The 122,611-nt window shown below is 32.8% G+C and overlaps 2 protein-coding genes, 1 long non-coding RNA gene and 1 pseudogene across 4 annotated transcripts; 2 read left to right on the forward strand and 2 right to left on the reverse strand.

Moving 5' to 3' along the window:
- Nucleotides 1-3,917: 3,917 nt before the first annotated feature.
- LOC147079248 (phospholipase B1, membrane-associated) lies at nucleotides 3,918-51,976 on the reverse strand. 2 transcript variants are annotated; one of them, XM_085949223.1, is made up of 9 exons: nucleotides 51,754-51,976; nucleotides 50,204-50,289; nucleotides 16,691-16,867; nucleotides 12,821-13,052; nucleotides 10,800-11,026; nucleotides 9,797-9,959; nucleotides 9,518-9,669; nucleotides 8,305-8,461; nucleotides 3,918-6,955 (listed from the first exon to the last, which is right to left on the reverse strand). In XM_085949223.1, exons 2-9 carry the CDS (start codon nucleotides 50,207-50,209, stop codon nucleotides 6,756-6,758), a joined length of 1,314 nt encoding a protein of 437 aa, XP_085805349.1. In that variant the 5' UTR covers nucleotides 50,210-50,289; nucleotides 51,754-51,976; the 3' UTR covers nucleotides 3,918-6,755. The 2 variants fall into 2 exon arrangements, with proteins under 2 accessions (XP_085805349.1, XP_085805344.1); XM_085949218.1 differs by having other exon boundaries at nucleotides 50,204-50,440.
- A 34,794-nt stretch (nucleotides 51,977-86,770) lies between these two features.
- LOC147079249 (LIM and senescent cell antigen-like-containing domain protein 2) lies at nucleotides 86,771-96,641 on the reverse strand. The gene is made up of 6 exons (XM_085949229.1): nucleotides 96,376-96,641; nucleotides 95,017-95,158; nucleotides 92,668-92,784; nucleotides 90,540-90,681; nucleotides 87,811-88,010; nucleotides 86,771-87,703 (listed from the first exon to the last, which is right to left on the reverse strand). Exons 1-5 carry the CDS (start codon nucleotides 96,387-96,389, stop codon nucleotides 87,832-87,834), a joined length of 594 nt encoding a protein of 197 aa, XP_085805355.1. The 5' UTR covers nucleotides 96,390-96,641; the 3' UTR covers nucleotides 86,771-87,703; nucleotides 87,811-87,831.
- A 1,948-nt stretch (nucleotides 96,642-98,589) lies between these two features.
- On the forward strand, nucleotides 98,590-104,802 carry LOC147079250 (uncharacterized). The gene is made up of 4 exons (XR_015071541.1): nucleotides 98,590-99,029; nucleotides 101,884-102,050; nucleotides 102,763-102,851; nucleotides 103,264-104,802. It is a non-coding gene; the product is annotated as an uncharacterized LOC147079250 (long non-coding RNA).
- Nucleotides 104,803-111,966: 7,164 nt separating this feature from the next.
- Nucleotides 111,967-112,874, forward strand: LOC147079251 (caspase-1-like; annotated as a pseudogene).
- Nucleotides 112,875-122,611: the final 9,737 nt, after the last annotated feature.

The raw sequence follows: 122,611 nt of genomic DNA on the forward strand, positions 1-122,611 counted from the left end.
TATAATATAGAAAAAAATAATATGACGTGATGGTCCCAATAACAGGCGGATACAAAAAGCATAATAAATCAAATTAAATTAGATCAAATATTATGTACAGCTGTCATAAATATAATTAGAGAGTTATTGAAAATCGTTAAAGAAAAATAGAGAGAGAGAAAAAACAGAAACACATATAAAAGTATATACCTACATAGATATGACAGACAATGCAAGAAAATGAAATACAATTTTAAAAAAATAACCAATCGTCCAGATAACAATTAGTCGTGGATTTTGGCGCAAGTTAATTTGAAAGAGGTAGGAGAACAAAACAGATTCACTAGATCACTGCGAAGATTCAGGATTCTGCAGAGTCGAGCCACTGGATAATTGTATTATAACAGTGAGAAAATGTGAGTCATTTATATCAAATTTTATTTTTGGTACGGTCCCAATATTAAAGCACGATTTGATATGAAAAAAAAGGATTTCAAGTTATACACATTTATATTTTTTATAAAAATCAATGTTTTTTAAAAGAAATATAAAAAATATTAAAACGATGAATTAGTCAAAAATCTACACGACAAAAAATAGAAAACTTAATAAACTAAATTTTAATAATAAATATGATCATACAATATAATGTAATAAGAAGATGTGGTCCTGTTACAAATTCACATTTTATAACATTTTTTTACAATTATTTTAAGTTTATCTTTGACTTTTTAATGTTTTCATATTCATATTTATTAATTAATACAGTTGAAATTGTAAATTATCTAAAAAATGTCTCAAATTGCAAGCTTCGTATTTTTCCGCTAAGTGCCTCTGCTGGCATGCCTCTCCCCCTTAAGTCAACCTATATTATCAGTTAATATTTTTTAATTGTAAATAAACAACACGAGGCGAAACATTAGTATATTACAAATTACCCATAGTTCATTAACAATAATTGAAATGAAACAGATTTTCTCGATGTCTTCATAATTAATTATTGTATACAGCCAACTGTTACGTACATCCAAGCCATTCAAATTTATGACGTACATATTCAAAACATCTCTTATTGATTAGCGACATCTACAATAATTTACTTTAATCACAAGCAATATCAGACATCATAAGCAATGATACCTACCAATAGATTAACTGTAAAAAGCCAAGAAACAAATCGTTTTCTAGTTGCATTAGTTTTCCACAGATGGAAAAAAAAATGGAGTAAGATAGCAGTGGAGATAGAATTGATATTATTATAATAATTCTAGCTGGGTCGCTTTTAGAACTATAACAATATTTCATCCTAAAATGGGAAACTGATGAAATGGAATAAAGACTGGCAAACGACAGAGATTCTTGGAGGCTCCGTGTGGTGTCCATATACTCAAATTCAGGTGTGGAGATGGTCAAAGAAGATAGATATTGAAAAATGTACACCATAATCATGATTCCTCAATGTACATAGCCGCAACCAGGGAACACCAAATTAATGGGATTTGACTTACCAAACCAGGTGTGGTTTTAAAACAGAGTTGTCTTTATTACTTTAGACCATAAAACTTTAATGCATATTATGATAAATGCGAAACTATTGTAGACATAGCTAATGGGTACTTTCATCGCTCTTCAGAATTTGTATAAAAATAAAATAAATGTTTTACAATGTTTTTTTAATTTTAATTTTATAATATGAATGTATGTGTAGGCTCATTCTCTATAGAAAAAGGTTTCTTCAACCTTTTTGGTTATATATACCAATTTATTGTTAAACAAACAATTATGTCCATACGATACCTGATATTGAAAATTTCTTGAAATGATAAATTTTCATTAAATTGTATTGAATTACGTTCTCCGTAATTTCGTAACCATATTATTATGTCGATGTACAATTTGATTAAATCATAACAATGTCCCTAAAAGCAAGCTTAAAGCAGAGAACATATTATTATTAATTAATTTATCTCAGTGCCGTAGGTAACTATAGAGGTGAAAAAATCTTACAACTCCAAATATTTCGCCATATTTTAGGATTGATGAATGTGCGTCAAGATACCTATTAATATGACACCCATCACAATATTAAATTCAAACTTATAAGTTTGATGAATTGTATGTCGTGAATCTCGCAGATCACGTAGTAATTAGTTATAATTCACATGGATCATAGATAAATAACAAATTGTAAGAGCATTCACCCGCACAGTGAAAGATGTGAGTTGGAATACCACCTTATCCAACATTTCTCAAAGATTTTTTTCTAATAGGTATTATTTAATAATAGATCGGCTTTTATAAAAAAAATCAAAAATATTGTATCGTTAAATATATTAATTATACTATAATCCAGCGATTTCCAAACTGGGGGCGCGCCTCCCTGGGGTGGCGCGGACTGTTGCAAAGGGAGGCGCGAAAAGTTCAACACAATAATGTAGCCACAGGTTTGCAGTTTGCAAGTGCATAGTTTATAAAATGTAATTGTTATAAACTACATAAAAAAACAGTTCTATAAAAGTTAGGTTGTTTGCAAACCTATATGAAGATATGGAGACTAATTCTATTATACCTCATTTCTATACTATTGTGCATGGCCCCCACAAGAGGGGGACTGACAGGTCTCCAGCCTGGGGGCCCGGTGTTGCGGATCGACCAGTTAAGTGAGATAAACACACATCACAAATTCGTTCTATTAGTAAAAAAAAGTCATAAAACAGAATATTAACATTTTACAATATATGTGTCTATGTGATACAATTTGATGTGATTGTGTGGTGTGTGTGATTGATGATAATTCACATGTGGAATTTTATTTTATAATTATTTGTAGTGTATTTCCTGACTAATAAAAATGGCTATATGGAAACAAAAACCTAGTTCAATTTTGTTTGAATCGAACTGAAGAATAATAAGTATAATACTTTGTTAAGAAAAGCAATGCAAGTAGGTACTGCTACCATTCGTAACATCATATTTATGCGAAACAGGATTATACATATTAGATGCAATGAAATCCATATATAGAGCCCGTTTAGTAGAAATAATCACTTTGTGTAAAAATGTATTAAATGAAATAAAGGGGGGGAGGCGCCAAGATTAGATTGTTTTAAAAGGGAGGCGTAGTAACGTAAAGTTTGAAAACCACTGCTATAATCAATGGTTTTTTTTCTGAAATAAATGCTAACAGAGCGCAAATTTATATTTCCAAATATTTTTATTAAACAGAATACACCAATATTAGACATTAAAAGAAGCTGAGAGTTAGATTTATAATTTTAGCTTACTTGACCTTCAGTTATATTATCTATTTTTTTACAATAGAGCTATTCTCCGTATGAGGCTTTTGTTATCAATCACCAATCCAAGAAATAAGTACTTCCTGCAGTAGTCATCCAATGAAAACTCTGTTGTTGCAAAATACGAATAGAAAGCGTACCTGTTGAATGGAGTCTCTTTGCCAACCTTGATATAATAATTACTTATAGTATTTGCACTATAATTTTTGCCCGCGTACCGTGTACAAAAAATACTAAGTATAATATTTAATATAAGAATTTTTCTCGAAAGATTTAATTGTCACGTGAAAATGCGCCAAAAGTACTATAATTTAAATATAGAAGATAATTTTGCGAGCCGAGAGCAAGCGTAATTATTCGTAAGAGGTAAAAGTGCCTTCGACTTTGATTTGAAACTGATTTCCTTATATTCTCTTTTTTTGAGAAACAAAATACCTATACATTGTTAACTGAAAACGAATTAATTATATTTTTGGACCCCGTACATAATTCAGTAACAAAGAGATGGCAACACTGGCAAATATGAAAAAATACCTTTGTGCAGATTGCATCTTCCAGCCTAAACGCTGCTTACGTATATAAAATAAATACAAAATTATTAGATAAAACATATTGTTTTTTATTTATATATATTACATTAGTTAACAAACAATAACAAAATACTGCTATCACCCATTCCCTTTATCAGGCATGTCCAACGCGTCGATTAATGTATTCAGTTGTAATATAATATAATTTCAGTGAGATTTTGAAGAATATATATTATGCATTAACTATTCGTAGGTATTTGTGATGATAACATATAATTATTGTTGTTGTTTAATTTAAATCGCGACATTTTCCACAGCCATCCATTTTACATTACAGCTTTCCATTGTAAAATATCAATGGGAAAGTATAGTAGATTACTGCCAATTTTGATAGTGGATATAAATCACAGCCTATTTTGAGTTGGATATGCCTGCACTAATAGCATCATAAAAATATCATTTATTTTTATAATAATTTTCAAATAATATATTATATTATATGCATTTAAAAATACTGATATAACTGCGGCTTCTATAATATATACCTAAGTAATTTTGAGATAGGTATTGACAAATAAAATTTATATTGATCTCACAATACATATTATTATATTTATAACAAAAAAATAATCGATTTACTGTTGTAATCAAATTACATACATATAAGAATATCGAAGGGGTGCCAGAGGAAAATGTTACACTTCTATATTTTTTAAAATTTCATTTAAATACGTCATACAATCACCTTAATAAACAATAAAAAATAGTAACCTACCATGTATAAGTATATACTATAAATTATATCGTCTAAAACATGTGTTATTAATTATATTTTAGCCACGTACGTGCTTAATTAATTATTTCTAATGGCACTTAAAATATTTTATATATATAACTATTTACAATTATTTAAAGCATTGTTTCCCACCTTATAATTATTTAAAAATGGTTTGTATTAGTAGAATACTTTTAGAGTCATTTGGTGATAAGTACTGACCATATTTTTTTTAGGTGAATGCTACGAATCACATTAACGATATTATATACACGAACCGACTCGCCGATTGATTCCGTTTGCTTATCGGCGTGAACAATTATTAATAGTCAACCACGATATTTATCCCCCGTGATTTTCTTTCGGTATCACTTTAAATTAATGGACATTGTGTTTGGGACTTGTTTGAATATTTTCTGTTATCTTCATCACAATAGTTGGCTCCAATCTTCGATTCGGGTCAGGAAATAATAAAATAAAAATATCACGACTTTTCATACTGATTCACCGTGATATTTTCTCGATAAGACTAGATGGCATTGCAGGTGTCGGATCGTGTAATCGGGGATCAACAGTTAGTCAAATTCAAACTATATAGAAAATGTTATTATAATTTTAGTTTAAGGTGGACAGTTTTTTTATACAAGAGTTTTAGGGGTATACCTACATATAAATTTTCGATTTATGATGTATTTTTTTTTACTCTACTTAAATCAAGGAAAGAATTACACTGATTTTCAGTCATAATGTCATCCCTGTCGATGTATAATTTCGATATAATATTTAAAGTAAATGTCACCTGTATTATGAAAAATTGATATTGACAAAACACCGCACACAATACAAGAAATTTATTGTTAAAGGCTACATGGACAAAAAACAAAGTTAAAATAAAAACCATTCATTATTGTAATCCATGTATCAATTTTCGTGAATATAATATATTTTTTAAATTTATAATAACAAAAGTATGGGCGTCTTTGAAAGTCGCCGATCACTTACAAAGGGACGTGTTTATAGGTTGAGATCGAGAATTCTCGAGGAATAATAAGAAAATGTGAATCTCGAATATCGAGAAATCATCAAAGAGATTCTCGAGAATTCGAGAAATTATTACTACTAAGCTGACAACTGCAGCTGATTGTTTTTAAAATTTAACCCGTAAAAATATTTTGACATAAGAAAATCATAAAAAGTCCTTGAATTAATTTCATCCTGAATGGAAGCCTGTCATAATGTTGATCTCTCGAGAATTCAACAAGCAAATATTACTGAATTTGATAATTCTCGAATCTCGAGAAATCACAAGCTCTAGACGGGCTATGCCAAAGTTGAAAGCACGCACATATTATGTTAGACGTGTTCTGTGTTATTATTAACGGTGATAGGAAATTACTTCGGCACAGATTCTGTATGTATATGGTCACCATTATATTATAGTGATAATATATTAATTTATCATTCTATTAATTTTATTGATTATCAAATCAATTAACATTCTCATAAATGTCGTAGTTTATTATAAATATTTCATAGAGTAACCATTTTCAAAAAGACCAAGAAAAAAAATGTCCACGTATTAGATAGGTACCAATTTCATTTTTGCTTGTGTTCTAGTCTTACTCATTGCAACATTTATAATATTGTGCTCGATGTTGTTTTATAACAAGATTTATTTTGATGGCACAAATTTTAATGGGCATTTTAATAAATATACTATTTTTTACACGTTAACGTCGAAATCAGATTAACATTTTTCAACATTAAGAGCATGCTGCTTTGCATCAGTTACAAAGGATTGTTAAACGAAAAACAATTATTTTATTATTTTACAGAAAAAAGCAATAGTCACAAAAAAGTTGGCGATACCCTGATCAAAAAACAATCAGTTTCATTTCATTCTTAATCTATTATTATGTGTTATACCAGCTAATATGAAGCCATAATACATGTTATAATTAAAATATACTTTTGTCCATCTATTTTAGGTAGAAAATATTTATCAATCTCTGGGGTCAGTAGGACAAATAAACCCTTTCCTTGTTATCCCACCTAAGCAATTACATTTCTATAGAAGTTAAATTAAGCAGTCTCAGTCAAAAATATTAGTATTTATTACATTCAAAATATGCATAATATGTCTATAAAGCTTTCTAAACAATACCCCCACTAAAACTATACTCGTATACTTCTTTTGAGCAGATTCGATTCAATTAACCCATCAGCATATGAAGGATGTGGCATTCCGCTATTTTTCCACGTAGAAATATACGGATGCTCCAATGTTGGGCAGGCGAATTTTTTGAACAGCGAATACCAGTTGTGTGATTTGTTTCCTACTGGCTCCAGCATATTATTCCAAAGAGCATTAGCAGCTAGAAAAAAAATAACCGATATATCATTGTTATATTTATATATTAGTGCTGAGGACAATAAATTAACATCTATGTTCTGAAGGGAATTAACATGAAACATCTGCCGTATTGAATATTTCTCCGGCGAGTTCTCCAGATCTTTGGCCACATAGCTAGAATATAAAATATTGATGTAAATGCTCATGGGCTGCACAAATATTCTGGGTCGACGTGGAAGAGAGGAGTCGCTTTGTCCGGTCGCACATAGAAACTCGTCTCGACTCCATCACGTCGAATTTGTCGGTGTGATTTTGTTGTCATTCACATGTAACTTAGTGCACTGCCACACATACTTTGGGTGCAACATTATTGGTAGAAAAAAAACATCAGCCTATCGCGTGTCACAAATTTTACTCGACATGGTCTGCAGTTAGAATAGCAAAATGTTACATCAGCGAGTGTTCAGATGTTGTTTTGCATTCGTTTTGGCTAGTTATGTGAAGTTAGTGTCTTGGCACGGCCCTGCCTGTGGCGCGGAAGTGAGTTGCAACATTGCCGTCGTTCATGTCTCAATCGAAATATATTTAAATATTATGATGTATCGACCGAATGATAGACGCTACGGACCTCTCAATATCTTTATCTATGAAAACGGCGAAATGCGGAAATTTCTGGGACACAATTCTAGAAGATTGAAAGGGAGCTATGATCCTCAACAGTGTAAGACACGAAAACGAAAAGGGTTTATATATTGTTCAAGTGTGTATATAGGTTTTAAGTAAGAATCCGCCGTAAGATAATATACACCTCTCGGTAATAAGACAATAACGATGATCCATGAATTAAAGGTAATAAAAAATATCTATAAGTATAAATATATATAAGTTACATTTATGAAAATAACAAGAAATGACAATTTTATTTATTTCTATCTGGTTTACGTAAATAAATATTATTCACCATGTAGTGCAAATAAAATTATTGCCACGTTTGAACGGTTGAATAGAAGGTCTCCTCCAAACTAGGCTAAACTAAAAAAATATATTCAAAATTTTATATTGTTTATTTCTACTACTACAACGTTTGATTTTTTATAGGGGTGGGCGACTTTCACTTCTGCGATGAATGTGATGTTCAAGAAATCAATTTACACATAGCAGTACAATGACATATAGTTGAGAGACATCGAGTAGATTTGCGAATTTTAGAATGTCGAGGAACTGAAATTTTCATCAGCAGAATTGTAGAGTTTTTCGATAGAATTAAACGCAAAGCATGTACAACGAATCGTTACGTGAAATACACGAGAGTGGGCCGCAGTCAAATCTTTTGTGTGTATAATAATGAAGAAATAAGAATCGTTATTATACCTCTGGCATATCCCTTCTGGCTGAAGTGGAAACAATCAGTCGACAAGTATGAGTAATCAGTAATTCCACCACTGGTAGGAAAGGTTATACCCTTGACAAATGGCTGTGATACCACTATGAAGTCATCTCCGTCGTTGAACTCTGGCAAGTTTGGCATCTAAAACAGCGATATATTTATTTATATGCATTACATTTAATAAATAAAAACATACGTAGGAATTCGACCCCTATGTATAGCTTTGGCTTTCCCCGGCTTTCCCCGGATTTACAAAAGAAAATAGACAATTTCATAGATACTGAGTATGACCGATTGGTAATTAGAGAGCCTCCTGTAAGGTGGTTGTACAGTTAGTCATAATCTTGATTGGACTATATAGCGCCAGTCATGTAGTTATAAAAATATGTATTCATGTAAAAAACATAACGAATTAATACAATTATTTTTATAGCAGCTATTAATAAAATTGTTAATAGAAGACCATGCAGCATTTCATCATGACTTATGAGAAGATACGACGCTGAACATGGCTCAGCAACGTGCTAGGAATGCTTCAAGAGAAGGGAATCCAATCCCGAGCCAAAATTTTGATCCCGGGATTTCGGGATTACAATTTGACGACCCTGGATACCGAGATTGGCGTTTTTTCGATGGCTTATATATTTTTTTTATTTATATAAATAGCATTGATAAAATCAGTTGATAATGTTTAGTTTAATTTATACTATTTAAGACGTTTAATGTTAATATTGTGTACGTTCAATCTTGGAAATACGTGGGTTTAATGGAGTAAATAATATTTTAATATAAATTATAATGTGAAAATAAAATCACAAACAAATTCACATTTTTTTACAGTTGTAAAAGTTTATCTTTGAAAATCTTTTTAATGTTTTCAGATACATAATATTTATTAATTAATACAGTTGAAATTGTAAATTATCAAAAAAAACTCAAATTGCAAGCTTCGTATTTTTCCGCTAGGTTCTCTGTTGGCATATAGGATCTCCCTTGCTAACTAGGTTCTGGCATCCTGGACGACCACTAATTACTTTATTATATTGAATATATACTACATGCTTTTATGACCTGAGAAGATAATATAATCAGGCAGACGAGCCACAGGAATGTATTATTGACGTCGCCAGGTGGTTTCCAAATACTTCACCTGACAAACGGATATGGACAAAATAATAATAAATAAATTGTCATTACCTCCAGATCGATATCCTGCCACTGGTGAATAAGTTTGACATATTTCTTGTGTAGGTGCTTATGTGTTTCTCCAAAGAAGCATGGGCACTCGAATAAGTGACTCACTTCACAGAGCGGTTTTACCCCAGTGAAATTCTTCAAAATCTCTACATCTGTAAAACATTTAGATAGCATTAATGTATCGTGTTAGTTTTGCCTTCGTAGTCTCATCGTAGCGTAATACTATATTCTAATAATTGCAGAATGCCCAAAACATTCTGCGTTTTGTTAGATACGTACCAGGAGCAGGAACAATGCTGACGAATGTCCTTGGCAAGTTTTTCTTAAGGGTCATGAGAGCCTCATGAAGCTCTGCTCGGTGTCTTTCAGGAACTCCTTCAGTGTCGTTTTGAAAACAAGTGTCGATGCAAAAGTCGTTTGCTCCAATCATTAAAGTAACTAACTGGAATTAAAAAAAAACAATTACAATTAAATGTTTATATGCAACAGACGTTCTGTTTCTTCTCTTTTATGAACTTTGATGAAAATAAGTAGATCAGGGCTTCTTTTTTAACTTCACCTTTATACTTTGTGTATGTTCCATCTATATAGAAACTTTGGTTCATCTTTGGTCATAATCAAAGAACAGATTAATAATATAGAAATGCGAAACCCACTCACAATAGACCACGACTTTAAAGCCAGATTTAGTACTTCTATGACTTAATGATGATCAAGCCATAAAACGCATAAATACAAAACCCGCTGAATTTCCTCAAATATTACCAATATCAAATATAAATATGCACGCTTCGTTTGCCTTACAAACTGTAATGCATATTTATTATCATACGTACGTTAATATTTTACATAACATATCATTTAATTCGTGTATAAGGTTATCTCATATTTCTCTAGACTCAAAAATTATATCATCATACACCCACACCCAGAAGATAACTTATTTTGTTTTTTTTCTATTCTCTTCTGGAAAAAGACTTTGAGTGGTTCACGGGAAATTTCAAAACTATGAACACACAATTAGTATTTTGCAATCTCATATTGAAAAATATTTTTTTTCTATATCATTTTTGAATAATTTATAAATATTTTTAAAAAAAACTTGGAAACATACATATCCGTGTCTTCAATTATTATCCATTTCGTTAAAGGTCATTATGTTTACATATCTAAGTATAGGTAATAATACTAGTTTAAATAATCATTGTTAAACATAACCAGTGTCTTTCTAGTACAAAGTAATATAATTTATTCGAAATATTGTAATATTATAACATTTTACCTTCCAGTCATTTTCAAGGTCTACCCTTGGGTCTTGCTTAATTCTTTTTACCAGCTGTTTTGCCATGAATGGCAAATCGCGAGACATGGCACCGATTTCGGCAACGTTAAATTGAGCATTATGATGGTGTCCCAGAGCATCTCCCAACGAGTACCCAAATAGTTTTGGATTAAATTCTTTGAGGATATTGGGTATTGTTAGGAATTCTCTCCAAGTTCCTTGACCACCTGAAATGAGATACAAAATTGTAGATAAATATTTCTTATGACAATTCATTTCATGGAAACCACTAAGAGCCTAAGCGTTAATCCATTTTATTGAAAACGATAAATTAGAAAAGTAGGATTAAAAGAATACGTGGGTATTAGATTATAACTATTATCTTAAACAAAAGGTGGAGATAGGCTTTTGAGATCCGACAAAAATTGTGCACACTTTTTCAGTTATGCTTGTTTGTTTTCATGTGTTCTGTTAAATATTTATAAGTAAATATTTCATACATCCACTCGAGAGAGCCCAATAACTTGTGCTACGAGTTGTACTAGTGGTTTAATCTACCACTGAAATTAAGTTAATTTTCGTAAACACGCAAACAGCAAGGTACCTAATGAAAATAAGATATAGGATATTGGCTATTACCGTGACTACAATATACTATTTTTTTATAACTGCGTATGTAATTTATGTTTGTTGACAACCCGTAGGTATTATCACTTATCAGTTCAGAAATAATAATATTGTGTATAACACGATTCCTAATCGAGTAATCATAAAGACATTTATTAGATAGAATAAATATATAATATTATACTCATCGCATATACCTATTAGTGCAGGATCCTATAGACTTTTCGTATACACAATATTATGCGGAACGCATTATGATAATTGAAATAGGTTCTAGGGGTCACAAAGATAATATATAATGTCGATGTTGCCAGGCGATATTAGTGGTATTTTTTTTTTTATTGAGGTTTTAATTTTTTTTCTTATAACCCACCAAAAACTGTTCTGAGTTTTTCAATAAAACCAAGACCGAATCAGGGATTGATTGAAAATGCAATAATTGTACCATGCCATCGGCATGGTCGTAGAATTGTTCGTCCCATTTGAAAAAATAAAAATAGCGGGTAGTGCAATGTGTTCAAAATTATCGACTCGTATCGTTCCGCATATTATGTATACGAGAAGTCTATGGGACCCTGCACTATATAGTCCTATACCCACAATATGTGAAAAAAGATAATTTAAATTATTTTTCAATAATATATTTATAGTCAGTCATTATATTTACGAGTTGGATAAAGTAATACGAATAAAAATATCTACCATTCACAAAAAAACAAAAACAACAACAAAATTTATGGCACATTCTCATGCTCACACAATTCATTTTATCATACTATTTAGCGGCATCTATAATAATAATACTATATTCTCCTTAACATAATAAGCAAATACTCAAACCAACGGTTGAGAAAATATATTTTCATTTTTCACAGATGGAAAAAAAATATTATCATGAAATTTAATGTTTTCGGTTTTATAACATTATTATGTAGCAGGTACTTGTACTTATTCAATATAATTAATAATATCTATTATTTATTCTCATTAATTAAAAAAAAAAGCAGGCAATTATTTTTCTCAAGATGCCTGGTAAAACAAAATGTATAGTAAATGGGAAACTGATGAAAACATTATACCATAATAAATTATTTTACATAGAAAAATAGTTACCTATTTCTTTGGTTATTAAAATAACCTGTTAATGATTTCTCAGTTGACTATATTATAACATCATAATCTGAATTGATAGAATTACATGTTTTAAATATATGTTGCAAAATAATATATGTTGATTATAAACACGTCACTGGATAACCGGGACTAGTTATATACCTACCTATATACCTATATACCTTAGATTTTTTCTATAATTGTAGATATAGTAGATATTGGAGTAGGTACTGTTAATTCTATATTTTCTAAACATTACATGGCAGTAGTTATGTTCTTACCTATGGACCACGAAACTCCTCTGTTTTCAGTGTAAACCTGCAGGATGTTGGTGGCAGCAGCTCCGTTTCCAGCAGTAAGAGAATCTCCCATCCCAGCCACCAGGTCGAAGTCACCCGGGCGAAGCTCGTGAACCGATTTAGGACGAACCTTGGAGCGAGGTGGTGGACGAGATAGAGCTGAACCTTTGAAGCAAGGAAACTCGGAAGATTCGGGCATTCGTTTTTGTAACCGCTGGAAACAATATAGATATGTACCTCATTATAACACAGCGTTTTTCAAAATGTTCTGGGGAAGGCTATGTTTCTTTTGGCGAAGAAATTGAAAATTACTAGCTAAAATAATTTCAATAGTCCTTAAACGGCCCGGATTATTAATTTTATTACAATTTACCACCAATTAGAGTATCAAAATTTTGAAATGATATCTTAAAAAATGGTTATCGTCATTCGGTCCCTTTTTAATCTAAATCTGGTAGCTATCACGAGGTAAGTCCTAGATAAAATTGCAGCAAGAGTTTTTGACTTATTTCCTGTATCATAAATTTTGATTATTTGTTCGTTTAACCAAAATTTCTTGGTTATCCAAAATTGCATAATATCGTGCTGTACAATTTCGGTAATCGATAAACCCTATTTCGCCTTTTATCACCTGAATAACGGATAAAAATAAAAGCACATGTGGTGCGTGGAAGTGACAGGTCCTGGTGATACATTTCATTCCCGCCTTGGGAGTATGCACTAAAAAATCAAAAAGCTTGCAAGCATTGGATATTTTTTTAATATCGTTTAAATACGAATAGTATTAAATAATTAATACATCTCGTAATATCAACAACGTTGACATTTACCTTCGCAAACACATATCACAGCACGATACGAAATTATCGGTATCCCAACAAAATAATATATGAACCCAGTATATCTTACTAGGTATACTGTATCCACAGTGTACATAACCACTGATAAAGCATTAATAAAATCATTTAAATTGTATATTAATTTATAAATGTTCAATGTAGGTAGGTATACTTTTACGATGTATGACAACCAAAAACTATTTTAATAATTATAGGTAAATTAAAATACAAAAAACATCATCAATAATGATGGCGGAACACGGTGTGACGTCATTAATTATTATAGTTTTGTAGATGTCATTGTATTTTGATATACTTATACAAATGTCATATTGACGTTATTTCGATTTAATTAGCGAGTTTTTAGTCGACTAATATTTTATGCATCTCGGGCATATTCACATAATCGAATCAGAAAAACTACCTAAACAGATAACTAAGTACATAAATATAGTTTGGCAATATCATCATAATAGTATATAAATATAACGTGGCATGGCAAGGTACGTTCATGTTGGGTAACTCATGAAAAAACGACAATATAAACCAATTACTAAATAAGCTTACAAGCGTTCACGATTTCATATTGGTAGCAAAATCAATTGAAATGGGACAATCGTTGAACAAAATAATATGTAGTTTTACTAGTGCATCGGTACACAAGGGGTACAAAATAACAATAGAAGTAGGATAACAGTAAAACCAGCTAAAATGACGAACTTACCGAAGTCAACGGATATATTATTATATCTGGCAGCAAAACATTAGGAACCGATAAGAATGGATGACACCAAGGGAGGTCTTCGTCCGACAGTTAAAAGACCACGACCTATGATGATGATGATGTTATAATAATATAAATACAATTTTAAATTGCTTCCAAATTCATTTTTAGGCGATAATTAGAATACCTACCATAATACATGAGTGACAAAATACGCCTATTTGAAATTCCTACCTATCTATGTTCCACTAACTACTGAACTTTAAATAATTGTATAATATTTTGTAGTTACATACAATATACAAGGTGTAAAGTTTGCAAGGTTAGTCACGCTTTTATTGGTAATATATCAGTAAGATGTCTTTGAGGAAGAAGGAAGTTACAAAAAAATGACATGTCCTCAGTACTTGATTCAAAAAAAATCAACACAGTCATCGCCAACACGGAATAGTATGGGCTTGATTCCATTTTGATTGACGAAAATCAATTCTCCATAATACGATGCATAATAATATGTGCGTGAACAAATCGTATAAAAACTATGCTGTCCTTCGCGGATAGAAAACATTTGCATGTGTGACCATATTTGGAATTTCCATACGTAATTAGAAGTATCGATGCGAATGTTCAAAGTGTGTGTACTTAATTTGCATTAAGTAAGTTTCAAACAGACTTGATACCTTTATACTTGATAGTCATCATTAAAAAGAAGACAAAAATTATCATCGTCATGAAGGCCTTTCCTATATGAATCGACCCTTCTCAGTCGACTGCATTAAGTAGCTACTTACTAGATACTTCCGCAGAATATCATTGTTTCATCTACCCAAAGGTCTCTAGCTCTACTTTTTGGTCGTGTCTAGTGTATGGTTTCACTAAATTACTATATTCACCCATCGATTGTCTATTCTCTTAAAAATGTGACCTGCATAATTCCATTTAAAGTGTTTAGCAAACTTTATTACATTGCGTAGCCTTTTTTGCCATAATATTCAATACTTAATTTCTTTTTTGCCCAGCGTGCACCTACTCCTACAAATAATTATGTCTATAAACCGACCATTTACTGAAACTATAATTAATTATTAATAAAAACAATGTCCACTTGTAAAAAATGTAGGAAATTGTTTTGTGGATTAGTATAAATAAAACATTATTCAATTAAGTCAACAAGTCTTTCGTGAGAGGAATTTTAATAATGCGGAAGATACAATAACTATAAGAATTGAAACAAATTATAAATGATTTGAAACGTCAGACCAATTTATATGCAAAAATCGTATAGTGTTTTCCCCAAAGTAGAAATTATCCATGTTTCTCATAACAAAATAATGTACTTATCCACATTTGTATTCAGTACTCGAATATCGTCAAACTGTGTATGTATTTGTACATTTTTATAGTTCAATTATTTAAATAATAATAATATCATTAATGAATTGTTATATTGTTGTTTACGGAGGTTACTTATCCGAAATGTGGATGAAATAACAATTTTCAACATACCTACTAATTGATAAATTTGATGTAAGAATGTTATAAGTTTCATCACTAACTACTCTAACAAAAATAAAATATTCGTTGTGGAATAACTCTTTCTGAGACATTTTAAGAATGATGAAGATGGCCTGAGCCCGTAAATAACTAATTTTCACCAAAATGTCCATAACTCCCTTTTGCCTCATCGACTTCAAATGTATTTGTTCTTTATACACAAACATGTATATTTATAATCAAAGATGCAGAACGAGGGATTATCATTGCTGTTCGTGTGACGGCAAAACATCTCGAACAGTGTGGAAATTCATTAACAAATGCCCAATACTACAAAAAGAGCGATGGTTAGTTGGAGCTCTATACAGATAACATAACCATGAAATATACCTCCAAAAACCTCACGAAATGCTAAACAACAAAAGAACACAAGAAGACTACACAAAATACTGGTCATTAAAAAAATGAAAAAATAAACGGAGGAAAAAATACCACAGTACTCAATTCAGATTCTTTCTAAAATCTTAATGGAAGAACAAAACCACCTTGTACGGAAAAGAAATGGTATAAATCATAATTATTTAAAAAATCAAAAATGCAGGCGGAGTTTTGATGGGATGGTAGTAAAGCTCAAAAAATGTTACTAAGACTAATGAACATAAATAATTGCAAGTCATTTCGCATTGTAGATTCTATTATGAGCTGAGGCAATATAAAGAAGTATTGGACTCAAAAGGAAGCCACATGCCAAAACAAGGTTGAAGAACACTACTCTAGTTGACTACTTTCACTTACGCGCGATACATCAGCTCTACGTAGAAGTCTTGGCTCACTGGCACTTCTTCCAACTAATCCAAGACCGAAGTCTCTGAGAAGTCTGAATATGTTCATCGATCTTCCATTTAAATTGTCTGCTTGGCCATCAGTCTCTCCTGATATCATCATCAGCGCGAGTAAACATATTAGCATCAACTGAAAAAAAAACAGAAAAAAACTGATTAAACATGGTTTTCAAGTTGATGGACATTTCGATTATGAATTCCGCATCTGCGTGCCGCCTGTTACGCTATTCCGGCTATTCGGGCACCATACAAAGTATTAACATACAATGAGATCTCCCTTAGTAAATTGTTTTTAATCAAGAATAACTTTTTTCGGTATGTCTGCGTTATTTTTAATGTTATTTAGTAAGTAAGGCTAAAGACGAACCCAATCAAGTATAAGAGTGGCTAAATGAAAGAATTCACTGAAAGCTTTACATTATCCGTCGATCCGCCAACGATCGGCTTGCATAAAATAAAAAATATGGCGATAGATATTTCATGATTCTAAATTGATCGCCTAGGTTTCTTTGACACTTGATTTATCTTCAAATGTCAGATTTCATAATATTAAATGTATGAGAAGCACTGCTTTAAAGAACCTCGTAATATTATTATTAATAATAATTACCACCTTGGGTACATACTTTAGTCGTCAGACAGTTTAAATCATTTACGTCAAGTGATTTAGAAGCTGTCGGTAAAAAAGCATTTTATTTATTTTAGAGGTGTTTTAACCTCAAGTACAATGTAAACACTGTCAGCAAGTAAGTAGGCTACATACAAAATATCATTATAATATATCAGGGGTAGCCAACTTTTTGTTGATAAAATATAGTCGCGAACTTATTACCAAATCCGCATAATTAACTAACGAATATATAATGCATTGATATGGTTCTTCATCAGTAGGGATTCCAATCCCGGGATCCCGAGATATTTTCGATACCTATGAATCCCGGGATTGATAAACATAATCCGGGGATTTCGGGATTGATTTTTTTATCAATTTTTATGGAACATACAATAAAAGCAAAAATATAACAGAAAAAATACTTATAATAAAAAATAACTACATTAGAAATAAACTGAGTTTGAGTGAAGTTTGATTTATACCCATGTGTAAGTTGCCGATTTATTTTATTTTTTCACATAAATTATTAAAAATGAGAAAGATTGAAAAAAACAATGCTTCGCACTTTTAACAAAGTAATTCCACCATGATCTCATACGTTTTACGGCAGTTTCATATTTGGCTGACTAATTAGATTTATGAAGCGGAAAGGCCATAAGTACGCCATGATTATTTGCTTTACTATTTTAAATCTCGCTAATCCATTCGATTAGTCTTTACTATCAGAAACAGCAATCTCATATTAAATTCGCATTATTATTTATATTACAATATTAATTACTCCATTAAACTTATGTATTTCCAAGATTGAACGTATACAATATTAACAATAAATGTCTTAAATAGTATAAATTATTACTAGATTTATTTTTGACCGATTTTATCAATGTTATTTGTGAATATAAAAATTTTATATTAACAATCGAAAAAAATGCCAATCTCGGGACCAGTCCCGGGATCCCGGGATTGTCAAATTGAAATCCCGAAATCCCGGGATCAGAATTTTGGCTCGGGATTGGATTCCCTATTCATCAGCATGTGGTATTTTATGTTTTAAAATCATCAATCATCACCAAATTTTTCAATAATCAAACATCGCATTGATATCAGTTTTATTCACCATTATGTCTCATTTTATGTGTTTTGATATGAAAACGAACGATGCGAGAATTTGAATGAGCTTAAGTTACATGGACATGGTTTTTCGTCAGTATGTCATTAAAAATGGAATAATGTTTCAGATTTAAAATTGCTTTAGAAGAAAATATAAGATTGAATAATAATTTTTTTTTACTGTGATAAAGTTCTCCGTGTGTAACGTTTTTTTTTTAATTTTCAACACAAAGATATAATTGAAATTTAAATATTTTATTGAAGTGGGATAACGACTACTATTAATTTAGAGTTTTTGTTGCAGATCTTTGATCAACATAAATATAAAAACTAGTTTTTAAGCATTAAAGCTACTAAACGTGTTACCTCTTAATAGTTATAGTTTTTTAATTCAGTTTTAAATAGAAAATACTTCGATAAACATTTACTGTTGTGAAACTGTAATCTAAAAATACAAAAAAGGTCAATTCAAAATTTCTCTGCGATCGACCTGTTGGCCATACCTTAAATATATTTTACATGTCATTTGTATTTTTTCTATATTTTAAATATTGGTGACATTGGGCATTATAAGTATTTACTTAACTTTCAAGTTTTATTTGTAATTATTATTTGGCAATGTAACTCCCACGGTATTTACTATACTATGTCAAGTTCAATGAATGAATTTTAGATTATGCTATGTTGTTATATAATTTTTGTTTTTTTTTTAATCATCAATTGCTTATTACAACAGTGCTATTGAAAGTGTGCGCCGATCAACATCGGAGGGCTCCGAAGGCTGTTAGGAAGAGAATCTAAACAAAAAATAACTCAAAATTGAATAATAATAATATGTTTTGGTGGCGTAGAAATCGGAAATCGGTTCTCGAGGTGAAGAAATCGGATGTAAATTCATTTCTTTCAGATAATATTTCAAAGCTTATATACTATATCATTACTCTGAGTTATATACGCATTTCAGAATGGAAATATTTGATGTTAGGAGAAAAAGGGTTTTGTGACTATAATTCCAGGAACGTCTGTAGACGATTTGTACTACGAGTATATTTTTTGCGGAAATACTATTGTTGTGGCGTTAAAAATCTTGATAGTCGATGGGCGCTGTAAAACGAATAACATAACCTCACGGAGTATTTATGTCATATACTTATACAATATATACAGTTAAAACTTGAAAACCTAACCATATATCATAGTTTATTAAGTATATCATAAGTTGATAACTTTTTATGTTGCCCGTACAACTCTGTAAAAACAGCTTCATTCTTTTTACGTTTACCGAAATTTAATCAGAAAGTCAAACTGTGATAATTGTATAGTATTATATTATCTAATAGGGACACTACTATATGTGTTGTATCCATACTCAAACTAAACTATAATATTACTGAATTTAGGTCATTAACAGAGATCACAAAAATCGAATAATTTTGTTTTTGGCAATTCACGTTGTAAAACTCGATTACAATAATTGTTTTAAGCAATATGTTGCCAATTCTACAATATTGTCGAGTTAGTGATGTTGGCATCAGTTGCGTGCTGAAAATTTGTCTTCAGAACGGTATAATATTAAATTATGTTAAACAAATAAATCATGCTTCGCAATTAATTAATATCCAATACCAACGTTCATGGAAAATACGACAATTTAACAAAATGGGTCTGTTCAAACTGTATTGAATAGAATGCTTACGCTTTCCGTGATCTTCTCTTGACTGACTGACAAATTGCATGAAAAGAAAATCGATACCTAGGTGTCAATTACAATAAAACAATATATAAATGCTTATTCTATATAATCTAACAGTAAAAAAATGGATTCATTCGTATAGCACATATTTTTCAACTCTTATGTCCACCAAAATTGACCCGCAGCACCATTTAATTATAATTATAGAGTAGGATATTTATTTCAAATGATCGCCCAATTGATTAAATTAATATTAATGCATTTTTATGGTATATACTGACTGCGTTATTCGATAAGTATAAATAATAAATTCTGAAAGAGTTCAAACACCGTTCGCAGAATACAGCTATGAGTTCAACACTTTTATTGTTTTTTTTTCAGTTTTCATTATATTCTGGTTCAGAGGATTTACATAATATATTGGCCAACAACAACGACTATAAGCATTGTAATAATGTATTAATATATTATTTTATCAGTAAACTAATAAACATATTCTAAACCATCACATAAACCTGATATTCCTTAACAATGTTATCAATTATTTAGCGTCAAGCTTACCAGATCTAGCATTTTTATTAAAAAATGACTTGTAATTATATACCTTCGCATCTTGCATATGGCATTAAATATAGCGTTTTTCGATACCGCAAAAAATAATCAAACTTTGTATTAAAAAAATTAGCTTGTCTTGAAAATCTACATTATTGGTTTTTTTATCTCACCAATAAAATAAATGTTAAATGCAATATTCAATCGATGATCAAATGTTGTACCTACTTTAATATCGTCTCTGTTCTGGCAGAACACACTAACTGGAGAATACTAGCTTTGAGTAATTTGACTTTGAAGTTGTTAAAATGTTTGAAATGGTCTATCATGTGAGTTTATTGGTAATCGTAAGAAGGATGACTTTAAAATAAAGACAGTTTATTTATTAAGAAGGTTTCCAGACGGTATAGTTTAAAATAAGGAACATTTTGGTATAACTAACTCAATATGTGATTTTTTCGAATTAGTGTTTTCTGCCAGAACAGTGACGATATATAGTTGTACTGTACACACTGTGCCTATGCTTATATATTGGTTACTAAACAAGAAATTCTTCTGCAATCTTCATTCTAGAGAAAACAATGTTCATAATATTTCTAGACATTTTTTAATTTGGAGAAAATCTAGTACTTATTTATTCCAATTAACTGTTTATTTTATTAGCATAACTGGCATAATATGTTTGCCAATAGCAACCGTGTTTCGTGAACAGCTTTACTCAAAACGCATACGTTATTATAATAATATGATATGTAATTTATATTAAATACAACTCTCTTGTTGTTGATGGTCGCTCTATGGAATTTGGATGAACTGCCTTCCAACCTTCAACCTGAGTAAAATATAAAGCACTCGTATATTTCGTGAGTTAACGCAGGCTTACAATTCCATATTAAATACATTACATGTAATTGGATAAAGATTGTCACTACCCATTAACATGTCATATGGTTAGGCCAGTCAACCTAAGGGCTGATTATAATATTATATCTAGTCTAGACCAAGATATATCTGTTTATAAACAAATTATAGAAATTTCTGTAAATATCTGTCCTAACGTAAAATGCTCATAGAAATCATCAAATATTTTTTTTGGGATGTTTTCGTACTTCATAGCCATTAATTGTTTGAAATCATTCTCTAAACCAGGGGGGGACAAACTTTTTGGATGGAGGGCCAAATTCAAGAATTCAAAATGAGCGGCGGGCCGCAATAAAATACCATTTTTAGATATACACTATTTATTATCACGAAAAATAAACATTACAAAAAAATAATGAGAAGAATGAAACTGTTGTACATTTTTTTAAATTCAGGTGTTAATTTTGTAGTTGATATTCTCAAACACGCTTGTAAACAGGCATCGAAGATATTTGATCGTAATGATTTTTTATTGAGGTTCATGATCGAAAATGTTTGTTTACATATATAGGTTGATCCAAAAATAACGAACATTTTTCTTGCATAATTTTTAAGTTGGTCGAATTTGTCTGAATTAAGGGCATTGTAAAATTTGGAGATTTCTTCACGACGATGCAATTCTCTTAAATCAGTGTCGCACTGCAGATCAATAATTTCAAGTTGTAGCTCTGTCGGTACATTATCAATATCTATTGAAAATGGATCGCGTAGGTACTATTGCTAAACAAATTATAATCTTTTGTCAATATTTTTTAAAAATTTATAAAAAAGTTATTCGTAATCAGAAGTACAATATTATTGATGGCGGGCCGCAAAAAAAATACCCGGCGGGCCACATGCGGCCCGCCCTGCTCTAAACATTCTGTCACAATTAAAATCTATTAGTGGCGAAGACTCCATACTAGGCGATTATTTGAAGCCTACCTTCTTAAGAAAAATATTTTTTATTACATATTGAGTTATTCATATAATCACTTGATTGTATATTCTATAAAATAATTTATTTTGCCAACGAGAGATGCCGTATATGTAGGAATGTATTACACAGATAATTAAAAAACAATCTGCAAAGGTTTTAAAAAATATACCACAGCGTGCCATCTGTCTTGACGTAAATAAAGGTCGGATTATGTTTCAAATAATTCTCAATTTTTTTTTATATGGACTTTACGTCACGTAGCCTCTCCCAGTCTATCGAATTGTATGAACTAAAGTAAGCTCCGATCGCAGAGCCTAAAACTAAATAATTAATAATTAGATAATTTAAAAAAAAAATTATGGTGTTTAAAAATAAAAAGAACTTTTATCTAATGATTTTTGATGTGTATAAATGTTTTGAAAAAATACGTACTAAATTTCACTTAATTTTTATGTCGTCAGTGAGTTTTTGAAGTTTCATTAAATTAGTGTGTACCTATTTATAAGTAGTAATATCGCATTATCTTCTTATTTCTCGTAAGTATACCTGACAAGTGTATTCCTTTTATCAGATCTCCACAGCCTACCTCTTTCCAAAAGTCACCCTTCGCCACTGCAATCTATACTATCAATAAAATTTAGGTGTTTTCATTATCATTTTAACTAGGTAGTTCTATGATACCTACACACAAAGTATAGTTTTATATTTAAAAAATGTATTGTCTTCTTATAAATTAAAAACCACTCAATCAATCTTGATGAAACTTGTACAACTTATTTTCTACATTGTTGGTAACAATCTTGTAAAGATTCATCAGAATTAGTTACAAGATACAATGTATCGATAGGTAGTGCACTAGGTGAAATGGTCAAATAGTAGCGTTGGAGTGAGAAGTTGAGTTGTTGGTAGAAGGGCACTTACCTACTTTCAACCATTGTCGAGCGCATACTTTGTCGGAGCTAATAATAAACACAAGTAGGTAAAGTGTTAAAAAGATAGTAGCGATAGAGCAGTAAGATAAGATGCGGATTGAGAGGCGCTACTCCAGATCCAACGGTCGTCTATTTGATTTTTAAATGAACATCAAATCGAATCGGTCTACATTGTACTTCTGCATTTCACGTAGACGACGTCGTGAGGTATCGCAAGTAGATAAAATTACAATGTTTGTCAATATATTTTCCATACACGATGGAATACAAAAAAATGTTACCTATTTCAAACAAACACGTTCTAAATTTATTTATACAAATGTTTGCAAACACTTTTATACAATTTCCGTTTGTTTGCGGACAGATATATCTAGTTCTGGATTCGGCATTATGCAGCATCGAAGGAAACTAATGTAACGTCATTTATACCGTTATATCATTTCCGCTAATTAATGAAATTAGGTATAATATTTTTCCAGAAAATACAATGGAGATCACGATCGTCTATATAAAAACATACAAAGTAAAAGTAAACATTTTTAATGAGTCGAATCAACTATTAAATAATAAAAAAAAACCTGAACTTGACCTCATCAGGCCAAATCAGAAGGTGTTATTGATCTTGGCGTAAAATAAATATTTGCGTTTTAAATTCCGGTTGACCGTAAAATCTACTTGACATTATTTTAGTGGTCATGCTGTTTGTCAGTCGTCATTTTTACAATACGTGTTGGTAGGTATATACTTATTTGAATATGATACTACATATTAGTCCAGGATCCCATAGATTTTTCGTATACATAATATGCGGAACGCATTCTGACAATTGGAATAGGTTTTAGGGGTCACAAAGATATATAATGTCGATGTTGCCAGGCGATATTAGTGGTCATTTTTTTTTTAGTAATAGGGAAAACCTCATCTGATCCCCTATTGAGCCTATTGATTTCCTACAACTTGGCTATGAGTTACGAGAAAATAATTTGTATCCAAGACAAATGACAAATGAACCTCTAGCAAATTATTTAGTTAAAGCATGCAAATGTAATTCTAACTGCCGTACATTATCAAGTAAATTAAAGAAATCGGCTTTTGACATGTATAGTATTGTGCAAACGTGGTAAGTAGTATTTGTAAAAACTGTGATCATGATACTGAAAGCAGTTTGAACACTTGAGTTGTGATTTATTTTTTTAATAAATGTGTACTTAGTGTGGTTAGTGGTTATCGTTATTTCATTTATTCACCTACCTATATGTGCAATATGTGCAACCTACACTGTTTCTGGATTAACCATAATACATGCATATATATGGTAAAAAAACTAATCTGGGTGATTCTATACAAAAATGCTACTAAATAAAATAATTTAAGCCAAGGAGAATCCTAAGAATCGATAGTTTTGAACACATTGCACTACCCGCTATTTTTATTTTTTCAAATGGGACGAACCGTTCTACGACAATTATTACGTACATTTATTGCATTTTCAATCAGTCCCTGATTCTGTTTCGGTTTTATTGAAGAACTCAGAACAATTTTTGGTGGGTTATAACAAAAAAAATTAAAATCTCAATAAAAAAAAATTACCACTTATACCGCCTGGCAACATCGACATTATATATCTTTGTGACCCCTAAAATCTATTCCAATTGTCAGAATGCGATCCGCATATTATGTATACGAAAAGTCTATGGGATCCTGCACTATATTATTTTATTTGAATAAACTAGCGTCAAATAGAAATTTTAATGTAAAATTTAATTGCAGCCACGAAGTAGTCAGAGAAAATGCTGTAAAACAATATGTATATTAGTTATATTCACTTATACAACAAAAATACTGTATATAATAATGTTGTTTTATAATTAATATGTGACTGGAGTAAAAATTCACGATAGGTACAATGGGATACAATAAGGAATTGCAATACCAGTATTTATAGGTAGTTACTTCCTTAATTTTAAATATCCTAACGTTTCGCCAGTCGCTCGCGGATTTTAGAAGTTATCGTGTGTATTTTTAGATGTAGGTATCTGAAACCGTGGTAAAATACTATTTTTTGTACACTCTTTAGTAACTTCAGCCCTAGTGGCGAAGATTTCATGATGTGTGTGCTTAATTTTTCCATGTATATCTACAAAAGAGTAGGTAGTTTATACAATAATGGAGAAATATAATGAACAAAAAAGTGAACAACATTGTGTTTGTTTTACTTCTTATGGGATAAAATTAAAGATATTGCTTAGTGTAAAAAGTGCAATAAACTAATAAAACACCTGGAATTACCAGTGGGTTTCAAACTTATTATCGAAGAACACTTCATAATAAATGTGTCCCAAAATTCACACAATAAGTAATAAAAACACATGTTTTTAATTAAAAATTGTTTTTTTTTTTTATTGATTCATAAAGTATACAGTATAGCTATAGGGTTATGTATGGAGTAGCATATCGGGTAAATGGCTTCCACGGCTTTTCTGGCACATACACACTATTTTTTTTTAAATAATCCATTCAACGAACTCTCTTCGCTGTTCGTGGTCAGTAGGCTTCAGTTTTTGGGTCAATTGAACTTTATAATCATCTTTCACGAGAATACGCTGTAGAAAGCTTCTCTATATCTCCATTTCTTGACCACGGTACCGAATTGATGGTCCTGGACTCTCAACAACACTCTTACAAACTGTTTCGATGTTTTGTGTTGAACGACTTGTTTAAGGACGGATAATAAATATGTACCTATTTTGATATTATTGCTATATAGTATTAATATTTTAAAGAGATTTTTATATATTATACTTTAATTGGTAAAGATTGTTTTTTTTTCGAAATACCGGTATTTTATATTTTCATTCGTTATTGCAATCCCTAGATACAATACGACGGCAAGGACGCCCTAAAACACGCTGAGTCTAAAAAATCGTTACGTTTGCTGGACGTTCGTAGCAGTAAAGAACTTATGAATGAGCTAGGCGAGGCCATCATCCATCAATGGATCACTCCCAGCTGATTAAATTAAATAACACAACTTGTGTACTTAGGTATATGAATAGAATTATTAAAACACTTTTACAATTTTAATTCGACATAGGTACCTACCTAACATATTTACTTATTTCCATGCCTCAGTCTGCGGTTTTATCAGATATAGCCATAATATACAAAAGATCATTTTACAAAGTTAACGTTTTTATTACAAGAGGCTGCTTTAATTATTGCAAGCACTTGCTCGACTTGTTTCTTGAAATCTGATTACATATTAACTAAGATAAACTTATGGGAATGTCAGTTTTATATTAATTGTAAAAAAAATGTTATGGTCATCATGTTGCCGGTTGCCTTTTTTTGGACAAACAATAAAACCAAGAATATTTTTTCAGAAACTTATTACTTATTAAAATATAATCTCTAATAGTTTTGCGGTGACATAAAAAGTGTAGCCACCAAGCTCACCAACAAAAATGTTTTTAATGCTAAATATGACACAGCATATGGCAAATCACAATAAACGACGAGACGACCCAATTGGTACCGGAAGCATGCGCATAATAGCTATTTAACAAATTCTTACGACAATCGACGAGTTCAGGAGTCCGCGATTTACGTGGTTGTAACATGTACATACTTCGGAGTGTCTGACACACCGCGGCCTTGCAGCAGAACTGTGCGGATTCCGGCATCGTGTGAAATCTTATTTCACAGTGCAGCGTTGCTACACGAATAATCTACATGATGCGGATCTGTCTAGAGCAGAAATCAAGAATATTTATTTTCTCGAGAATCCGAGATTGGTTTTTTGATTTCTCGAGAATTATCAAGAAATCGATATTATTACGAAATTACCTCTTCTCGCCGATTTTTTTTTCACTTTTCAGATCTTCCGGCCAAAAACAATCTATATTTATTTATATCTGATAAAATGCGATAGAAAATATTTTTTATATTATCGAATTATTAATTATTTTTGACGAATCTGCAGTCATAGACAAATAATGTTAAACGAAAAGATTTTATGTTCACGCGTCAGAGCCTATCATTTTTGATATATTGCGATAGACATGCTGAGATCACGTGACATAAACTACATACAAAAAACCATCAGCATTCCCGCCGAATAATCCGATAAATACGTTAAAGATAGATAGTGCCATGTGCCAAATTTTTACAGATGTTGCTATAATCTGTATTTATTTATAATGTACATTAATACAGATGTCATTGATAAATTAAATTATTTATATAGAATATAAGTGATTATTTAAATACGTCAATATCCAATTAAAAAATATTTTCCTTATGAAGGTAGGCTTTAAATAATCGCCTAGTCCATATGGAGTCTTTGCCACTGGTATCTTGTATGCAATCAATAAACATCTATTTATTAAATGTTTATTAATTAATAGTCACGCATTAGCCGTTTTTATTAATATCCAATTACATACTGTGTACGCATATAATTAATCTAACACATTATTAGGTCAATTATAATCATCAATAATACAAACCAACGTAATCTTCACCATATATGTATGTAAATTGTAAATAAATGGTGTTCATAATGCATTCAGACGGCTAACTAGAAACTGCAGAATAATTCATAATTAAATCACTTGTGTAATCTTGAACTAAATAATCCAACATTATGGTCGTTTATGTTTGTAATTATTATTTAATTATCGAATAGACTTGCTGACATTGACATCAGTATTATAAATTTTAAACTTGAAATAATCACTTTCATTGTTAAAATTACACCATTCAATAGATATGTGTAATATGAGGTAACACGATAATGCATCAGTAACGGTTGTAAACTGATACTTACATCATTATTATTGAAATAAGTTAACATAATAATTATTCTATCTTAATATTTATGAATTTTAAATTTCGAATGATTTTATCACAAGAAGGTTCGAGAAAAAATAAACGAACGTCTCCATATTATTATATAAATGCTTAATTACATTGGCAGACGCGCAGATCGAACCAGGTCCAACGATCCACGCCGACCGTCGTGACCAACGTCTTTACACTATAAGCAATTACACGCAACGATTCGATCGCGTTGGTCCTTGCTTTTGATTGGTTTAAAATAAACATAGTGTTGCTATTATTAAAAATATAGGTTGACCGAAAACTATTTCTTCGTTAGATTGGTGGCTACACTGAACTGTTTTCCCTTGCAATTTTACGTCACAACTCAGCTATCAAACCTAACCTCGCAAGCGGGCGGTACCTTCGGATATGTTCGTACGTTCTCGGCAATCTTTGTGAATAGTGGCAGATGGAAATAGGATTGGTTCCAATTTGCTCTCGATGTTCACGATCCCGGAAAACCATAGATACCTAATAGATGTTGGCGATCGTGACAGACGATCGGGTCAGACGTAATCTGCCGATGTAATTTGACCATAAGAAGGGCTACTTTGTTAGCTACCTACCTAAACATTTTTTTTCATCAGTCATCAATTCACAATACTCACTCATATGACAAATATATTTTTGTATTGTTTGTAGTTTTTTGTTCGGAGGCTATGGAAGATTCTTAGCCGTACTTCTACTGTCTTCTGTAATTAATTTAGTATGTATAACCATGTTAAATGTATCGGTGAGAATGTCTAAACGGTGCATAAATAAAAAAATATTATGACCACGCTGTAGTTTCTTTTTTTGTGGTACTTAATAATATGATTGATCAATATTAGTTGAGTAGTTTTTGACTTATAACGGAACAAATTGAAAATACACTACTATTATTTTTATAAATTAGTTCATAAAAATGAATATAAGCAGGTAAATAATATTTACGATTTAACTATATTAATCATAGCAATGCCCATAGTTAATACCTACATATTCATAGCACCAAATTTCGCATAATCATTGTATTAAAAAATAGGACAAAACTTATTAGCAGACTACACTGTTGCTTTTTACGTACAATTTTATCCTAAAAAAATATTAATGAGTTTCACAGTATTTTATATTAAATAAAAAATGAGTACATATTATGTATACATAAAAAAAATATTAAGTCAGCAATTTAATTTATTTTTTGTTGTTACTTTTTGTCAATCACGTCATATAAAATAAATAGTTTACTAAAAGCTTTATTCTATTTTTTTTATATATAATAACGTTACCAAGCTATTATAAAGTACGCAGAACTTTTCTCAGTCCTTGTCCATCCGTTTTAAGACGTCAACGTTGTATTAGTCAGTCCACGAAATTATTATTCATTCATTTCATTAGTAAGATGAAATATTATTAATTTACGTTTTGTAAATATCTTTCGATCTCATAATATCAATGGCGAAGGGTGGAGATTTCAGTCATACGTATTTATTTTCATTGAAATAAGACTAAGTACTATAATTTAACAGATGGTATTGATTAAATTTAAAAAATCAATTAAACGCTGACTAAATCAAACCATAATAGTTTTGGTATGCTTTGGGTGATCTGACGAAATTGTGCGCATTTTTTCATTCATACTTATTTGTTTTCGTTGAATTAATAATACTTTTTCCACACGTTATTGATCAGTTTTCTAGAATTCATTAAGCCCTGCTCAAACTAAGCCATACTACATAACAATATTATTCTATAAAATATCCAATATTATGTATGATTTAATGTCATAATATAGATCTTTTAATAGATAGGCGAATATTTTTGACTATTATCTATTATGGCTTGGTTCGCAAGGCTTAATTGAATTTTAAAAACTGACCAACACCATCTGAAAATTGTAGTCTTAGTTTAATGAAAACAAATACGTATAACCGGCAAAATTTAGTATGCACTATTTATATCGGACCTTGACAGCCCACCTCCACCCTTCGCCAATGCATAATATAGATATCAAGGTTGACACATGTTTTAAATGGTAAACGCATACGTCATAGTCATAGATGAGTGCTTTTTTCTGCTAATCTCTTAACTCATTTGGTGCTAACACCGCGACTGGCGCGTTTGCATAAGTTTGCTATTAGATATAATTAACATGATATTTAAATGCGGTAATTAAATATTAATTAACACGTCAGCAGTGATTGTGTTAATCAGTGTGAAGTCGATTCAATATGATGAAGTTAACAGAATCCGGAAAACAACGAAATATATTTTTTTCCAATGTTCGCCTTTGATTGTAATTATTCTATTGTAGATATGTGGCATCTATAGATTTTTTAAGATTTTTACAATTTTTCATAATAATATGTTTTGCGCATTGGAATATAACCAAATTTTAATAGGAAGTATGGTCACAACATTTGGAGCTGTGTACTGATTGTCAAGTGTCTGAATGCATGGATAATAGCCAAAAAATAACAAACTTCACGCGAGGTGGCTCCGTTGATCGATATACACTTATCTCACTCAAAAAATTATAATTCCATTTTTCAAAATCAAAATAATTGTACCCATGCATACAATATGTCAAAAGGAAGAACAACAAAGTGAAATCGAATCAAAAATATGAAAACTTTATATTAGCATGCATGTAGTGTATATTCAATAATGGAAAAATATACCTTGTATTCTATAATATTATATATAACATATTTCGTGGGTCACTGGTTCGATTGCTGGGTCTGGAAAAAATACATGTTGTTTTTCAATGTCCGTTTGGAGTCTGGGTATTGTCCCAATACAGTGGTTCTTAACGTTTTCGACGTCACGGTGCACTTTTGATAATACGAAAAAATTGCGGTACACCAAAATCAAACGGTCAGAAAACAAAGAAAAATATGCGGACATAACTTTTATTACAAATTAAACAGATTACATAACAGTCAAAAAAAAAATATTAAAGAAAAGATGTAAGTATACATATATGGAAAAACTGTAACTAAAATAACCCTTAACAAAATGGAATTTATTTGATGTGACAATCAATTAATGTGATACCAGAGCTTGTCGGATTTTACAGATTTCAGAAATATTTGGACGAATATTTGATATAGCTACCCTCAATTCTTCTTCTTTATTTGTAAGTCTTTCTCGTTTTTTATATTAGTTATTGTTGAGAAACCGAGCTCACACAAATACGGTGTTTTTCAGATTTTCAGTGTCCTCATGCAGAGAGCTGGATATTTGTCGTGGGCAGAAATCCAAAATTCCTCCATAGTTATTTCAGAAAATTTAATTTTTAGAGTAGGTACGATCCGTTGACAAGGTGACCAATTATTTTTCTTCTCGGTACGAAATGCAAATGCAAAAAACTCAATGTATTCTAAAATCAAATGGATTTCGTATCCATTCATAATTTTTTATAATATGCAATCTTTTCTTCCAATAAAAATAAATTTTCTCTTATAGCGGAAATAATTCCATGCGATCGATTCGGTAAAATCGAAATCACATTAGATCTTTCGTCGCCTTTCATAATTTCGCGAAGGACTTTTTCGGTTTTCGCTATTTCGTGGATTTTTCTGCTTTTATCATTTTTTTCGCGGTGCACCTGTTAAGAACCACTGACCTAATAGGTTGAGCAGATGGTAAACATCAATTTCTCGTAAAAAAAAAATACAAACCTCTACTTTTTGGAGGCCCATGTGACCTCAGGATAGGACAATATTTATATACATATAGATAATTAATTACTGGTGATTTTACAGAAAAAATCCTTAAAATACTCGTATTTCATAGTATATTTACAAAATGTATCATTGCCAAATGCCCCCAGGCGGCTGTCAATCTTCTGTATCTTTATTATACAAACATTATAATATGACATAATTCAATAACATGTTAACATAGGTAACGACATAGTTACCTTGATTTTTTTGATAGTCCTAGATAAACTTCCGGGTATATATGCGTGTAACCATTTTCAATCATTTTACTAAAAATCTCACGTTATTTTTAATTATTTTAACTTGTTTTTTGTATAAATTATTGAACATTATTTGAGATTTTTTGCATACACCATATTGAATTGTTGTAGCTCTGTGATCTTTAAAATTCACTGAACGTTATACAAAAAAAATATAATACATGATAGTATCTCTTAAATAACCATTAGTTTAAGACTGTATACTATTTTAAATTATTAAGGTTTTATATGGCATATACATAATACGTTGTACCTAGTCCTAACGCAGTAGCAACGTAACCACTTACTCGAATCACGCATGTTGTTAAAGCTTCACTTTAGAGTATTTTAACCATCGGTACTGGTTTGAATACAGTAGGATAATAAATGTCTTAATATATATTTGTATTCTTCTGTTAAAACAATGATTGATTTTATAAGAATCTATATAATGCATGATCTTATAAACTATATAACAAAAAATAAACATGGAATAGGGGTGGCACGTCAAACATATTAAAAAATAAAAACCCGGTCAATGCTCGAAATACCGATACGTATTTCCAAACGTGTTTACTTAAATGTTATATCTTGGAATAATAATAATAATTATGTACTATTATATTGTTAGGATGAAAACATATCAGCAAACGAATACTATGCTCAGGCCCAGCTGTAAAAACGAAACCATAAACTACTCACTACGATTATCACATTAGAGGTCCGTCCACTGATGGAGGCAAAAGTTCGTTTATGTAATGAATATAATAAAAGGCATAACAAAACATATATAATATCTACAAAAGTCGCCAATATCATAAAAAATAAATAAGTTAAATGTAGACTAAATCTACCTTGTATTTCAGGGCCCCAAATTTGCAGAAGACATTATGTTTGCTTACTCTAATGTTGATAGCGTCGAAATATTAATATTAAAATATATAATATTAAATAATATATAATTTTTAGAATAAAGTATTATTTAAAAATACATAATATAATATAATACATATTATTTAAGGCAAATACATATTTCGCCTTGTATATAAACGTAGGTGGTTTTCCATTTCCAAAATATGTTTAATTTATCTGTAAGTATACATAAAAGTAAAAATATATGTGTTTAGTTTCGTTTTCCTACTTTACCTCATCTAGCCATTGACATATAAAAATACTATAAAGTTTGTTTGCTCAAATTATCTTTCCTGCCGATTGTAATTTTAGTTTTTTACAACGGATAAAATTTGTATATTTTGAATTGGATTTTAATTTCTTGTGCTTGACTTGGCTGTTGGAATTATTTTCATTCTGACGTATTGTATGTATAGATCTCGATTATATTATCAGTTGTGTTAAGTAAGATACATTTATATTGTTCAATAAAGCGACCTCGTGCAAAGCGGGGTACTTCAGGTAGTTACAAAAATAATGTTTAAATATCACATACTTGAAAATGATATTGATGTCTTTATTTCAGAATAAAAAATAGTGTTTTTTTATTATAAGTACAGTAATATTATATTACTATCAACACGGTAAAAAAAGTATGTACCTACATATTGGCATAAAAATACTGATATTCTGTAAATACAAAACCGGTATAGCAGTCCCTTTTAACATATAAGACGGCGCGGAATGTTGAAGGTAAACTTACTATTGCTTACGCAAAAGTCACTGACTTTTTGTACACTCGTTTCTGAACATCCAAGGTTAAGACCAAATAATATACATTAACGAAATTCAGTTGTTAATTGATTACCTATCATCAATTAACTACAAGAAGTTGTAATAGTGTTATTTTTTTTGGAAACGACAATACATTTTCGATCTCGCAAGTCTTCAAAAAGGCATCAGAAAATTGCAAACAAATATGTACTTTCCTAAATAAATAATCTAAACTTCTGATTCGTTATATGCATATTCAGTATTGAATAAATAATAACACAAATATTCTTCTTCGTTTTCGTGTTCCTCACTGTTGCATATTTCTTTATATGTCATAATCATATGTGTAGTTATGACTTTCCAACATTTCCTGAATTCTACTGTAGACTCGAAACATTCTACAGTTGTACTATGGGTACGATAAAATCCATTTCCATTTTCATTGGTATTGTTTGCTAACAATAAAATAGGTACTGTAATAAACAATACCAATAATCGCGAACCGATTGCCCATGGTGCCACTGTGGAATTATTCCAGTATATGCTGCCTATAACAAAAAATCCGTCGTGTCCTTCACTAACTTCGACTATCGAGTAACTATCGAGTGGACGACCTCCCTCTTCCGCGTCGACCATCGATATTTCCGCTGACATTTTAATCTCTTTCAAATTATCGCAATAAAACTGCAGAGCTCTATGGTGACATATATTAGAGAGTCGTTCTCTCACTTTTTTTCCAGAAAATATATATTCATCTTTTTTGCACTCCACGGAATGAAAAAAAATATGAAGAAGACTTGATACTTTGCTAGATACTTAGACATTGCATGGAAAATATTTTGGTATTGCACTGCGGCAGTCCAAATTTTAAATATAGTGAGGGAAATTTGTTTCAAAAATGCATTGTATTGCATTTTTGAATACACAAACTTCTAATACATCATTGCTTAATGTTTGAAATATTATACTTACAAAAACTTAACAACTACGCCTTGCCATTATTGATAAATACATTATACAATATATGCAACAAAACAATTTCTAAACCATGTAAGGGTGCAACAGTTACTAGGTTTTAATTTTGTATTGTCGCATTATTTTATATTATTAAATGTTCTTTTTAGATTATGGCCATACTTTGATTTTAAGTAGACTTTTGTTTTACACAGTATAATACACTCGATCAAATCGATACAAATCGATAAGTATGTGCAAAAGAAATTATTTTTTGAATAAAATAATATTATTAACGAAATCTACCTATTAAATGTATTATACATTTTAAATAATTGAAATTTTAATTATACCGATATAACCGAAACAAATATTTATGATGTCCAATGTCCATAATATTATGTTTCCAATTTGGGAATCCATTAATTATTATTGGATACCAAACTGATAATAAGTAGGTATGCAAACGTTGAAAAAAAACGATGGATGACGAACACACACATTAAGTATAGTATGTTACGATAAAGTTAACATGATTATAAAAACCTAGTTCTTTCACTTACTTACTTACACAAGTCCCTTACTAGGTTTTGAATTTTGACATTATAGGTCCATAATTTGTTCAATCCTGTCATTGCTTTTTTTACGATGCCTAGCAATAATATCCATAACTAATAATTAGATGGGCATTTAGTTATTAATGTTATTATAATACGCAATAATATTCTTTTTATAAACTTTTAAAACACCACTTCAATTTATTCTATCAAAGCAATATGTTTCGAACCCGCATCCATTGATTGCACAATAGCCGCAGTGATTGATCTCTAGGGAACAGTACGATGCAAGAATTAAGTAGGTAAGTTTTTATAATAATAATTTAAAAAAATTAAAACCTTTATGAATATAATGATATAAAAATATTATTCTTGATCTCTTAAGGCCTGTTCGGACTGTTCCAGTGATTTAGTCGAGTAGCGAGTGATTTGGTAAAAAACCGTGTCTGAACAGATAAATTTAGTTGAGTAGTTAAGTAAAATCGCCAGTCCAGTCGATCCATTTTATTCTATTATTTCGGCCGAATAGCGACCCCCACCACCTCTCACTAAATACTAAACAAGCCACGAAACAAGTCTGAACAGAGTCGCCGACTGCCGCAGGGATGGCACAGCGTTGGAGCGAAGATACTACTCGAAATAATATAACTTATAGTTATTATGCTTCAATGCGACAAACCGTCGCGAACGTGTGTTGATAGATCCGTAGATAAATGACAATATTTCACAGAAAGCTTATTGTTATTGAGGATAGGTAAATAGGTACACATTATCTTATAAGTTATATTCATGTATTATTCCGTTTATTCTGTATACTCAGTATGAAGGATATTATGTCATGTCGGTAGGTAGTGTGGATAATTTGTTGATTAATACGTTGATAAATAATGGCAATATTTCACAAAAAACTTGTTGTTATTGATAGTAGGTAAAGAGGTTGGTACACATTATCCTAGTGTTCATAAGAATAATTATAGGTTATATTCATTTATCATTCCGTTTATTTTGTATAGTCAGTAAAGTAAGGACAATGGAGCATAAAATCAGGGGCGACTCAAGTCAAGCGGAGGCCCTGAGCGGTAAAAATTTCGGGGCCCCAAATTCTAGTTAGAAAAAAAAAGTTTTATACGTAGAAACTCTCATTAATTTATTAACATAAAATATAACAAAGGTAATAGAAATAAAAAAAAAACATATTTTAAATAAATTTTCGTCTTGCTTTATTTCTTGTAAATTCGTCAATTATTTTGGCAGTGTCAATTCGGTTTAAAATTTCTTGCTCTATATACAAAATGGCCATACTATTTAATCTTTCTTCTCCCATAATATTTCTCAAATATTTTTTTACACGCTTTAAAACAGAAAACGATCTTTCACCGGATGCATTAGATAAGGGGATTGTTAAAAAATCAATAATATTTCTACATTTGGGAATGTGCAAGACATTTATTTGGCGGCTCGATAGATGTATGGTGTGATTTTAATAGTGTGCATAAAGTACCTATTCATTACCTAAACAAACTACAAAAATACATAGGTAAGCATACAAAAATTTATGAAACCACAAAAATATAATAGTTATGTATCATATTATGTAAATAAGTATTCATCTATAGGAATTTGGAGCATAAATCGATTCAATTACGTCAACGCCGTTTTTTTATCATATCATTGGAATTATTTTTGAAGTTTATCTGACAGACGGCAGGCACTCTCGTATCGCGCAAATGGTGTCCGTTTTGAAATATCCGTCGCTCTGTTCATTTTGACACGTCACTCAATAATGTACTGTGTTCGGACACTTTTCAGTTACTAATTCACTAAATCACTCGCTACTCGACTAAATCACTGGAACAGTCCGAACAGGCCTTTAGTCAAATCTTTTCCAATTTGATGCTATATTATATTCTAGTTTCCAAAAATGCATTACTTTTACTACTGCTTACTCTAAAATGCTTCTCAACTTACTATATTATATTGTGCAGTTGATAATTTAACCACTTAATAATAATAGATTATTCTACCTACTAATTAATTTATTTCGGTATATCCTGACTAACATTTTATAATATAGGTAATAAGAGTATCTAAATTAATAGAATATTATCATTATTTTTGAAAATTATTTTTTTAACGTCGTAGTTAGCGCGTAGTCGTAACTTAAGTTATAATCAGCACATTATTAATATGTAATATAAACCATTTTTAGACGATCCCAGGAAGTTATTTTTGAAACTTTATTTGAATTTACAATACATATTGACGATGTTTTAATGCATAATATGTAAATCATGATTATATCATTCAAGGAAACAATAAATCGGCATTAAATATAATATGAAAACCACCTTCCAAATTATGCACACATCATAATAAGAGTGAATCTCTTTCCTTGAGAGTGTTATGTGGGTTTTACTTCCTTGAACTTATAAAATATACCTATCTATGAATAGAAAATATAATTTAAAAAGGTACCCACCTAATTAAATGAATGCGAACATCAACTGAAGAATATTGGTCAAAAATACACAAATAAAAGAAATTTATTATAACTTGATTCAAGGCCATTTAAATTATAGGAAATCGTCAATCCCTCATATGTTTGCATACTTAACACATTTCATTATAAAATTTCTTATTTGCAAAAGTAATGATAAATAACTTAAATACCTACCTTAGACCGATTTTGTATCCATCGGTAATGCTTCCGTATGACATGAAAAACTGGTTCTGACATTTATCTATACTTATCTACATGTACTTAATGAATACATAATTAAACTATCTGTCAGCGATTTCGACACATTTCAATATTGATGAGTGTTTTGAGAATGTATAATATGATGTATAAGCATAATATATACATGGGTATAAAAAGAATAATTGTGTCCATCCGTCGGTTTTTTTTCTTCTGTTATACTTAACTAAAAAAACTACTTGATAAATATTTATAAAACTTTCTCAGCTTTTTTATAATATTGTTTATACGTACCAGTTTGGTTTATTTCGATATCTCAACACTTTCAAAAGTTACTAGATACCTAACACTTTTTCAAAATATCATTCATGCAACAATGCATCATAAATTATTGTGATATGATTAAGAAAAGTGGTCAGATAGCCATGGTAAAGTGAGGTGATGTGAGCTCTCGGTAGATCCACCCGTTGTATATTGGTCTCTAAACTTTTTTGAACGGGTGGCTTAAAGCAGAAAAAATAAATAGCACATACCCACATTATAGTAATATAAATGTTAAGGGCCGGAGTGCAGTATGTTAAGGTTGAGAATGGAGAATTTGGGGTATCTTTACGAGCTTATCTTAGATAATTTATAGAATCTTTAGGAAAAAACGTATATTATTACGTTATGATAACTGATCTTTTCTCTTCTTAGAAATCAACATTTAATTTCTTTTATTTTGTTATCTGTCAATTCATGGTGGAACTGCATTGTATTGTTGTTTTTATTTAATAAAACGCAATTTTTTTATAGTACTTATTCCACTTTTAATTAATATATTAGGACCGGTTTCATCCGCCTCAGTGGGACATTTTTTTGTTGAAAATATCCCACTGAGGCGGACGAAACCGGTCCTAATATATTAATTAAAAGTGGAATAAGTACTATAAAAAAAATTGCGTTTTATTAAATAAAAACAACAATACAACATTTAATTACCACTTGAAACATATTAATACCGTAAAAGAGTTTTGTTGTAAACATTATCGTGTTAAAATTGAGAATTAATCCATATTTTGGTACGTCAGATGTCCGTGTTATAATACTCTTTTAAACTATTATATTGTCAACACACGCATTATATCTTCAATCTTCGTCAAATTTAACAGATTATGGTAAAATATATTCGGTTGATTATTTAATGGAGTTTGTAATAGAATTTTTAACAAATTGCAACATTTTTCGTTCCGTATTTTCCTTGAAATATAAATATATTATCTGAAGCTCCATTCTTTCATATTATAAAACTTCTAATAATTTATATTATAAAATTAATATGGATTAATAATTATCAATCATTAGTGTCTAGTGTCTCACACCTCGATACTACAAATTTTAACTGATGGTCTGGGTGTAGGAAGAATATTACGTTGACAATAAAATTGATTAACCGAAAAATAAGGACGTCTTTCAGTAGTACATTAATACCTATAATTAACATTCAACAGCCACAGGACCCGCTAACCAATGAATTTATCGAATTCGTAGTATGAACGTAACTGCGTAAAAACTAGGATCGGAGAATGAGATAAGAATAAGGTAGAATAAGCCTTCATCAAACAGTGAATCTGCTCCTAATGACAATTATATTCTTCTTCTCTTCTTTCTCGGCACTACATCCCGGGGCGGGATTTGGCCGCTCCTCTCCAGTCTCCAGCCCTCCCCATCTTTCTCCAGTCCTCTTCGATACAATCAGCCCACCTCTTCTTTGGTCTGCCCTTAGACCGTTTCCACTGTGGGATCCACTTGGTCATGATTTTTGGCATCCTGTGCTCAGGCATTCTCTCAATGTGTCCAGCCCACCTTAGTCTTTGGGATCGACAGAATTTCACCACCGTTTCATGTTTTATTAACTCTTCTAACTCGTGGTTCATTTTTATCCTGTAACTTCCATTTTCCAATGTGGGCCCGAAAATTCTCCTGAGGATCTTTCTTTCGAATATGGCCAGTTTATGTTCTTCCCTTTGAATGAGGCACCATATCTCACAGCCATAGGTAGCTACTGGTCGAATAACTGTTTTATAGATAAGCAGTTTGCTATTCTTGCTTAGGATTTTCGAACTCAGTAGACCCTTACAGGCGTAGAAGCACTTATTAGCAGCTATGAGTCGTATGTTCACCTCTTCTGTTGTTTTATTGAGTGTGTTTAGGTTAGAGCCCAGGTACGTGAAGCTCTGAACCTCTTCCCATACCTGCTGCTCCACACAAATATTTCGAGGTGGACCCTGCTCTCGCGTGGATACCATGTATTTTGTTTTGTAGGCGCTTATTTCCAATCCAAGCTTTTCCCCTTCCTTTTTTAATGTTGTGGCATGGTCGATCAGTCTTTGTTTGGATCGGCTGGTTATGACTATTTCGTCAGCATAGGTGCACATCTGGGATGTGCTAGAGTTAACACAACCCCTTATGTCAACCTTACGGGCTATGGCCTCGAGAACCAGGTTGAACATCATGGTGGAGTGTGCGTCACCCTGCCTTACACCAGACTTAATCACAATAATTATGGTCCGTTAGCTCATTTTGTATGTTTATGACGGCCTTTGACTCAGTTAGGGAGACATGTATCAGTCTTCCAAGCTTTGAGGGGATTCCTAGTAATTTTAGTGCATGCAACATTTTTTCTCTGTTGATACTGTCAAAAGCTTGTTTGAAGTCGATGAAGACATGATACAAAATCATATTATACTCATACGCCTTTTCCATAGTTTGCCGCATCAGGTGAATATGATCAATGGTGGATCGATTGGGGCGGTATCCGCACTGGTATTCTCCCAAGATACTTTCAGTATACCTTAGTAATCTTGCATATAGGATACTGGAAAAAACTTTGTACGCTGTGTTAAGGAGAGTGATACCTCTGTAGTTCTCACATTTAGTTTTATCCCCCTTTTTAAGTATAGGTACTATAATACCCATCTTCCATTCTTCGAGGAATGTTTCCTTTTTTCCATATATTGAGAATTAATTTTGGAGCATAGGCGTTTATGAAAGTAATATTATAAAATATGCCTTTTATTCTGAGTTTACAAAGTCGCTCATTTATTGGCTCAAACCCCAGCACGGATTTCCGTATATTAGCATTGATAATAAATCCAGTTCCATGATGCCCTTGTGTATTCAGTGCTCCACTAAAGTACAGAGAATATTTCCTTTTATTAATGCAACCACTGTCCTTCCACCTTATCTCCTGCAGAGCTGTTACGTCCATATTATATTTATAAAGTTCGTTTGCAACTTCTTCCATCTTTCCAGCTTGCAACATTGTTCTTATGTTCCAAGTTCCGCAGTGTAAATAAAATCGTTTGTCCTTAATTTGTAGCCAGGGTCTTTCATTGATAGGGGTCCTGTGTTCCAAGGCGCTTGTGTTGGTGTTCGTAATCGGGTGTTTTTACCATGTAGGGTGATTAGCCCTACGATGAACCCTCTTCCTTCATCCGGGCTTGGGACCGGCAGCAACTTAGGTGAATCCTATGGCTACAGGCGGAGTTGACGATTATATTATAATTAATCAATAATAAAGTAATTAAGAAAAATTCCGCCTGGGTTAGTGTAATCAGATTTAGATGATAAATTTTTTTGTTCAATGCAGTTCGTTTCTCACCAAAAATATATTTTTTAATTCTCCTTCAACAATTTTGTAGAATTTGGATAGCGATTATATTATATTCAAACAAAGCGAAACTAGTAAAGTACCGGTATAATTTATTCACACACTTTGCATTTTGCCAGTTTAAAATCAAGTGGCCAATGTCAACCGGATAAATGGCCAAAGTAAGCATGCTTGCATAAAGTCGTTAAATGCGATATGCTACGGTGGATTATTAATATTACTACAAATATCACATAATACTTATGACTGAGTGACAATTTCATTAAAAAAAACTTACTATCAACATTGGAGTATATTATTTTATATAGTTTTAAGGGATCATTAAAATTTAAAAGATCGTATTTCTCTTACATTTTCTGAGAAATACTTTCAGAAAATCGTATTAAATCGCATGGTCCGTATTTCTATCACTGCATTTCCTAGTAGCACTACTTACACCTAATATTGCCATATACCTACGCTTTGTAGGACGTGTATTACGAGAATCATTGGGGTATTTTAATATAAAATACTGTAAAGTATTATTACAAAGATAAAACAGGTTATTCTAGTATATTTCGTACTAGTCAAAATGATGCACCTTACATTATAAGTACAACAATAATAGACTAAGTGTTTCTCAATTATTTTAGTCATGGAACCGTTTAATAATGTGATCAATATAACGGTACCCCTTTATTATTTTACGCAGCATTTGTTTTCTCCTTTTTTAAAGAAAATTTTGCGTTGGAAAAGAATTTTATTTTACTTGAAAAATTGCAACTTACGGGATATTGAAATTATTTTATATCTAGCATTGAAACAGTTTTTTTTATAATAAACATAATTCATTTAATTATGTCGACAAGATATTTTTTATTTATTTACAATCGGCGCATGTACCTAAATACAGTACAACAGAACACAGAATAAAGTTAATAAAATATTACAATCAGGTACAATAATTATATGATTGCACGTTAAATTTGATATAAAAAAAACCTTATAGAATAGAATTACATAAAATCAGCATATCAAATATTTATGAAGATAGGTTTTAGTAGGTAGACAGACAAAAACATTTAATGCAGAATGGAGGTATTGAATATGTCAAAATAAGAACTCTTCGAAACAACGTGCTCTCGTACCGCAGCTCAGACATCCTAACAAAGACTTTTTGCTTATAGTGGTGATGTACAATGATTTGAGTTGCCCTATCTCCACCCGGTTTGTGCTCGGCCACCTTCCATAACGCTATAAACGTGTCAAAATGAAAATATTTTAGTGCCACACTTCCTTGAATCGAAGCGATGCTGCACGGAACTGATGTAGCAACCATGCACCTTAGTGCTTAAAGACAAAGTTTTAGAAAATAAAAATAATCTTGACTTGTTCTGCCGTCATTTATCTTTAATGACATGAAGTATCCTCTGTTACCCGTGTACTGAAACTCTGCTGAAATAGAGGAATCAGGAGTTAAAAGTGATGAATCTAAGGAGGGATCGAAATTATTCCGCCCTCCATATGACGTAGCAAATTTTTCACATGCCTCAAAGTTGGCCTTGGTTGATATCAAGTCGGCGTGGCCAATCGAATCCCATCAACGGGCAGTCCCATAAGACGTGTTCAGCGTCTTGATGGTCGAACCCGCATGTGCATTCCGGCCCATGTCCTATCGAACGAAAACCACAGCTTGGCTGCGAAGTCACCATGGCCGGCCAGGAACTGGCTTACCCAGTGTGTTGGTCTGAGTTATCTCATGTGAAGCCTGCAGGACACATCTGGAAAAAACACGTACGTTTGTCGTCCCTTGGTTGATGCCGACCACCTCGACCGCCACATGTCTTATTGATTAATTTAATAAAACGCAAAAAAAAAGTTATTCCACTTTTAATAAACAAATCTGGACCAGTTTCGTCCACCTTAGAGACACATTTTTGCGAGGGAACGTTAAATAAACTGAAATAACTAGTAAAAAAATCGTTTTATTAAATTAATCAATAATACGAGTACAATGCAGTTCCGCCATGAAGTATTGATAGTTAACACAATAGTACAATTATCTTCAGTAGCTTCTAGATGGACATGTTTTTTATTGGTCTTTTTCAATCTCTTTATCAAAATCATATAAAATCATCAACGTTCGTGAGACCCTTTATTTTACCTCATGGAACAACAAGGTTCCGCAAAAAAATGCATAACGCTATAGGTAGGTGCTACAAATCTCTCGCGTTGTGTACGATCAATTTTAAAAAAATGTCTCACACATTGATTATAGCTAACTAATAAACAAACTCTGATATTTCAACTTAGGTAGATACATATCTATGTTACATAATTATTCATAATATACAATAGTTTGTATCTTGAATAGGAACCAATTTATAATGAATGAATGTTACTTTAATTTGAATATATATACAGTTAGCAACCGTATACAGAAAACAACCATCCCGTCAATAGAATATTTACATAATAAGCTTCCTACTTGTTGAGACTATTCCATAATTTGCCTTTACGTTTAATTCTTCATAGCTATATAAACATATTATGACGATAGTAAAAAAACAAAAAAAACAGAAAATAAGCCTAAAAGTTTAATCACAGAACTATTATATTATAACAAGTCTTAGCGGAATCGGAAAGGCATCAATCCACGCAATGGCCTCCGGTATGGCCTGATGGTTGGCTGAAACTCCTCCGGGGAAAGCATAATAATAATATGTACATGAATTCACGATGTGCTCCCCACACTCACTAAGTGGGGACTGTTCAAGCCCTAAGCTATTCTGCTGATGATAATATGTGTCCACAGTGGAGAAAGTCTCGGTGAAAGACGGTCAGCTACTGATCGGTAAGTTTGGGTTTAAACCCTATTGATGATAACCTCATGTAATCTAAAATGATCACAATTTTGTTGATAGTAATTTAGAAATTCATAATGACATGAAAATATAATAGTTTAGGATTCCTGGAAATAAATAATATATATATAACCGCAATTACACATTAATTGAGAACAATTTAAAGTTTGGTTGCTCCTTCATTAAATTGTTGAATCTTTCATTAAAAATTCCAACCTTCTCTATTCAATTATAACTATCGTTTTTTTTACCAAATATCACTTTCCGACAACATACGAGGTATAAATGAGAACTCTGCCATTCTGGGCAGTGTTGACCTGTGTGACCCTGATAACTATCTTAGAAATAGAGAACATCAGTTGTTTATTCTCCCAAGGTGCAGAACCAACCTGCCACTGGTAATGTAAATTGGGAGGGCGATAACTATGTTCAACGAAATTGCTTCGGGTGTTGTTATATTCCACCTACGTGAGAATGAGTATAGGTGGACGTTGTTTTATAAACTCTTAAAATAGGGTCTGCTTAACTCATCCGGTGTACTTCCTTGTACCTATCTAATTTATATTTTTTGTATGTACACATTTCTACTGTTTAATAACTACTATCTATCTCTATACTGATCTCTTTTTTATGTAATACTGTTTTATATTTCTTTGTTTCTAAATGTCATGTTGTGAACGTCTTAAACTTATAATTTGTAATCTCCACAATATGTTAAATATAAATAAAATGAATTGAATTGAAATTGAATTGAAATTGAATTGAACATACCTATAGCTCGATTTCTACCTTTACCACACAGCTATAACTATGGCAATACATAAACTCAGCGTAAATTTTGGTACCTAATCGTACTTGATAATGCTAGCCAAGTGAGCGAAACACTTGTCGTAAAGCAATTTTAATTCTGTGACCACCAAGTAAGCGCTGAATCTCTTGAAGTACTACTAGTAACTACTTAAAATAAGTTAAGTCAAATTGAGAGATGGTTACTTTTTGCTAAACCACAATCCGCATATTTTACTAATTGAAATACAAACAGTAGATCTTGGTATGCTTACCATTGTTGGATTTACAAATTAATCTGATCGCAACAAATTCAAATCACGTTTGTATTAAATTTATACGAACTCCAACAATGAAATTTATTTGCGGTGGTGATCTCAATGTCCTTTCCCGCCTATTTGATATCAAACTTTTCAAATAGAGAATTTTATTATATTCCAAATCCTGACATCAGGATCGTTCATTGGATGACAGATGACAAAATGTTTAAAAAATAAATTAATTCCGAATCTATAGTTATTTTAAGTAGGTCAGCAGTAAATTCTAATATCGTAACAAGGCTTTTAATACAGTGATGCGCCACCTTTGACCTGGCATGCCATTTATTACGTTTCATCGGCTAAATGAAATAATAAGTGAATAAAATCCTAGCATATTATAATAATTACCTTAACAAATTGTCCAGTGAGACATAGTAAAATTCTTTCATCCATTAATAAATGATAATTTGTTTTGCTCTAGTTATAGCTTGATACACGGCGTATACCTATAACGATTTAAAAAAAATAGCATCAGTAGTTTATTCTCCCAATATGTATAGTTAATCTGATATTAATAAAAATAATTGGTATGGTGATAGCTATTTTCATCTAAACTACTTCAGTTATTTTATAATATTCTTCCTGCCCGAGGGTGAATTTAGATAAACGTTGTTTCATAACATCTCATCTATTTAACTTGCTCGTAAGACTTCTCGTCGCGATTACTGTATTCACTGCTAGAGTTCTTACTGTAGTATTTAGTTTTTTTGGAATCAACCAAATTTGATATTGAGAGCTATTGAACTAATAATTTGTAATTTCCACATCATAAAGTTGAAGTTGTGGGTTTAAAATAATAACAGTATTTTTATCTGCACTGAATTCTATCTTGTAAATATTATGTACATAATGCACAATAGAAAGTTACGGGAATATTTGGTTTGTACGTTTTTTATTTTAAATAATGATATTATAAATAATAACTGGACATAAGAGAGAATTTATAACATCCGTGAGACTTGTATCATCTGTGGCACGATAATACAAGTCAAATGGACAATTAATGGCATTATTATTAAAAAGGTTGTGTAGCACTCCTTTAATACAAAATAATTGCATTGAAACAGTATTCATTAAATAAAAAAATAGTTTTTATTCATAATTCATAAAACAAAACGTATTCTTTATTGCAAAGTTCCTTTTTTCAGTGTTGTTATTGCGGTAATTAATACTATTGTATGTTCCTTCTTCTTCCGATGACGCCACAGTTCAGTTTGAGCCTTGGCCTCCCCCAGTCGGTCTGTCCGGTGCTTCGGTTTTGACAATTTTATGATAGGTACCACGCATAATTAAAGCGACTGTTTAATATATTTTTATAGTCGTGATATAATATGATGAATTTTAATATATTTAATTGCAGAAAATTCTTACGATGTTCCGATTGTTATATTTTCGATAGAAGTTTTAAAGAAGCTTCAAGGCTAATTTTCAATAGACGTATGTATACACTTATTTTTTGGTGATCACAATGTATACGTATAAACTAAATCAGAAAATTAATGGATATCAACAATTAAAATCTTCAATAAACTTGTTTGTTATAGTTTGTAAACTGTAGAATATAAAGCATCCAGTCCAAAATTATTGATCCATGGTGTAAGCCTTTCTTTATTCGCATATTATATATCAGCAGTTCCAAATGTAGATATTACCTCACTGAAGGACCTAGGAGACTCAATTGTTACACTGGAAAGAAAAGGTATGGTCAGAAAAAAAAATTAACGCGAAAGCCAGTCGCAATCGACACTGAAACTTAATTTCGGTCAGGATGTTCGTCGAAACGTAAGAAATCCCGCTGAATATCCTCAAATAGCAATATTTAACGTGCACTTCGTTTACGTGATAAAAATTAAATTAAACATACGTAAAAATTATAAAATATATATATATATTAACACTTATTTAAGCTTATCCCACATTTTTCCATACTCAAGAAACGTACCTTTTTACAGTCACACCTAGAAGGTAACCCATTTTTCTTATTTTTATATTCTCTGAGTAAGGTTTATAGTATCGGAAGACAATGGGCCGATTAACCCATACCTCGATACCTCCTAAGCTTAAAGTCGTATGTCTGATAAGCTGATATTGCAATATATCTATTTTTGTTTGCACTCTATTACAATATCCAATAAGTATAGTATTACATTTTGATTAAATTAGCCAGACGTAAAGTTAAAATAATTTTCATTTTTGTATATTTGTCAAACCTAATACGTCTCAGCCTGATAATAATATGGTGTTGCAATAAAAATTGAAAATCCCAACCTTCGGCAAGTATTTTCTTACATTTCTTTATCTTGAACTTGACTTAGTGCTGACGACTTAATTTTTGACAGAGCCTATTTCATAAATATATAGTTTAGGGCTAGAAAAAAGTATTTAGAACACTACTTTACGTGAAGATCGTTTTTTATTATGCCGACGATGGTTACTGATTCATAAAATAAAAAAATATCAACAAAAATAATTACAGCCACCGAAGTCAATGCACAAAAATGCGAATAATACTATTTGCATCAACGAACTTAAATGAATGAATTTCACAATGAGATAAAATGAAAATGATCATTTTCCAGTGAATTCCATTACCATGAAAAGTGTATAACAGAAAATATGTATGCTAAAAATGCAATTAGGTAAATAAATTCATTTTTGCCTTCAAACTGGCGGAAGTAAGATATTTTTAGTTACTAAACTAACTGTCACATGATATTGTTTACACGATACTCAACTAATAGAGGAAACATTTTTGGCTACTGTGATATTTTTTTTAAATTTTCAGAAATTGTATTCATTTAGCGAATCCATAATAAATAATGCACGAGCTCTTGAAACGTGTAATTGACATTCGCGTATATATGTAAAGTTGCTAAAACATATTGTAAGTACACTTACTCGTTTTTTTTCTTCTGAATTCCAAATGTAAAAAGAAAATGAAATTTGAAAATATTATCTTGAATTCTCGAAATTTACATAAAGTGTTTGGCAGTGATATTGCCATGATAGTGTTAACTAATCTATTGTAGTTAATTATTGGAATTGCTGCTGGATCTTAGTTTGTATCAATAACAGTTGAAAAAATAATATATTATACAACTTATATAACACTTCGCACTTACTTGATAATTATTAAAATCTACCAAATGTTTTCATAGCGCCAGATATATATTTCATAAAACAAACTGTTAAGTTGCCATGCTTTTCATGATACATGTATTAAAACAAATATTATTATAACTATTATAATAAATGATTAGCCAAGCATTTTTTGGAAATTTTTGATAGATTGATATACATAGATATGTAAATATAATATATACGTATAGTATATACATATATAGTTTCCGTAAATCACTATTATAAGCTACATGTCTTTATATTCATGAACAGCTTATATCTGCCACGTCAAAATAATATCGATAAAAAAATAATTTAATTAACATAAAATATACAATCGTATATGAATGTATGTGCATATTAATAGGTATATATACCTAAGAGAATAATAATAACTATTCCGGGTAAACTAATTGTTTTTAATTTTAATTTGAAATTATCCAGCTAACAGCTTACATTTTAAGTTAACAAATTACACTAAATAATAACGTCACACATTGAAAATCTGTCTTTAGCTGATTTATTATGATAAATGACCATTTTATGCAGCAATATAACAATAAAAAAAAAATACCATTCTTTTATTGACTGGGCAAGTAGGTACACAGAGTGGATGTTATGTTAATATACTGCTTTTACGAGGAATGATTGTCATCCATTCGATTATCAAGACATTGGACACATACTGTCCGCACATTCAAAACGTGACATGTAATATTTGTTTAAACATTATATGCCCCAATGCAGGCTTAAATAAGAAAAAGTTAATACAATATTTAAATTTATATATAACATGTACCTCTATCTATATTGAAAGAATCGTAATGATTATGTATGTTATTTTTTATTCCGGATTTTTTTGGAAACATTTTTATTTAGTGTACCTACCATTTTTTATTGACCGTACATAATTTTGTAAAATCTCAGAAATATACTTATTCATTAGAAAACAATAAAAACAACTCACGGAATAGAAATAAAAGTGATGTAGATTAATTGATTGAATATTAAAAAAAAAAAAAAACATCGTAAATGTTAACGGAATTTGAAATAACATCTCATAAATGCGTATTAGTTGAAAAACTCCACGAGACATAATAATATGATTGCCTAGATAACTTAATAACTCTTATTGAGGAGAATTATCATTCAGTGCAAATATGTTTTTAATATTATTAAAGATTTTCACATTACAATAATTTATTTACTCGTCTTATATCAGTTTAATTAAACTTTTATCAATCACAGTATTCAACTTATTCAGATAATTAATATTAATAGGTGATACATTAATGACATCTTACCTTCATATTTCGCACGTATTCAAGGCTTCTTCCAATGGATCAACTCTCGAAGTGAAGCAAGAAATCGCAGTTCTCATAAATCAATCCTATTAAATTAAATACTCGTTGACACAAACACAATATCACAACTTAAAATGCTACCTTACTAACAATAATTATTGTGTATTATCATAATTGTCATCAGTCATCACTTGTCATATTAATTTGTTGTTTACCTTTTAACTGGTTTCGAAACACCTATTAGGTCAACAATATTATTTTAAAAATTAAATGCATACGAATGCATTATTAATTAGTTTCTACAACACGCAGACTATTCTTATTTCCTATATAATTTAACTGATATTTACTTGATATGGTAAAACAAACTTATTTAATTTTAATGCTACCTTTCCCAATTAACTATGCATGCAGCTATTTTGTAATACAAATCCATCGTCAGAAAGTTCAATGAACATTAATTTTGATATCTCTAATATTCCCTAAACGAAATTAAGTTTTTTTTTAATATTTTGAATCTCTTGATAATAATATTTTATATATTTACCTATATGAATTTATATTGCATTCATTAAAAATAACTAAATTTAAATAATAGTTAATGAATTTACAAAAAACTTAAATTTTCACTGTATATTATAATTGAGTACCTATTGAGTACCTGTACTAAGTAAATATGCTGATTTCCTTTCTTATGCTTCGTGGCTGCTGTCAACCTGGTTGACAGTTCGTAACTAAAGCCATAATACTGTGGTATAATTATTTAACTAAATTATCAATATAAGTGCCTACTACTACACAAATTTGGTATTATTATTATAATTATATTTCTCAATTTTATTTTATATTATTTAGTAAGTACCTATTTGAAATCAAAAAATTACAATATAAACAATGGAAAAACCCATTTTTTAAAAATTCAGAAACACACATAGGTGTTAGAAAAAGGTTGAATCGAGTGGGATTCGAACTCGCGTATTTCACTCACCGGGTGAGTGCTTTCGCTGGTGTTTCTGAAACTTTTCAAAATTGTGAAACATTTTGAAAACCCTATGTATTTACAGTTTTGAATAAAACAAATGCTATGACGGAATACTTCTGCGATTTTTCGCCAATTTGTAATGTGCAGTAAAGGTACAGTTTTATCAAATTTTGTTCGCTGTCTCGTTTTTTAATTTTCAAACTAGGTATTAAAATTAAGAGTATTTGTTAATTAGATTTAAAAATGTCGTTTCTTTTCTTGGTTTATATGAATAAATTAAAGGTTCAAGCCAGTTTAATTAAATATACCATTTTTTTCACTTCTCACAAATTGACAAAAGACCACAGATATCGTATCAAAAAAAAAAACATTATCCACCAAGATAGGTACGACAATTTTGAAAACTTAAGAGGAGGTACCTAATTGAATGGTTATGTTACTGTTATTTATTTTACTTTCAATATTTTTTAATTGTATATATAAGATACAAATAAAGTAAGTATGTAATGTAGGTACGTAACGTAAGTGTTATCATGGGTCTTATTTTTTTAATCCTATTTTTTATTACCATATAAAATTATTACACTTCACGCTTCTGCAATTTACAATAATATAAGTTTTTTTTCACTATCTACACAGATATGATATAAATAAATCTCGTTTAAGAATGAATCAGAAAAAACGCGGGCTTTTAACGTTCGCTTTTAAAATTCCCGCGTAAACTTCACAACACCGGCTAATCGTTGCAGAATGCAACTGAGTCAGTGCCATTCAATCTCGGAGCTGTTACCACCGGTACAATTCTCACGAGAATGATCACTGAACTAAATTGCCAGGCTGATCTTGACCTAGCCATAATATTGCTACCTACTTATTGTTACGATCGATACAAGGTTTCGCTCACACGGGTCGATTTGACGTATGCAATATATTGCGAGCTATAACACGTAAAGCGCGGTATACACTCACAATATAACATTGTGCCTAATGCAGATGTCTATAAAGTAGCTGCACGGAACTGTTGCAATGATACATATTATAATACCAGTCATAGAATTGCCGGCAGAACACCAGTTATACTAATACCAATTTTTAAATATAATACAAGGACACTGCCACGAATATTGTAAAGGGATCTATTATTCCATCAGTAAGTAGTGAAATAACAATATGATACATAAGCGCCACAATTAAATGTTATTACTTTATTGGGTCTATAATCGTAACCAATATTTTTCTGTACATATCTGTTTAGCGGCGCACTTTGGATATTTTTAAAAATTACTTCATATTATCTACCTATAAAAAATATTTAACATAAACTGACAATATTTATCAATTAAGAATATGCTAAAGACAAAACTGCCATTGTTATAAATATAATTGTGGAAATAGTTACATACAAAAATAAAAATATGTAACTAACATAATTTACTATTTGTTATTTCGATTACAATGTCTTTCTATCAAGTAATAAGAGAGAGGTCATAATTACTTTATTTTGAAATTGACAAAATGGCCTCATATTTCTTAATAATCCGATAACGGCCCACATGCTCAGCGTAGGTCAAAATGGAGCTTTTATGGAATTTTCAGAGCATAACCCTGGATATATCTTAAACGTTGTAGATAATCTATTTATATAATTTTGAAGCCTTATTATTCTTTATATTTATTTTAAATATTTAATGACTGCATAAAGTAGTTTTATTATATCACTAAAAAACAACGACGCTGATGTCTAACTCATGACACAATTATGGCTTAAGAGTTAACTTAAGTGCTCTTTGTCACTACGAGTAGGTATAGATGAAATGGTGTATTATTGTATTTCCTGGACTTCTTTTTAATCATGAAATTATATAAAAATTACTTATATTTGAACTTTATCAAAAAAACTATTAAAGAATGACTGCTATATTTAAAAAAATAATCATGTACTGTGGTCTAGTTTCTAGAGTGGATATCTTTATATTTGTGGAAAATAAATCCAAAAGTTACTAGTAGCGTAATGTGGCATGGAAATGTGCATGCTGGGATTACACGGAAAGACCACAAAATAAATCAATGGATAAAGAAGCATACAAGAGTACGCGATGTGATAACCGTCAATAATCAGATAAAATGGCAATGGGCTGGACATATTTGTCGGTGAGTTGACAACCGCTGGACAAATGAGGTCCTACAATAAGGAAAAGGGCAGCTTTTCGACAAAAATCACAAATTGAGTTCGTGTGCAGATAATGCTCTACGTGAAATTCTAAGCCATTTAAGATAACGACAAAAGCAGTATAAAATTTATTTCAGTATAAACATCGACATATTGTTTTTCATTTTTTTCACGAAAACGATTTAATATTCTAAACAAGAAGACAGTACCTATAAAGAGATTCATAAGCAAAAACATCGATTGAAAATATACCGGTTTTTGCTTACACCATAAATCAAAAGATTCATGCACATTATTGAAAAATTTCTTAAGAGAAGATGAAAAGATGTCAATGTATCATTATCTACAAATGTGACTTTGGCAAATAGCTGCCTTTTTGCTTATAGGTGCAGAATAATACTCAAAGGGCACTAAACGACCACAAGGACGCCTCAAAGCCGCAAACGAGCTCATAAAGTGGCAGCGAATAACTATGGGCCGAGACGAGTGGGAGCAGTTAATCAATACCAAATGATGATGATAATGACTTATATAATCGTTTGATATGTATTACAGAAAGTGTCACTGTTTATTTATTTTTAATATGAGTGTACGGTCAATACTGATTTTTTTATTAAATCCTGATTAATACAGCAACTATAGAGAACAAAAAATAACCAAAGTTTCTAGAATAATTAAAATATACGACACCGAATAAATTTTATTTTTTTGTCTGAAGCGTCAAAGGCATGCAGTTGTTAATCCGACCCCTTACCTACGTAGACAATGGAAAAGGTTTGCTCGCTATATAGTCATACAATAATCCGCGAATGAAAACCCTTTCTATGGACGTAGGTGTGACTGTTAATATATTAATCTAGAGACAATAATACTATGTGAAACGATTTGTTATATGGTGTAATTTGTCGCAATTACAATGACTGCCTGAAAGCACTGAGCAGACTAGCAACAGCAGGTAGGTATGTCAGTGATAGCACATCGAGGCTAATAAATTAACACAATTTACAAATTTTTCCTTAATTGCAATTATGTATTATAAAACTGTGAATAATTTATATGGCTTTTTGATATTCACTTATTCGCCCGATATTTCATAAAGATGACATTGCAATTTAAACTGGTTTCTGATTCATACAATATTTTTTTCATATTACATGACCCGGATATTTTAATATGACGAAATGTATTGAAATTATCCATATTTCACCGATACGTAGCATTCAAAAATATTGAATTCAAATTTACTGCTAGCAAGGAAGCTAAATCACAATTTTCGCTTCCAAAGGATCGTGTAGAGTGTGAACCAAATAACAGATTAATATCTAGTATAGAAATGTAAAACCCAGTTGCCATTAACCAAGGGTTTTAAATCGAATACCATTTCTTACTTTATAACGATCAGGTCATAAACCCATAAAATACAAAGCGCGCCGAGTATCTTCAAATTACCAATATTTAATGAGCGTTTCGCTTAGAGTTGCCACTTCATAACTTTTCACTCGATTTTGAAGGTTTAAATGATAGAATTCAATTTAAAAAAAAATCATATATGTATTATTTCTGTTTATTTATTTATTACTACATAATATAAAAAATAATATCATTTGATCTAATTGTATGCCAGGTAATCTGGCAAAGCGACGTATCAGTGTAGTAAATATTACAAAAAAGGTGCAAAGTTATAAAGTATATACTCTACTTCGCAAACTTTAATACATACCATTATGATCATTGAAAATAACATATTGTTTAACACGTGTTTAGGTTTATTCTATATTTCTCCACTCTCGAGATTTAAATCATGTTTCAGCCTCATCCAGTGGTTAACTGAGGGTGTTTGAATAAGTTTCTCACCCACAGTGTAAAGTACACTTTATTTTATACTAGCTGAAGTACCCGGCTTCGCACAGGGTCGCTTCGTAGTTATATTTATCTTAGATATTTAAAAAATAATAAGAAGTAATTATTTTTTTAATATTAAAATATCTGTGTAATGCAATATGGCAATATGAAAATAATTCTAACAGGAGTAAAGGTCAAACAAAGGAACACTAAATTAAAATCGAATTCAAAATATGAAAACGTTATTAATATTATTAATATGTAGTAAAAAAAATTAAATTGGATGGAACAAACTTTGTATTTTATATATTACTAATTTAGAAACCTTCGCAGGTGTGCGCACAACAACTAACAAAAGTTTCATCGCAATCGGATGAATGGTATAGGAACGCATACGAATAGAAGAAGAAGATGATTTTCTAATTCATAAATCTTCATGGGCATGCCCACAACAACTCACCAAAGTTTCATTGCAATCGGATTAATGGTATAGGAACGCATACGAATAGAAGAAGAAGATGGTTTTACTAATTCAGAAACCTTCGCGGGTGTTGGCAAAACCACTGACAATAGTTTCATCGCAATTAGATGAATTGTATAGAGACCATACGAATAAAAGAAAATATAATGCAGGCCGAACTCTATGCCATCCAATGCGCTCTGGAGTGGGCAGGCTCAGATCCAATCCAACGAAAGCTCAACGAAAACCATAGTATTTGTATTTATTCGGACTCCAAAAGCTCAATCCGAGCAATTGGAGATCCCTTGTTTACTAATCCGATTGTCTTTTCTATTCACAGCAAGTCCGCAATACTGAGACGGCGCCACCACGAGGTGCACTTCAAGTGGATAAGGGGACACACCGGGATAAAAGGAAATGAAAGATCCGACAGATTGGCTCGGCATGGTGCCTCTGAACCCAAGACCGCGATAGTTTAATGACAAATTTCCTCTGAGCTACGCGAAAATTACAATTTCAGATATGGTGAAAAACGAATGGAACTCACGATACATAAACTCGTCGACAGGGGAGTTGACCCGAAAGTTTTTACCTTCAATTTTAGCAGCACGAGACGTCAGGGTGCATAAGGGGCTGTGTTTTGAGATGACTTTTACAGGTCTTACAGGTCACATTCTTACAGGTCACGGAGTCATGCGAGCATACCTGCACCGGTTTAAAATAACATCTGATGGAAAGTGTCCATGCGACGACGGAAGCGACCAGGACGTCCTACATTTACTCCTAGATTGCACAACCTGAACTTTTTATTACAGATGGCAGATGCGGACATTCGAGACCTTCCGGGGACCATGGCAAACGAAGCCGTAAGAGATGCACTTTTTAATTTCTGTATTGATGTAATAAAAAGAATAAAACTAATAAATGGTGACATGTAATGATGATTCATGCCTTTCAGATGCAGTGACTACAATCATATAAGATAGGATAAGTATATGCTCAGAATATCAGTCCTATGCGACATTTCTTTTACCACGGGAAAAAACTCGACTACAAATCGCAGTCCTCAGTTCCCAATGAATACGACAAAATATTCATCAGAATCACCTCCGCCTTGCGCTACTAAGAATTTTCCAGGGTTTTTTCAAGGCGGCTTCATAGGCCTTGGCCGAATTCAAATTATTAGCAATAGCCGATGCGGGTAGAAGAATAGTTTTCAATAAGGCATATTCTCTCAGCCGGCACAATTTTCATTTGACTAGCATCAAGTAGTTTGCGTGTCAAAGTCCTCAAGAAACCTCGATAGTAAATGCGAGGTATCCATAAAGGCATCTAGAAAAAAAAATGAAGAAGACGAAGATGGTTGTACTAATTCAGAAACCTTTGCGGGTGTTACCACAACAACTGACGAAATTTTGATCGCAATCGGATGAATGGTATAGGAACCATACGAATAAAAGAAGATATAATGAAGAAGAAGAAGAAGATGGTTTTTCTAATTTAGAAACCTTTGCGGGTGAGCGTACAATAACTGACGAAAGTTTCGTCGTAATCGGATGAATGGTATAGGAACCATACAAATAGAAAATAGAATGAAGAAGAAGAAGATGATTTTTCTAATTAAGAAACCTTCGCGGGTGTGGATACAACCACTTACCAAAAATTCATCGCAATGGCATAGGAACGCATACGGGACAGACAGACAGATATACAGACAAACAAACAGACAGACATACATTCATTTTTACACTCTTCGCGCAAGTGCAAGCAATGTTGACAAAGTTTTATCGCAATCGGATGAACGGTATGGCAGCTCATAAAATACGAACAAACAAACAAACAAACAAATATTGTTTTTTATATATTAGATTGTATGCAGTAAAATTTGTCAGAAAAGTGTAAGCAGATAATATTACTTTTCTCAGAATGTTAGAAGCTTTATATTATATATTATATTTTATTGTACTATCGATAAAGGGAATGCTTATACCAGCAGAGGCAATTTAAGACATTTTTTTGATAATTTACAATTTCAACTGTATTAATTAATAAATATGTATCTGAAAACATTAAAATCCTTTTTATTAATATCAAATCGAGCTTAAATATTGGGACCATATCTGAATAAGAATTGATATACATAAAAAGGATTTCAAGTTATATTCATTTATATTTTTATAAAAATCAATGTTCTTTAAAATAAATATAAAAAATATTAAAACTATGAATTAGTCAAAAATCTGTACGAGAAAAAATTGAAAACTTAATAAACTAAATTTATTAAAAAAATATGACGATAAAATATAACGTAATAATAAGATGTGGTCCTGTGACAAATTCACATTTTATAACATTTTTTTACAATTGTAAGTTTATCTTTCACTTTAAAAAAAATATTTTCCTCTTTAATGTTTTCAGATACATATTTATTAATTAATACAGTTGAAATTGTAAGTGTAGAAATTTTGTATATATATTATGTGTTTGTTGTATATATGTAACATTGCAGTTTCTAAATATACAAAATAAATTAATTATTTTGAGCAGAGCTAAAATAATATTATGAAGAAGATAGATATAACATAATATCGTTGTTTGACGTCACAATGCTAATGGTAAATTATTTCGAGAACTTCCTACAGTATCGTTTTGCACATTTAATTACTTTTTAATAACACTTTTTTTTGCTGTTTAACTGATTTACTTATTTAATAAAAATTAAAGTTATTTATAAAATCTAAGGTAACTGGCAATTATATAATCAATGTAATAATTATATTCCCGACGATTTATTTTCAACTTTATTTGGTTCCGATGGCAAAATCATTAGAATACGCCATTTACACATGCATAGATTTATTGCTGACAGTACGTATTATCGAGGACATAATAATAAAATGCACGTGTAAACATGTGTTATCGTGCAAGTTGCAAGATTGCAAGAAGCCTCTGAATTTTTACGTGACGTAGACATTGAAGTTCATCCCTCCAAACCAAAACCCGCCCCGCACCACACTTGGTCTTAATCGAGCGTATCACGGGACCCTACAGTGCGTTGTGAAGCATCTATTTCAATTTTGCCTGGGAATGCCCTGAGAGAAAATACCGTAGCAATAGTGTGTATTTTAAGCTATCGCGATAATAACTATGATAATAATAACCACTATAATAATTAAAGATCCCATAAATATGAGCATATAATGCAAATCTAGATTCCGATGAAATATACAAAACCATAGACACTTAATAACCAAATTATGCGCTATGTAGCTAAGTATATTATGCTTTCTCTGATTATTATTAATCTTTTTTTTTTATATCAAATTCAATACCAAATTTTAAAATAAACATGTAGTCACTTCAATGATTTACTAACATTACACGGGTAAGATAATATTATTAATGTGAGCATTTTTTTATTAAATTTAGTATGTATAACAAAAGATACTTATATGTATAATATATCTACCGCCAATGAATGTTTAATATATCGGATAAAAAATGATCTGACATTCGTCGATTTTAGAAGCGATCATCGAGCCAAGCATATCAAATTATTAATTTTTGTTTATGGTTACCGAGTAGTCGGGTATTATTTACTGATTCGGTTAATTGGATAACCATCAAATTGGCACACGAAATTATGGTTTACATATTTGTAGTAAGTTATCTAGGAGAAATAAAGTTAACGATATACATATTGCAATAATTCGTGAGCGGAACGTTGTTTAAAATTCTCACGTTTGTTATCCTACTTTATATTATAATAAAATTTCCGCTGTTGAATTAACGGAAAATAATCGGTTACTCGATGCCATCCCTAATGTTTCTTTTAATTCCTCAATTTGAATTTGACAGGCTACTGATTTTTTTTTTTTTAATTTATTTGGTCGGGTTTAATATAGGTAGGTAACCACTCTTTTTACAAAGGGATATGCTTTATAACTACTTTAAATTTATTATAAATGACGCAGCGTATTTTCGGCTGATGAAAGATAAAATAATTGGGAAGATAAAAACTACGATAGAAAAAGAACATCATAGTAGCGGAATGAATTCAGAGATAATTATTTTGGCACAGACATTACCAAAAGTACAAGTCTTATTTTTATATTATCAATTAGCTACTATAAATCTACCAGTATAAGTTTTCCACTGAGTGAATGCGCCATGTGCTTACATTTGACACATAATTCAATACTTTTTATACTGTGTTGAACTTAGGTCTAAATTCGAACACCTGACGGTATATCACCATGCCAAAATTGACATTTTCAAATCTTCGAAATGTCAGTATTTTTTTTCTATTTTCTACTAAATACTCCATTAGTATCAGCACTGTAACTTGTGCTTATAATCACTGTAGAAATAGATATACTTACATAAAAATAGAACTGGAGGTTGCGATAAGGAAACTTTATCAAAAAAAAAATATCTAGGCAACTCCATCTTTTTATGCACATAAACCAAGAATAAAGACGCAAAATTGAAAACTCAGCTGTATTGTGATAGCGGTGTGTATGTAAATGATTCTGTGAATATCAAAGAGGACTAATATCACCGTAGAATAAAAGCGAAAGAATGTATCTCTCTCTCTTTCTCGTATCTCCAGATTTCTACAGATACTTTGGGGAAGGTTCAGCGAAAACGTCAAGGATTGATATAGAAGAGTAAGGTTACTTATTCTGAAGTCTGATATCCTAAAGGATGTTAGCATACAAGTGACGCCATAATATAATCAACATGCAAAAATTCAGTCTGTTTAAAGTTTACATTACATTTCTAAACTCACAAATCTAACGACTTACCATGAACGTATAAAAATAATGTAAATTTGAATCGTTTCATCGATTAATGCAAAGAATAATATTATAATCTACTTGATAACGTTTTTACGTGCATGGAGGACTCAGTGCTCGAAATGGAAAATTTCACGAACAGGAACGCTCGACAATTTTCCAAAAATGTGTGATATTAGATATAATAATATCTGTAATATAAAAATATCTTTTACTTTTACATGATGTACTTTTTTTTATCATCATCTTCGCCCAATACGCTATCGGCTATAACAATTAGTGGTAACATACAAATATAGAGTCATTTTAGTTTACGAAATCGTTTTCTAAAAAATACATTAATAATTATACAAATATAAATAACTAACCGTATATGAATCTAATTGGAGTGGGAAACATTATTAAAATACACGAAACAATAGACAAACTAATTACAATTTCCCATTGGTTTCGTTAGTAGTTTGAATAAAAATATGCAACTAAGAGTGGAATATGAGTGAAGATACTTCGGTTTAAACAAAATACATGCCGCTTTTTTCAAAGCTCTGATTTTTCGTAAATTCGAAATATTTTGATTATGGTAAACTATTTTTTAATCAAAAGAAAATCCATCGTATACGAAAAAGCAAGGGTATGGTTCTTAATAAATTAATTAAAAAAGTATGTAATACGCAAGATTTACAAATGTAGCATTATTTATTAAATATGAATCATTTTAAACAACCTCAGAAGTGTAGGTACATATTGTTAGAAAAAAAATATTTACATCATGTGGACATGTAGGATAATTTATTCTAATAGGTTTCCAATGTTATAGAAATTTTTATATACAGGGAAATTTTTCATATATTTATCCTATTGGATTCTGATTGATTTATTTAAATATTTTTATTTCGTATTGTACCTTAAACAATACAAATTTTTTTAACATGCATACGATGTTCACGAATATGTATCTATATTAATTATGGAATTATTTGATTTAAGTTATTAAATCTATTATAATATTAGTTTAACCATCAAAAACACAGTTCATTCAACCCGAAAAATATCCATATAAAATTAAAACAATAAAAATATATGATAGAAGATAAAAAACACTACTTAGAATTATTAAATTTGGAAAAATAAGGAGTCTAATTTTGTCGCTTCCTCTGATAAAAACGCTTATCATTGGCTGCATACAACTTAATATTGATAAACGACCAATGAACGACCTCGATTGCATTATGCAATACAAAAACTATGAACGCGTCAAACCCATGTAAATTTCGCTAACATAATAATATGATAAATGGACAATTCGGCCAATTATGGTTGTCTCGATACAAAATTTAAAGTTTCATTACAAAAAACAATTGCCTACCACTGCAGTAAAGATAATATATGTATTGAATGTGTTTCATTTAAAAATTTAAAAGTTCCAGTGTGCATTATAATTATTACGTTATTAACTCACTATATTTAGGCATGTAACTTAACCTTAACTGTATTAAAATAATATGTTTGAACTTGCAAAAAAGTAAGTGTCTCGTTTTATAAATTAATAATACAGTAAATCTACATTCCAATGTAAAATAGCTTCCAACATTTCCTTACAATCATAAAAACCTTTTTTTTCAAAATACATTATTGTCCCATACGACAATGCAATAAATCTTACTTACCCCAGTGCATTTCTTTGTATACAATTTTATTGTTTTATCACCATTGACGCAAAAGAGTAATAATATGTCTATTGGTGCATTCAAGGCCAAATTCGTTGAAAAAAGTATTGTCTTGAAAAAAGGTTATTTCTCAAATACGCTGTCTTACACTTACTCTATCACTATTTCAAAAAAACTTAAGTGAATTATGTACGGGTCATAGAAAATCCAGTGGTTCTAAACCAGTAAAATTATTTTTTAATAAAAAAAATATTTATGTTTTTGTACCTTTGTACATATCAATTCATTTTCGTAAATTTTAAATCTAACCCGGAACGTAATAATATTAAGTATGACGCTTGAGGATTTTAATAGACGACTCGCTGTCCGTCGGATATTTAACGAACCGGTACGCCATTTTCGAGGTTTTAACGAACAGGAACGCCATCCTTAAGAATCCCACGAACAGGAACGGCGCTCCGGGGCGTTCCGCTCCATTCCGAGCGCTGGGAGGACTCCTTTAGGGTAAAGTACGAGCAAAAATATGGATGCCACATTCATGGTTCTTATAGTTCGCCAAGCCAAAGTCCTTCTATCGCCGCTGTATGAATACGATGCTTTGTATTAATTAACTATAAATGTTGTTTCTTTTGGGCTCAATTCCCCGAAATCGCTGTAACTCTTGACTACCTAGCAAAAAAGGTGACCTGGACGACCCTTACGGTAAAACCCAAGTAAAGTCCCAAGCGTTCTGCCGCAAGCGAGAACGACAGAGAGGGATGAGCGTCCAGGGGTAGATCGAGAGGGACAGCGATAAGGCGGAAACGAGGACATAACCAGTCTGGCAGGGAGTAAAGCCGAGGCCGTTGGGTAGGATGGACTGGGTGTCTTCGCGTACCCCTCCTAGTGTTTTCGCCGATTGTCAAAAATTAATTTCGGAGTTCACTTGTTACGTACGTGGAAGGATTAGATCCTTAAATTTTTAATTGCCGCAGTCCACGGCGCCCATCAATAATAAATTTAGGACTATTGTGAAATTATTAATGCGTGTTGATATTGTGTTGTGTATGTAACTTTCTGTGAACCCAAACTGTTAATAATAAAACTTTCGGCAAAGATTTGTGCTACGAACAACATGTGTTTCCTTTTGAATTTCCACCATCATCAACTGTCAATCCTGCATCTTTACCTAACCTAACCCAACATTACACTGAACGTGCTCTACCCAAACACAAAACCCAGCTTCAATTGACCGCCCTAAACAATTTAAATCACTGAGCTAGTCGAAGGGTGGAAGCTGGTCGTGTGACTCCCACGTGCCGACCAACGGCACGCTACCAAGGGCGTCATCGACGCCCGGTCGACCGGAGAGTCGAGCGCGGAGATCGGACCGGGCTGTGCGGCCCCAACTCCCCTCCCTACCGGGACTTCCGGGGTGTCATACTTATATTTTATTATCTCAACATGATTCGACAATTTGGGTGACCGATTACGTCGATGCCTGTGCTCCCGAGTACCTACATACAGTTACGCACGCCCCGTTCCGTCAATGCGTTTGACAGGACGCTACTTTGGCGTTTACTTTTTACAATTATGATTATCTGACTTTATTCACTATTTTTTCAGACAATAATAATATAAAACAGTTTTAATAGTTAAACAATTATTATAATTAGTAGTGACATTCAAAAGGAGAAGATGATATGTGTGAAAACTGTTTAGTGTAGTCACCAAGCACACTAATAAATATGCTTTGATGCACTTATAAAAATTTTAACAAAGGCAACGTAACATGTTAAATACTTCATAAACGAAGGGTCGAGCCGTTTCGTGTAATTGCTCACAACGATTGGCTTGAATCGTGGAATCTACGAGACTGCTCATGTAATTAGACCTTTTTACGATTCTAATTAATTTAAAGTCAAGTACATAATATCGATGTACATCTATGCACATAACATCAAGGTTCGACGTGTATCCATGTATGAAAGTAGATAAAGTGAGCATTATATATAATTTTAAAGCTAATACCCAATAGACTGGTATTTGGAATAGAAATGGTATTTTATTATTAGATCCTTAGAAAAAACGCTGTCATCCTGAAAGGACCGTCTGGAAATTTATTATTTTAAATATTTTTATTGTCTGGTATCAGAAAACTAAAATATCTCGGTTAATAATGTCAATGCGATTATCATCGTTTCATTATCTTGTTTTTAAATATACACTCGATATGGGACAATAGTATATTATATTATTTTTCACGAAGAATATTGTAAATCCTTCTATTTTTCTGATATGAAATTGAATAATCTATTATTACAATCATTTTCGTCTTACCTAAAGTTCTTTTTCGTACAATAACATAATATTATGTCAATTAAATTGGCTCGCGAAAACCAGTTGTTAATATAATATTTTTTTTTTTTAATAATAACCATGCCCTTGCTTTTTCGTACAAAGTGGTTGGGTGGGTTAGTTGCATTGATGTGGGGCTAATTAGGTGCCTCCATTTATATCTTTAATTTTCTTTATGGCCAGGATTAAATATTTTGTGTAGTGTTCTTGTGTTGTTTTATTGCTTAGGGCTTCGTGAGGCTTTTGGAGGTCAATTTCGTGATTATGTTGTCTACATCGAGTCCTGAGAGTCCATCGCTCCCTTTCTAGTATAGGGCAGTCGTTGATGACATGCCACACAGTTTGAGATGTGTTACCGTCACATGGACAACAGTCGTCATCCCTCAATTTAAATCTTTTTAGATAAGCTCGCACCGCTCCGTGACCTGTTAGTATATGTGTGAGTTCGTGTGATATTTTTAACTTCCTGGCAAGAGTGATGGCACAGTTTATGTTTGGAATAAATTTCTGCGTTATTGATCCTGTGGCGGATGTTGTGTATCTGTGGTTCCATAGCTCTATGGTATCTTCGTTTAGTTTTTGTTTTGCGTAACTCAGAGGGAAGTGTGTATAGGTTAAAGGTCTTTTATCTCTTGTGGCTTGTTTAGCGTATTTATCAGCTTCCTCGTTTTCGGCTATCCCTGTGTGACTTCTTATCCAGAAGAATCTGGGGTTTGTTCCTATCATTCGAAGCTGTGTTGACAGTGTTAAAATATCTCTTACAAGTGGGTGTGTCGATGATAGGTTTTGGAGAGCTACCAGACTGGATTGGTTATCTGAGAATATATTTACATAGTCGTGTCTGTGGAACTTTAATCTTTTGAGTGTCCACTCGAGAGATTCTCTGATAGCAAATATTTCTGCTTGGAAAACAGTGCAGTAGCTTTCGAGCTTAAATTTTCGGGGGGTTATTAATGTTCCATTTTCGTAGGCTTCAAAAGCTGCCCCTACTTTGTTATCGATTAGACTGCCATCTGTGTAGATCTCCAATCCTGTGATGTGGTATTTTGTTTTAGTGTCTTCGTCAACTGTTCCTATGTGTTCTACATTTTCTAAATGTCTGTTACCAGGATGTGGAAGTTGTGTGTAGTGTATTTTGTTTTCGTATGTTCTGTCTGTAGGTAAGTGTCGGGGAAGTATGTGGCTTGTTTTAACTTGGTATATTCCTGTAAGTTCTTGTATTTTTATATCTATAGGTGCTATTCCTGCCAGGACTTGTGCTGACGTTAGCGATATTGTGCGATATCCCTTGCAAATTGATATTGCGAAATAATATAATATTATGTATGTGTGACAATTTACTGGTTGATACATTTGACTGTTATTTTGTCTAGACAATATTTTCTCATATAGTCGCGCGTTGGCGTTAATTAAAAATAGCATAAAAATAACCTCTTGCTGTTTAACCTATAACCTATTGTATATTACTATAAACGTTTAGCATAATAATATGCGTTACGGTACATATACTCACCTTGTATCTTTTTAAATGTCTTAATTATATATTTCCAGCTATCTCTGATTCTGCCATCCACCCTATTGAGAGGCCCATAGCGTCCTTCACTTCATTGTAAGTACCATCGAGTAGGCGACCTCTGTCTTCCGCGTCGACTGTTTCCGGTGACGATGAGCTTTTTCAAGTTTTGGCTTCAGGTTTGTGACCAAAGAACTGCAGAACTCTGTAGACACATAATTTAGACAGCATAGGTTCTACTTTTATTTCTCCCAGAACAGAGATTTCCGTCGTGCTTAACACCGCGATGGGAAACATCAGTAGGTAATAATTGTAATGGAAATTAAAAAGAAATCACTATGATAATAATAATTAATGACCCCACGATGGCCTATAGCATCGTGGGTCCCAGGTTTGAATCCTGGGTCTGGCACGAACACATATTATTGTTTTTCAATTCATGTAAGAGTCAAAATATGGACCTAATAGATTGAGCAAGTGGCTGACATTCATTTAATACAAACCCATATGATATTATTAGGATCGGACATGGTCGGAAAAATAGTATTTGTGTGTTTATTTCATCAAATTTACAAAATGAAATGTTGTGAAAACTGATCTCCTGTCTACCAAATCTCAGACTCCAGACCTTCAGACCAAACAGCAAATGAATTTGAAAAAAAACTATATTTTTCCTTAGATATCATCGAAATAGTCAAAACGCTCATATTTCGTAATCACAGATAAACTCTTTTAATTTTATTATTCTTATATGTAGATAATTTCGTATATGGCGTGAATATGTTGATAAGTCTAAAAACATACATTTTCAGGGCGTATATTTGTACGCTTGGGTTTCTATGGTAAATAAGATTAGGTATATATTTTTGGATGTTTGTTATTTCTCTACAAACTAAAATTTAAAAACATTCATAATTTACCACATAAAGCTAAACGTACAAATAGCTACCCTGAGAATTGATATTTTTAGACTTACCAACTTATTCACGTCATACACGGAATTATTGATAGCGATTAAGGAAAAAAAAACATGTGTATTTAATAATAACGATCACTCTTTAATCTCTTTTAGTAGGTAATATAGATCTATCAATTTTGCATATAAAATTTATTATTAAAAACAATAGTACACTTACAGGAAAAATGACACAACGAGGAAATAGTTTTATTTTGCGATTTTCAAATATATTTTATTGTTTTATGTTGAATACAAATTGTATATAATATATTTTAAAAATTCACATACTTAGATATTCTTTTTAGTAAGTATACGCCACAAGCAATATGATATAGCATATCATCTTACCTTATATGTGTATCTTTTCATTGACACTGCAATCCGACGTCGGCATTACCTGGCTCCTGAAGACATTTCATAATGGATTTTAATCATAAATCATTGTTAACTATTTGCTCAACTCACCAATTTCGTGGGCTGCATTCAAAGATATATTAAAAAAAACAACATGTGAATTAAATTTGGTCAGACGCGTGTTTGACACATTTTTAGTCTCGAAATAAATTATCATTATATTCACAAATCAAAACTATAAAGTATATTTCCAAGACCATAATTGATTAGACAACTGTTTTGAGGTGCTAAAGTAAGTATGGTTGCTGGAATAGACTCTGGTGGGCTCGTATTATTATCAGTGCTCGAAATAGAAAATCTTACGAACCGGAGCGCTGAATAATCATTCAAAAATATCAAATTATTTTTCGGATATCATAAGGGCGATATGCCAATAATCAGGGTTTTATTTATACTTGAAGGGGCTCTGCGCTAATACAAATTACCTCCCCCCCAATACAACATTAAAATGTAGTTTTTTTTAAATGGTTACCTACTCATTTTTACAAAATCACTTATTTTTCGTAAATTTTATTAGAAGTAGGCTATTATCTTGAAAATTCTAGAAGCTCGTACATTTGTGTATTCCTTCGCTGCAAGGTTCTTTTGTGATTTGAAATTATTTTTCAGGTTCCGGAGACCTACTAATTTAAGGTCCTGGACCTGTAGCCCCTTTAGCCTTTTTTGTAAACACATCTGAAGTCCGAACAGCCTATATTATATTATAGGACTAATCATTAATCAATAATACACACCTACATGCAATATTATCTCAATAATATGAAACGGAACGCAATTTTCAAAAAAGCTACGAGCCGGAACGGTATCTTTTAGAATTTCACGAACAGGAACGGTGCTCCGGTGCGTTCCGGTCTATTTCGAGCCCTGATTATTATATAATATATAAAAATCTCAGTTATTACCTATTGTACAATATTAATTTAAAAATAATAACACATAGTTATCTTCATACAGGGATAACATTGTACAGTGTATTTATCTTACGAAGGTACACCCCACTCTGCCGACAGCGTGTATAGAGAACTGTTTTTCTGAAGCCAATTACTGCGCAGACTGCCTATCAGAGTGGGATACACCTTTGTGAGATCAATATACTGATTCAGTAATATTCAAACTGTACCCCACAAAACCTTGGAGTTCCACAACTTTTAAAAAATCTGAATAAAATGTTTTTTTAGTAGAAAATCCAAATAAATGTCATTTAAAGCCCAGGCTTTTACAGGTATTTGAAGACTACTGGTTTACACCAACATTATATTTAAATTACCTAAATGTTCTTCAAAATATCTTATACGTCTAAGCATTGGAATTGTTATTTCTAAATTATATTAATTTATCTACGTTAAATTATAGTGCTTAGGTCTCTTAATAATTATTGGTATCATTTATTAATATTTAATAAATTATATAAATATCACAATAAAACAATTTGTTATTAAGAACAAAATAATTGTATAACTTCTACAGTTAATAATATACTATATGTTGCTTTATAAGAGTGGGACAATGGTTCCAAATAATCAGTAGGTAACTGGAGGGACTAGAAGATTTTTGTCACCACTCTTCAACCAAGAGATGGAGCACCTTTATGATCACAAAAATACAAATATATGGCTATAATGGACGCCCACAGTAATCCAACGAAATGCATGTTTATTTATCTCCCATTAAAGCGGGGTGTATTATGTACATCAAATGACGGAATTACGAGACATGCAATTAAATACTAAAAAATATTTTGTTGAACATAACCAATTATTATAAAAATAGAAAATATTAAAGGTAGCTGTGTATTACCGATAACTGTGTATGTTTTACTAAACGGACGAACCCAGTTCTGATCATTATCGTATATTATGCAACACGAGTAAGTACTATATTATTATATACCTACATAATACTATATTTTCCGCTTAAAAACGTTTACATCAATTCATCAAACTCAAAATTATGCCCCTATATTTAAGTTTATTAAGTAACTAATCGACAAAAAAATAGTTTTTTCTGGCAGATTTGGGGAAAATTTGTCGGGATCCATGATTATATTTGGATGTGATTCAGCATGTCCTGTCAGAATCTCGGTTTCACGATTTATGATATTCATTACATTTTGGTCAACCTCATTTACATCGACAATATCATATACGGAAGCATTAAATATGTCTAATGCCTCTACATTACCCACAATATCATCAGGTAGACATATCGTACCGGGTTGTATATTAGCATATATTATACTCCTTTCAACTTCATATACGTTTGATTGCGTAATGTTATTTTCATTCAAATTAAAAGAATCTTCTTCTTTATCTTGTGAAGTATTCATTTCAATTTCTTTACATTCTATTGTCGAACAATCATTATGGTCAACGCATTCGTCTGATTTACTTTTAAGTTGACTTGCATAAATTTTATTCAAATCTCCGATTGGAAATTTTAAATCTTTCACGTATTCATTATTTACACATTCAATAGGGTACTGAGAAAATCGTTCTGGGAAATAATTTGTATCAATATTTTCATCGCTTCCTTTAAAATTTACATTTTCGTACGCATGTTTGTTAGCATTAAAAATGCTCGACCTTTTTCGAGGTACTGGTACGTTAACCACATGATCTGAATCATATACATTTTGGGGTATATCTTGAAGTGTTTGAAGATTTTCATATTTAAAAGGATAATCGACGGTATTCGAATCATCTTTTTTTTGTAATCGGGAATTCTTAGTGGATCGTTTATTATATTGACAGTTTCGTGTGTATCCCCTACGTCACCCTATGCTAATAAATCCTTCATCGTCTAACTGTTTATCATCAAATACTAAATTATTGAAGCTGTGATCAATTCTCTGCAGTGTGGAATCTGGAGAAAAGAGTTGCGCATTGTCGACATGGTGTTTCGGTTCCAACCTTGCTTCGTATTGAGTATTGTTGTAAGCGATGGCTTTGTTTATGTTGTCTTGATCATTTTGGGCGTCGATTTCTTCGGGTTTGTCTGCGACTATTGTTGAGAAGGTTTGTCTTCTGTCTAATTCCGCCTGTGTTGGGCGCCGTCTACTTACCTCGCTTCGAAATCGCGTTGAGACGACATTTTCTGTCTTCCTATAAGTCATAGTGATCAGCCCATGCACCTATGACAAAAGAGACATATTATTAAACCTACATTAGAAAATTCTCAATCATACATACGAGGGTGGGTCAATAATTCCTTAGAAAAAAGCATTAAAACAGGTTTTATTTTTGTATTTTTTTTTTATTTCTCAACATAATTTCCTTGGAGCTCAATACACTTGGTTAGACGTTTCTCAATTTTTTTTAAACCGTCAGAAAAATAAGTTTTCGGAAGGTCCTCAAAATAAGCATTTGTCCGATCGATGACTTCTTCATTTGAAAAAAAACGTTGTCCACTTAGCCATTTTTTTAAGTTTGGGAAAAGAAAAAAGTCACTGGGGGCTAAATCTGGCGAATACGGTGGGTGGTCGACCAATTCGAACTTCAATTCTTCAATTTTAGCCATTGATCGTAAACATGTGTGAACACGGGCATTGTCCTGATGAAAGAGGATTTTTTTCCTGTTTAAATGAGGCCGTTTTTCTTCAATTTTGTTTTTTAGCTGGTCCAATAAAGATGCATAATAATCCCCTGTTATTGTTTTTCCTTTTCCAAATAGTCAACGAAAATAATTTCACGTGCATCCCAAAATACACTAGCCATAACCTTACCAGCTGATTTTACGGTTTTCGCCTTCTTTGGACATGGTTTGCCTTCGCAATCCACTGCTTTGACTGTTCTTTCGTCTCGGGAGTATAGTGGTGTATCCATGTTTCATCTACAGTCACAAAGCGACGAAAAAATTCATCCGGATTGCGTTGCATGAGCGACAACAGGGCTTTAGAGGCCACCACCCTACTGCGTTTATTGTCGACTGTGAGCAAACGCGGCACCCATCTTGCAGAAATATTTTTCATGCCCAATTTGTCATGTAAAATAGAAATGACGCTACCTTTTGAGATCCCTGTAACCTCAATTATCTCACTCAACTTTAATCTTCGGTCACTTAACACCATATCGTGGATTTTATTGATCATTTCTGGTGTAGTCACCTCTACAGGACGTCCTGAGCGTGGTTCATCCTTTGTTGATGTACGACCACGTTTAAATTCATTTAACCAGTTATAAATAGTTGCAAGTGAAGGAGCAGATGTGCCGTGAACTAAATCCAACTCATTTTTTATTTCCTTTGCTGTTAACCCTTTTATATTAAAATGTTTAATAACAACTCTAAACTCAATTTTCTCCATTTTCCATTTTTCCATTTTCCACAAGCAAATTTTTTTTTTTAAATGTACGAGAAACACATAACAACCCGACCAATCTGATTGAAACTTCGCAGCATACTGAATCGGTAGTGCCGCTGCATGAAAACAAACCGCTTGCAGTACTAGTCGCGCCACCTGTCGGCTTTTCTAAGGACTTATTGACCCACCCTCGTAAATCGAATAATATGTTTGTTTTAAATGAGTATTTGGTCTGTGTTTAAAGTATTATTATTAATAATAATTAATATTTATAATTAATCCAGTAATCAAATAGTTGACCATCACTATTTGAAACTATACAATGTACCTGAAATAACATTAACTTCACTTGAAAAATATTAAAAAACTGGTAGCATAACGAAACTGTGTAACTTGCTAACCTCCATCTTGTCAACCCACCCGTCTTGCAAATGATATAATTCCAAAAAAAGTAACATTGATAAATCATGGATGATTTCACTCCATAAGCATAAATTTGTATAGGAAACCATAATGTTTTTGTCTCTTCTCCAAAGTAGTGTTTTTGGAGTTACACAATTTTCTAGTTTCAACGACGATTAGCATTTAAGCAATTTGGTTTCCGTTCTACTTTCCGTTATGCTTGTATTTCCATTGAACTAACTTGCACTACCTACCCTAAAATTTTCCTCTCAAAGTATTGGCATGTAACGTTTTATTAATATTTTTCGACATGCAAATCAGTTTTTTGTACAAAACTTCGTATGAAACAAACCAAAGTATATTATTTGTCACCTTGATTATCTAAACGGCTTTTTGATCAATTTAAAATTGACAACTTGACATAATGCTATTTAGGTTTAATACTTCCCTACTTTGTATGCATGTAAATAATTACTCACATAACATATTGAGTAAGTGTGTTTGATTACAATTATGTTTTTAAGAAAACCAGCAACGTTTTTTTATAAACACGCTATATAAATAAAAAGCCTATTGCGATTTATTACCTGTTTTTTTTATTAATAATATTAAAAGTCAATAATTATTTACTTTGCATAAGATGTTCGTTTTTCATTTTAAATTATCGTTCATATTATATTGTCCTGCTTATCAATTATAAGATAAACTCTTTTTTATAAGCTTTTTGTAATAATATAATAATAATTATTTATAGTACTTATAACTATATTATTATAGTGTAGCGTGCAATCAAAAGTGTAAATTAAAGGTTGTTTTCACGTGCTTCTCTCATTAATATTTATCTAAGAGGATTATATATCTTTATATATTTGAATACTTATTATTTGAATATGTCGTGATTAATTATATTTCTATAAGAACTTTTCCAACATATAATTAACTGAATAATAAACTAAATGATTGATGGAATTTTATTACGTTGATAATAATATTATTATCAAGAATAAAAATTGCATACAGATGCACCTACTATTGAATCATTGTAATAAACAGGTTTTTTTTTTATTTAACGCAATAAATATAAAGATGACATATAAGGTTAACTTATCAACTAAGTACTAAATAATAATATTATTACTAATTTAATATCATATAAATTACGTAGTTAGTATTTTATTTTCGTCATTTTTTGCAAACTTCTATGACTTCCATACTAATCTGAGGTACATACTAAGTAATATTCTACAAAGAAAAACCATTGATGATGTATATATTTACAATAATTACTTAACCTCTTATGGCATCGGAGAATTAATCATCGTTGATTAAAAACACAGTCATATAAATCTAGCAATCTAAGTAAATGCAATAAATTATATATTAAGTGTTATATTGTATAATAATTTCGTTTTAACTGAGGTACTGAGATACCGAATGTTTGACACCAGCCAAATTTTTATTATTGACGTTCTTGTACTTTTCTTTGAAACCCGGTAAGTGAAAGACGTGAGTTCCAGTCGTACTCAGAATCTAACATTCTTAAAACCTTGTTATTGCGTATTACCGTGTAAGTATATCCAGTATTAAATAATAATTATTAAAAATCGCATTGGAAAATAACTATAGTGCCATAATACTACTTCTGATAAATAATTACCTTATTCATAATTACAATACGACAGTGACACGAAAGAAGCCGGAAATCACTATTCTAGGTCCAAACTCTTTATCACATGCGTACTGACTAACGACAACATGGTACGTACTCGTTTACTTTCCATTGAAAGTTCCACCTCTGTCTTTCTTTTCTTTCTTTCCTTTCTGTCTGTCTTTAACGCTGAGACAAGAATCCCCAAAAACGTTTAGTTGCCAACTGTGTAGTATAATCTGTAATCCCACCTCTTTGTTAAGGTAGCAATAAAGCAAGGAGACCGTGACGCAATGCATCCCGTCCACGGCGTACGTGAAGAAGTAATACGCCTGCTCCAGGTTGCAGGATGTGGTGTCTGGACGCCATGCCGTTAGTAGGAATTGAACCCCAAACAGCGACATCAAAAATAGTGTTGCTTTTGCTGTGCTCTTATAAACACATAACAAATTAAAGTGATTAGATTTAATAATTATTGTAAAACATAAAAGATGCGAACAAAACATTTACATATTATATTTATTCATATAAATAGAACGTTAATATTTATTAGATACCAAATTAAATGTTCAGAGGATTTTAAAAAGCCATGTCAACCGAACTATAAAAAAAAATTAAGTACCTACTCATTTTATCCTAATAATATTGGATTATTTATTGTACAACAATTTCAATATTTGATTAATTTATAAATGAAATCGGTGACATAATAATAATTGTTGAAATTTAATTACATTTTTTTCTCCTTACATAAAAAAGCTGGTTTCTCAAAGCAAACCCGCTAATTTACCAATATGCCTTTTTTGTGGTTTTACCGTTTGACTGTGACTCGCTGTCATGTGTCCTCTTCTCTTCTAGAAGGGGATCCGTCAATCAGGTCCTCACTCCTATTCTGTTAAATAACTTTACAATTTTGCCTAGCTCTTCCGTCTTACCCACCGCCAGGACACCCTTCAATTCATCGACATTCTCATAGATATTCGCAATTCGCAGCTGTACTCTGTGAAGTTCATATTTAGGGCATTGTAGTGCTATATGTACAATGTCCTCTAAAACATGACATTCATCGCAGAGCTGCGATTGGCTTCTTCCCACGAGGACATCAAATCTTTTGCCCATTGTGTGTCCTGTTCTTAGCCTCAGTATTAACTTAAGCTCACTCCTCGTCAAAGGAGACTCTACAAACCAGGGCACCTCTCGTGGTGATGGTAGAATAGACTTACTCCATTTCCCCTTTTCTAATGATGCTCAATATGCCTTTCCGTGCCATTTTTTTCGGTCGTTTTATCATAGGTTTTATCGTAAGACTTCAAATACATTACAAAAAAACTGTACTTACACTCTAAAAAGACATTACAATCAACTACACATTCAAGCAAAAAAATACTATAAAAAGATTTTGTGCTTGCGTGCATTTAGATAATTTCGCGTAGAATTATATTTATAAATTTAATTTTTGTATTGCTTACAATTGGTCATCATCTTCTTGCCGTCGTAATTTCGTAAGAAGCACCCTGAGGATGTCCACAAGGAGTATAGTATTCACTAAGAGCATGGAAATTCTTGGTGCATCCAACACCCACTGAATGTTGGGATCTCGTACACCGGCCAGTAGTTGAAGACATTCATCGTTGCCATCAGACAAAGCCAGATGATCACTGGGATGACAGTCACTCCTGTAATGTAATTTTAAAATAATTAATAATGTCCTGCCTTTCCAAGAGTATAACTTTACTATTACGGCGGCTCTCGTGGTGCAGTTGGTAAGGCGCTCGCCTTCTACCCGAGAGTTCCTGGGTTCGATTCCCGGTCATGACAAAAACATTTATGTGTTTTTCTCAAAGCCTGGGTGTTTGTGATTGTTCAAAATTACTAACAAACCACCTTGTACGAAAAAGCAAGGACATGGTTATTAATAATTCTAAAAAAAAAAAAACTTTACTATTACATGATTGTCGCTAGATACCGTCGTCATATAAATTTCTAAGTAAGTTTGATATATCCAATTTATTTCGGTATTTAGTTTTAATGTTAACCATAGCCGAAAATCCGACCTCACATAGATATGAGGTAGTAAAGAGGAGGAGGACTTTCATAGCTTCATCGAACAGGCAAGGATAATTATCAGCAACTGAGAGCCAGAATTTCGTTAACTGTTTACGATTGAAACTATTTTTCAGTGACGTACTCGTATCTTCTGATAATTCAATGAGTTATTCACTTGCTTTTGTTTACATACTAGTTGGTAAGTCGTTTTGAAATGGGTTACAAATTCAACGCAACGAATCAAACTTTTTCATCTCTTCCCCAAAATAGTCGTCAAAGTTATTTGATAAATGACTGGAAATTTCAGGCAGTACGACTGCACTTGGTTTTCAATAATAAAAGTTTCAAGTGTTTCAAAACAATCATACTTGCCATTCTCAATACAACTTTTCCACAACATAAGCTTTTTCATGAACGCTCTAATTTTATCGTGAACTGCAAAAATATCTGATCCGTTTGATCCCTGCAAATACAAATGAAGGCGTTGTATGGCGGCTACCCATTTCTTCACATAGTTTTTGAAATAGGCGGGCTTATAAGGGTTTTGTTTTAATATAATTTACAATTTTTATCTAGCCAGCTAGCGCTAGCTCCAGCGCTAGATGGCGATATTCCGCGACTGTGCTGCCATCTGTAGTGCATTGGCAATTCAAATTATTATTATTTTATCACAATATTTTCCGTAACTAAGTTTATTTCAATTTTTAGGAATTATAAATAGCTGAATGAAATATCAAATGTATCACTTCCTATTTTTTTTTAATTCATGTATACAGTGGCGAGAGCCTACTCAATATTCGCTCGCGACCCACTGGTGGATCGCGACCCATAGTTTGGGAAACCATGGACTAATGAGTTATACGCTAACATTGCGCCGGTAAACTGTCAGTTGCTAAATGTGTGTTATTCGTGATATAAATAAGCTGTTATTCTAGATCTTATTACAGAAATACTTTGAATTAAGTTATTTTTATGATTTACATGTATTAAAATCATGATCAAAATCATGATAAAATCAAGTACTTATGTAAAATATTTAAATTCTTTTGGGCTATTAAATCATGGCCCGAGAAAAAGTCGTATGTCTAAGGTCTTGTATGCACTCGAAATATAAGAAAACGAAGGGTTACGTCATCATCCTTGTGCAAAATAAAACAGGATGGGCACGACAATTACCTTCCAAACGAAAAAGGAGAAAAATACAAAGTGTGTCAAATTTTTTTCCTTAACCCACTTGGCATAAACGAAGATATTTATAAACGATGGACAAAACATAATGATATAATACGTCTTCCAAATAACTATATAGAAAACAGTACTCCAAGCAGTGTACACGAAGTATCATTTACCAAGGGACATCGACGAGATAAAATCAAGGACGTCAGGAAATGGCAAATTCTAATAACTTTAGTACCCAGCCACTATTGTAGATCTCTTCCAATTGAAACTATGTGGAGTCAAATTTTATATCCATTCTGCATATGCATAAAATATATAGAGAATGGCGTTTGGAGAATGATCTTCACGCCGTTAATCGAAATGTTTTTAGTAAAATACTACATGAAGACAACATTTCAATCCACAAGCCTAGAAAAGACCAGTGTAATTTATGTTTTGGATTCAAGCTCGGCAATGTAAACGAAGAAGATTATAAATTACACATAAAGAAAGGGGAGGAACGTCGTATTGCCAAGGGTGAAGCCAAAGAAAGTGCCAACAGCAAAAGAATGGTTATCACCATGGATTTGCAAAGTGTTTTGCTATGTCCGAAGATATTAGCGTCATCCGCATAATATTACAAACAAAAACTTCAACTTCACAACTTTACCATATATCAGTTAAATGATGCAGATGTAATTCTTTATGCTTGGCATGTAACAGATGGTAATGTAACGGCCAATGAATTCACATCTTGCATTATTGACTATTTTAGGAAATTGTCCAACGGATACAAAGACATTGTAATGATATCGGATGGTTGTAACTATTAAAATAGGAACAAGGTTCTTGGGATTGCATTGAGCGATTTTGCAAAATCCCACAATAAAGTGATAGTACAGTTGTATCTAGATAAATGGCACACTATGATGGAGGCAGACGCTGTGCATTCAACTTTAGAACATTATTTTAAGCCGCCCGCCGATTTTCTCACCTTCGGATTACATTGCGAGAATGCATTTAGTTCGTCCTAGACAGCCATATAAAGTAAATTCTATACATTACGATTTTTCAAAAAGTATGACGATTTAAAAACAAATATATCTTCACTTCGCCCAGGAAAGAAAGTTGGCGATCCGGCAGTTGTTGACATTCGTGGCTTAAAATATCTACCGAGTGGAGATATTTTTTATTAGTATTAAAAATACGATATTTTTTCGCACATGCATATTATCATCTCAGATATTATTTCGTGGTTGCAGAGCTCAAGAGCATATTTTCGAGAGTTTCTCCCTGATACGTTACCAGGATGGCCAGCAAAATGACTAATGGAAAATAATCCAGAATATTCACTCATCATAAAAGACAGAATTGAACTGTATTATGTATTGTGTAATTTATATTTTATATTTATTTTTTAGAAAACCGGACTAAAAACATCTGCCTTTTGTATTAAAAATACAACATATTTCTTTTCTTAGACATGCACAACATCCCAGGATTTACTTCATGGTTGAATAGTGAAATAGGATGTTTTGAAGAGATTGTACCTGAGCCATTACCAGGACATTCGGAACAATTATTATTGTCAGTGGAAAATATATTAGAGCCTACGCATGAACCACCATTATATACTGAATTTAACCATGGTATATACTTTATAATTTTCTATTATGAAAACAAATAAAAGTGAGTTAATTCATCGACTTCCTGTAGACCAAACTCATTTACAGCATCTCAGGAATTACTACGTATTTGAATAGCTCAACCGGGTTTTTTGAAGAATTTAATGGATGTCCAAAAGAAATTACAACAATAAATAATGTCGGTGATGTCCGATAATATTTAATTCAGAAATAAGATGCTGTTCTTGATGAGTTGAATAATAAACGAAAACGTATTGCAAAGCCCTATGAATGGAAAAGAAATAAATATATAACTAATAAACAAAACGGAAAGTCATATGTTTCAGTTACAGGTAAGCAATTGAAAGTTATTTAAAGCCCAAAGACTATTCTAAATATCCCAGAAAATGCAATGATAATTTTACCGAAACAGTACGGCAGACAATGTTGAATTAATATTGGTCTTTATGCGATATTGAAAAACAAAGACCGGGTGCCACAAGATGGTCATTTCCAAAAATTCCGATAGTGTTCTTTGAATCCGAGCACTCGGAAATGAAATGAGATTCCGTTCATGCGAGAATCGAAAACCAAAGCATTTGGATATATACCATCCATCCACATGGTACTCTGCTGTTCAGATGGCACACAAAAAATACAATGTAACTGAGATGGATCAACAAAATTTTCTTAATTTTTTTGAATTACAAAAATGCATATTAAAGAATAAGAAGATTGATACGGATGGAGAAAGTGTTGTACGTTTCATACGGATTGATACGGATGGAAAAATTATGGAAACCTGCGTTTCATAGGGCGCGATGCCCAAGAGAGTTTTCAAAATTATGTATGTTCAATAATATAATCGTAATTTAAAATGCATGATCTACATCTGACTATTCAGGAGTTAACACATACTTTTCAATTAGCTATATAATTCCATACTTTTGCTTCATAGATTTGACCAACATATTTTATTTTATACTAACTGCACAACAAAAACAAAATATTAACCAAATATTCAAAATAATTAATATGTAAGTACTAAGTTCTGAATTATCTCGCGGTCCCATAAAATACCCTTACGAACAGTCAATGGTCTGCACAAAAAAAATCGTCGAATTTTCTTAATATTTTGGAAAGCGAAATATGCACAAAATTATTTACTAATGCTAGTGATTCTGAAAATATATTGAAATATAATTATTTATTTATTATTTGAATTATCAAAGTTTATCCAATATTTTTTCACACCTAGAAAATGACACACATCCCACTTTTGTGATCTCTGGTGGTTCATTAAAAATACGCGTTTACCTACTATTTACTTGGTACCTACATATTAATATTATCTGATTTAATGAAGCTTCGTATTTAAATATAATATTTCTTATAATAAATTGTTACCGTTTTTCTGTACCTTCTTGATAGCGATAACTCATATATTATCATATCACGGACCACTTAGTCCAGTCGTGCCGATGAGGTCTAATATTATGTGAATTGCCTTTGAGTTTTCCACTATATTTGGACTTCGTAGCCGGTTGTGGTGTTTAATTAAGAAACAAAAAAAATACCGAAATGTTTTCAGATAGTATATACCTATTATTCAAATTTACAATAGTCTAATTTGGCGGCCTAATAATACAATAATTAGCGTAATATCCATAAATCTTTTTAGAAAAAGTATATGATTAAAAGTCTGCAGCAGTATTAGATAGAATTTTTTTTATTAGAATAGATAGGCTTTAAATTCGCTAATGATATACTTATATTATATCTATGTACAATAATACTCTGTAATGGAATTAAAATAATATTTGTCTTTGGTCATAAAATGTTAATTTATTTATAAGATGAGAAAACAGCAATTTTTAATGACATATATCTTTCCTACATAGTCGACAGATTATTCAGGCTTGGCTCGCAAAGGTATTGCGAATTCTTAATGTTCAACATTCACTTCAAATTTAAAATATTTGGTTGGAAACACGGGTTTCTAGTAATCATTTATTATTTTTATTTTTTATTATTCTGTAACAGTTGGAAACTCTATAGAACTCTTTAGACATTATTTCTTTGTGCCAAAGGTAACCTCTTCCTGCGCATATGAAATACTCGCAAAACAGCATGTGTTATAGCAATATCACCTTGTAATGGCGTTAGAACAGATTACGCCATTCGGCAGACCCGACAATAAAGTGAGTGTCATTTTCTTTTCCAGATGATTCGTCCATATTAATGTCATTGGCTTACACTAAATAATATTTGACAGCTACTTACAGTCTGTTCCTCCATTTTATTTTGTTCTTAATTATCAGTTCGGAGAGTAAGAACCTATTTGTACATCACTTTTAACTATAGTTTTATTTTCATTCACACACTATTCACTCATTGGCGTTTGTTCACTACTGACTGATAAATCTATTTGGAATGTTAGAAATTACTATGGTAATGTATTTCCGATGTAGATGTAGATGTAGATGTAGATGTAGATGTAGATGTAGATGTAGATGTAGATGTAGATCTTCTCATTATCAGTGATTCTCTACGACGTAGAGGTAAGCAACTGATTGTTTTCAGGAGTGGATTAATAAATTTTAAGAAGTGCCTTAGTTTTTCAATGAATTGCTCTATTATTATAATATATAAATCATACTATTAATTTAATTCAAATCATATGGTTTTGTGCAGTTGCGAAATACCTCCGGCAGGAACTTATTAATTTTTTATATGCTACTTATTACGAAATTAATGTTTTCGTCCTTATAAATTTATGTACCTATTTAAGTTGTTAATTTATTTAAAATACAGAAGCTATTTGACAATGTAACCAGACAGTGGTACTTATATAAATACAGCATGTTTACAGTCATCATAATAAGTGTTAGTAAATTTTGAATACCAATATGTAGCTACTTTCGTCCTACAGTAGGCACTTGAACGGGATTTGTACATTTGTGACTTATCATACGATATTATTCCGCTAAAAATTAAATTATTTAACCCATCAAAAGCTTTCTTTGTCATTAATTATTACCATGGATACATACACACACATACGTTATCTCATCATCATCACTAGGCGGGGTCGATCCATTGCTTAATGAAGGCTTCTCCTAGCTCACTCCACTCGTCTCGGTTCCTTTTTCTTCGCAGCCACGTACACCCATCGTATATTAATATACTTACCAACATATATAATATCGCACCCCCGCAACTAAATCTTCACAATATAAAAAATAAAATTAGAGATTAAATTTATTAAAAATATAATTATGATAAATATTATTATTTAATAAAAAAATATATTTTATGTTAATATAATGGTAATATTACTGTTTATATACTTAGATATGTGGCAGTTTAGTTCTTAGATAGAGCCATCAAGATTTGACTTACAGCCAAGCAACCTGAAGTCATACTTAGGTACGTATAAATAAAGAATTTTCAAAATAAACGCTTTTTGCTATTTAGTCAAATAATATTTTTATGAAATATATTTTGCAAAATTTTAACATCACGTCATAAAATAGAATTTACACAGTAAAAAAAATACAATAAATCCTTTTATAATATACACATTCAACATAATCAAGTAAATTACGGTTTTTTAGATCTATTTACACGCAATACGAAAAGTAAATAATAAATATATTATATACCTGCATGTTTAATATTATGCTCAATAAAATATTCAAAACTTCCAGATTGAGCCTCGGAACACTTACTCAAACATTTTGTTGGTACATATTCTACATGTAAAATGGGAAAACATAGAAATAGTAGCTTGTCATTTCAGAGGTAATTAATATAATTTATAAACATAAGAAAAATCATTTAGAGCATTAGATCCATTTGCGATCGTCGGTTATTCTAATATTTTCCGGGTGATTCTGAAGGTGACAAACAATAATTATTATATTTTTTTTATTTTGTCGCAAGACTCAAACTAATGAATAAAACACTTCGTTACATACAGTGTAATACCACATATCTCGCTTCAGTCAGGAAACAAGATGTAATATTAATGGCCCATATGCCCAACGTATGTCAAAATGGAGTTTTTACGCTATTTTCAAAGCATTAGCCTGAACATTCCTTAACTGTTGTAGATAACCTATTTACATAATTTTGAAGCCTTATTATCCTTTATATGTATTTTAAACATTTGATGACTGAATAAAGTATTTTTATTACATAAAATTGTAGGTATTCTTTTAAACCTCTCGCTCTAATGTTTTAAAATATAGTCATATTTCAGTACATCCATGTAGTTATCATCCATTGTGGTGTTAAAATTTTTTAAATTTATTAATTTTTAAACGCATTTATAAAACCATTAGTAAAATTAATGATAAAATTAATATCATGAAATATTTACGATAAAAATTTATATTTATAATCTCTGCGATCCCAAATTTGACAAGAATTAGGCATTTTATTATTCAAAAAATGGGCACGATTAGCATATTTGAAGATAATTCTAAATATACTGATTATAAGCTAAATAAATGTCCTTGACCATTCAAATGTGATAAAACATCCTACGAATAATGATTGTTTTATAATAATCATTGACCTAAGAATAAGGTAGTATTTTTTTGAAATACGCCATTTCTATTGGCATTTCCCAGTGGTTAGGTTAGGTTAGGTTAGGTTGAATACGGTGAACGAACATGACTTTTTTTAATAATCGTCCGAGGTTGTATTCGCTCATAATTTGAATGGTATTTCTCAGCGTCCTTGGAGCGAGTATGACTCGAATTACCAGATAATGTTCGTGGTGGGGATGGGCCAGCGACCGGAGCCACCTCCTCACCTCTCGACGGAAGGAGAAGACATCTGCCTGTTTACAGCACGATCCAGCTCAGAGGGCCGATATAGATACTCTCATGCACCACCCCTTTATACAAGGTAACTAGACAAGCAACTAAACAAGTTTTTTTGGTATACCCCGATACACTAGCAGCTTTATTCCTGCCACCTGCCACCTGCCACCTGCCACGACTATTCCAAATCATGATTGTATCTGTGAGAAATCATATCTTTATTCCACCCATCTTTGAATCGTGTATGATTTCGCTGGATGTCTTCATTCTTGGTGTTACGACCGCGGAGAGTTTGACGAGTCGAATTTATTCTTTCACATCTTACCGTCAAATAGTATCTAAAAATATTATTTTTAGACACCTTACCACTCTAATTGATTCTGCGAAATCGGAATATTATGAAAACACATTTCGTAATTAATTTATCGTTTTGAATAGAGAGAATTATGAGGCAATTAGATATCCCGTGCTGCATGTACTGTTAAAAGTAATTGACATATTATCTCCTTCTTAAAAGTTACTTAATAATTTGTTTCGTAAATATTTTGCTTAGAATTGCATATTTTAGGCTTTTTTCATATGTTTTTAAATTGATTATGATTTTTTCTTGTAATGTCAAAAAATTCAAGCAAGTTTTCATACATACAAATGTCCCTTCTGACTGACATCCTTGAGTGAGAAATATGCGGAAATAACATCAAAGATCACCCATAGTAAATCATCTGCAAAATTCATTGTTATTTTATAATTTGAAGAAAATAGTTACACATTTACAATAATTTTGTATTCTCTGGTGCTAAAAGTTGTAAATAATTTGTTCAAATACACATGCGCAATACAATTTGCCAGAAATATCAGGCATTGTCGTGCAACCAATTTACCCCATCGCACGATTAGCGAAGGGTGGAGGTAGGCTGTTAAGATCCGCCTAAATAGTGCACATTAAACCTTGTCAGTCATACGTTTTTTTTTTATTGAACTAAGACTACAATTTACAGATGGTGTTGGTAAGTTTTTAAAAATCAATCAAACCCTGCCTAATCCAAGCCATAGTAGATAACAGTCAAAAAATTTTCGTTTATGTATAAAACATCTAAAATTATGTCATTAAACCATTGATAATTTTAGATATTTTATAGATAGAAAAATATCTTTTATCGATTATGGTTTGGTTGTACAGGGCTAACTAACACCACCTGTATCTGTGTGCATTCTTATTTCAACCAAAACAGATAAGTATGATTGTAAAAGTGGTTACTGTTTTTGTTGGATCGCCAATAGCATACCTAAACTATTATGGTTTGGTTTAGGCAAGGTCTGATTGAATTTTAATTTACTAAACAGCACCATCTGCAAATTGTATTCTTAGTTCAATGAAAACAAATAAGTACGACTGACAAAGTTTAGTGTGTACTATTTATGTCGAATCTTAACAGCCTACCTCCACCCCTCGCCACTGGCTCGATCGGTGTATACTGCCGCGATGAATTACCGTAGTGCATATATGTAATTTAGATGGTAGATTTTGTGACAAAAAATATAACGAGGTGTCAAAAATATTGATAATTGTCGGACGCCATTTATGAATAGCCCCTTACCCATAACTAATATATAATAAAATTTGTGTTCCAGGTTTTTGTGTAATGATTCTACTAGTCAACGGATTGCAGCTTTACAAAAAAGACTCAAGACAAGAAATAAGAATAGTACTATTTTAAAACCGCAACTTTATAATTAAATTTTATTAAAACATGTTTTTTTAATCCATCAAACTAAATCCTGTCCATATTAAATTTTAGCTATAAATGTACTATATTTTTGAGCAATTGTATGACTGTATTTTTTTAATGAAATTTATATTATTATGATTTTGAAAAAAATGAATCTGCATGTAAATATTGTTAAGAATGAGATGACAACATTCCAACATTATTACTCTTACTGCTCATAATACATATAACAAGTTTTTAAAACTGGCCATATTGATTTTACTAATCATTGTGCATAATATTGTAATGATCTATTAATAAAATTAATATAATATTAGATTGTAGTTTTTAATCTAAATTTCACATTTACATGTTCTTCACGGTTATGTTGTCAGGTCACAGTAAGAGTTAAAGCTGACAGTTAGAACATGAAGCAGATGCTAAAATACTCCGTATGCCGCAGCTGGATCAACTTTACACATTATTTTTGGATCAAGTGTTTTTAAATCAACTAAATGAAGTGAATGGTTAACAACCAATTCTCATAAAAATATATTTCCAATCTGTGGAGGTGGAATTACAGATATCAAAAATGTCTTGATACTTTTTGACTGTTTGACAGATAAATACTTGCAACTGTGTGTAAAATGAAGCTGTTATCATTCAGGATGCTGAGATGGGGGCCACCCGTTCAATTATACAAGGGACTTTTTGACCTCCAGTTATCATTGAATTCAGCTCAGTCTAGTATCTAGCTAGTTTAGTTTATTAGTCTTGTTTGACATTTGAAAATGGATATTCATTCGCCCTATCTGAGTCAAATGAGCTAGTTCACTGAATTAGATACATGATCAGACTCACCGTACAAATTATACTATACCCGCCCCGCGTTATTTGAATTGTCATTGTAACATCAATCACAACCCATAATTTTTCAATATAAATAAGGAACAGAGGAATAAATCTACAAAAATTCATGGATCAAAATAAACACAGTTTTAGTATTTTTATTTATATCTGTTATAATATAATTGTTAGAATAGGTATATCTAAACAAAAAAAGCACAACGTTTTAATACAATATGACATTGACATCATAATAATTAATTACAATTAAAGATTTGTTATATAATTTAAATATAATTCGATATAACAAATTTAAATTTATAAATTCATAGAAAAATACAATTTGAAATTAAGTCCTGTTTAAATAAAAACTATTACATAAGGCAGTGAATTACATACTTAAAATGATAAATTTGATTATGAACTGACAATAACCCTGTAATTATATTTGGGAATTTTACTAAATACTGAAAAGTATTATTTACTACATATGCACAAAGATGGAAGGCAATTTACTTTAATATAAATGCAGGGTTACCAATAATTAGAAATCAACAATACCAAGAAAAGAATATGAAAAAATGGCTTACGCCATAGATTCTACGGGATGGTATTGCCAGGTCAAAGTACATGGTGTTAACTTATAATATAAATAATAAACAAACTATACTTTCAATTGTTACCTACTAATAAGGCCACTGTGAATTATATTCACCATCAACTTTAATAGTAAATTAATTATAAAATAAGATTTGGATAGATTTAATTCCTTTAGTGTTCTCCATATGTATGTAACGTGTTGAGTCATGGACCCTGAGCACAATGGAGCGGAAGGCATTTGATGCCTTCGAAATGTGGTGTTGGACAGAGCATAGGATGAACTAGTCAATAATCCAGAGGCTACAGATAAAGGAATGGCTTTCAACGCATTCTGGAGTTTTTTGGACATATTATTTGGCGTAAAACGGATAACTCGGAGAGACTGGTGGTTTAAGACAGTCTCCAGGAAAGGCGATGGAGAGGAAGTGCGTCGGCACACTGCAGCAACCAAGTGAAGGAATTTATTGCGGGGAGGCCTTCGCCTCCCCTTGAGAGAAGCAGAGGATTGAGGGGGTGGAAAGTTATGATCGCTCAGAAGATGACAGAATTCCAATACAATTCTCAGCCATGAGGGAACGACCAAGAAGAGAATTCCAGAAATGGTCTAACTGACAATGTAATGATAGTACACGATAGAAGAGGAAAGAGGCGACGTGCTGTGAACGCCTGAAGAGAATTTCAACCTAGCTTGCCAGTTCTTCAAGCCAACCAGATTCCGGCGTTCTGGAAAGCCGCTAAAAACTATACAGAGTATATACGGCAGAATTACGGGATACTGACGTGACCTGTAATGACGCAAGAAGACTGGCAAGTGAGTATGTGGTGTCCCACATAAGGGGCAGACATGGTTAAAGAAGAAGAACAATATAATTTAAATGTAAACACGGGCACGGAAACGTAATATATCTTATTCGATTGTATTACAAATCAAGGGTAAAAGGTGAGATTTTAAAGTTATCTTGCAAGATTTCTTGGATTTCATTGCAGAAGGCGAGTGCATATTTAATTTTCTAGTCATTGGATCGTTAGGCACTTAAGTTGTATAAATAAATCAATTTGTAAAATTCTCATTTTAATAAATTGAATTATGACACTTTCATAAATGTTACCATTAAGACGATAAGGCACGAAACAAGTCATTATAATTGTCAAAATAATTCTTCGATTACAGGCAATCTTCAGACCGGCATTTAATCTGAAAATAATAAACCAAAAAGTAATATAAAGTATAGTAAAACATTTTTATAAAATTCCCAACAATTAAATATTACTTAATGTACAGGAAAATAATGCAACATTCACCTTTCATATGCGATACGTCTCTTAAGAGACGGATTTCTTGGGTGCATTCTCATGAGCACGTCGAAGGCGCCGGTGCATCTCATTGGGGAAGCGTCCGTAGCACTGTTTGCAAATGGACTTCTCAACGCACTCATAAAACTTGCTGCGTAGGTTGAGATGAGTGTCGCACACGCACCAGGCCTTCTTCAGGGCGGTGAACACTGCAAATACACATGTGCATCATAATAATATCTTATTCGACTGTGCCGAGAGGGTTGTGGAATATTTGGGATGGATTCCAATAAGCTACTTAGTCGGTTAACTGATCCTGAGATCCCGGGGTTGAAGATGAGGGAATTCAGAATAAGGAAGCAGAGATGGTGCAGAGCAATCGGTGTTCAAGGAGGCCAGGGCTCGCACCCGGGTGTATAGTGCCATTAATAATAAAAATAAAGAAGTAAGACATGAAGAATGTGATATTTTCTAAATAAGAAAATACCTATATTAAAATATAAAAATAGTTGCTCAAAACAAAAAATGTTCCAATTACATAACACTATATATTATTTAATTTGTAAACATATCAGAAAAAATCTTTAAAAAAAATATACCCACCGGATTCCGGCCAATGTGCCTTCCAAGATTTTATCTAATAGGTATGATGCTGAGGTTTCTATGAATTGTGTATGTTCAATAAAGAATGTTACATTCTTAAATATTGTGAATTATTCATTTACATAATATTATTTAAACTATTTTTTTTATCATAGGAGATCCTGACGTCGGTTATGAATCAAAGTAAGTACCGATTATTGGTACCTTGATTTAAACCACAAAAGCCGATAACCAAAATTAATGCAATTTGTTAAGTAATTCAGATGTATGAATATTTGCCGATTTTGTTGTAATGAGGTAGGACACAGGTGGCTCAATGGTAAGGTACATTGGCACAAATCTGATGAATACAGGTTCGATTCCCGTCCGGTGTTATATTTTTTCAATGATTTTTTCTAATAGGTATAGGTAAGGTGTTTTCAAATAATGCCTTGTTACTGTCCCATTTATCTCAAATTTAGCACACTATTGTGTGTAGATCACGCAGCCTTTCATCACACAGAGAATGAAGAAGTGACGTTAGACCTGGTTCGGCTACAAGCTATAGATCAGGGGGATAGGGCACACTTTTATATTCTAGGATCGACTAATTGATAAAATTATTTATGGCGATCGACTGATATCGCTTGTAATAATAATTATAACACGCGAGAACAATAAAAACCCATTTTTTTATAATTCAAATATGTTTTTTGAAAACAGATATTTTGGTACAGTTCGGTTATGAGGAATACAGCGGAAAACACATTTTGAAAATACCCGATATACTGGATTATTTGTTAGTTTGGATTAGTTTACGTTAGGTTTGGTTAGGTTAACCAAACAAATAATCCAGTATATCGGGTATTTTCAAAATGTGTTTGCCGCTGTATTCCTCATAACCGAACTGTACCGATATTTTATACATATAAAAAATAACGACACAAAAAATCGAATTAACGAAAATAATATTATATTATTATGTCTTTCACTTCTAAAAAAAATAAGTAGGCACACATTAATTGTAATTTCGACATAGTTACACAATTTACCTGTATATCGAATATTAGAAATTTTGTGGTAGCCAAGTAACATGCAACCCTTCGCCAAGTAACATACTTAAAATAAATTCTATACATGAATTATCATTTAATTACATCAATAATCATACTACATCAAATTGCATCGCACAGCCATGTATTTTAAAACTATTCGAGAAAATTTGTGGTTTGTGTTTTTCTCACTTAACTGGTCGACCCGCTACGCCGGGCCCCCCTCAGGCTAGAGCCCTGTCAGACCCCCTTTGCGGGAACCATGCCTGCTGGTGTATAATGCAATGATAACTGATACAAGTGGGTATTGCTTCCTAATTTTTACATAAAGTAATAAACCCAACATGATTCCCAAACCATTGCAGGAGCTCCATCAGTCGTTACCGATACTAGTTTATAAATATATCTTCTCTTTTGGATCGTTCCATCATTGGTAAAACTGTTAATAATTCTTCTGAAGCAGACATGTCTTTAAAAACCAATCGAATTAAAACACATAGGTACCTTGTTGTGCAATATCCGTGAAATCTACCGATTCATCAAATTGCAATGATAGGAATTTACATTTATTTTATTAATGTTTTCCTGTAGAATTTCTTCCAAGTTTAAGCTCATTACTTGTGTTCTTCGCATGACTGTATTTCTTGATAATGATATGTAAGAGAAGAGATAAAAACTAGCGGATTTTAAGAGCTAGAACATCGAGTAGTTTTGACTGGTTTGCACAACAAATAGTACCTACAATAATATATTATTATGTCCGCGATCGACCAAAAATACCTTCGCGATCGACGCACTGGCCATCCCTGCTACAGATGTTTCGAGAGAATTTCAACCTAGACTGCTTTGTCCCTCAAGCCAACCGGATTCTGGCGTCCTGAAAGGCCGCTAGATACCATATACAGAGGGTAAATGAGCTAAGGGATACTGGCATCACATGGGAAGATGCAAGAAAGCTAGTGGGCGATATGGATTCTTGAAGGCACATTGTGATATCCATATGCTCTAATTAAGGAGCGGCTATGGTCAAAAGAAAAAAGAAAGAACCGTGAGCATTTGAATTGAATCACCTTAATTAAGAATATCTATAAATGCACTTCTTACCATCACCGACGATAACTTGGTTGCAGACGAAGCAGAGGTTTTCGAAGAGCATGTGGTAGTGCGTCTCGCAGTACGCCAAGCCTTTCTTCTCGTAGTGGCGATGGTCATGGAAGGGTTTCTCGCACTTGGCGCAAACAAAATGCTGCAATCAGATCAAACCAAAGATGTTCAAGTGAAACTCCCTTTTATCTGGATAAAATCTTCAGATTCGAAAATAAACCTATACAAATGGTTACGTTACCATGGCGAATAATTACAATCTGCAAGTCATTTTTCGATCGATTTTTGAAGCTATTCGGTAGTTATTTTAGGAACCGTCAACAATACGTATCGTACGGCCTTTATCAGTCACAGACCTTTTACACATTTTCTGGTGTCCCCCAGGGCTCAAACTTAGGGCCGTTGCTGTTCACGATTTTTATAAATGACATAGCATTGGTAATAAAAAATGCTATGTTTTTGTTGTTCGCTGATGACTTGAAACTCTTTTTGGAAGTTGTCACCTTGGACGATTGTCGTCAGCTCCAACTTGATATAGATAATGTATTAAATTGGGGCAGGCGTAACAAACTAGAATTCAATATTGATAAATGCAATCTTTTATCGTTTACCAGAGCCTCAAAAGTGTTGTTTTTCCAATACTCGATGCATGGCAGAGTTCTGTCACGAATATCATCTGTAAGGGATCTTGGCATTACGTTTGAGAGTAAACTGACATTTATTAGCCATATAGTTACCATTTGTAACAAAGCGCTTAAAATGTTGGGCTTCGTCATGCGTACTTCCCGGGTCTTTTCAGATGTTACGGTATTAAAACTTTTATTTAATTCTTTAGTTCGAAGCAGACTTGAGAGTGGGTCTATTGTTTGGGCACCGCACCAGTTGAAGTATGGCCTTATGGTGGAGAGGGTACAGAAGAAATTCTTGAGACTCCTTTACTTGAGGTTGTATGGATACTATCCGTGGCTTTATCCGACTGACTTTCTCTTAGGCATGCTTACATACTGCAGTCTGCAATTTAGAAGAAATCTTTATTTAGCTACGTATTTTTTTCGACTTATACAAGGTATAAATGAGAACTCTGCCATTCTGGGCAGTGTTGACCTGTGTGTCCCTGATAACTATCTTAGAAATAGAGACCATCAGTTGTTTATTCTCCCAAGGTGCAGAACCAACCTGCCACTGGTAATGCCAATTGGAAGAGTGATAACTATGTTCAACGAAATTGCTTCAGGTGTTGATATATTCCACCTACGTGAGAATGAGTTTAGGTCGATGTTGTTTTATAAATTCTTAAAATAGGGTCTGCTTAACTCATCCGGTGTACTTCCTTGTACCTATCTAATTCATCTACTGATATATCTCTTTTTTTTATGTAATACTGTTATATTTATATATCTTTGTTTCTAAATGTCATGTTGTGAACGTCTTAAACTTATAATTTGTAATGTCCACAATGTTAAAAAAATAAATGAATTGAATTGAATTAAGGACAGATTTTATTGTAGCAAACTTCAAAAATCAGATTATGACAGGTTTGCTTTCTGATTGTTAATGTTTAGTATTTTTTCGCCAGTCCCATTTGGAGACCTTGGTTCATTTAAAGAGTATTTTTCTGAATCCATAGATGTATTTAGCTCAAAACTGCCTACATCTGCTTACCAGCAGAGATTTTGCCTGATTTAGATAAACCACCGCATAAAATCACAAATAACAGTATGTACACAGATAGGTAATCATAGCAAGACATCAACAGCAGACCGCCATTTTCGTTTCTATTTACGTGTACAGTGGTGAAGAGTGGAGGTAGACAGTGGAGTTCCGACAAATATAGTGTACACTAAACTTCGTGAATCGTACTTCTTTGTTTTCATTGAACTAAGTATACAAATTGCAGATGGTGTTGGATAGTTTATAAAATTCAATTAAGCACTGCCTAACCAAACCATAATAGATGAAATTCTAAAATCATGAATGCTACTGACATATACATATATTCAGTGCTGCCTGATTTATGTTCATGGTATAATTATTATATATTGGTCTAAAAAAGTTGTCTATTGTTATGACAGATTATAAGTATGCGAGATAAAACAAGAAAATAAATGCAAAGTTGTAAGAATCACACCTCAACATGCCAGTGCTTTCCGAGAGCGGTGACCACTCTCTCCTCGATGGGTCTCCTGCAAGCTCCACAAATCGGAATGCCCATCTTGTCATGGCAGCGGAGGCAGTACAGCTCATTCTGATCAGGAAAAAAATATATCATCATAATGTTCTTTCTTAAATATTGGCCGTTTGCAGCCAACAGCGACATCTGATAAAACACACAAGAAGCAAAGAGTACAAAATATAGTTACACCAAAGAAACAATAGATGCACGACTTGTCGATAAAGTAGTAAACTGCAACACCTACTTATCAGTGACAGCTTACCAATTTATTTCGCTCATTAGTCATACTGTCGTGAATAGACCTATTACAAATGCTCCTTCTCATTCCTTTAGACTATAAATTGTATCAGTGCAAAAATAAATATAATTTCTCCAGTGTTTTTATTAAAACATTAAATCTTCCGAAATTATTTTGTGAATAAATTTAAGCTAACAACTTTAAATCTTTACTTTCAAAAGCTTGCATATAACAAATCCTCAAAAGCAACCTTCAACAAAGCTCAGTAGAAATGGTATGGAGCCACTGTTTTCATATATTTAAATTGTATCACTAAACTGATCAAATTGGTTCTAAACAAATTTAAGACATAAGGTGAGTCGGGGTAAGTGTAGCTACTAAGATATCTCAGTATCTACTACAAATTGGATGATGCCATCTATGGAAAGGTGATAGCAAAGTCACCGATTTATAAAAATAATCAGAAATGGTGTCGATACCATGTTTTTTGAGGTGACTACATGGATTATTCTCCAGACGACATTTTGAAGTCGACGAGTGAGATGGTAGCTGTTACTAAACTATTTTTTAAAACACGGAAATCTGCACATTATGGTTGTAAAATTTGGTGAGTATATGTGTTTTGATACCCTGCTTCACGTGTTGTTATCGTTTTACTTATTGATAATCATTTTAAAACTTTAATCGAGTAGACACACTTCCCCCACGAAAGTAAACGCGTGGGGTAAGTGTGCCTTTGCTTTGTGCCACACTTCCCCCATATATTTTCTATGAATTCGCATACTCATTATTTTAACTAGTGATGGGACACGACGCAATATTTATATCGATCGAAAAAATGTTCACAATTGAAATAAAATGTTTATAATTTTATTGTTATAGTTTTATGTTAGCTAAGTAGGTAGGTACTCGGAAGAGTGCATGTGTTTCAATTTAATACACAAGTTTTTAAAATAAGTGCTTATCTAACATGTGATAATAATTAATGAGCATTTTTTCCACGTATAAGCGAAAGACAGATAAAGGAGCTTACGACCAAGGAAAATTACAAAAAACAGTTGAATGAGTAAAAAAACAGGATATGTCATATGGATATGTATAATCATGTTTACGAAAGAAGACAAGACAGTTTTAGCAGAAGTACAATATTACCCAAAGAGAATGAAACATCTTTTGCAGAAAATTTGCATACGTTGGAAAAGCATGTCTCACAAAAAAATTAGTCCTCAAATTAATTGGACAGTATATTAACGAAAATAATATTAACACACCGTTTAAAGTCGAAGTACCCGGACACAATTGGTTTATAGGTTTTATTAAAAGAAATAAGTTATTATTTAAAGATGATGGATACTAAAGCCCTAACGGCTAAAATTATTAAACATGGAACATGCTTTGCCCACTGATTCTCTGAATGCTGGTTGACCAAATTCAAAGGAAAATAAAATAAATTGCGTGGCGCGGGTCACACGTTATTCCCGAAGCACCGTTCACGGCCGACTGAAGCCACTCCAGCCCGCGCCGCGCTACTTTCGTGACTTTATTTTTTGTTTTAGTTACCGCTGCCTGTGCGATGTTTTCGTAACGAATCTGGCCGGGTGGGCAAGACAAAAGCATGTTCCATGTTCCAATTACTTGCGATATTGTATTCATAGATATTTTGAATAGAACCCAACCCGCAGACCATAGGTAATAGACAATATTCTTATAGAAAATACACAGTGCCAACCACCAAAAACACAAAACACGTGAGCCCAAAATGTATAGGCATGTAGAAAATGATAAAAAACGTTCATTGAGACATGCGGGTGTCGATGTAGCGCGGTATGAGTAGGGTGACCTCATTGTTGTTCTGGTGATTTCGATAGATTTGACGTGACAATGTTCGTTTTAAGGGTTCAAAATGTGCTTGCGCCAGTCTGAGAACATTTTAAATACCAAGAAAAACGACATTACATACTTTTTTCCTAGCGGCAGCTTACTGTGACAGCACATAAAATTATCATAATGTATTTGAACCTTTAATGTTTCACATAAACAATGAGCTGTATTGGGTTGGTCATTACCATGTCGTTGGCAGCGTACCCTGGACGGCTCTTGACCTCCTTGGCAGTGTGGTCGAGCTCCACATTGCAGGTGGTGCAGGTGAAGTGGTAGCCATGGTGCACTCTCCCTCGGAAGCGGAGAGGGTCTCCGTCGATGATGTCACTGGAAAACATCCGAACATTAGATTGAACGGTTCATGGTAGAAGCATTCCGTTGAAAAATAACCCCATCCATACCAAGGCTAGGATACGAAGCTGTAAATTTCGATTGTAGTGCTTGTTGTAAAAAAGTAATGGATTAAATAATTTGAATGAAATATTCAATCGCAAATCTTCATTTACTGCAGACAGGTTACCGCATTGCATTTGAAGATAATCAATAACTGGTACTACCATTGTAATTCGCAATTCAGTGTCCCGGCCTTTAGAGTTGACCTAATTAATATATAGTAAAACCTCGTTAATACGAATTCCACGGGACCGAAAATCTAAAATAAATTCGAATTACGAAATATGAAATGTATGGAGCCAAAAAAATATACGAATTTAAAAAAAATAATGTTTTCATTAATTTCGTTTACGATCATAGATGTGCCTACCAAATTTCCGATACAATTCTTTCAAAGTAAAATCTGTGCAAATACCATGTGTCATTAATCTATTAATTGAAGTAATATAGGTAGGTATTTACCACCATGTGTTGAGCTAGAATTATAAAAAAATATGAAATATTTATTTTTCCAATTTGTCAACACAATTGTTTAGCATTGATTCTCTAGTTTTATAAATCGTGCCTCCTTCTTCTTGTCATTGTATGGAGCATTTGACAGGTTGTGAAAATTGGTTAACGTCAAAAATGCTCTGCGCTGTATAGTTTGTATTATTTCCGGCAGGTTGGCCACTATCGTTATCCTATGCATGCGCATACACCATGCAAGTTCCATCTATTGCGTGAAAATTCAGAGCCGCTGAACTTTTTCGATCCATGCATGCAAGCTTGCACGATAATACGTACTGAGAGCAGCAAATCCATGAACGTGTAAACGGGGACTGGGTTTTAATTCCTCAAACAAATGTGGTAGGTACCTAACATACAAGACTCGATATAGAAATTGCACTGTATCAGATGATACTTAGACAAGGGGGGAAAAATACTCTGTGACAATATACGAACCGGAAGATGTTTGAATTCATCGTGAATAGTATCCCTCAAACTTAAGCGGAATAATATTATGTTAAAATGTCCAAGAATTTGATAGGACGGCGTTTGACAGGGTGAAATATGTAAGTAATATAATATGTAATGTACCAAAGCAACGTATATACAGACTGAAAACTTCAATGGATGGTCAATTAAACGTACAAAACACAATAACTAACCTGTACGTTTGCATTGCTCATAATGATGTCTTTAAAACACAAGTTGTGAAATGATTTGGTATCGAGGGTGGATGTCATGTCATCGAATGTGACCAGACATGTTCTGCAAAACTTTTGACATATTAAATTATCTAGACATACCGACATGTTGCCGTTTTAATTAATTATAGTGTTTCTTTCCACTTTTTGTACCAATTCTAGCAATGTTGGTGAAACGAAACATAATAATACTCATAATATATAACATGTTTATTTTCACGGAGTTGCCATACGTGTGTTTGAAAAAATAATAATCAATTTATTCCCCAAACATTTATAAAATCTTTTTGTTAAAAAAGATTTTCATCATGTAGGTAGGACGGAGTTACAATGGGAAGCTAGAGATTAGACGGTTTTTCATACGATATTATTCGCTATTGACTCTGAAGTCCCTTAAGATGTTGATCGTATTTTTTGCCTTGTGTTCTTCTGTGCTGGCCCTTTTTTACCCATTTTTCTTCTCGATTATTCACCTCTCAGGTTGCTCATCTTGTTTTACCGGCTGTCTTGTTTTAGTCAACAAGAATAATAAGACTTTTAATGGTAGGTAAAACTCCTTTCATTAAATTTTATTTTGATATTGTGTGGACGAAGTGAGCCACAAGCAATATTATAATGTCTCGGCTTATTTTCTAGCGGTATTATAATTCATTAACTATTAATATTTTAGAATAAATCAGAGAGCGGCATATTTTACCCCAATTTCCGGTACCGCAAAAAATCATAAAATATTCGTTAGCCATTAAGTTTGTTTTCAAAATTTGCCACTAGGAGCGAAATGCGAATTCCAACACAAATGTTGCTAGATAAATAATATTACCCCATTATACGGATATTTTTATCATTTACCATCAGCGATTGACTGATGTGTATTTACGTAGGTAGCTAGTTAAATGATGTTGATTGCAAGGCTTTTTTGTAATGTAACGCGGTGGAACGGCGTTTCGGCACCTTTTTGACAGTAGGTATTGTGTTTCAAAATAAATTAGACGAAACAATGTTCGCACTTATATTATAGTACAAGGTAATTTTCCTGAATCATCTTATATAAAAAGACAAAAGTATCTGAAAGACTATCGCGTTTGATGTATTCTATTATCATTTCTTCAAGTGAATGTGAACGCGAATTATTACCGCAATATAAGAGCTTCGTTGAAGACCAAAACAGTCTCGACATTTTTTTGTTAATCAAACTCGTCGGACCACATTCGATACTTTTCGATCCCAAAATAGGTTGATCGGTGGTTACTCAGTGGAAGACATTCGGTTTCATTCATTCATTCATAAGACTAAGAAAAGGAATCGAGACGATTTGCCAGACAAAGATTGGACTGATCTTTGGAAATCACCATGGCCATTACAAAGGGCCTCTAGTTCATCACAAATTTGCTCTAATCATAATTAATTATGATGGCGCTAATTTCCTTCAGGCGTATTGACATTTTAAAATATGTGGTTGGGTAATTGCATTTTTTGGTTATTGTTTGTTGATACACTGAATACCCTTAATTTTACCTCGAACATCATTTGAAAACGCTACTATAGAACGTCACACTGCCTTTAACCTCGCTGATAAGTAGGGGGCCCGCTTCAGGATGTGGGGGTCATGAAAATCACTATGTACTTTTATTCAAATAGGTATAGGTATGATGTTTTTACAATTTTATTTTTTAGAACTTCAGTTGTTTATTTGTACCTATACCTATTATGTTTGTTCGCTAATTTTTTATGCGCTTCGTGGCATAGGAAAAGTTGCTTTAAATGATATTTGAATATAATTTTCTTTAGTAGGTAAGAAGTTTGGCAAGAAGTGAGTTCCGGCACCTTTGTTTTTTTTAAAGCCCTGGTTATTAGTATGATCCCTGTATCACTAAATACTAATGCAATTTATGATTTTCCTTCATCACCTGCTTAGTAGGTAGTTAGCAGAATTAAAAGGTGGCTGGAAAGTAAACTGAAACAATACAATTGGGCTCCGTAGGACGTGTTTTATCAAAATGCGCGAAACGAAACGAAAATGAAATACAAAAAGCTAAGATTATGCGCAATATTATTTTCGAAACGTAGGTTACGCTAATATTTGGCATTTTACTCATAATTAAAGACAGTCGAATATTTATAATGACAATTAAATTTTGATATATATGGAATATTATCTTATACGCAGGCAACTTTGCTCACTGACGCACGCGCACCTCATCATAATATTGATTATTGGCACAATGGTAATAGTAGTATTATAGTTTTACTACCTTGCGTAAATTTTCTGCTCAAAGCAATAAAATGCCCAAAGATTATCATATAAAAAAGATTGTCGGTAGTTTAGCGGTCCGGACGATCGTCACGATGGACATCAACTATACGCATTCAACTAACTCGCCCGCGTAAAACCATGAATTTCAAAGACTCTAAACTCTCCAAAGGCATCAATGTTATTGAGACGGGGACTATTTAGCCGAAGAAGGAAATAGGATGCCTACCTCGTTGAATCAAGATCAGTATGAAGTGGAAGGAGTGACGCAAAACAGAAAACAATTCGACGCGTTCACCTTGGAAGACATCAAAACCAGTCAGCAAAAAATTGCAGGACTTTTGGAAAAACAATCAGAAACCAGGTAAATCTTTTTCTTACTTTTTCAAACACAAAACCTCAATGAGTAACACACATTCGTATTATAAATATGCATAAATTTCATACCTAAAGATTGATTATTTAACTATGTTAACCCTTAGAATGCTACGCAACGATATATCATTGTTTTTGATAATGGCCAGAAATGCTAACAACGATCGTCGTTTTGCTTTTGATGCCTGCGGGTCTATTCTATACAAAAGGCTGCTTTCGTCCGCTAAAACCGCTAACTAGGGTATGTTTATATCAAATTATTAACACGTATTGTACACAATTATAATTAGCCAGTATTAATTGTTGCAATAAATGATATATTTTAACGCATGCCCTCTGCCTGTGCTAAAATTTAGAGCATGAGCGATAGAGAGAGAGCGAGAGAGAGACAGTTTCGACTGATTACAATACAATTACAATTATAATATTTCAATATAAAATGTATGTAACAAATACTAACACGTTAGCACGTTAGCAGTCGATAGTCGCCTTTTGTATAGAATAGACCCGCTGAAATGTTAAGTTAATTTGGGAACATACTACTGCACCAGTGGTGGAAACATTGTTTTATCTATTTAGTTTTATTGTTGTGTAATATAACCCGATTCATATATGTTTTGTGACTGGGTAGGCTTAGAACTTATAACTATTGTATATTTTTTTCATGGCATCACCCTTTTTATAATAAAAACAATTCCAAATACAAATTTTAGTTTAGAATATAAAAAATTGTTTACAGTCAAATTCTTGGTGGAACGACAATGTTTTATTTTATTTTATGGATTTGAACCAATGGGAAAGTCTTTTACTCAACTCAGTGTTTAAAGTAAAGTGCTTTTGTGCCATATAAAAACAATTTCATTTATAAACAAATAATGAAATAAAATCATTTGCAATACATATTTTAAATGTTCCAATAAACAATCACCATAAAGACCTTTTTCACAAATCACGCATATTGTACGAGATCTTTTAACGAGGCCACCATAAAAAAAATTTCTTTTCAGCCGGGTAGTTTCCTATTTCCACTACTTTGTACCTATTATCCCTCGTGTGGGATAAAACCGATTGTTTCCAATAACTGGTAAAAATTAAAACTCTGTGCGCGGATCGTCCATTTCGCTCGCTCTCGCGATCGCCCGTATGATGGAGCGAGAAAGAGATATGTCAATTACTTTTAACAGTAGATATAGCTCAGGATATCTAATCGCCTCATTATCTATTCAAAACGATAAATTAATTACGAAAGTGTTTTCATAATATTCCGATTTCGCAGAATCAATTAGAGTGGTAAGGTGTCTAAAAATAATACAATACTTTAATTTAACGACAATTATTGGTAGCAATCCTCAACCGGATTTTGCACAACATCGTTGCAGCCAAAGGGTTAAAGCGTCAATGACATTGAGCTACTTTACAAGCTGCTTGTTGTCCAATTTAAAAACGGGCGAGTCAGCTAGTGCGATTGTGATGATGACACACAAAACTTCCCACTCGTTCAGAAGCCAACAAGCTAGCGAGTTGAAACCGTTATTTTTGGTACTATTTTGACAGGACGTATTGAGTAGTTCGTCATTTTACCGGGAGGTCGCGGCAGACGCAGTAGGCCCACACGCCAGCGTGTAGCAGGACATGTATCCAGTGTTGCCAACTAAAATTTTCACAATTCAGTAGATTTTTTGATTTTTTCTTCAAAATATCAGTAGATTGACAAAAATGTATGAAATTCAACGATTGTGTTTGGTGAAAGCGTGCATATTGACATAATATCACAAGTGTCTTTTAAAAAATCATGTAGAAAGTGACTTTCATTCATCACAAATATCATAATTTCTTCTTTTCCTGACCAAAATTTCAGTAATTCCAAAGTCCAAAATTAATGGCAATATTCCTGGCAAATTCATATTTTTCATTTCACCTGGCAGCACTGCTGGCGTCCTTCAGAAAAAATGGAAAGTTTTTGACGTATAACGGCTCATTTTTATATAAACATAATTTTTAAAACCGTTATTCATGTGTGCTTTTGGCTATTTAATTTATATCTCAATAAGATAAGGAAGATTACAAAAAACTTGTGTGTTCTAAGACAAAATTAAAAGCGGAATAAGCTACCTAATACACTTGTGCCCAGTACATATTATGTATTAATTATAATATTATTTAAACAATGCTTAACAAAAAGGGTGCCGTGGATGGTTTAGAAATAAACGCGGGAGTTTGTATTTTCGTAACATGTTGGTGATTCATTAAATATGTTAACTGTAAAATTGTTAAAAATTAACTCGCCAACATTGTTATAAAACAGAAACTGGCGTTTTTGTTTCTAGAGTCCTTCGTTTCGTGCGCCGATGTAAAAGTACTAAAAACGCCAGTACAGGAACATTCGGCCACCGTTTAAGTAGTATACAATGACCTCATTGTAATCCTGTGCAAACTGAAAATCTGTTTGGATCGCAATCGCTTTGCGCTCATGAACGGAATATTGTTCATAATACTGCTACATGTTCTACTTCGCGAAGTAAGTGATACACGTATGAATAACAATGAAAAGTTGAGCGATGTCTTCAAAAATGCAGGCAGTTCGTAGCACTTGCATGGTATTAGAGGAGCCACCGCTGATTAGAATGAATAATTCATACATCTGCACTATATTTCAATATGGGTCTTGGTTCCAAAAAACGATTACACTCCACATACATAAGTACAATAATACATCAAGCTTCCTGTCAAATATCAATGTTAATCAATGAATCATAGAAAAGTCTATTCATATAAACCCTGCTCTGTGGGGTCTCATTGCTCTGAAAAGCAAAACCGTAATTTAGTATTATTTTATATTTCAGCTGGAGCAGTGCTTCATCTACACCCAGAGAAGAATACAGAAAGATTTTTACAGTGGGTACCTACGACTCAGCAATGGCCATAAAAAAGAATTAGATGTGACTTTTAAAGTACCTATGCATCGTCGGATATGTGATTTTCATTTTGAGTGCTGTTCGGAAAACAACATGTGAGTAATATTTTTAAGTAACGTACCTACCTAACGCAGTAGTTGGGACTTGCATGGCGGATACGCATGGCCAGTAAAAAGAAAGTGGTGAACCTGCTGGAAATAATACTAATTACACGGCAGCGTAGGACATTTTTGACGTTTACCATTTTCACAACCTGTCAAATGGCACCATACATTGACAACATCGCGTCTCGCTTACGCTCGAAGAATGAGATTGGCGAGACAGTCAGCACTTTTAGGTGTAAACGGTTATTATTGGGATAGTTTTGTTTACACACTATCTTCGACCATGTCCGATCCTAATATGATCATATGGGCCTCCACAGTGTGGAGGTTTGTATTAACAGATGTTGTTTTTATGAGAAATGGATGTCAGCCACTTGCTCAACCTATTAGGTCCATACTCCAACTCATACACAAATTGAAAAAAAATATGTGTACTTGTCAGACCCAGGATTCGAACCTGGGACCCACAGTACTATAGGCTGACGCTTAAGCCGTGCGGTCAACGTGGGTGTACTATTAGTGCCGGTAAATCCATGGGCGTATACTGACGCTATAATGTTATATACTAGTATGATCCATTCTGTATACACAAGTTAGAATGAATCTGTGGAGACAAAATTTATTTCAATTCTGCTCGATTTGTTAGGTATGGTAAACTGTTCTTCAACGATTACTAACGATGGTGAATATTGCATGATTTCAGCTGAACGTGCAGAATCGCCAGGATCCCTAACGATGCAGCAAGAGCCTCAGTTGGAGAGGTCTTGCACTTCGCTGTTCGGAAATAGATGCGTGAGTAATTTTTAAGTTTTTAATTGCCTTGAAGTACATAATTACTAGTGCTGATTGACACAAATCGATCCAATCCACACGACTAAAAAATACCAATACTTACCTACATCAATTGGTAGGTTCACAACGTTCTAAATTGACTGGAACCGACTTGCAAGAATAAGAATTAAATTAAAATGTATACACATTACATTTGGTGTTCTCAAAAACATCATAACTCTTGTTTTAAATTAATTAAATGGGTAACATTTTTTTATGTGACTTCAGGCTTTACAGCCATTTTATACAGATCTTCATAATGATCTGATTATAAGTAATGGGCCGTTGCCATGGCTAACTATACAAAACTGAAAAATAAAAGTTTTACTGTAATAATTATAAGTAAATAATATATTGTTTTATGATGTTTCAGATAAAACATATGGCAGCATCTTAGAGCATGTAGGTGTCCCTCCTGTTGATCAACTCACCCCCAAGGCAGAATACTTTCTCTGATATTTTAAAGCAAACACGTGTGTTGGGTTATAAAATAACCTCTGAAGATTGGATAAATAAATATACATAATATATCAGTCGCTAAACCTGCTCTGGATGTTTACGTAGTGATTGACAGACTAATCTTTTAATTAATTTATAATTTCAATTTAGAACAATATAGCTATTTTTCTATGCCGATAAACCCGTAAATGCGAAAATAAATTAGATGTTGGCATTTTAAATAACCGGTTTTTTTTAGGTTATTGGGGTTTTAAAAAAGCAAACAAATGAAAAATAGTAATTTATATTTTTGCTATTACAAAATCATTTCTTAGTATTTGAAATATAATCTCTTCATGGCGATAACATGCAATTAATAATACACACAGTGGCACACCCAGGGGGGGGGGGGGGGGCAAGGGACCCTGACACCCCCCAAACATGAAAATTATCAGAATGATTTCAAACATTGAAATTGAAAGCCAATAAACTATACCTTGGGTTTAGACAAATAAAAACACGGCATAAAAATGATTTTAATTTTTAACATAAATTTCGAAACACTAATGTCGGATTTATTTAGAAACCCAATCCTTAATGGAACCGTCAAAAAAATCTCGATGTCCACCCGAATTCCGGAGTGTTGTAGGTCATGGCTGGGGAGGGCTGGCGTGTTGGGTTGACCAGATAAGTGAGATAAACACATCATAAATTAGCTTTAATAGTAAAAAAAAGTCGCCTGTGGCGCTATTATACTTCATGGCCATGAACATTTTAGATTATATAATTGTGCAATATATTTTCTGATTATTATGTGTCTGATACTTGACAGCTCCATTATTAAAGTCGATGTATTAAAAATCCCTAATAATTCACAGTATAAGTACCCTTAATTTGAACTAAAACACAATTTGAAAAACGTTAATGTAGTATTTCACACTGCCTTTAATCTTAGGCGGTAGGTAGGGGGCCCGTTTTAGGATGTGGGGGCCATGGTGTAGGTACACCGAGTGCAATAGACAAAAGACCGATAAACGAGAAATTAGGCCGTGTTGTGTTGAGTAGGTTTGTGTATAAGTTAAATGCACTAATACTTTTTTTTGTCCATTTTCAATTAATATTTTGGAACCTCAATATTAAAAAACCAAAAATCGACAATAAACATTCAGCGAAAAGAACGACTACACCCACTAGTCGGTGGTAGTGTAAGTCAAAAGAACAATTTTTTTTCAGTGGAATTCGGCATAAGTATTGTAGCTCTCTAGACCAAGCGGGTAGCATAGCCGATAATATTTGAGTAATGTTTTAGCATACCATACTAGGCGCACATGTCCAGCATGGTCGCTGTTAGTCACTTCCAATCCGCCAGTCTCTGATGACACGCTCAACGGTTACCACCGTTATGCCACCAGTTTAATAAAAACTAGGAGAAACTGTACAAATACCTATACCGCCGTGTATTGTGAAAATATGTAAAAATAATTATATTAAGAAGAAAAAGTGCCTATGGGACTAATTTACATTCTCTTCCTTGGGCCTCCCCCAATATTAAATCTTGGGTGCGCCACTGTAAGTACATACCAAATTAATTATATAATTTCCAACCAGCTGTATAATTATTATATGTCTGTATAATCATTGTTAAACTGTTGAAATTGGAATTCTGACAACTAAATTCTAATTGAATTATGATTTTTAAAAGCTATCAATCAGATAACGATAATCAGTTTTTTGGAGTAATTGAAATAATGTAAAATCCTAACGTAATTCACAAATTTCATTGTATAATATATTTGTCGATGAAAATAAAAAAATGGTGACTCCGTTTTAATCGAAAATTGACTTTGAATGCCATCTTGTGACCGTTGTTATTATTTACCCGTCTTGCAAATAATGTAATTCCATAAAAAATCTAACATTGTTAAACCATGGATGATTAAACTCCATAATCATAATATATTTGTATGATAACCATGATGTTTTTTGTCTCTCCTGCAAAACTTTTGTACGCTCTCAATTTTAACTCAACTCTAAATACAGTTGTAGATGCTTTTAAAAATAAGTTGATAATTAAGAATTTTTGGGTTTATATACATTTTATGGAAACGTTTTATTTACAAACATTGTACAGCAAAGAACTAATATTTATCTAAAAAGATAACCAATTTACAGTAATTTACTTTGAATTGTCTTTTTCTTTATTTATGCTAATGCAGGCGCAGCCGCTCCATTGGCGAGCCAAAAGTCTGAGGACAATAAATCGTCCGATTTGTCAATGCTACTGATTAACAGATGAGTAAAAAAGTCAAGCTTTGACAGTTGAGATAGTTAAACAAATCGTAACGTCTTCCGATAATTGTAAAGAATTCTGTTATTTATATGTGGATTTGCATAAAATAATATAGCAGTGAGAACATCACAAGTTTTACGTTTTCTTTTAAGAATTTCATACATTCAAATTTATAATAAAATTGATAAATGTGTCATTTTCTAATATCTAAATTAACAAATTAATCAATAAAAATGTTTAAAATAATTACAGCTTTTTTCAGTTCGAATCATTGCGTATTAAGGGGGAGAGGCACTCCAGCAGAGAACCTAGCGGAAAAATACGAAGCTTGCAATTTGAGATTTTTTTTTGATAATTTACAATTTCAACTGTACTAATTAATTAATATGTATCTGAAAACATTAAAAAGATTTTTTATTTATTTTTTAATTTAAAGATAAACTTACAATTGTAATAAAATGTGAATTCGTTGCAGGGTCACATCTTATTATTGCATTATATTTTATGGTCATATTTATTATTAAAATTTAGTTTATTAAGTTTTAACTTTTTTGTCGTTTAGATTTTTGACTAATTCATCGTTTTAATATTTTTTATATTCATTTTAAAAAACATCGATTTTTATAAAAAATATAAATGTGTATAACTTGAAATCCTTTTTATTTTGTTTGACAGCGTTGTCATCTGCGTGGATTTTGTGTGTCTATTGTCAGATAAAGTATTGTGTATAAACAAAACAAATGTGCATTAAATAACTACAATAGTGAACGAATGAAAGGTAAATCTTTGACATGGAAATAAAAAATAAGAAAGTTTAGTGTGATTAATATAATATTTATATTGTGAGTTTCGACGTTGCAGACAAATGTTTGGTATATTTACAAATAAAGACATGCGAGCAAAAACAATAATTGACGAGTGGGATTGCACGCTGTTCCTCGCCATGTGAACAAACTATCAAGAGATTATAAGTGCGCAAAGTGTACTGAAAAGTAAGAAAGCATTGTGCTACGAGTGAAAGGACACCAAACTAATTGTTAAGTGGAAATAAAAAACAAAACTTTTTTCTTTAAAAATAAATTTTCTAAAGAATTTTTCTTAAAAATAATTTTTTCTTTTTTTATGACGATAATATATGTCATATAAACAGTGGAAGTGCATAAACAAAGACAAAACAGTGAAAGAACACGAAAATAATTAAATTGTATAGCAACGATTTTGAGGCACGGCCGGTAAATCAACACCGTAACATATATAATGATGTATCGGTGAAGCTCGGCGAAATAAAGTCAAAAGCGAATAGTGCGAACGAGATTGAAGCGATAGTAGTGGTGTCGGTCCCTGATTCCACGCTTAGCGCGAGTCTCATGCGCTGCGCATAACAATCGCTCGAGTGCAAGTGCCACCCCAACACTAACGTTGACAAGAACATTACAGAAACAATAGTGGACACAACCTTAGCTAAGTGAATAACTCAAAGTGACATGGGTAACCCCAAGGGTGATCCCATGGAGGTGGGCAGAGCCTCTGCCAGAAAACGCAAGTCCGACCTTGCCGAAGGGGCTGGGGATTCTAACTCAGTCTAAGGCCAAGGGAAAAAAGGCTGATAAAGACAAGGGTCCCAACCTGAGGTCCACCTCGACATCGACTTCTCAGGAGGAGTTGAGCCCTGCTACTGCTAGCATAATCAGCGAGTCGCAGGATGTCGCGTCGCGAGTCACAATCACAATAAAAAAGGTCTGGGCATCTTTACCAAGGATTCCCGCATCCCCAGGGCCACCATAAACGAGGCTTCTATTGAACTCCAGAAGGCCATTACCGAGACGTGGGCTATGGCCATCAATTTGAAGGCTCACAAAGCAATTGTAAGGGATCGCTAACCAGGGCCATCATACAAGCCCCCTCTAATGCGCCTCCCAGATCCCTATGGAGCGACATTGCACACAGGGATGCTCAACCAACGAGAGCCCTGACTGCATGGCCACCTGTCTCCCCGAAGACTGCGGCTAGACCGGGTGTTATGTACTTTCCTACCAAAGAGGGACAAGAGTCTAAGACCACTAAGGAGGTCGTTAAAAAAGCGATCTCCCCTGAAACCTTGGGAGTCCACATTACGGGGGTCCGGATGATCCGGGGTGGCGGAGTTATCGTTCACCCCGAATCCACTGAGGAAGCCAAGCGCCTCGTGGAGGCTCCCGGACTGACTGAAGCTGGGCTTAAGGCGCAAGTCGCGGCCAAAAAGCTCCCTAGAGTAATCGTTTTCAACACTCCGAGCGATACCTCTGAAGACGAGCTCCGCCAGGCCATAGTTGACAACACCAAGGACACGCTTACCTTGACGGACGCTGACCAAAAAGACATCAGGCTTAGTCATAAAGCCGGTGCTAGAGGAGAAAAGTGCCACATGGTACTCTTCGTGCCTGGGAAGGTACATGAGGCGCTCATGAGGGATAACCGACTGTTTCACGGCTGGGAATCCTTCCGCGTACGAGACTTTTGCGGTGTGCTCAAGTGTGCCAAGTGCCACCTATATGGACATATGGCGAAGTATTGCTCAGCAAGTATGGCTGCCACATGCGGACATTGTGCCGCAGAGGGACATGACAGAGCGGATTGTCCAAACCTTGAGGCTCCGGATAAATGTCCCGCGTGCACACGCTTCAAAAAACCCAATCAACACGCGGCCAATGACCCCGAATGTTCGGCACGATTTCACGCCATCACGCAGGAAAGAAGCCGAACCGACTACTCGCTTCAATGATCCTGTTTGGTCAATTGAACGTGGGTAGGGGCAGGGCCGCTACGGCAGACCTCCTGCATACCGCAAAGGACATGAAACTTGATGTCCTACTCATACAAGAGCCGTACAATTACGGTCCCAACCGAGGCCTAAGTGGAGGGCGAATCGTACAGGCCAGTACTGGGGCCCATGCGTGTTTGTACACACTGAACCTCGCGCTGGCTGTGTTGCATCTCTCTCATCTTTCCAGCGACCTCTTCGCGGCGGTGGAGATTGTCGATAACAGAGGACACTCCTACATAGCAATATCAGCCTATTTTAAATACAGCTCCTCTACTCTGTTATGTACGGAGCAGCTGGAACAAATTTTAATTGCTTGCCACGGCAAACAAATCATACTAGGTGCAGACGTAAATGTCCAATCCTGGATCTGGGCCCCTTCAGGGCCGAGAGCTGGGAGGGACAGCCCTGAGCCACTCGAAGAGCTTCTGGCGACCTATGATCTCGCGGTCCAGAACGATCCTAACGGGCCTACCACTTTGGCCATGAAGGCTTGACCGACTTGATCCTGGTTATTCACGGCTTGACCTTCACCATAGGGCTATCGCTATTACAGATTGTGTCATTGGTTCTGCAGAGTCCATCTTGGGAGGGACCTCTTTGAGACCGCCCAATTTGGCCCCGTGGTGGACGCCGAGGCTATTTGAGTTAAAGCTCAATATGAAGCGCGCCCTTAGGAAACTTCGGAAGGCAAGGAAACCCCAACCTGACCCTATCGGAAATGACCGGCTTTTGTTTCTGCAAAGTGCCCACAGGACTGCCAGAACCCTGTTCAAAAAACAAGTCAACCGGACGAAAAAGGAGCATTGGAGGAGCTTTGTCTCGGACATGGGGGGACACGACCCGTGGGGGCCGCCTTTCCGAGTGATGAAGCGGGGCTCACGTCCTGTCGGAGTCACTGCGGCTATGCGGCGCCCCAGGGGTGGATTTGCTGCGGACTTTGCAGAGTCCACGGCGATACTACTAGACGCCCTAATGCCACAGGACTCGCATGGCAATGAGGACGAGAGGACTGCCTGACTGCGCTCTGAGGCCCTTCTGCCTCTGGAGACCCCGGAATCTCGGCCGCCAACCAGGGCAGAGATTGGGGACTTGTTTGACCGACCCCGAGGCGGGAAAGCGCCGGCACCAGATTGCATAAGCAACGAAATAGTCAAGAGAGCATGGCTCTGGGCGTCCCACAAGCTCACTGGCTTGTACACTGACTGCATGAGAGAGGGCACATTCCCGGATTGCTGGAAGAATGGTCTCCTCAAGATCACCCCGAAGGTGGGCTCGCGACCCCCTCACGATCCGAAGGCCTATAGGCCAATAACACAGCGCACTTGAGGGAGTCTTCCCCCCTCTCTGTAAGACAGTTTGGCTTCAGGCCGGGGAGGTCGACTGAGGATGCGGTCAGACTTGTACTCGACACTGTGAACAGTACAGAGGAGAGCCTTGTGGTAGGCATCTTCCTCGACATAGCTGGCGCGTTCAACACCGCATGGTGGCCCCTTATTCTGGATAAGCTCTGGCTTAGACGAATTCCCAGGGACCTATTTGCGCTGATACAATCGTACTTTAGCAACAGATATGTAATATATGACTCTGGCCCCAGCCTGGTCAACAGGAGGGCCACCATGGGGTATCCCCAGGGTTCCGTATTGGGCCCACTATTGTGGAATGTACTTTTTGATGATATTCTTGACCTGTCACTGCCCCGGGGCTGCACGCTTGTCGCGTACGCCGACGACCTACTACTCCTAGTGGAATCGTCGAGTCGTGCGGGACTTCAGCGTGTGGCGTCGGGCGCTCTGGCAAAGATCTCTGAGTGGGGCACCCTAAACAGATTAACCTTTGCGCCCGCAAAAACTGAAGCTGTCCTCAAGGGCAGCTCTAAGATCAATGTTACCAGGCGACCGCCTACTATCCGATTCAACAATATTCCGATCAGGTTTTCCAACAGGGTGACCTATCTCGGGATGATACTGGACCAAAACCTAAGCTTCAAGACACATGAGATCAAAATAGTCGCCAAGGCTCGTGCAGCCTACCAAAGGATGACTCGCATGGCTGGATGTGACTGGGGCCTGAAACTGCGGGCGCTGAGGATCGCCTATGGTGCCGTTTTCATGGGCATTGCAGGCTATGCCTCCAGCATGTGGCACACTAAAACGGTGCGGCCTCGTGTTCGGAGAGCGCTGCTCAGCGGCCCGAGAGCGGCGCTACTTGGAATGACTAAGGCGTATCGAACTGTAAGTACGGACGCTCTGGCGGTCCTTGTGTCCCACGTCCGCGGCCTCTCGGGGTCGCGTTGCGTGCGCTTCTACGACGCCGCGTAATTGGTGTTTCGATCGATGTTTTTTAAAATAAATATAAAAAATATTAAAACAATAAATTAGTCAAAAATCTAAATGACGATGAATTGAAAACTTAATAAACTAAATTTTAATAATAAATATGACCATAAATTATAATATAATAATAAGATGTGACCCTGCAACGAATTCACATTTTATTATATTTTTTTACAATAGTAAATTTATCTTTAAATTAAAAAATAAATAAAAAATCTTTTTAATGTTTTCAGATACATATTCATTAATTAATATAGTTGAAATTGTAAATTATCAAAAAAACATCTCAAATTGCAAGCTTCATATTTTTCCGCTAGGTTCTCTGCTGGCATGCCTCTCCCCCTTATGGCAAATCGAATTTACGTAGTGATTGACAAACGAATCTTGTAATTAAATGATAATTTAATTTATAATTCCAATTTAAAACAATATAGCTACTTTTTTAACCCTTAAATGCAATATAAATTAGACATTGGCATTTTAAATAATCGATTTTTTTGGTTATTGAGGTTTTAAGCAAAGAAACTAATGAAAAATAGTAATTTATCCCTTTGCTATTACAAAATCATTAATTCTTAGTATTTGAAATATAATCTCTTCATGGCATAATATACAATTAATAATACTTAAGTACATACCAAATTAATTGTATAATTTCCAACCAGGTGTATAATTATATGTCTGTATAATCATTATTCAACTGTTGAAATTGGGATTCTGATGACTAAATCCTAATTGAATTATGATCTTTAAATGCTGTTGATCAGAGAACAATAATCAGTTTTTTGAATTAATTGAAATATGTAAAATCCTAATGTAATTCACAATTTCATTGTATTTGATAAAATTTATATTTGTCATGGTTTTGTTTACAAATTCTTTGTATTTCATTTTCTGTAATCGCTATGTAATATTATACCGTGTCTGGAATATTATTCATTTATCATGCTATGTAATATTATTTTTTGTTGTACATTTATATTTCTGCAATAAAAATAATACTTATATCAATTTTTTGACTTTTTATTACCATATTACAATGCACCAGATTATTTTAAAAAAAAGTCCGCCAGCTACACCAAGTTGTTATTAGTCTATGTTGTTGCGTGTTTTAAATACTCGAGTCAACTCTGAACTCAAGTTATCGTTGACAAAAATAGAACTTTTCATAAGTTGACTGTTCGCTGATTCCGTTTTTACACCGAAGATATAATGGAGTCGGTTTCCGAAGTAAAAGTCAAACAAAACGGCAGAAATGGGCATGAAGTGGAAAAAAGGATTGACGGTGAAGACCAAGGTGATGCGCGAGGGACAGCCGCTCCGCAATTAATTCCGACGGTGGCGAGAATGCCCACAGACAGATACACGTTGTATTATAACATGAACCACAAGAAACGAAGAATGGCCTTAATATTCAACCACGAAACGTTTGACTTACACGGCTTGATGCCTCGAAACGGTACGAACGTCGATTGAATTAATTTAAAAGAAGTGTTGAAAGGCTTCGGTTTCATGGTGACAGTTTGCCACAACTTGGTGTATAAAAAGGTCTTGGAGTACCTATATCACGGAAGCCGCAAACACCAATCATACCGACCACGATTGTATAATGATATGTGTGTTGTCCCACGGTGAATTAGGAATGCTGTACGCCAAGGACCATTCCTACCCGCCTGACTTGCTTTGGTTTCGGCAATTGTTTCACCGCTGACAAGTGCCCCACTTTGGCTGCTAAGCCTAAAATGTTCTTCGTACAAGCCTGCCAAAGAGACAAACTGGACAGCGGGTTGACTATGAGTCGAACCGAGACAGACGGACCTTCGTCGACTCACCGAATTCCAATTCACGCAGACTTCCTGATTGGGTATTCCACAGTTCCAGGGTATTATTCCTGGCGTAACACGACAAGAGGATCCTGGTTCATTCAGGCCCTGGCCGAAGAGCTGCGTCTCCATAGAAAAGAAAGAGACATTATGACATTGCTGACTTTCGTCTCTCAGAAGGTGGCGTGCGACTATGAATCTAACACTCCTGACAGTCCCGTAATGCATCACCAGAAACAGATCCCTTGCATCACCACTATGATGACTCGTTTACTTGTATTTGGAGACAAGAACTAAGTATTTATACTTATATTATTATAAAAATAACAATTTTTATAAAGCTGCTTTAAACATGTCCATCGTTGTATACCTCTTATTTAAATCTATCTATAAGTCACCTTTGTCATTTATAAATTATATAGATAACCAACACTGCCTATACGCAAGTTCGTAATCATTATCATTTTTGGCACTGCAACCTTCGATGTGTCTTGATCTACTCCAAAAACCTTCTTCATCGCAATTCATCTCAGTTTCAGCTGTCCCATGTCTTCTCATGCTCTCAGGAGTTGTGTATCAAGCGCAGCCTCTACATTCTCATATTATATAAATACTAACCATGTAGAACACGTCTTACCAAAGTTTTATTAAAGGCCATTTCAGAATTGTACCACATTGAATTGTGTATTTATACATGAGATGTTAACCATGTCTCGTAGTCAACTGGAAAGAAGTATCTCGAACGGAAGCTAAAAGTTACATTGAAAATAATTATGTAATATTTAGTTATCATTAATCTACTGCCAGATGAATACCTCTCGAAGATGATTCCATTTTTCTTAGTCCTATGCATTGCCATGTACGTATGCTGAATTTAACTCTAGCTTCGGACGTTATCTACGTCTTTTGTACCACTGAAAAACTAGATTATTCCAGCAGTTATGTCTTCGTTATTTCCAATTTAGGTTTTTAGCAAACTTGCTTAATACAGAGTATACGCTTCATAACTTTGCACTCCAGCTTTAGGATGAAAATGATGCAATATATTCTTAAAATATGTTTTTTTAGATATATTATCTATTTATTTATATATTACTACATATATTAATACGAATGTATATCATTTGATCTAATTTTATGTGAGGTAATCAGGCAAAGAGGCGTATCAGTGTAGTAAAAAGTGCAAAGAATGTGCAAAATTATAAAACATACACTCTACCCTTTTTGTGATATGCAATTATTTTGTTTTTTTTACTGCACCTTTTCATACCACGCTGTGCCATCTCTTTTATCGAGGGTCCATGTTTCGCAAAGATATGTGATTACGGGAAGTATAGAGACTGGACGTTGTAAGCATAATGGGAGGTCACTTTTAAAGACATTTTATATTCATAAGACATAAGTTTGTAATTATTTTATTTTCTTATGAACTGTATGTATCTGTTTAAATGATTATTGTATTAAGTTTCCATTCTGACAAACTTTTAGTCATCGAAAACTATTAGTAGTAATGTTTCTTCCAAAATGCTTATTCATTGACGAATAGTCTTGTCATAGTTATGTTATGAATTATCTTGGCAAATTATTATTGTAGTATTACCATACATACTGCATTGCATTATTCTTGATTCTCAAAAGTTTAGTTTTGCCCACAGCAGTTTTTGACAGCATTTTGGAAAAACAAATCATAATTCGTTACTTTATGAATGCATAGATCGCATGTGCTGAACGCAATAGCAAAATGAGTACAGAAGTACTAGACTGCGATTTCATTGCACTGAGTGTAGTATGATAGATGAAACCGGGAATTCGGGGTATAGATTTATATGTGAAAGAGAGGGAGTTTATAGTCCTGCCAATCACCGCTAAATCATCCACAATCATGATATCGTCTATGTAAGTTCAATACCGCGTATGAGCCGATATGTTCAAAATATGCATTTTTGGTGCTCTCGGTTAAACGGCATTAGCCGCATTGATTACTGCATTCAAATTTTGAAATTGACCAATAGACTACTTGCACTTGGTTAAAATCAATACCGCACGTGAATTGTCCATACTAAAGAAGCAAGCAAGACCGCGTATATCCCTAGATCCAATACAGCGGACGAACGGAGAGTTGAGGCAATACCGTGTAAGGTCCAACTGATTTATAAAATAATCCAATGGCAATTAATTTGCATAGGCGCATACGATAGTAAAAATATATTTTCTAATATAAAAAAGGAAGACACAATAAACTGCGTTTCAATTTATTTTTTTATCTTTTTTATTGACGAAATTGCAAGGTTTTTTGTCCCTCCTGAATATTTTGTCAAATGGTTCTTCCGCGGTACTGAACCTACATAGACGATATAATGGTAAAGTTCTAACATTGCAATACTGTATATGGAACAGATCATAGTGTCCATGGCAACCAACAAAACCTCTTATCAGAAAAAATATTCACAGCAAAAGACATTTTAGTTTTGGTTGGATTGGCTGTTTTTCGTTGGGTATCCATAATAAATGTTTTGTTGTATTTTTACAAGATATTTCTGTATCTATATTATATCTACTGAATAAATGGCGAATGATAACAATTGTGAAATATAACATACCGGTGTTCACCCTATTATTATGTCTGTCCAACTCTGTAGGAGTTGAAGTATGTAATAACTTGTTTATTCAACAATGATTATGATAACAATTTGACGATATTGATATGACTTTCGTTTGATTTGCATTTGATTGGAAAATCCATCATTTGATGGTGTGCAATTAATCAGAATATATTATCTGAGAATGAAGATAATGCTATATGTTATCATTAATTTATTGGAGCCTTGATTATACTAGTCTGTATTCTTTATGCTGCGTTCACGTTACATTGCTCGCGGACTGAAAGCATTGTCTCATCGCGTTCGACTGTTGCAAGTTTTCAATGAGAGGGAACGATAGGGAATGCAATGTTAAGATGCTGAAGCGGAGGGGGGGAAACCGTACGCCAGCATAAACAATACGGACTCTATATTTACTTTCATATAAGTATGTATCTGGATATCTCTTTACAATGATCGTAATATGTACTGACTACATATTTTAACATCGCTGTTAGCATAAATTTTGTATTGTTGTAATTTTTTAGATAATTTTACACAATTGGCAATATTTTATCAATCTAACATTTCTACATTTATCCCCTCGAATTCTGTATCCTACTGCCAAACCTTTAACTTTATTTTTATCAAGATTTTTTTCCTTTCATATTCAATTAAATAAGATATTTTTGTTTTATTATTTTAATATGCTGTTTATAATTCGATTTTTGTTTTATGAACACTTTTAATTAAGGTTATAAAGTTGAAGAATGGGTAATCGCAATATTGATATTGTATTAGAATTACGACTGATTTTGTTACCAGTATAGTGATGGTGATGAACAAAGGAAGACTTAAATGTATTAGTAATAATGAACAGATGAGTTTTTTTTATCATAGTAAAATCTTTTGATAAGCATTTTTCCATTTCATTTAAGAAATTGACTTGTGATTCTATTTCTAAGTGGTGCTAGAAACATGCTGTCATTGATTATCTTTGACGAAGTTATATAATGGCATAGACAAATATTTGAGTGCAATTCATTATTGTCATATCACTGAATTGAAAAATATGGATGTTAAGTACTTGTGTCATTTGAAGAGTAATATTCTTGTCCAACAAAACAATCTTGTTTTCATCATATGAGTCACTCCATAATGTTGACCAAATTTAAAAAAAATAAGCTTTCATGGCTAATGCTCCTTTCACATTATACAGTTTTGACAGGACGGCAGAAAATCGAATGGCAACATGGCGTGAAGAAGAGCATAGCCCTTTTCACATTACACGGCGACGGTTAAAAACCCAAACGGCACCGTATAGCAGCCGTCTGTTGCCACTGTATACACGGCGCACAGACGGTCACTGATGACTCAGTGGTGTATGTGACCTAATGCACGCTTTCATATTAGACGATTTTAAATTGTACGATCAGACAATTCATTATAACCAAACCACCACAAACTGAGCTTGTGACAGAAAAACTGTACAGTGTGAAAAGAGCGTGAACTTTTCCGATTCGGATTTTTTGCTGTTTGGTCAAAACCGTATAATGTGAAAGGAGCGTAACTCATGAATTGAATGGACAGCGATTGGTTTTTAAAACTATTAATAAAATTTGTACCTCAGATTTATTATTACTGCAATTTTTTGGTCATAATATAATATAGTAATAATACCTTAAGGCGGGAAATAATTCTATTTTCAAAGCATGATCCTGGACATTCCTTAAACGTTGTAGATAATCTATTTATATAATTTTGAAGCCTTATTATCCTTTATATTTATTTTAAACATTTGATGACTGCATAAAGTATTTTTATTACATAAAATAGTATTCTTTGAAAACTCTCGCTCTAATGTTTTAGAATATAGTCATACTTCAGTACATAAATGTGCAGTGGTGTTAAGATTTTTTACATTTATTAATTTTTAAACGCATTTATAAAACCATCAGTATAATTTATGTCGACATTATTATAGTGAAATATTTACGATAAAAAATTATATTGATAATCTGTGATCCCAAATATGACAAGAATTAGGCATTTTATTATTCAAAAAATGGGCAAGATTAACACATTTGAAGATAATTCTAAAGATACTAATTATAAGCTATGTCTTTAACCATTCAAGTGTGATAAACATCCTACTTATAATGATTGCTTTATAATAATTATTGACCTAAAAATAAGGTAGTGTTTTTTTAAAATACGCCATTTCTTTTGGCATTCCCCAGTGGTTAAGCTACAACATACGGCCGTAGACATAAATTGACAAACTAAAACTGAAGTAGGGAGTAAGAACATGTTAACGGGCGTGTTTGAATATGTACCTAACCGAAATTTGGTGTACCTATTTATCTTTTTTTATATTATCATAATGATAACGTTTGTTGGATAAAAATACTGTAAAATGTATTTACCAGCAATAAATAATAAATAATACCCCTTACAAATTTGAACCCACCAAACAATAAAAAAACAACATTATAAAAACGTTTCTTATACTAATTGCTTTATTGAATACTGGAATTTATTGAAGCCTTTCTTTTCCATTCTGCATTTCTTTCTTGATTTAGTTTGTAAAAAATAATGTACCTAGTTTAAAAAAAACAAATATTTTATCCCAAATACATACTAACATTAATTTATTCTTCTATTGGGACACCAGCCAACCATTTACTTTATGTAATATAATTACCAATTAAGTATGTAGTTACTTATTTTTAAATGGGTGGGAATTAATCGCACATTGCAATAATCAAAATTCACAAAAAAAAATAACTTTAACATTTATAAAGTAGTTTTCACATAATATATTAAATGATTTCACAAATAAATAGATGAAATCACATAAAATAGTTTGTTTCACAAAACAAAAATCATAAATCACTCATTGTAAATATAAATTCACTCAATTTTGACAACTGCACACATTTCTAAAATTGTTTTCACTGATAAATAATATATCGCACAAAGAAAAGGTAGAAATTCACAAATGTCAAACTAATAATTGTAGCGGCAATACAATTTATTAGAAGGCAATCGCAAAAATAATGCGTAGGTGTCAATATAAATAATGTTTAAAGCAGTAATATAAATGGGTATATATTCGTGCTGCTATCGTTCATAATATACCTATTATTTGATATAGATAAATCTACAATCAAATAACACCACCTAGGTATATTTTTTTCGGTTCATCGATAAAAAATTTGGTAAATGTGGCGCAGATGCCGTCATGAGATTGTATAACTATCTTTTTTGAACCAAACTTAACATAACCTAACCTAATCTAATCTAACCTAATCTAACCTAACCTAACCCAACCTGACCTAACCTAACCTAACCCGACATTGACTATCGACATTCAATAAACTGTTTTTTGTAAAAAAAAAATATAAAACCTCATGAGGGCATCTGCAGCACAATTACCTAAGTTTTAATTAACGTCACTTTTGAAATAGGTACTTATAGCATAATTTGAATCTGAAAGTAGGGTACCAAAGACATATTTATGTTTGCCAAAATATTGTTTAAAATCATTAAACCTAATTTTCTTAGTGTTTGTATTCTTTTACGATTAATTAGTTACAATAGTATATTGATACGTGAAGACTACTTTTTCCTTAGTGCAAATCGATCATTTGAGAGTTGTACTCGATTTGTGAATATCATCCATTTCCAATGTGACGAACATCTTTTTAAATGTTGTCAGCGCTTTGTGAAAACAGTCATCTTATTCAATTGTGCGAATATATATTCCCCTTTTTAAATGAATTTTAGTGAATTTTTATGGTAGTAGTGTCTTTTTGCAGACCATAAACTATAATTTTTTTTTCTTATCAATTATAATATAAAACTTTATAATATCTTTTTTTGTAAGTGCTCAAATTGTGGTACACACTACACACTTGATCTCATAAGCACATTTTGGCACATTTTATTTGTACAGTCAATGTAGAGTGTGAGACTCTTTGAGTACATAGGTAATGTCACATAGCCCTTAATTTGTGCTCAAATTCTATTGTATAGATAGATATTGTAAGTAATTAGTAATTAAGATTGATTTAATAAAAGAGTAAAGATATGTGGGCTATCAACCTGAAGAAATGCCTTATCTGGAAATAGTGTCATTCAAAAAGTTTTTTTTTTTTTACATGGAACAAGGCTGTAGTGTAATAATTCTGTATTTTTTTTACTGAATAAAATAAAAGCTGTTTTATTAACAAATAAATATTGATGTTTTATTTTTTTGTCCTAATGAGAATATCTTGGTAATAAAGAATATTATAATATTAATATTATCGACCGAAGGTACTTGATGGAATTTAAATTCTAATGGATTTAAGCTTTATACTATTCCATTTGAGTCGTTTTTGCGACCCGGGTTTCGCCTTTCGGCATCTCACCAAAAGGCAAATACACACTGACGACGAATACAGTTTTACTCTACTTATATAACAAATCAATACAATAAAGTAGGTAAAAACTTTATCACTTACCTATCAAGGATCACAATAAAAAAAATATAACAAATAATGAATAGTTAAGGTGTTTGTAAAAAGCCCTACCTTATCGCTAATAATACACTCGATAAGCGTATATAAATTGTCAAAACCTAATAATAGAGTGATTATAAACAATAAAAATACCACACCAAGAGATGTAAAATCATCCATTCTGGGAATTTAATGGGGCTAATGAGATATGATATTAGTCTTTAAAAGTTATTAATTAAACAATTAATATTCTTAGATGATACCTAGCCTGAAGATGCCGAAAGGCAAAACCCGAGTCGCAAAAAACGACTCAAATGGAATAGTACAACGCTTAAATCCATTAGAATTTAAAGAATATTATGTAATGATGTTCTCCAAATAATTAATGCCTTTAATAAATACAAGGACTTTGGACTCTAGATATTCTGTAATAGAAATTTTGAAACCAGTTTGATTTTCGAATCAAACGATTGTACATGTGGTTGGTCGCATTGGTAACATTATGTTTATCTTCTATTGGTAGCCCGCAATACAAAGTGGCCGCTCGCGTTGCTTTATTTACTTTAATTATGTGCGTATTTATCAGTGTTTTACATGATTATTCATCTTAAAAATTGTTATGGGTTGGAATTATTAAAAGATATTATTAATTGTATTTAATGTTGTCCTTTATTTCCGCTTTATAACACAAAATCACATAACATATTTTTACTGGTATACTAATATAAGGTTGAATATTACTAGGTACACAATGTGTGTTTCTTGTGAGAAGTCCGACTGAAGAGTGTTTTATATATTGGAATACTACTAGAAAGGAACAATAAAGATGATGCAACAAACTTAAGAAATGAACAAGATTTAACATGTAAAAGAAACAATGAACTCATTTCAGCCGGTCGAATTCGACTGGCTGACTCACTAACAGTTACAGAATTTGAATGGCACATAACAAAATAATGGTCAATAAATTGGTTGCCTACATAAAATTGAGCGGGAGTATCTTTCCAAAAGTATTTATAGCTAAATTTTATATTCATATATCTGCTTTGATATGGCCAAATGATATGAGATGCATGAAATGTCAAATTTAATTAGACACTAAAATCTAAATTGTAGTGAAATGTCATCATAGAAGTGTGAAGTTCTCTTCAAATAAACGTGCAATGCAAAGTCGCTTGTAGTCAGTAGACGTCCGTTGTTGTGCTTCAATTTTAGGAAGGTTTTTCAACATCTTTGCTTTAATAGCCCATGAAACCTGTTCGATGTAGTTTTGAACGGAGACACATGAACACCTTTGACGAATACAATCGTCCGCGAAAAAAGCTGTAAGCATACATACATGCAGCATAAATATTCATGTTTCACTTTGAAGAACCGCTCATAACAAGTGCGAAGCACAATTTTATTGTAGCATATGCAGGAAGGAGCCCCAGAGGAGTATGAGGTGCAAATATTATCTATATAAATTCAATAGAAGTATTTTTGAATGGAGAATTTTCTTAGGATATGTAGTTTATTCTCATGCCTTCAATAAATAATTATCGTTAGATTGTTATTGTGGATATCTAATTGTAAAATTCTATTTTTTGTATTGTAAAAAATGAGAAGAGGACGAAACTAGTTCCAACATCAAGGCTGTACATCAGTTGAGGCACGGTCTAAAAAGATCGTGGCTAGGCGATGCGCGGGTGCAAATGACGCATGCCAAACGAAATATAATTTGTCATATAAATCCAACATACGTCCATTTTATGTTCTGTTTATTGTTCTATTAGTAACAATAATAATATATTCATTGACATGTTTTCTTTTTAAAGTAAATGGGTAACATTTTTAATCATCTTTACACGATTTAAGAATTAATACGCCCGTCGCCATCACGAAACAAAGTGATGTGTTTCCAGCTCGACGTTCTCTCTCAGAATGCGAGCGAGTCCAAAATTTTGTCGCAGCTATAGTTGAAAATTATATGCCGTTTCACTAATGATCGTGGAATAAGCATCGAGTAGGTAGGTATATATTATTTTGATTCATTTTCTTTTACATAATGTTTTTCCTTTAGAATTGCCTGTAAGCACCATTCAAATGCATACAAAAATAATTCATCTGCCTCGAATAAAAGCTGCACACTTGCCATATAATATTTATTATATTTTAATAATATTAATTTGTGTTATTAAAGATTTGACCACTGATGCATGGTGTGTTGGCTAGACATTCATTGCCTGCGTTACGTCGGGTAGCGTGTTTTCCCCCACCACCGTAAACACACTGAACCGGACTGATTCGATCGTGTGGTATTTTAGACGCATTGCATTGCGTCAGGTGTTAATAGTATGTTTCTCTTCCATAATACACAATGGAAAATGATAAGATTCAATGTCAATCCACACGCATGGCCTTTCGTCACGTGTTCCTAAACTGTTCCCAACTGAAGACAGTAATTGAAATAAAAACAATTTCAAACAGGGTACAAATTTTATTTGTAAAAAAATATTTTTTAACAATACAGTATTAAAAATACAATTTATATATTAGAAGTAGTCCAATATAATTAAAATTATTCCTTTGATCGATGAGAATTAAATTTATAGAAAAAATCAAACAGCCGTTGATGTAACCAAAATTGCTATTTTACAAATTTTTATTAGTGGCTGGATTTCGGCCTAAAATGGCACCATTGTAAACAAACATGAACACTATTGCCTAGCTTGAGCCGTGTGAAAATTTATATACTGTATTGCATCAATTATACAACACATTTTTCTCTATTAGTCTCTGAATTGATAGTGAGTCTTACGACCTCTGGAGGTAGTGAAAATCGATGGTGCGTCGGGTGAACTGGGGCAGATAGTTGAGATGCAGTCATCACTGCCAAAACCTAATTACCATAATTATCAAATAATGTTTTCAAGATAACACTATGATGCTGCATTGAAGGAAATGTAAA

The sequence above is a fragment of the Rhyacophila brunnea genome, unplaced genomic scaffold (assembly GCF_057557595.1).
Source record: "Rhyacophila brunnea isolate RB1 unplaced genomic scaffold, BYU_Rbru_1.0 scaffold_10, whole genome shotgun sequence".
Taxonomy (NCBI): domain Eukaryota; kingdom Metazoa; phylum Arthropoda; class Insecta; order Trichoptera; family Rhyacophilidae; genus Rhyacophila; species Rhyacophila brunnea.

What these genes read in the sequence shown, in the direction of transcription:
- LOC147079248 (XM_085949223.1), bottom strand. An exon ending in GTAGAGCTGATGTATCGCGC is followed by an intron (nt 13,053 to 16,690) that starts GTAAGTGAAAGT and finishes TATTGTTTCCAG; the next exon opens with CGGTTACAAAAACGAATGCC. An exon ending in CCAGAAGGGATATGCCAGAG is followed by an intron (nt 6,956 to 8,304) that starts GTATAATAACGA and finishes TTTTTTTTCTAG; the next exon opens with CTGCTAATGCTCTTTGGAAT.
- LOC147079249 (XM_085949229.1), bottom strand. An exon ending in GGTACGCTGCCAACGACATG is followed by an intron (nt 92,785 to 95,016) that starts GTAATGACCAAC and finishes TTTCCTGATCAG; the next exon opens with AATGAGCTGTACTGCCTCCG. An exon ending in CCAAGTTATCGTCGGTGATG is followed by an intron (nt 88,011 to 90,539) that starts GTAAGAAGTGCA and finishes GTGTATTTGCAG; the next exon opens with TGTTCACCGCCCTGAAGAAG.